Genomic DNA, 144,179 nt, shown 5'->3' on the forward strand with positions numbered 1-144,179 from the left:
TGGACAGTTTGGGTGGAAAGGACAATTCCTGAAGGTGCGATACCTTCACCGCATGTACTAACATTGGGCCTTGCTTGTGTGTGTGTCACCGACTTCAGCCTTGCTGTAGCAATAATAGCTAAGATACTGTAGAGCTGAGAGGCTATTTAAGTATTTATAGATATATACATAAGATAAAAGCACCTAACTTTTTTCTACCTATTGCTTACTTTCCACAGCGGTGTACACACCACACTTTAGGAAACAGTGATGTTGTCCAATTTGTCTTCTCATTTGAAGATGAGAAATGAAGGTCTGGAGACCTTTCATTGCTCAAGGTCATTCGAGTGTTTAAGGGCAGGATGCTGGGGTTCCTGACTTCCAGGGAACCTAACTTTTCTCTGAAATTATACTGCCCCTTAATCTCTTAGCAGTACATAAAACAAATATTGGTGACCTCGTGACATGCCAGCCCTTGGGTGAAATGGAGATCTGTGACTGGCTCTCAAACTTTTAAGAAATGGGAGTCTAGGAAAAAAAACCCAAAACAGTCATGCAAAGACTCACTGGGCTGGAAGGGGAGCCTGTGGTCGTCTAGCTCAGTGCTGGGCTGAACCCTGGATCATCCAAGGAGGGTCTTGGAGACCTCTCTGGAGGCCAAGAAGTCAAGGCATAAGGGGGAATCAGGCAGGTTTGCTTCTGTGTCTTCATGTTATTTTCATGTAAGATAGCACTGAAAATTTCAAAAGTAACACTGGAAATGTGCTGTGCTTGTCCATTTTCATCGTATAGATAATGACATGAAGGCTCAAAGGGGGGATCGTGTTTTGCTAGTTAATAACAGACAACATTCCTCATCCAGCATTCCTGTAGCTTAAAAAAGCAATAGAGGCAAGTGTGTCCATGAACGTGGGTTTGTGGTCATGCAGATTTGAACTTGCATCCCAGCAGGGCTTGAATGGAGTTTTTCTCTCCAAATTAGGCAAATTGTTTCTCCAAGGCTCATGGAGTGGTCAGTGTTGTTATAGGGGAGTGAGGTAAAAGCATTTTCTTCACCATATGCTGCCCCAGACATGTTATCTGAAAGGAAGGAAAGAAGGAAAAATGGGAGGGATATATGGAGAAAGAGGGAGGAAACTAAGGTGGCAGAGAACATTCCTAAAAGTCCTCCATGATACTTCTGCTGTGCTTCCACACGCTCCTTGGGACCTTGCTTGCCAACAGAAATGTTGATTAAGCACTCTGGTTCTTATGTACGTTCTGCATTGGGAACACTTATAGTTAGGTTTCAGGGCTCTGAACTCCCCAAACTGAGGAACTTGTCATTAAAAGGTCCTTTTAAAAAGCACAAGTGCCCCCAATTTAATGGCATTAGATTTTGGCAATGATTTCTTGATTATGACACCGAAGGCACAGGCAACAAAAGGAAAATAGAGAAATTGACTTCAAGAAAATTTTTAAAAATCTGTGCATCCAGACCCTATCAACAGAGGAAAAGGGCAATTGCAGAATGAGAGGAGATGTTTGGAAATCACATATCTGTTAAGGGATTAATATCTAGAGTGTACAGAGAACTCCTAAAACTCAACCACAAAGCAAACAACCTGGCTAAAAAATGGGCAAAGGACTTGATTAGACATTTCTGCTAAGAAGATACATAAATGGCCCATAAACACCTCAAAAGATGCTCAGCATCAGCGATCATTAGGAAAATGCAAGTCAAGACTACAGTGAGACACCACCTTACACACATTAGGGTGGCTACTGTGAAAACAAAAAATAACAAGGGTTAATGAGGATGTAGGAAATTGGAGCCCTGTGCACTACTGGTGAGAATGTAAAATGGTACAGCCATTGTGCAAAATATTATGGTGGTTCCTCAAAATTAAAAGTAGGATTACCATATGGTCCAATTCCACTTCTGGGTATATACCCAACATAACTGAAAGCAGGTTTTGCAAGATACTTTGTATACCTATGTTCATAGCAGCATTGTTCACAATAACTAAACTGTGGAAGAAACCCAACTGCCCACTGACAGATGAATAGATAAGCAAAACGGGATGTATACACAACAGAATATTATTCAGCCTTAAAGAGGAAGTTCTGACACAGGCTACAACATGGATGAATCTTGAGGACATGATGCTAACCTACCAGTCACAGAAAGACAAATGCTGTCAATTCCACTTGTATGAGGCACCTAGAGTGGTCAAGTTCATACAGACAGAATGTCGAATGGTGGGTGCCAGGGGCTGGGGGTAGCGGTTGCTGGAGGGCAGAGAGTTCCAGTTTTTCCAGAAGAAAAGAGTTCTGGAGATTGGCTGCCGCACAACGTGAATCGCCTGAACGTTTCTAAACTCTACACTCATAAGTGATACGATGATACAATTTTATGTGCATTTCACTACAAATAAAAACAAAACATGGACTTCCCTGGTGGCGCAGTGGTTAAGAACCCGCCTGCCAATGCAGGGGACACGGGTTCAAGCCCTGGTCCGGGAAGATCCCACATGTCGCGGAACAACTAAGCCCGTATGCCACAACTACTGAGCCTGCACTCTAGAGCCTGCGAGCCACAGCTACTGAAGCCCGTGTGCCACAACTACTGAAGTGCATGCACCTAGAGCCCGTGCTCCTCAACAAGAGAAGCCACCACTGTGAGAAGCCCGCACACCGCAACGAGGAGTAGCCCCCGCTCGCCGCAACTGGAGAAAGCCTGCGCACAGCAACAAAGACCCAACGCAGCCAAAAATAAATTAAAAAATAAATTTTAAAATTAATTTAAAAAATTATTTAAAAAATTAAATATCAAACACAAGTGCCCCTCGGAGACACAGTAAATATTTTTGTCGTTCACAGTTTAGAGCTGCCTCATTGTCAGGGTGCTAGTCTTCAGTCAACTAGCTGAGAACTGGTACGGAGGGGATGGGAACTTCCATGAAAGAGCTTCTGAAGCTAAGTAGCCTGGTCCATTTCCTAATTTCTTTAGCGAATATCTGAGTGCTTGCTGGAGCCGGGCACTGTACTTGGTCCTCGAGATAGACAGCTGTGAAAAAATTATACAGAGATCCTTGCAATCTGGGAGTGAGAGGTGGGATAGGGAAGGACCCGCAAATAAAAGCATGGAAGTTTTTAGCATGTTACCAGATGATGTAGGTTACGGGAACAATAAAGCATCAAAGGGAAAGAGGGCTACCCTAATTTGAAGGGGACATGTGGACAGACCGGAGAGAGCAGCCCCTGTAGTTATGGAGAGAAAGAACATTCTAGGCAGAGAGAATAGCAAGTGCAGGAGGCTATGGGGAGGGAGCTGCTAGGAACAGCCAGGGACAGCTCACCAGTGTGTCTGGAAGGGCTTGAGGGAAGGGGAGGGACGGGGTGTGTGTGTGTGTGTGTCTGTGTGTCAGAGAGAGAGAGAGACAGAGAGACAGAGAGAGACAGAGACAGAGAGGAATGGGGAGGGGGAGAGGGGGAGAAGACTGCTTTTGTTCGAATCCAGATGGGAGCCTCTGAAGGGCTTTGAGCTCCGAGCAACACGATCTGACTTGGGACTTACCAGGATCACCGTGACTGCTGTACCTAGAACGGATTGAATGGGAGGGGGCAAAGCAGAAAAACGCATTTGAAAGGGGTGCACAGAAGGGGAGAGCAGGGCTGGTGGGACCTGAGGGGAGAGGTTTTCTGTCCCTTGCGGGGTGCCGGGTAGGGTTTAGTCTGGGTGTGGCCGCCCCGCTCCCCGTCTGCAGCACTCTGCCCTCCTCACCTCCTGTAAACGGAGGCTAAGTACATCCTTGAGGCTCTCCCAGCGAGTTGATGGCCTGCCTGGGACAGTCCTGAGTCACAGCCCCTTGGCTGTCGCCAGCTCCAGGGATGCTCCTGTCCTGAGCATTAACCTCCCTCAGCGGGAGTCCTCATTCTCCAGGGAGAAAATGGATATCTCACTGCTGCGGGCTCTTAACTCCTGTAAAGCTGCAGGACAAATGACTTCCCTGAACATGCTTCATGCAGGGATGAGTGGGTAATCTCAGAGAAGGGAATAAAACTTCTCAAAACTCCGAACCAGGGGATTGCAGAGAAGCTCGCTGTCTTCTCTCTTGGGTGCCTGTGTGTGAATCGGGGAAGGAGAGGGCGGGCACCGACTTGGGTCTCGGTTCGCCGCCGCAGACCATCCTTCCAGGGCAAGTTTTTCTTAGTGTCACTCGATTTCCTGAAGTGGGAGAATGAATACCCAGTGTAGAAAAGGGGGAAGAAAAGCGTGTTAGTTAGCATGAAATATGGTCATCTGATGACTTGTCCATTATGTATTTGAGGAAGCGGAGATTCTGAAGACCTTCACCTACTCAAGGAGAGGAAATTGCCTCTGTCTAGACCAGGACCTCTTACTTTTGCCACTGGTGACATTTTGTGTCCGATAATTCTTCGCTGTGGGCTGTCCTGGGCATTGTGGGATACTCCTACAGTATCCCTGGCCTCCGCCCAGCGGACGCCAGCAGTCCTTCCCCAGCTGTGACAGCAGAAATGCCTCCTGAACTTGTCAATTGTCCCGGGGGCGGGGAGCTGGGGGGAGGGCGGCAGAGTTGCTCTGGGTTGAAAGCCCCTGACCCAGGCTCAGCAGGCACATGGGTGAAGTCAGGACTGTGTATGTCATGTCCTCTCTGGCTAACAATAATTGATGGAGTTAAAACTAATAGTGGCTTCTGCTTGGTCACTGGGACAGCAGAGCATTCACTGCTCTGTCTTGAGAGAACAATTTTCCTGTGTTTTAACTAATAAGGCCCTTGTGACGGCTGGATTCTGGGCACCCCAACTAATAAGCGTGCCGATAAGGCAAAGAAACCAAAACCAACGTCCTTCCTGATTGCCAGGGAGGGGGCATGTTTTCTTTCCTCTCCCTCTCCTGGATCCATGCAGTAATTAGCCAAAGTAAAATGAATTTTAGCTCATGCTTAATTGCCTTTACAGCGTACTCGCCAGCACGGATGCAGTAGTGCTAAACTAATTTTTAAAATAAATTTTTAAAAATTTATTTATTTTTAGTTTTGCCTGCCTTAGGTCTTTGTTACTGCGCGCGGGCTTTCTCTAGTTGCGGTGAGCAGGGGCTACTCTTCGTTGCGGTTCGCGGGCTTCTCATTGGGTGGTTCCTCTTGTTGCAGAGTACGGGCTTTAGGCGCGTGGGCTTCAGTAGTTGTGGCACTTGGGCTCAGTAGTTGTAACTCGCGGGCTCTAGAGTGCAGGCTCCGTAGTTGTGGCGCACGGGCTTAGTTGCTCCGTGGCATGTGGGATCTTCCCGGACCAGGGCTCGAACCCATGTCCCCTGCACTGGCAGATGGATTCTTAACCACTACACTACCAGGGGAGTCCCTAAACCAGTTATTTTTTTAACTTTATGGCTTTAAATAATCCTTGGCTCTGAAATTCCCTGTACCCCTCAGCTAGGCAACCACAGGCCCCTCTGTCCTAAATCCTTTTCTTATACTTTTGTAGCTTTTTAAGCAAGGCCCCTCTTTAGGAAGACATAATCCCTTCTCTGTAGAAAACATGAAAGACCTGAACAAATCAAGATTTCTCCATGGAGAATTCAGCTAGTCCTGTGCTTAACTCCAAACAAGGAAATCCATCTCTCTAGCAAGCATGCCATTACCCGGACTAATGCCTGACTTGAATAACAAGCAAATTGTTGTGCTTTTAATTGTACCCTGCTGGGTCACAAAGCTTGTGAGAGAGGAATGTGCCCAGCTTCTGCAGGAGAAACAGGTCAGGCCTCTAATCCTCCTTTTCTGTCACCTTCCCCTCCCCCTTTCCAATTCTTTCTCTTCCCAGCAGAGCAGAGGGACAAAAAAGAGACAGCTAAATTATGTTTAAAATGGAAGAGTCTAAAAGAAGAAAAACGGTGGTCAGTACTGACTTGGGAGAGGATGCATTATCTATCCACAGCCTCTGCAGTGTGGCCCATTTGAGGACAATCAGTGTTCTCACCGGCTTGCTGGAGGGCGATATCTGAGAGCCTAAACCAGGCTTTCTCAGCCTCAGCACGACTGCTGGGTGGGGTTGGGTGCTTCTTTGCTGTGGGCCTGTCCTGTGATGGAAGGACATTTAGCCTCGCGTAAGCTGTGACCATCCAAAGTGTCCCAAGACACTTTCAAATGTCTCCTGGGTGCAAAATTGCCCCTGGTGGAGAACCACGACCCCAAGCCCTTCCATATTGGGATGTACTTGCTCTCTCTCTCAATCTCTGCCCCCCCGCCCAGTACACAAAACCCAAGAAAATCATGGTTCCTGTGTTAAAACTGGGGAGATCAACGTGCTCTTCATGTAGGTAGAATGAGTGGAAAGGAAAAAGACGCTGACTTGTGTGTAGGCAGGGGACAGAGTGGGAACCCCCTCAACACCAAGACTGAAAAGAGTCTTAGGATGTGGGTGTGTTTGTGGCTCCCGCTGGGAAGTGGCAATGCCCCTGGTTGAACAAGCCAACTTTCGAACGCCTCTACCCTGTGCACTTTGGAATAGGGCTTGCTGTGGGCGAGATGAGCAGTGATGGCGAGGCTGCAGAGATGAAGGCGCCTCTGAAGGTGCTGACTGTCTCCTCCCACACTACTTGGGACAGGGGAGAACTACCCAGCTTCACAGAGATACCCATTGCTCAGACAATGACAATCCTGTCTTGGACCTAAACATCGGGATGAAAGAGGGCTACTGACAAGACAGACGTTGTGCAAACATGTGGTTGCACTTTCATTACAGACATCGAGGCAAACATTTCACTCCTGGTGATATAATGAGACCTCCCTATTTTTAGGAATTTACAAGAAGCATTATTGCTTGTCCTTACCGACCAGAAGGAAAGGCGGGAGAGCGAGCACACTGCAGTGAGCCCCCATATCCACTAGATGGCGGTGTACATCTTCCTCAGAAGCCAGGCGGGCAGCGCTCCGGGCAGCTCGTTGGCCTAAGCAAGACAAGGGCCACTCTTCTTTTGGGAGACAGGCGTCTCCTCTCATTGTCGGCACAAACAGCCCCAAACAATTGCACTGACCACACAGCTCTAAGCCATGTTCCAGGGCACTGCCGTCTGTTCAGGAGTGAATGCTGGGGAAATGAACCACGCTGCTAATTTGCTTGATTGGGGGCAAAAATAAGATCTCAAGTGACAGTGGGTGTGATTTATTTTTCCAACAAGAATAGGGGCAAAGCCATTTCATCCCACCCCCCCACCCCCGCCCCAACTGCTACCATAAATGAAAGCAATCACCTAATTAGTCCTGAATTACTAATTGGCAGGGTAAAGATCTGCTGGAATTCAAGCTGAAGTGGGGAGTCTGGAGAAAGGGATGTGATTTCTGCAGGGGAGGAGGGGAGGGGTAGGGCGAGGTGGGAGGGGCGGGAGGGGAGGGGAAGGCCGGAAGCCCATTGTGAGGTCCTGCGCCCCTGTGGTCTGGGGGCCGTGCTGGCCCTGACCCTGGGAGGAAAAGAGGCTCAGTGATGTCTTCAGGCCATTTATTTTGTGCAGGAGAATGACTTTATAAACTGAAGGAAAAAGAACCTGTTGGAGAAAACCTATCCGAGAGTTTCTCTGAAAATGCTACAGATGGAGATGAACTGGCTTGGGAAGGAGAGCACAGCCCTGTGGCGCCTGGCCACCCCGCTGCTGGTGGACCCCCCAGGAAGGTTCTGTCATGGAAACGACAGGCAGATCTGAAACCAAGTTGGGCTTTACGTCATTAAGAAATCCCCCAAAGGAATGGAATAAAGGCCTCCTTTCACACTTTGGGTTTTGCATGTGTCCTGAGGAAGCGCCTCTTCCCCAGCTGAGACAGCGCGCTGTCCCCGCGACCCAGTGAGCGGCCCTCGTCCTGCGGGGAAAGCAAAACAGCAGCGGGGTGGGTGCGCGCCCAGAGCTGCCCCTCTCGCAATTGATTTGTTCAGGGGTGACTTCTTGCGTTCTATTTAGATGTGACTTTAATCGAAGTGCTTTCCTAAGGCGATTTATCACAACTGTGAACGGTCAGTTTGCACAGCTGCTGCTCTTTTAGGGAAACGCACAGGCTCGGGAGGCGGAGGGGCCGGCGCGGGCTCCCCTCTTTCCCACGGACCGGCCCGCGTGCCCCTCGCACACCAGAAATATGTGCGCCGCGTCCACAGAGGCCGCCGCTTCTGTGCTCGGGCTCCTCTGCTGTTTTTGGCTGCTGAACAGCCATTTCCTCTCTCCTGGGAGGGGCAGCTGGTTTCCTTTTGGGGCGCTCCCCTTCTCCCCGTCCCAGCTCCTGCAGCGGAGACGAGGCTGCCCCTCTCTCCCTGCACGCTGTGGGCTGGGTGTGCAACCCGGCTCAGGCCACAGTCCCCCCCACCCCCCCACCCCACCCCCTACCCCCCACCCCGCACCCCCCCACCCCACCCCCACCCGTCCCCGCCGACCCCGCTCGGCGCCCACCACAGCCGGCAAAGCCCACACGGGGCGCTCAGTTAAAGCTGAACCTTAGGTGAAAACCACGACTTTTTAGGGTGTCTTCAACATTGCATGCAACATACTTCTACTAAAACAATTACTGTTTATCTGAAGTTCAGCTTTAACGAGGCGGGCATCCTGTATTTTGTCTGGCAGCCTTCTAGGTTCTAAAGAAAATGTTTGTCCAGAGCAGATCAAATTGGAATCAGCCTAGGACTTTTAACTGGAGCTTTGGGGAAAAAATACTTAAAAGGTATCTGTTGGGACTGCTATGCTGGTAGGATTCATGCTTGCAACCGCTGGGAGCCAGCTTTGCTATCATGTGGGGAGAGCTCCTTGAACTAGAAGCCAACACCACAGAGAGCAGACCTGTTTCATTTGAACAGGTGGATCCAGCTGTTCTTGAAGCTGGCCCGGTGGGTGGTAGAGGTCAGGGTGCTGATGGCCAGGAGGGATAATAATTTCCTACCCCTCAAATCTGGGAAGTGAAAACAGCAGGGCTGAATGTGCCCACGGGGCATGGCTTCTGTTCAACTGGAAGAGTGGTGAATGGCTATTGGGTGACCAAAACAGTCGGTCTACTATATTCTTACTTTGTTTGCTAATTGTTTTGCTGCATGTAAACTCTTTGTTGCATTAGCTCTTGTTCGTGACATCATGTCTGGAGGCAGGGTCTGATAGACTTACATGTGGAATTGGAGACTTAAATTTCAAATCTGCCTCTGTCTGGTTGAGTGGCTTTAGGGTTCTCGTAACCTCTACAAAGTTGAGTTTCTGGATCTGAGACCTAAGGACAGAGGTTATCGTAACCCATTTGGACTGCTATAACAAAATACCAGAGTCTGGGTAGCTTATGAACAACAGAAATTTATTTCTCATAGTTCTGGAGGTTGGAAGTCTAAGATCAGGGTGCGAGCAGATTCACAGTCCGGTGAGTCTCCTCTTCCTGGGTCACAGTTGGCGTGTTTTCTCTGTAACCTCCCATGGCAGAAAAGTCGAAGGACCTCTGCGGGGTCTCTTTTATGAGGGCACTAATTTTGTTCATGAGGGCTCTACCCTCATGACCTTATCACCTCCCAAATGCCACGCCTCCTGATACCATCACTTTGGGGGTTAGGATTTCAACATATGAATTTTGGGGGAGGCAAATGTTAAATCTATAGCAGAGGTACTTTCCCCATAGGATGGGGGAGAGGGAAAGTATGTAAGCACCTGTCATAGGGCCTGGTGTGGAGCAGGTGCCCCATACAGATGTTATTACCAAATATTGAGTATAGTTCCCTGTGCCATAGAGGAGATCCTTCTATCTATTCTATGCCTTCTTTGAATGACCGTAGCACTTGTTGTATCATTTTTATGTCTGTTGTTGCTTTGTGACTGAAAACGAAAAATTTCTATTTGTCCATGTCCTGGCCCTTACATAAAAATGTGTTCATTTATCTATTTCATATTTATTGACTACATCTTAGACACCCTGTTAACTGCTGGTTCTAGATGTTAGTAAAATATAGACCTTCCTGCTCAAAGGGTCACAGTATTTGTGGGAAAACAAAAAAATGAACAACCTATGTCTCAAAGAGCTTTGTACTTCCCAAAGAGAACACACCTCGTAGGTACAATAAATACATGTATCATATGTAAATGTATAAATAGTTAAAGGGATTATACACCTGAGACAACTGCTTTTCGATTCTGACGAAATGATGATTATATTTCACCAGGAGCTCAATACCACTCTGAGAATGAGGGCTTAACCCCCGACTTGACTCACTGCATCGCTTTCCTATATAAAAATACACAAGTCTGTACATACGCTCTAGAAAAAGGCTTATCTGGCATGAATTTCAGATAGCAAGAAGAAAACTTCAAGAGGTTCAGAGAAGCATCCAGAAGCTCAGATGATTGTCTGGCACTAATACAACTTGCTTGACAGGAAAATAGAGCTGTAAATCTCACAAAATCAGATGATTTTTTAAGAATTTCAAAACCTCCTGCTATTAATTGGAAATCCTAGAAGAATAGCTTCTTTTAAAATGTACTGATAATATACTTTACAGCTTAATATTCAGAAGCCTATGTTTTGGCTAAGTGAGCTTCAGGAAGGAAGGAAATTTGTGGTTTACCTCCACTTACTTTGGAACCGCTGGTTCCAAACATCTACTTCTATGCACAGTCATCTTATCATCTGTCAAATGGAGGCAACTCTAAGACAACAGAGTTACAGAGATGTTGCACAGCTCCATGTGTCATTGTCTTCATTTGTTTCAGAATACCAATAACATCTAAGCTACTACTGAAAAAGTGCTATATTATTTGGGGTCATCTAGTGAAGCTCTGTCAAAGTAAAGAAAAGGGACCTAGAATGACTATAATTTTCCCAAGAGGACACAATTATTTTATGGTAAATCTGGGACAAGAACCCTGATCTCTTGGATCCCATTCCATTGTTCTTTCATTGGGTTCTGAACAACCCAGAGAAATAAAGAGAAATAAAACTCCTGTGTGCTGTGTCACTGGTACAGGACATGGCAAGATTGGAATTGGAGCACTACATATTAAGAGGTATCTGAGAAATTCTTCAAACTAATTGAGATATATACCAGGTACATAGAAAACACTATGTTTTATGAAGATGATTCTGTGCAATGAACAGAACTGGTAACACACACTGGAAGGTGAATTCTCATTTTCTGGCACCTTGAAAATGCCACCTCAACATACACATTAAAATAAACATTTGAACTGGGTCATATTTAATTCTGCATGCTCTTGTAAGTCAGCAAAATATTCCATATATCATTTAAGTTGTCACTCACTTTTTAACTTGACTTTCAATTTCTAAAAGTCTTTCCAAACATAAAACAGAGGTGGGAAAATGGTATATGGGAAGCTGCAGAGATGAAATGAGCTTATTTCATTAGGCATAAGGATGAATATCCAAACAACTTCTTCATGGCTGAAAGTGTGCAAATCTACTGTCTTCATTTTGTAGTCAAGGCTTCCGGAAAAATATGCTAATGGATTCCTTATTACCCAAATGCCCCATATCAGTTTCAGTAGGTATCATTATATATTATGGAAATTTTTCTCAGTGACAGTGAAAGACATCCTGGCTGAACATCCCCCTGCCCATGACACAGAGATGATGGTCTCAAGCTATCTTGAAGGCATTGGAGCCCACACTATCCGTTACTAATATTAATGGAGGATAAAACTTCATCTTCTGTTTGCTCTATATTTGTTCAATCACTTCTTCCCTTCATTAAACTGGATGGCCCATAATTGAGTCTGTAGTGTGTCTATCATTGGAAACTGAACAAAGTTTTGTTGGTTTTATTAATGTCATACGTTCCTAGGGAGGGTCTATTCAATAACTAAGTCTAGTTTCACAGTTACAAATAAATTATGATGTAACTTTGAATAAATTAAGCTCATCATAAAGGAAGGATACTGAGAGTTGCTACTACCCCTTCCTTGAGGGGCTCTCGTAAAGCGCTAAGTAAAGTAACAGAGGTGTATATGTATGCATATATTTTCAATGATATTTGTACAGACTTAAAAAGAACTCTACAGAATGCATTATAGAAACCTTAATGCTGTGTGTCCCTAGTTCCCAGTTCTCTCATTAGAACTACTTAAATGAACACAATCTTATCTGTTAGGATAGCTATCAGAGTACTCCAAATACTACTTCTTGCAGTACCCTGTCCCAACCATTTGCCATCCTCTTCCCATTAGTCCTCAAGTCAGAAGCCCTGAAGATCTGTTCATTAATTTATGAACACATTTCTTCATCCAGCCAAGAAAATTGATTGATCCCTTACCAAATTTCAGGCACCATTCTTCAGTATGATTTATAGGCATGTTCAGGAAACACAGCAGTGATTAACACAGATGAATATAGTCTCTCTTGAGCTGAGGGGGGGAGACAAAAGTAAATAAGCAAATATAAAATCATAAGTATAGGCCTTCTCTGGTGACGCAGTGGTTGAAAGTCCCCCTGCCGATGCAGGGGACATGGGTTTGTGCCCCAGTCCGGGAAGATGCCACATGCCGCGGAGCAGCTGGGCCCGTGAGCCATGGCCGCTGAGCCTGCGCGTCCGGAGCCTGTGCTCCGCATTGGGAGAGGCCACAACAGTGAGAGGCCCACGTACCGCCAAAAAAAAAAAAGCTATGAAAACAAAACCTATGGATGGAGACCTACATGAAAGATGGAAGAGTATAATAATGGCCAGAGTACATTACTGTGGCAGAAGCAGCAGCCCTTCAGGAGGACAACTTTATAAATTACAAATTGGATTTAAATAGACAGGGAATTGAAAGTGGAGACATTATTTTCTGCAGAAGATGATGGACAGGGGAGAACAAAGAAAATAAAACTGAGATTGTTAGCAAAATACAATGCTAAGCATGTAAGTTAGGACTGAGTCCTTAACTTTCATTTTTATTAATGAGTGGGTGAGTATAGATTACTGACTACACAGAACCAAGCCTGGGAACACATTTTATATTTATGATCTTTGTGCCTAAAACTAGATTCACCTGCAATTTAATATGACACTAGGACAATGACTGGCCAAGTTTTAGATTAATCACTCTTACACAAAGATTTTTCATTCATATAATCTCAAACAAATACTGCGTCACCAATTAAGTTCCAGATCCTATGCACTCTGGCTGAAGATAGAAATATCTTGCAAGCCCAGCGTCACTTTCCTCTTTCTCTGGTAACGAATCACACTTTCTATTATGACAATGGCCCCAGTTATCGGCCCAGGAATAAACACTTGACTCAGGAAGAGCCAATTAAAGCCCTCCTTTAGAGTTGATCGAGAGCTTGAAGGTTACAGTATTTCAATCTTATGAAATTTTTGTAAAACAAAATTATTTCAAAATCTAATTATTCTTTAAGTTCTAGAAACTGCATTCTGTGACTAAGAGGACAATTTATTTGCCATCGGTTCTGCTCTGCCCACTTTATGTTTCTGTTATTGTGAGATAAAGGCAGTGGGGAATGGCAAACCAATTCTGATTCATTCAACACATGAGTGCTTCTTAGGTACAAAACACCATTCTGAACATTGTCCGAGGTAAAAAGATAAATAATACCTAGCCCCTTACCCTCAAGGATCTTCCAGCTTAGCAAGGGAAATAAAACATGCACACAGATGACTGCAACAAAAAGAAGATAATGATTGCTGCCAGACGTTTGGGGAGAATGAGTAGAGCAAAGAGAGAACACAGAATAAGGCAACATTCAACAGTCAGCCAAGAACTATTTGTTGAGCAATTGCAAGCTGTGACCTGGAAATGGAAGAGGAGAACATAGATCTTCACATGGGCAGGTGAAAAATCAAGTGTTATTACTTGTAACACAGCTCTTCAAATATATTTTTTGGCACCAAGTGCCTACTAAATAGCCTTAAATTAAAAACTAAATAAGGATACAGTCTCTATCAAATATAGCCTCAGGTACTGATGCCTAAATACTAGGATCACAGTATTTGTGTTCCCAAGGATGCCTTTCTATTGCTTTGCTTCTTTCCCCCTTTCCAAATTAGCTAATGCTGCCTTACCAGGATATCTATTTCACTTGTTCCAGCCTTTTTGATCCAATGTATTGAATAGCAGAATAGGTGAGTTACAAGAGGATATTTTGACTTCAAACAACAGAAATAAAATACTATATAATTGAAAAAAAGAGGCAATCTTTCAGGCACATGTGGATCCAGGAGTTCACATGTTTTAACCAGGTCCCTTTCTCTCTTCCCCACCCCTTCTTCTCTCTGTCTTTTCTCCTCTCTGGTAGTTCTCATTATGGGATTCAAATATTTCCCTGTTTATGTGGGAGCTTCTGGCACAGCTGCGGGCTTATACGCTCGCAGCTCCAGGGCTGGCTGGAAGGGGCGGGCGCATCACAGCATAAGGTTGCACAAGGTGTGCACTTATATCGCAGGGCATCACATCTATGAGGGATTGATGATCACATTGTATACAGGGGTAGCTTCGCATAGTTTTTACATCACTTTTCTTGAAGATGGCAGTAAAATGGTATGTTTTTACAAAATCAAATAGTGTAACGTTGTCCAAAAGATATACATAAAGCATTTAGAGGAAGGAGGCTCCTTTTTCTTTTAACTCTGGCACGGATTGTCTATTGGACAGTGGTAACCCTATGTCATCAACCTCGTTACTCCAGCAGAAGTCCAGGGATTAGCCCTGCATAACTCTTGTTAGCCTCTATTCCCTTCCTTGAACACTGTAGCCAGAAGGTTTTTTTCCTCCTCAAACCTTAAGTATTGAAACCTGGAGGAGGGGCATGTCTGAAAAGAAAATGATGGACTGGACTCTCCCTAGAAGGAAGATAAATGGGTGGTCAAGAAGAAAAAAAAAAAAAATCCTCTGTACCAGGAAATGTTTGGAGTGTTGTTTGGGTATCAAAAAACGGGTGCCCTACACATAAAGCAACAAAGGATTTTGGTCTAAAAAGAACACCATGGCCCAAGGTGCATGACCTATTTCAACAGAGGATTTGAAAGTTAAAAGTTAACCTGTAAAACATTCAATTCAATGTCATCATTTTACAGATGGGCAAAGTAAAACTCAGGCACAGGAACAGAAGTGCCAAGGTCATACAGGTGGTTGGTGGAAGAGACAACCAACTTCCCAACTTCTGACTTTTTAGGTGTGTGTGTGTGTGTTGTTTTGTTTATGTGCAAGGACATTTTTCTTTAGTACACTAACATTACAACAGAAAGTATAGTCTTGTTTTGGTTTTCTCTGCGCCCTCAATTCTGTATAAGACAGTTTCGCTGCCCTCCAACAGAAAGGCTCAGCAAGAGTAGAGACCACCATAAGCAGTACACGTGGGCACCAAGGGCAGATACATTGCCCTTCCTTGTGTAGGAACTAGGGCCACTTGTTGCTTTAATGGGCCAAGTTTGGGCTGGACCTGCAGGAGGGGACACCTTTGAAAAACAGCTTCCTAACTGCACTACAACCTGCTCTGGCATCCTGGTTCCACTCCCCAAACCCCCCAAATCTTCAGCCAGAAAAAAAAAAAAGGAGAATGGATCACTGGATCGATGGGGAGACTTCTGTCTGCTCCTCCTACTGCCACCTCTTTCTTGCTATTTCCTGCCCGAGGAAACCTGACATCAGCCCAAAAGCATCTCTGGAAATGGGTAGGAGGGAGCCTTACACCTGTCAGCGCCAGAGAAGAAAGTGCGCTCTGCAGAGTTCTCAGTTGTTCCATCTCTTGCGATGAAAGGAAGAAAAGGAGCGAATCCGCCACAGATTTACTGGAGACCAGGGTTACTTCATCCGGCTCCGGCCACAGTAACCCCTGAAGACCAAAGATGCATTTCCATTCCCAGCAGTTCTTGTTGGCGTCTTTCCCTACAGGCTAGCCCAGTGCCTGGCCCCGGAGAAGTCTCTGCGTAAAGGTTCTTTAGGTCATAAATCAGGCTCCTGTGTGTATGTGTGTTTTTCTTAGGAAAAACTGGCACAGACGAATTAGCAGTACAGACTGGGGTCTCCCTACTACCCTTCATGCTTGGCGGCATCACCTTCGACTACCTCGCATTCTCCCGGCGCTGACAGTCCCGGCTCCGGACCTCAGGGTTGGAAGCAGTCAGCCCCAGCTAGAACCGCCCTGTCCGGGGCTGATGCCACCTTGTGCCTAGAATGTGCGTGTGGGTGCAGGCGGGCGAGCGAGCGGCTTCTACAGTGAGACCGAAGCAGGAGCTCAGCCTTCGCCTGCGACCTGCAATCCCCAGATTCCCTGGGGACCTCGAAACTCCCAATCGGAGGTACTCCCCCACACACACAGCCGCCCACCTATTCCCTCCCCCCTTACCTCAGCACGCAGCCCCTCCCTGCGTGATGATGCAAAACCGTGGGGAGGGTGGGCGCTGGGAAGGGTGGGGAGAGCCTGAGAGCGAGCGAGGGTGGGAGGGAGTGGGCGGAGGAGGAGAGGGAGCCGAACGCGCATTTAAAGCGATAGCCATGCTCGCTCTCTCCCCAGTGCTGGGCTGTTGGAGAGCTCGAGCTGCAAGCCACCGAGCGCGAGCTCGAGCGCGGCGCGCTGGCCGGGGAACCCAAGAGCGCACGGCGCCCCAAGATGGCAGGCGCCGCGGGACCCCCCACCCTCGCCGGCTGCCCTTTCCCGGGCGCCCCTACCCTCCTCGCCCGCAGGAGACCCTGGGCTTCCCCGGAGGAGCTCACCCCAAGGGGCCAGGACGCCAGCGAGCCCGCCACCGTCCCCTCGAGTGCCGCCGCCACCACCGCAGCCGCGGGAGCAGCATGGTCCAGCTGGGGAAGCTGCTCCGCGCCCTGACTTTGATGAAGTTTCCCTGCTGCGTGCTGGAGGTGCTTCTGTGCGCGCTGGCGGCGGCGGCGCGCGGCCAGGAGATGTACGCCCCGCACTCCATTCGGATCGAAGGGGACGTCACCCTCGGGGGGCTGTTCCCGGTGCACGCGAAGGATCCCAGCGGAGTGCCCTGCGGCGAGATCAAGAGGGAGAACGGGATCCACAGGCTGGAAGCGATGCTCTACGCCCTGGACCAGATCAACAGCGATCCCAACCTGCTGCCCAACGTGAGGCTGGGAGCGCGGATCCTGGACACTTGTTCCAGGGACACTTATGCGCTCGAACAGTCGCTCACTTTCGTCCAGGCGCTCATCCAGAAGGACACCTCCGAAGTGCGCTGCACCAACGGCGAGCCTCCGGTTTTCGTCAAGCCCGAGAAAGGAGTTGGAGTGATTGGGGCTTCGGGGAGTTCGGTCTCCATCATGGTAGCCAACATCCTGAGGCTTTTCCAGGTAGGGGGGCGCTCCCTCCGGGGCAGAGCGCGCCGTAGCTCCCCGCGCTCTTTATCCTGAAGGCTGGCTTGGACTCCAGGGGTGCGGGGTCTGGTCAGCCTTCGCTCATTTCCACCCTGGAGATCCTGCCGAATCCCTCCCACCTCACCCGAGGAGGTACTTTCCCTGCTTGATTCATTTCCCTTCCATCTCTCCCCTGTCCGCGCTCCACTCCATCCGGCTTGACATTCTGGATTTATGGCCCCATTGACAAGAAACAGTCTCCGAAAAACAAGGCGATGATTTAAATGGGTTTGCATTCGAATGAAATATGGTTCCAAAACAGGCTTGTAAAAGTGCCGGGCTCCTGTGAGAGCCACTTAGGCGCAAGGAATATGAAAGATGAGAAGACGCCTAGAAACTAGGCATTTCTCAGCTCCTCAGCTTCCCTGCCCCAAGCCGCCCGACAAGCTGCAGCTCCCTTGGAAAATTTCGAGAAGAGCTTAGAGAGGCAGTTCTTAAACCGAAGGGTAGGTCTTCACCTACATTTGGACGTGAATTGCCCATTTCGCTCGGGTTGGATTTCCCGACCTGTAACCTGTCTCTGCGAGGGCATGGGGCGGAAGGCGTGGGGACTGTCCTCAAGCGGGGAGAAGCCACCCGCAGACGTGCCCCCAGGTGATTTGCTCTGGGCAGTTGTTTGCACCGTCTAAACTGCCTTTGCGATCCGGCCACTGGCAGGAGCCGGGCGATCAGCTTTCTACTCCTGCCAGCTCAGAGCCCGGAGGTGAGCTCATGCTAACTGCGAAACACAGTCGTTTTGTCTGCACCCACCCTGTGCCCATCCTTTCCCACGACCTCTCTAACGCAGCCCCCAACCCCAGTCCTGGGTTTTGAGGACGATTCTCAGAGCCAGACAAGAAGGCGCCTGGAGGGAGGCAGTAGGGTGCGCTGAGCAAGGCCGGGCGGTCGGTCCTCTAGCTCCGGGTGCAGGCGGGCAACGGCGGAAGATGCGAGGACGGCGGATCGGGCCCGCTGAGCGGTGGGCGGTGCTGCAGTGCTCTCTCACCGCCTGCTCCCGCAGCCTCGGCCCCAAGGCTCCTGTGCCGCCCTGGGTATAGATGGATGGCTTCTGGATGAAGAAATTGAGTTTCAGGGTCTGCGTGACTATGGGTTCTCTTGTTTCTCTGTCTTTCTTCCTGTGTGTCTCTCTCCTTGTGTCTCCTTCTCCCTGCTTTTTTTTTTTTTTGTCTGTTTTTATGTTCTCCCTTTCAATTTCTGCCTCTCTTTTCCTTCTCTACCCCTATCTCCAAGTTTTTTGTTCATCTCTGTCTTGAAGTGATCCTTTCCTAATGCACAGCTCTCTCCCTGCCTGGTAGGACCCAAGCTCAGTTAGTCCCTTCTCCAGATGTTCTGGCTGACCCTTATGCTCCCCGTAGCTAAAAAGTCGGCTCCCTCTCAAGTGCCTTTCCTGAAGCATGTTGGGTTTCTGGAGGGGACTCCTTGTGAGATTCAAGCTGTCACTACATCAGCACCCAGGGGTATGAAGTTTGTGTTTGTGCCAGAAGGAGGGGTGCCTGTCTAAAGCTGCAGCCTGGTATGGCCCCTCTGAGCCTCTGAGCATCCCTAGCTCCTGTTGAGTATGCCACCTCTAGATGTTTGCAAGGCCAAAAGTGCTTCTGGGCAGCCTTCACTTTGAGGTAATGCTTTCAGGAAGAGCCTGGGTTGTTGGAAGCAAAACCCAGAAGCACTTCCTTTACCTCTGAGCTTAAACTAGAGAACCTGAGGAGGCAGCGCTGCAGGGAGGATGAGGCCAGAGGTCACCTGAGAACCACAGGGGCAACTCACAGTATTTTTACTGGAGCTCTGGGGGTTGAAGGCACATTTGCTGTTTGACATTTTAAAAATTATTTTGGTGCCTCCACTTGGAGCTTGGGAGCTTGCAGATGGGCCTGCCTGTCGAAAAAAGAGTGAAATCTTAAAGTCAAGAGAGAGCTTGCAGACTAGGTGAAGGATTGTGTTTGCTGAAAAAGATTCCAGGGGGAGCTGATTCCTTCTCTGGTGTGTGGATCTGAGGCACTTGCAAGAAAAGAGAACGCTTGCCTTATGCTTAGTTCCCCCGTTCCCTGGGCTGGGAAGGAAAGGAACTGAATGCCAGCATTAGCAGTGTGCGTTGGGACCAAAACCATTCAGAGAAAACACTGTCATTTTCCTCTAATTTGCAAATTGCAGCTATTCATGTTGGATTGAACAGCTGAGGGAAAAGAGCCCCCAGTTTTCACCTGCATTTATTGAGAAGAGGCTGGTAGTAGGAGGGATGCACCAACTTGTGGCTTGTGCTGCAAGCTGGATATAAGCTTGGTGTGAGCATCCTGGTTAACCACTGCCCATGTTCAAATATACAGAGATAGATTCCAACAGTCTCTTCCAGTAGCCTTATTTTTGCGTGTGATCTTAGAAGCTTCTGGCATGTAAGTCCAGTCCCCAGTTTCCCAGCCTCTGTAAAACCTGCAAAATGAATAGAGAGAATAGTGGAACACAGACCCCTTGTTCAAAGACACAGTCACTTTAGGGAAAGAGGAAAAGAACGGGTAGGTGAATCTTCTCTGGGATTGCAGAGTTCAGCTCAATGAAGACTGTCCTGTATAAAAGAAACTCCTCTAAATGGTTGAATTCTTAGCTCTCCAGAGATTTGAGTTTTCTTTTCCCCAGTCCCTGTGGGTTGCTGTGGGGAATGTGTCAAACCTATCATTTGAGATAAAAAGTTATGGTGAGGTAAGCTTCTAGGCTGGGGGAAGGAAGACTTAGTGACTGAAATGGGGGATGCTAAGCACTGGGGGGCAGGAAGGAACAAGGAGCTAGTAATGGATGTAACAAATGCTGCAGCTGCCAGCAAAGCCTGGATTGAACTTCCTTCCTGAAAATGAGGACCCGGGCAAGAATGACCACTCAGATGTAAACAGTGTCTCTGACTGGGAATTCTCATCTGCCTGCCGGTGGGCCAGAGCTGAGCAAGTCCTTTCTCTCCTCTGTATGCACACTGAATTGGCTAGTAAGTGACATGTCAGAGGACAGGAATCATATTCAGTGGATCTTTCAAATCCAGGAGTTTGAGGCTAATGAAATTAGTGTGAGGCCAGGGCTCTGCCAACTAGAATTAAGTCACTGCAGCCACCCTGCAATGCATTTTCAGCCTGAAGGGAGCATCAGGGAGGAATTTCGGGAGATTTGTTTCGGAGCCTGTTTGTTTCAGATTAAATGTAAATTAATATTGACTACGAGTAACATATTTAAAAAATAATCGCCGAGTGGGGGATGGCTTAAAGTGGAGAGATTATATAATATGGTGGCCAAAGAATAAATCTCCTCTGACCACTGTTTCATGGGCTATAAGTAAGATCTATTACAATGGAAAGTAATGGGAACGTTTTTATTCAAGGCTTCTCTGCTATTGACTTGAGAGCAAACACTCTGAGAGTATAAATTACTCTTGCTATGTGCTGACTCTGAATGAACAATATTTCATGTGCAGTGACATGGTCTAAGCTATAGACTTGGAATTGAATGGCATCTGTTTCAATTGTTTTGTTCTCTCAAGAGCAACTAGATAGAAAAAAGTGGTCAATTTGACCCTTGTGGGAGCGTGTTGCAAATCTAAACCTGTGTCCCTCATACCATAAATGAAATACATTTGTAAATTTGTAAGTGTTTTCCTTCTGTTCATTGATGCTTGAGTATAATCTCAAACTTTGGCAGCAACATTTTATACATAAGTACTTGGTTTTCTTCCTTTCTTCTTTCTCTTCCTCCTCTCTCTCTCTCTCTCGTTCTCCATCTTATGTAATTGGATAGAACTGGGCACCTAGGGTGATGTGGTGTTACTATAGTGGGATTTTTTTTTTTTAAAAAAAAACAACTCTAACTTACCCTTTTAAACATTTCATAAATACAGGTGTCAGTGCCATTTGGAATAGTCTCTATAACAATTTCTGTCTCCACATTTACTGTGTTTCAGCAAATTTACCTAACAGATGGTGAGTGGGCAATTTTTAAAGGGGCATTTTTTAAAGAGCGGAGAGGGAAGGAATAGAGACAGGCACATACTATATTTGAAGTTACCTCCACGTGTATTTTATGTATGTATACCCATACAATTAAGAAGTCTTTGGATGTTTTATCTTCAAGAATAATTCAGATACTGGATTACTTGAATATCATAAACATTTAGGGTTTAACAGATTCGTTACATATAGACGTTGTATCATGGATTGAAAAGACCATAGCCAGCGGGCAGCAGCGGGCGGAGCGACCGAGCGGCGGCGAGGGCTGGACGGCGGGTGCAGGAGTCCGTGCTTCCTCGCGGTGGAAGGCTGGGGTTCGCCAGAGACGCCGGGTTGCTCCGCGTTGCCAGGTTACCGAGCGCGTGCCCCCCGCCCGCTCTTCCGCCCGGGCCGCCCTCGGCGCCGCCTGAGCCGCGGTGCGGGCTGCGCGGGGCGCCGGGTCCGCGGAAGCCTGGATCGTGCGCTGCGTGAGGGACTCTCGTCGCGCGTGGACGCTGCGCGAGCGCGCGGGGGACGTAGGGCGCCGACCTGGGGCTCCCTGGCGCTCCGGCTCCGCTCAGGGCGCCCGCTCAGGGGCCTCCGGCGCGAGGCCCCCTTTGTGGTCAAGATGGCGGCGCCCAGGCGGGCCGCGTCGAGGTGAGCTGGAGCTGGGCCCGGAGAGGGGTGAGTCAGCCACGCCCAGGACTTGGACCCCGGGCTCGTCTCCCGTCTCCCGGGGAGCGGCGGGTGAGTGGGCGCGGCCGCGCGTAGGTTCCTCTCGTGGGGTGGTCAGCTCTTCGTGCGTCCGCAGACTTCTGTCGTCTGATAGTCAGATCTGGGGTGGCCCAGGTTGGAGGCGAGGGTGCTTGATTGGGGAAACCTGAGGGGTTTAAGGACTCTGTTGGGATCGTTTCAGACCCCAGCAAGAAGCTGAGCAAGTTTTCTCCTCTCTTCCCAGCTAAGTGTTCTCCCCTCTCTGAAGACGCCAGCTTTTCTGAATCACCTTGTTCCCCGGGGGGATACAGTTGGTGGTTCTGACCGTGGAACGTAGGACCGGGCGCGGGGAAGCCTGAGCTGGTTCTAGTTACTTTGTTTGCAAAGCACTTGTCTTGTCTTTGGAATCTTTGTGTATATAACCAACGTTGGGAAGAGCCAGCGTTTTCTCCTCCAAAACACTGCGAGGGGTAACTTTATACGTAAGAAACAAGTGGGCGTTCACATCCATCTCTTTTCCAACCACTGAGTTTTGGTTGTGTTTCCTTTCTTTAAGTTTGTCTCGTTTTGAACTGATAACAAAACAAACAAACAAACAAAAAAACCATAGCCAGTTACACAAAGTATATACTCTAGTCTCAGTCCTGCCATTAATTAGCTATGTTACCTTAAGTCATTTAATTTTTCTAGGCCTCATTTTTCTCATGTGATGTTTTTTCTTTGGAAAAGTATAGTTTCTCGAAGTCGCTAATCTCTGTGTCATAGTTCAGCTTGGAGAAAACCTGTTCTTATCCAAACTCCATGACATTGTATTTCCAGCTCCAACTTTGGACTTTGAGTGAGTTGGGGGCAACTTTTTAAGGATATTTTCACACAGCTTTTTTAGTTAATATCAGTCTAGCTGACTTGTCATACTCAGACTTTCTCTCATATTCTTTTACCAGTGTTCCTTAGTCATATATATAAAGACTGTTGTGGGAAAAATGACCTCCTGGGTCAGCTTACTGCATGGTCATCGACACAGGACAGGGAGTAAGATTCTGTGGATTTTACAGAAGCAGATACAGGTTTCATTAACCATGTCCTCTCCCCTTTCATCTTACAAAAAAACAGCAGGCTTTTCTTGGAGAACTGCCAGATAATGCCATCCTGCCTCCTCACGGGCCCCGGGGATGAGTCGCCCAGGGACTGAACTCCAGTAAAGCAGGTGATTGGCTCATGGGTAGGCATCTGACCTCGGCTAAGTCTATCAGACTGCTCTCCAGAACTTTTCTCTCAGAGCAAAATGGAAGAATTGTCTTTTCTCTCTGGAATTTCTAAGCTGGGGAGATATGACTCTGGGACTCCCAGTGACCATCCAGCACAAGGAGAGACTTTCTGTAAAATAAAGTCTTGCAGAGGTAAGCAGCGCTGAGGGACGGAGAGAGAGCTGGAACCCTGCTGATACTCTGGAACGTCCAAATCCAACTGTATCTGAATATGGCTGCATCCCTGAATTTCTAGTACTTGTTTGTTGAGCTGGTTGTTGTTGTTTGGTTTTTGTTTTTAAATTTCCTTTGACTATTTTGAATTTGTTTTCAGCCATGTGCATTTGAAAGCATCATAGCTAAAAGAGCTAATTTCCTACATTAATGTCAGGTTTGCTGACTGGCATTCCTTAAGTGAAAAATCATAACCGCTATTTTCTTTAAATAAAATCCTTCTAGCTCAAGTTTGAGATATTCAAAACTCTGCCTCCTACCCCCCTCTTTTCCAACATTTACTATATCACCTTGAAGAACTTGTGACCACATCTTTCCCATCTAGACGCAGTTGAGAGAGAGAGCAAAGACTTCTGATATAAACTGCAACCTATACGCCTCCTACCTGGAAGCTTTAGAACATACTTGATTCTTGTCATTAAAGCAAATCTTTTGTTGTTGTCTCCAGGGCACAGAAGCATTTTCATGGCATAATGGAGTACAAAGTACATTAAGCCTAACTCTACTTCTCATCCTCTTTGACTTTAAATAGGCAGAAAAGAACAATCTCAAACACATTTTCCCAACAAATAAAATACATATACGATTATGTTTAGAAGACGTTTATGCAACATATAGTTAGACTGATGAATTAATGGACCTTTCGCCAATTGGCACAGTCAATATATATGTTCGATGTGCTCAATTAAAAAGAAGACAATAACATATTTTTACAGGTTAATTATCTGAGAAGAGTATTGTGCCAGCACACTTGATACTACAGTATTTCATGTTTGACAGGTAATCTTCTTTCAATTATATTTACTGCTAAATGTTTCTTGGATCAAGCTATTAAATTATAAGGTCAAAAGTAAAATGATATGAAATTACAATGATAAAGGGACACATATCCCACTTTATGAGAATAGAAGTTCTAATTTCTTTTCAATACTACTAGTAGTGACCACAGTACTAATTTGAGCCCTTACTATGAGCCACTGTGCCCATACACATTTAGTTCTTACAGTAGTTCTGCAAAGGGCATATAATAATCCACCCTGTAAAGCTGAAGAAAGTGATTCTCATAGCTGAAAGTCACATAGCTGGTGAGTGGCAAAGTCTAGATTCAAACTTAGAGTCGTCTGACAATGCCCAGGTTGTTGACCACTATGTACACTGCTCAATTGTTGCACCAATAAAGAAGTGCTTGAAATAATTATAGATTTGCCCACCCCGAAACTGCAGTGATTTAAAGACATCAAAGTTGCCAGTTGCTTAACCACATCTACTTACAGTAAGAAATTACATTTTATTTCATTTCTAAAACAAGATTAATTCTGCAGGCCCATCGAAACTTGAGCACACAAATCCTACCTCCAAATGAAAGATGCTTGTTTTCCATTATTCAACACATGGCCCTGTACAGAGGCAATAAATATATAGTAGAATTTTCACTCAAATAAATGAGAAGAGAGGTTTCTTCTTGTCCTGATTCAGTGCCCATGATTATGGATTATGATGGCTCTTCCCAAACTTTACTTCATTCACTCCACTCTTTCTACAAAACTCCAGTAATGGAATCCATCATTCAGATATACGTGCAAAGCGAAAGGACTGTATTAATACAGTTGCTGAAAGTCAAGTTGATAGAGCACAGGAAATACATCCTAATAAATGCAGCATTAATGTTTGTGTGGGCCTTGGAGTGAGGGGTAGAAGAATTTTCAGTTTAATGGAACATTTTGCCTCTTGCTATGAAAGTGCGGCTTAATAGTCTTGTAATCGGTCATTTACAGAATCCTCCATCTCTGGGTTTCATGCTTTCTTCACTCTGCAGCTGTTGATTCCTTCTCTTGTTCTGGATGGAAGATAGCAACGAAGCCACTTCAAAGGGCTCAGCCTGCCTTTTTGTGTTATTGTTTAGATGAAGATATTTCCATTTATTAAAGCACACTATTTAAACATTTTTATCATGTTTCAAACTTGACTGTGTCCTGAAGGTATGAGCACAGGCAGACATAATGGGGGATGTTTTCCAGGAGAGAACATACCCTTATCAAAGGAATTATCAGAATTTTCATGTATGGATTGAGAATCAAATTCTGGAGTTAGACCTGAATTTAAATTCATACTCACAACTTATTACCAGTCTCATCTTGATCAAACGGTTACCACACTTCTCATCAATTTCCTTATCTTTGAAAGCGGAATAAGAGAAGTATGCCTGGTGAAGTTACACATCAAGCTCATCTGATAGGATATTCATAAGGATTTTGCACAAAATATACATGGAAATATTTTAGCACCGAGTTTAGCATGCGAATCGTCTTCAATACATTTAAGAGCTATTATTTTATTATTATTATGCTATCATTAAATATCACTATTACTTAAATGTCATTATTGCTAAAATTGCTGTAAAGCTACCGCAATAACCCATGATGAATTCCCCTCTTCTGTTTCCTTTGTTTAAATGGAAAATATATATATAAATCTAGACAGAGAACACTTTAGTGATCCTATTCAGTGGAGTGAGAATTTCCATGGCACTGATTAAAACGAATCCTGAATTGCATGGACTTAAGATAGCAGAGAGGGGCTTCCCTGGTGGCGCAGTGGTTGAGAGTTCGTGACCCGATCCGGGAAGATCCCACATGCTGTGGAGCAGCTGGGCCTGTGAGCCATGGCTGCTGAGCCTGCGTGTCTGGAGCCTGTGCTCCGAAACGGGAGAGGCTGCAACAGTGAGAGGCCCGCGTACCGCAAAGAAGAAAAAAAAAAAAAAAAAAGATAGCAGAGAGGCTAAGAGATTTGAAGTTAGACATCCCCAAGTGTGAATTCTACTGTGACCCTCTTCTAGCTCTAGAACCTTGAGGAAGTTACTTAAACTTTCTGAGCTTTACTACTAGTTTCCTCATCTGTATCTTTTTCAGGACTATTTATTAAGCATCTTCCTGGTCTCTATGCTTGGACATATCAATGAATAAATTAGACAAGAGCCTTTGCCTGCGTGCTCCTTCTTGCATGCTTTCTCCCTCCTTACACTCTCGTGTGGAAACGGATGTTATAAATAAATTCTATGCTTTGTCACAGGTTGATGGGCGCTACGGGATAAGGCAAAGGATGTGAAGGTCACTGAAGAGGCTTGGGTTGGGAGTGCTGGAGGAGTGTACAGGTAGGTTCTGATTTTAAATAGGGTAGTCAGGGTGGATTTTATAAGTTGACATTTGAGCAAAGACTTGAAGTGAGGATGTCAGAATGTATGATGGGGAGACCACTCCCTGGGAGCAAGAATAACCAGTCCCAACACTCTAAGGCAGAAATATGCCGGGCAGCTTGGAGGAATATCAAGGAGGCCACCCTGGCTGACTTAGTCAGTGGGGAGGAAGAGACAGCAGGAGGGCTGGAGGTTGGATATGTGATGGGATGGATTGGATAAGTCCTGGGAGGCCATCACATGCATTGTGTCTTTTACTCTAAGTGTAGGCAGCCAGGGGCAGGATTTTAGCCGAGGTGTGGCATGAACTGTCTCTTGTTTGAAAAGCATAACTGTATCTGTGGTCTTGAGGATGTGGGGAGAGAGTGGAGTCAGGGAGAATCTCGGGAGGCGACTACAGGATCCTCAAGGTCTATGTTGTTGGCCTGCACCAGGCTGCTAGCGGCTGGTAATTTTCAGAAGTGGCACATTGGGAAGGTTGTGACAGCATTTCGTGGTAGATTGAATGCAAGAATGGAAAGGAAGAGGGGGTCAAGGGTGAATTTGAGATTTAGGGCCTGGGGAACTGGAAAGGTGTGGTTACTGTCACCTAAGACGGAAAAAGTTTGGGGTAGAGCATGTTTGGGGGATTAAAGACCAGTTTTGGAGGTATAAGATTTGCGATGTTTTCGTGACGTCCAAGTAGAGATGCTGAGTACACAGTTGGATACACAAGTCTGCAGTTCTGAAGAAAGGTCTAAACTAGAGATACCCTTTAATACCATGGAGATATTAAGAATAATTACACGGAAGCGCTATTTTAAAGATAAAATGAAGTAATGCAATTAGCACTCTGTCTTCTCAAAACATTTAATAACTGTTAGCTAAAATAATTACCTGAAATGAAAAAATACCTATAGTTTGTTTTGTTGTTTGCAGTAAAAGTGAATAAAATGTCACAATTATTTTAATAGTATTTGTGACACAGTAGTTTTAGTTAAGACACCATGACTACAAACATTTACAATAAACCTTTCAGTCTCCTGCTTTTCACTCTGATAGGGTACTTGGAACCATATTTTGTAAGGTTTAAGTTAGTTGTCACAGGGTACCTCTTTAATTAGAAGTAATTCTGAACTGTCTAGTTCCATGCAGTTTTATATACATATATGTATAATTATTATTTTATGATTTATCAAACTCAGTTGAAAATTTGCATCACTGATATACATTAGAATTTAAGCATTTATCCAGGTACTCAAGGAAAAAAATGTACTTGTCTTGTAATTTCCATAGGGGTACTTCCTTTCACATCTTCCCTTCACTTTGCAATTGCAAACATGGCAGGGGAAATATTATCTTACTGGTCTTTGAGTTCCCCTTAGCTATCTGCAAGTCCTTAAACAGCCTTTGTGGCTTAACCAAAATTCTCTTCCATCTTCATTCCGCTAACAGATATTGGTCTAAGCATGTACTTACACTAAAAAATGCATGACCACGTTGTCTCTACACATCTATAATTTTATGTTAACACTAACATTATGTAAGCTATACTTTAATTGCAATTATAACAGATTTTATGTCAACACACATCCATTTCTAGTGTTCATCTGGTGTTCAAGGGGAGAGCAGCATGTCGTAAATTTTATCAAAATATAACATCTGAAGAATAGAACAGAGGGTAATTGTGTAATTCTGTATTCACTCTAATTAAGTTCAGTGGAGTTGGCATAATAGAATTAAGATGAAAGAAAAAGACATCGAGGTACCACGGCTCCCTCTCCTAACACACCCTTTTCGTATCCGAGAGCAGAGACTCAGCACCTTTCTGTACAGAAATGGAGACAGGAAGAGGCCAGAGGATGAATGACAGGCACGAATGAGGTGGAACTTTGAAGAGCAACATGGAAATGAAATACTTCTTTTGTATTTGGTAGGTGGGGAAAATGTACCAGCGTGTATGCCTACTGGGACCACGTTTTCCAGAACAGTTAAGCCCAGTGTCCACTATGCTGTCCCACCTTCCTCGTAAGTAGGAACATCCTGTTACTTGAATCTTTGCTTCCTGTTTCTTGATAGCTGGTTGAGAAGATTATCACAGGAACTGCATCTTGTTAGCAAACACACTGTTTTGAAATGATTGACACTCACTGAAGAGTGGCAACTCCAAGCTTGCTCTCTCTTGATCTTGGACTATTTAAGTCTGGAGTGCAGGAGTGGGTTATGGGGAAAGACCATTGGAATTCTTATGTCTTCAGCATAATGGTTATAGCATAATGGTTAGGAGTGTAGGTGCTGGTTCAAATCTCTGCTTTCCACTTGCTAACCATATGAGCTTGGGCAATTTACCTGATTACCTGAACCTCAATACTCCTGCCTATAAAATGATGTTAATAATATTTCATCCCCATAGACTTGTTTTCAATGTTAAAATGAAGTCACTTACACCAAGCACTTAATACAATGCCTAGAGCATAGTAAAGTCTATTATTATTACTATTACTACTATTCCTATTACTATTACTACTACTACTTCTATTATTATTATTACTATCACGATGCCAGTTGCTATTTTTCTATGCCTTATTCCATTATCTTCTGCCCTGTCCCCCCATTTCTGTCTATTTTCTGTACAAGGGTAGGTTTGTCACAGAGCAGTTTCTTTCCGTAATGTCTGACTCTTAGTCATCAAGGTGACTGGTCCACGACCCGGCATTCATTGCTGCTCGTTGAAGCAACCCATTTTGAGAAGGGGAGTTGGATATTGATGCCAAGTTGGGTCAAGGAGAGAGAATTTTCTCTCCTCTGCACTCAGAGAGCTAAGTGAAATATTCAGGCCTCAGAAGGAGAATCAGGCAAAGGGCAACATGCTTAATTTCATACCTTAGTGATTAAGAACAAGTCAGACAGGCTGGATTTGAACTCATTTCCGTCATGTACTGACAACGGGATCTTAGGTGCTTTTGTAACCCCTCTGAGGCTCAGTCAACATCTGAAAGAGACGAATAACATTATCAGGACCTAGCATATAGCCTCGTTGTAATAAGTGAGTAAATCCTTTTAAAACGTTCAGCACGTTGTTTGGCATATAAACACTTAATAAAATTTAGCTTCTTTGACTACTACCGCTGCTAATATTATTAAGTAGCTGAGCAGATCCGAGGCCCATTTTTTTCTTAGATTGCACATAATCATTTGGACAACCAGCTCACATTGATCAACCGTTGCTTATATATAAATCCCCATGAACCCAAAGGTGCTTTAACTGTCTCCCAGTCAGAGCCTGTTCTGGGGGCAGAAGCAACACCGGCACTACCCCCGTCATCTTTGCCTTTATTGTCACTACACTCGCCTGCTGTACTGAGCACTTTCTGTTTGCCAGGTGCCAAATTTAGCCCTGCGTATGCACTATATCATGTAGTTCTCACACTCAGGTGGGAGACATTATCATCGTCCCTAATTTTCAGATAAAGACGCCGAGGTGCTGGAAAGGTAAGAAACTTGACCCACAGCAAGAGATGGAGCCGGAGTATTCAAACCCTTCTCTCTGACCTCAAGAACCCTTAAATATTAGCATACTACTACATCCTGGTAAGAAAATCTGCTTCCAACCACTCTGGTGAGAGTAGAAATGATTCTCAGTCCCCACATTCCTCTATTGCCCATGCCACCCTAGCCTCAGGACTAGGTGGGAAAGGAAGTGATCTCTTCAAAGAGCAGCCAAAGGGAACCTACTCCCTTCTGCCTTTTCATAATCAACTAACCAATATTTTATTTCCTTCTTAAGAGTCCCCATGTGTTCCTTTGGGTACTTAGCTTGGCCTTTTAGAATTCTGACATTCTGTACATGACTCATCCACTGTATTTCATGTTAATTTATTGAGGTCAAGTATAGGGTCTTACTCATCCTGAAGTCCAGTTATCCCCTGTCACATCTAACTCTGTTCTTTTCTTCTTGTAGTACATCTGCAGATATTTATTTGAATTTTGTTGAATTGTTCTCATCAATAGTACATTAAAAGTTATACAGAAAGTGCTTTCTTATAAGGAAAACCATCTAAATAGATTTCTAGCTCTTTACTTTTTATAGCACTATTGTAGAGATTATAGATCTCCAGTAATATTTTTTAGATTGAGTTCTTCATATCATCTTATTTTTACATATAATGATAAATCTGAATTTTCTCTATCAAAGCTCTGTGACTTCACTGGCTTGTAACTTAGCTTGTTGATTATGTGTTGTTGACTTTTCCATTTACAATGATGTTTGATCCTGGTAAGGATGGGGCTGGGTGGGAAGGTACATCTTAGGGCCATCAATTGGTTTTGTAGAGAACTAACATAAAGATCTAAAGTCTCATCATATTTCTGCAGAACTCATGAATCATTTTATTATAATTCCATTCATTCAGGGAGTATAAAACCATTTTCAAATTGTTATTCCTAATTTGTTCATCTTCTCTTCCTTAGTCTTAGTGAGAAGAGAGCAGGCTGAATGGAAGACAGTCATTATGACCACTTGGGCCACTAAGGTAGGCATCAGTCCCAGAGTTTTGTTTTCATCTCTCCGCTATTAATAGTGGCTAATGTCTTGAGTGCTTACTTGGTGCAAATTACTTAGCCGACCATGGCAAATGGATTGTGTCATTTCATCCCCTGATAGTCATACAATTAATGTATGTGTTATTATGATATCCCATAATGCATACATGGAACAGAGCCTCAGAAGTAGTTATTTGCTCACCAAAATATGGTAAATGTGGAATGTGGACTCAGGTCTGATAGACTCCTAAATCACTCCTAGTGATTTTTACCACTAAATTAAAGTTGTATACCTTTGGAGAGTAGATAGTTTCTAAAATTTCCTCAGCTCTAACGTTTTATAATTAAATTTTTGTCTGATGGCAAGCTTAACAGTTAAGATGGGTAGGAAGGAATGCCAACCTGTTGAATGGAATTTCCCTGAAATAAGCCTGTTTTATGACACGAGTTCACTGATTCATTCACTCAGCATGTATTGAATGTTTGCTCTGTGCAAAGGCATTTTAGGCATCACAGTGGAGTGAGCGCCCCTTCCATAGACTCTCCTGCAGCACTCAGAGAAGTCTTGGACTGGTTTGCCTGTTATGGAATGGGGCTTGGTGATAGAAGCCTGGTTTGTCCTCCACTGATAAAACTTAGACATACTCATATGAGTTTAGAGGCATCTTGAAGCCGTGGGATAGTAACACACATGAATCTTACCATTTTTGCCTGGGATTAATGATATAAAGGCTTTGGATTTGGGTATGGAAAACGGGTGCAATTATGGCGTGTTGGTTCTACATATATACGGACATCACGTGTCATCAGCCTGCAGCTACCTGCCATTCCTCACTACTCCTTCTTTTCACAAACCAAACAAGTACCTTCTTATCTCTCCTGTGGATAAGCTCTTGACAGTGGCACTAGGGCCTCCCTCAATAAGTACATCATTGGCTAAACCAGTGGTTTCTCAGATATGCTCATTGAATAACCCTTAAGGTGGATTGACATTCCACTGCCTAGAATAGAATATGGTGTTTTTTAGAAATCGGGGGGAAAAAATAGGCCACCAGATGTACTTTTTTTAATTTAAATTGTTTATATATATATATATATGAACAATTGATATATATGTGTATGTATACTTGTTCATATATATGAATGACTTAAAATTGAAGAGATATATATATATATATATACACACACATATATATATGTATATTTAAATTTTGGTTTCTGTTAGCAAGTAGTAAATTAAATTATTAGCAGATCCATACTGCAGGGAAATAACCAATCAGATTTCATTCAATAGCTTGCTTTTTTGTAGATTTATGGTTGTGATTTTATATCTGCAGGTATGTTTGCTGAAGAAAATATTTCTGCCACTTTACACAAAATTAAATTCATTTAATACCAATGCAGCATGTCTCAAATGTCTTAATACAGTTTTAATCTTTAATCGCATCAGAAGTATGAAATTAGAAACGTACCCCAAAATCATCTGAAGATATAATTACTTTCATTTCCCTTATACTTTTGAGACTTTTGAAAAATAAGTATTTAGTTGTACTTATCTGTTTCTGTCTCTCTAAGGATAGCAAACACTGAAGCACAATTCTTTTTAAAAGTCAGTATTAAAAATATATTGTCCAAGATGATCAAAACTAAGGAAGTGGCAAAGAAATTCAAAAATTTAAACTTTCAAAGGGTGCTTTTTCTGTGAATGTGTAGTACTTGTTCTTCTGAAGGAATTAATCTTTTTAAAAATTTAATTAACTTATTTTTTATTGAAGTATACTTGGTTTACAGCGTTGTGTTAATTACTGCTGTACAGCAAAGTGACTCTGTTATACATATGTGTATACATTCTTTTTCATATTCTTTTCCATTATGGTTTATCACAGGATATTGAATATAGTTCCCTGTGCTATAGTAGGACCTTGTTGTTTAGCCAATCTATATATACCAGTTTGCATCTGCTAATCCCAAACTCCCAGTTCATCCCTCTCCCACCTGCTTCCCCCTTGGCAGCCACCAGTCTATTCTCTATTTCTCTGATTCAGTTTCTGTTTCATAGATAGGTTCATTTGTGTCATATTTTAGATTCCACATATAAGTGGTATCATGGTATTTGTCTTTCTCTTTCTGACATACTTTGCTTAGTATGATAATCTCTAGTTGCATCCATGTTGCTGCTGCAAATGGCGTTATTTCATTCTTTGTTTTATGGCTGAGTAGTATTTCACTGTATATATGTACCAGATCGTCTTTATCCATTCATCTGTTGATGGACATTTAGGTTGTTTCCATGTCTTGGCTATTGTGAATATTGCTGCTGTGAAGATCAGGGTGAATGTGTCTTTTTGAATTCTAGTTTGGTCTGGATATACGCCCAGGAGTGGGATTGCTGGATCATATGGTAGGTCTATTTTTAGTTTTCTGAGGAACCTCCATGTTGTTTTCCACAGTGGCGGCACCAACTTACATTCCCACCAACAGTGTTGTAGGAGGGTTCCCTTTTCTCCACACCCTCTCCAGCATATGTTATTTGTAGACTTTTTAATGATGGCCATTCTGACTGGTGTGAGGTGGTACCTCATGGTAGTTTTGATTTGCATTTCTTTAATAATTGGCAGTGTTGAGCCTCTTTTCATGTGCCTATTGGCCGTCTGTATTTCTTCTTTGGAGAAATGTCTCTTTAAGTCTTCTGCCTATTTTTTTGATTGGGTTGTTTGCTTTTATTGTCATCAAGTTGTATGAGCTGTTTGTATATTTTGGAAATTAAGCCCTTGCTGGTCGCATCATTTGCAAATATTTTCTCCCATTCTGTAGGTTGTCTTTTCATTTTGTTTATGGTTTCCTTTGCTGTGCAAAAGCGTGTAAGTTTGATTCGGTCCCCTTTGTTTATTTTCATTTTTATTTCTATTGTCTTGGGAGACTGACCTAAGAAAACATTGGTATGATTTATGTCAGAGAATATTTTGCCTGTGTTCTCTTCTAGAAGTTTTATGGTGTCATGTCTTATGTTTAAGTCTTTAAGACATTTTGCGTTTATTTTCGTGTATGGTGAAAGGATGTGTTCTAACTTCACTGGTTTATATAAGGCTGTCCAACTTTACCAACACCACTTGCGGAAGAGACTGTCTCTTTCCCATTATATATTCTTGCCTCCTTTGTCAAAGATTAATTGTCAAAGATTAACTGAGATGTGTGGGTTTATTTCTGGGCTCTGTATTCTGTTCCATTGATCCATATGTCTGTTTTTGTGCCAATACCACGCTGTTTTGATTACTGTGACTTTGGAGTGCTGTCTGAGTCTGGGGTGGCTATGCCTCCAACGTTGTTCTTTTTCTTCAGGATTGCTTCGGCAATTCTGGGTCTTTTATGGTTCTGTATGAATTTTAGGATTATTTATTCTAATTGCGTGAAAAATGTCATGGGTAATTTGATAGGGATCGCATTAAATCTGTAGATTGCTTTGGGTAGTATGAGCATTTTAACAATGTTAATTCCTCCAACCCAAGAACATGAGATGTCTTTCCATTTCTTTGAATCATCTTCACTTTCCTTTATTAATGTCTTACAGTTCTCAGCGTTTAAGTCTTTTGCCTTCTTGGTGAGGTTTATTCCTAAGTATTTTATTTTTGGGGTTGTGATTTTAAAAGGCATTGTTTTTTTACATTCCCTTTCCGATATTTCATTGTTGGTATAAAGAAATGCAACCAATTTCTGTATGTTAATCTTGTATTCTGCTACCTTGCTGAATTCGTTTATCAGTTGTAGTAGTTTTCATGTAGAGTCTCTAGGATTTTCTATATATAGTATCATATCATCTGCATCTAATGACAATTTTACCTCTTCCTGAAGGAATTAATCTTGAAGTTCTACTAAGACTTTTGGGATACCTGTTTTAATGAGCCACTACTTCCTGCCTGAGATTGCACTATGCACCAGAGATTCTAGAATTAGCATAATAAAACTAATAATGCAAACAACAGCAACAAATCTTCACAAACCTTCCTTGCAAGGACGTAAAGTCCACTGGAAACACAGACAAGTGAAACACACATTCAAAATGGCAGTGATTCTCAAACATTTATGTGCTGAAGAATCATGACAAGCCTGATAACCAGGGCAATTACTAGACCCCTTCTCCAGCTGGTCAGGTGTAAGGTCCTGTAACTCTATTTTTGGTGAATGCCTCCAGGAGAGTGTGAGACAGATGTTCTCAGTTGTCGTCAACCTTTAGTGTGCATCAGATATGCCTGAGAATATTGTTAAAACACAGATTGCTGGGCTCCAGTGCCAGAGTTCTAACCAGTTCCCAGGTGTGGCTGATATTGCTGGCCCAGGGACCACATTTTGAGAACCACCTTTCAAAACTCTGCAGTATGCGGTTGTGTGTGTTGTGAATGAGACGGGCCCAGAGAACCAAAGGAGGGCAAAGGAACTCTGCCCTAAATTAGTCAAAGGTAACAATAGCAGCTAGAATTGATTGACCCAAGAAAAAATTATAAGAACTTTACCTGCATTTGCTCATTTAATCCTTTCAGTAAGGAACGTAGGTGCTACTTAGTGTTCTTCTTTTACAGGGGTGTCCAGAGAAGGTAACTACTTTGCCCACATCCTAAACTGGTAAGTAACAGATTAAGAATTCAAGTCTAGGAAGTCTGATTCCAGAGCCCACACCTCTACTCTTTCTGCATGTAGAGAGGAGTAAAGGGTTGTCAGTGAAGCCTTCCTGGGGCCCCTGGCCTCTGAGTGTAGATAGAAGGATGAGTGGACATAAAGATCATTATTTGTGTGTGGTGGGGGTAGGGGAGGAAGTATGAGGGCTTCCAGAAGAGCCTGCCCTCCCCATACATCTGCTATAAGCAAGTCTGATGATCAGGAGTCCGGAACATGAGTATGACTATGGGATACTGAGAAGGGTTCTAGAACCCTGAGGTTAAGAGTTCTGGATCAGTTAGTAGGTAACAGAAAGTGAATGAGTGATTTACCTTACTTTCCACGGGTAGCAGGAAGTTTGGAGATAGTCCCTCTAGCGTTAGTCCAGCTGCTGAAGGGCATCACCAGGGGACTGGGTTGCTTCACTCTTCCAGCTTCCACATCTCTAGCACGTCCACATAGCTTCAAAGTGACCCCAGAATCTCCAATAGTGTTCCAACAATTGGGGCAGGAAGAAAGAAAAGGAAAAAAAAAAAAGAAATTAAGTAAGAAAAAAAAGGCAGTGTCTAACTCAGAGAGCAAATTTTTTACCACAGATGGTCAGCAGACTTGCACTTAGATCTCATCCGCTCAGATTTTAAACTGGCCACCTTAGCCTTAAGGATAATGGGGTCTCCTAAACCAGGGCTCTGATAGTAAGGAATAAGGAGAGAGTGGTACTGATTAGCAGTGCCTGCTGTCCCAAACAAATATTATCCCCAAACTATTTTTTTATCCTATATTTTACTTTAAAGAATGGAGGGGAAACATTATGTATCTGTAAATAGCCTTTTAGAAAGGGTACAATTATATAGTTATACAACCCCCTGGAGGGCTCCTTTCTTCTAAAATCTCTTTAAAAAACTGTTCAAGGTTAAGGACATTTTTATCTTAATTTAGTCACTTGCAGTCGATTATCTTGGAATGACATCCTCTCTCTGCAGATGTTCTGTCAGGCTTTAGAAGATTCTAGAAGTGGACAGAGAAGTGTTATGGTACATGTATTTGCAATATGCACGTCTTTGAAATGAAATCCATTTAGGGACCAAAAAGCATTTCATGTCTTTGCTATACATTTTCACATATTTGCCTTTCCAGAATTCCTTTGAGCAAATCTGTTAGATGTAACCCATCCGTTTCTCCCATCTGAATTCTTTATTACTAAACATTCTTCAGTATGCTCTCACTCCCCTCTGTCAAAGGCGTTTCTCTGGGTCCTCACCCTTCTCATCTCATATGTGAATGCGTATCTTAAACTGAAGCAACAGTCTGCTATGACTTCTCCATAACTTGAAGAACCCGTCTTTGTGGGAAGAAAAGTAGACTTACTAACTTAAAAGGTAGAATGCGCGCAATGTTTCTGAGAGTTAAAAACTAAGGTAAAAACATAAGCAAGGGAAAAAACTTACAGTGGATCCTTTTCAAAGACTTTATTTTACAGAGAAGGCAACTGAGGTTTAAAGAAAAAATGCGTTAGTTAAACACTAAATAATATACCTTAAACCTCAGTGGAGCAACACATGGACAGTTCATTTCTCACTCACTCAGGAGTGTAGTATGGACTTTGGTGGTCTGAGGGTCAGTTTTCTGCTCAGTTATTCAGGGACCCACCACCTTCATCAAGTGGCTCTACGTTTGTCCTAAAAAGGAAAGGAGAGAGGAAGCTGCAAGCTACAATTATCAACTCGTTATCCTTCAGACATAAACTCTTCAGGTCACCTCTGGTCACATTCTTTGGGATAGACCCATACCCAGATGTAAGCGGAGATGGAGAATGTTGTTCCTATCTTGGTCCTAGTGATGCCTCTACAGGCTGGAGGAGCTAATTAAAGTGTAGTCAACAGCTCGTTGTTTCTGCCACAATGAGTGATTAGCCTAAGGCTGTGGATTAATTACGTGTGTGTGTCACATATACATATAATACACACAAACATATGTGTGTGTGTATATATACATTTTTTAGCATGAGTTGACACATGGGGCTTCTGCCGTATCAAAAGAGTACAAACTGCCTCTTGTTGCTTTTTCTTAATTGAAGTTGACTACTACTATCTATTTCCCTTCATTTTGCTACCTCCCCCCCCCCACTTTCAGTATTATATGAAAATTCTGAAAGAAATAATTTCAAAGTTTCCAGTGCTTTTAAAGGTAATAGAATACTCAGACCTTAACAATTTTCCTATGTGAAACTTTTGCCAGACTAAAATAGTTAACTTACGAAAAGTAAATTTAGATTGATACAAAAGAGAAAATAAGCTGATTTTTTTTCTTTTACACAAATACCCTGAGCCAGGGTGGAAAATAAATGGAAAACTGGAGGAATTTAGATCCTTTTGTTGTAAATTTAAATATTTTTAATTGTAAAAATAATACAGGCTCATTGCAGAAACTCCAAAATTGAAAGGATTTAAAGAAAAAAGGAAAAATAACTCAAAATCCCATTTCTGATAAATCATCTCTGTAACATTTTTGAGGGTATCTTTGGAAACTTTTTTGTGACGGGGTGCATATAAATACAATGCAAGTATAAAATACCTTTAATTATTATATCAAACTACAAAACAGTTCTATAACATTTTTATTTAGTAGTATAAGTATGATTACTCATCACCTAATAAAAATCTGCAGCAGCATTTTTAATGGTTGAACAGCATTCTATTATTTATTAAACCAGTCCCTACTGTTCAACATTTAGATTATTCCTGTTTTGCTTTGCTAAACAATGAGACAAGCATCCTTGTTCATATGTCTTTGAGCATTTGTTTATTTCCTTAGAATGGACTTCTAGAACTTGAATGGCTGGTTGTCAGTTCTGGTACATACTGACATATTGTCTTCCAGAAAGGTTACCATGCTTTTTATTTCTACCAAGAATTTAACATCCAATGTGGTTTCTTACACACACTCATCAGTACCAGTATTATCAATATCAATACCAGTATTATCAAGTTTTTTAAAACTTTGTCATTCTAGTCAGTAAAATATGACACCTGAATTATTTTATTTGTATTTCTTTGATTAATAATAGCAAGGTTGAACATATTTTCATATCTTTATTGGCTGTTAATACTTTTTAGTTTGTGACTTTATGGCATCCATTTTTCATCGATGTATAACAACCTTTTATATATCAATGTGTTTATTTTGTTGTTTGTTGTAAATGCAATTTTTTTCTCTTCATTTATTAATTTTTATTTTGTGTGTGTTGAACTTCTTTAATACTGTCAAGTCTATTCAAAAACCCTTTAATGAACACAACAAATGTGGAAAATCAGTCATTCTCCTGCATTTTGTAATCAGTGTATTTCCTTTTGGGCAGTATGGAAATGTAGGTTCTTATTTCATCTTATGGTTGGAAAGAATCTATTCCCTCGGAAAGGGAGTATAGTCTCCATGATGCAGTAATGGGAGATTTTATAGGGTAGGCAGGGTCTACAGAAGAAAAAACCCTAAATCACACTCCATTGGTGGTTGCCTTATTTATAAAAATGGCATTTGAGGTTGTGTGACTGCCATCAGGTAAGCAAAATTAGTTTTTAGCATGAAGTACTCCTATCAGCAAGAACAGCCTAGGATAGGCTAGCAGTAAGAAGTGAGGGGTTATGGGATTGGGGCATAGCCTCTGTTTCCTCCAATGCAGCTGGAAATTTAAACTCGGGGGCTCCTGCTTGATCCAATCAGCCCAGCTAGTATGTGTTGCCAGGTAGGGTGAATAGACTCAGAAGTACAAGAGCTCATCCGTGGTCCCCTCTGGAAATGAGCAGAGAATACTGTGTCAAGCAGAGGTGATCAGTCCATGGTCTGGAGACTTGGATCTCCCCACATAGTCCTTAAAGTCAGGGTGAGACAAAATGCCAATACAAATTATATTGATGACAGTATCAATGAGGTGACATTGAGTCCTTTGACCCAACGTGTGTCTGCAGCGTGCCATCCATTAGTAAATGGGCAAAGCCATTTGACAGATCTATCTGATACAGTGAATGAATCTGACACTGACATTTTGAAAAACTGAAACTGTATCCATTTGTCAAGAACAGTGGCCATTTGTTCTGCTTTATTCCCCCTGGTAGAACTAGGTAACATTGCAGGCATTCAGTAAGACGTTCCGGCATTTCACCCTGGAGTAGCCCCCAAAACTGAAGAAGCTGTCTTATCAGTAGTTAGCTCCTTGTCACCAAGAATATTAAAGTAGATTTGTATGATTAGCAAATTAAAGAGACTGTAGTGCCTACCACTACTGTATTCACTAAGGCACCCAAGTTGTTCTAAAGAAATCCTAATAATACATTAGGACCGTTTTGAATATTTTTATTTGATTATCCATAATCTTCTAGTTATAACATCCATCACCATTTTGACCACTGAAACTTGGCCTTCTTTTCTTACAGCCTAGCCCTGTGGTCTTGGGCTAATCACTAACCTGCTTAGATACAACTTTCTTCTCTATGAAATAGAAACAATATTATATGCTATGAAGGACTGCAGGAAGATGAGCTGTAATGTTTATCAAGTGCCTGGTAAGTAGCCTGGCCCATAATAAATACTTGGCTAATTGTAGATGTTAGTTTCATTTTTAGTTTTTTTTCCAAACATTGCTCTTTACTTTTGGAACTCTAAAATTTGTTTTGAGAATGGAGGACTTGTTGTTTGGATTCCTCCAACACTCTCTGTATATTCTGTACTTCTATCCCTAGATCATTTATATTAATGGAATAAATGATCTTTGGTCTGGTGATTCCAAGGTGACGAGGAGTTAAGTGGAGGTTCAGTATACACCTGGAAGTATGGGTTTTCATGCCCAGTGCAAATGTGGGAAAGGCATTATTCCCACATTATAAAGGGAGGAAAGACCTCCAACTTGAGGAGACTCTGGGTTGAGAGATGAGAGATTTACAGGTACTGTGTTTATCGTACAGGGTACCACAGGGGCTTTTGTGTTCTGTAGCAAGAATTTGCACCTTATACCCTTGTAGTTAGAAGTAAAGCATACCACATAACTAATATCTAGTAAGCATGAGAGTTAGAATAAATACCATTTATTTAACGTTTCCTTTGTGTTAAGCATTTTACAGTTACAACATATGGATGGATACTATATTGTAATGGTTAAGAGTGTAGTTTTTTGAGCTGGATAATCCTGGATTGGAGTCTCTTCTTTATTACCTCTCTTTTTTTTCTGTTTTATTGAGGTATAATTGACAAAATTGTAAGATAGTCAAAGAGTATATCATGATGATTTGATATACATATGCGTTGTAAAAGGATCCTTCCCATCACGTTAATTAATACATCTAACAGCTCATGACACCTTTTTCCTTTTTTTCTTTTTTTGGTGAGAACACTTAAGTTTTATTCTCTCAGAAAATGTTAGTTATACAATACAGTATTATTGACTGTAGTAACTATGTTATACAGTAGATCCTCAGACCTTATTCATCCTGCAGCTGAAAGTTTGTACCCTTTTACCAGTCTTCCCCTCTTTTCCCCACCCACACCCCAGCCCCTGGCAACCAGTTTTCTACTCTGTTTCTATGAGTGTGGCTTTTTTTCTTTTTAGATTCCATATATAAATGATATTCATATTTATCCTGTCTGGCTTATTTCATCAGCATAATGCACTCCTGTTTCATCTATATTGTCACAAATGAAAGGATCTCCTTCATTTTTTTAAGGCTGAATAATATTCCATTACCTCTTAAATGAGTGACTTTTGGTACATTGTTTACACTTTCTAAGCCTCAGGGTTTCTTTTCTTCTGTAAAAATATATATATATATATATACTAACAGGTTATTTTCTGATATGTGGAATGTTTGTTGAATCAACAAATAATTAGCTGAGATCATAAATGTGACACTTAGCACTGTATTAACATTTATTAATACTCTCCCTGTTAATTTCTACAATAAATTGTATAATAAGTAACAATAATAATAGTACTAGTAGTAGTTTTAGAAAATGCATAGGATGTGCCAGGCATCATATACTGTACTACCCTTCTTCATGTGTACCACAAGTTGCATGTGGATATCATCTTCCACGTTGTTTCCTTTAAAGAAAATTGAAGCTCAGCAAGATTGAGTAGCTTGCTCCAGATGTGAACTCAGGTCTGAATCACTCCACATATAGGTTCTTAATGACTCCATGTCTTTAATTCCACATCTGCATTTGTTTGTTGTTGTTGTTTTTAACTTTCCAAGCATCTGATCTGAAATTCCTTTCTCTGGGGAATTTTCCACTTTGTGGGTCTGGTGAGAAACAGAGCCTTCCTCTCGTTATACAAGCTGAACATGTCAGATACACTGTTTACTCACATGCTCAGTCTCCCTTACAGATGGAAAACAGTCGGGCGACCTCGGGTTGGCCAACTGCACCCCTCTCTTGGATTTTGAATTACAAATAAATGATGTAAAGAAGCAAGGCCAGCAGTGCTGGGTCAACCTCCTGTTTCCTGTTCCTGCTTGGTAGCAAGGCCAGCTAGGACTTATAACATCACTTTGGCCTGATCCTGTAATTGCAATAGCATAGCCTTGGCTTTCGGTTGTTTAGTCTGCTTCTAGTTACTGAGACCTAACCATAAACTTCCAAAAGTTTCCTTTTCTGCTCAAATTAGCCGTATCTGGTTCCTGATGATTACAAATAAGACCTTTCCTGATATACAATGGTGACCTACTTATCCAGGCAGATGTAACATCGTCCTGGCAGGGACAGAGGGCAGGCAAGTTCCTTGAACAGCTGAACAAGAAGAAAAAGACCTAAGAAGGAAGAATTGAAGCCAGTTCTGCTTGTGTTATAATTCTACCAGCAGCTGCCTCTGTTTCACAGAGCACATGCTAAGGACCATGTCCCTTCCCCTGTAACAGACGAGCAAAGTAGACCCAGGCCTTCCAACCCAGAGACCAGCTGAGCTGTACCGTGGACAATCTAGGATGTGAAAGACTTCACTCAATGTCTTTGTCACTTGACACATTGTTCCTCTCTTTGGGAAGTAGCTTCTTTGTGTGACAAGAATATGCTAAACCAACACTTAAGTGGACAGAGGTGAAAGATGCCAAAATTAGCTACAGAAAAAAAGGCGTAAAGACTTGTATTTTCTGTTATTTGAAGGTGTTAAGACCCCACATAGAATATGAGTCCTTTAAAGGAAAGTTGTGAATGGCCCAGGGAATGTTGAATTTCCATGTGGCAATATGTTCTTGATTGGTCATGATGATGATGATGGTAGCATCAGTAGCATTTATCAATGTTTCCTGGGTGAGAGGCACTTTATCCTAATGACCTTTTATCCCCATGACGACCCTGTGAAGTAGGAAATACTGTTTCAGCATCTTCAGGGTTTTTTGGTTTTTTTTTTAATCAGGAATTTACCCTAGATCACAGTTGGGTGGTAGAACGACCAGAACTGGACACTAGCCTTTCCTGAATTCCCAGGGTGTGATCTTAGCAGTTGTATTGCCTGATGTAGAGCCATGTAAATGTTGCCAAAGCAATGAAACGTGTACCTATTTCTAACAGATTCTAACTCAGAAGCTCTGGGGTTAAGTGCAGAGCAGTTGAGTGTGATTGTCTTTACAGACAGTAGATAACTTAAGAGAAGTTGTTTAAAAGTATATTTGCATATTGCACTACACTGTCATATCTGTGATTGGTTAGCTATTGAGTAACTAACACAAATCCCAATCCCATCTCTAATCTCATTCATCTCTTGTATGATATTTGACCTAATTGAGGCAGTTTTTTTTTTTGTTCTTTCCCACAAACACACATCGAACATCCAAAACATGCTTACCATTTGTGAGCATATTCTCTTAGTTATTTAGGAGTTGAGTAAGAGTGAGAGAGAAGGGCTTCCCTGGTGGCGCAGTGGTTGAGTGTTCTGCCAGCTGATGCAGGGGACGGGGGTTCGTGCCCCGGTCCGGGAAGATCCCACATGCCGCGGAGCGGCTGGGCCCGTGAGCCATGGCCGCTGAGCCTTTGCGTCCGGAGACTGTGCTCTGCAACGGGAGAGGCCACAACAGTGAGAGGCCCGCGTACCGCAAAAAAAAAAAAAAAAAAAAAAAAGACAAAAAAAAAAGAGTGAGAGAGAAAAAGACACATAAATATGAAATACGGTCATCATGTTTTTAATATCCTTTATGTTGTTAATCCCTCTTAGTATTTACTGCCATTCACTCATTTGTAGTATTTGGGGTATAGCAGTTTATTCGCACAGCATTTTTACATATGGCTTATCATTTGTATTCTATTTTAATAACACTAATAATTATAGACTATTGACAAACTCATCAGACCCTACATGTTCATTTCAAAATCATGAAAATAACGTGGAAAATGAGGTGTAAAGTGGAAAATCTATGTGTATGTTTTTATTGGTGGAATGAGGAGCTACCTGAATATCACTCCTTTAGCTTTTCCTTCAAATGGTGCACTTTTTCCTCCATGCATAGGAGTCACTTCCATTAGGTAAACAGTAGTCTTGAGGGCAAACCTCAGAAGTAGAAACAGGAGAACTTTTCAGTTATGGTAAAATCAAACATAGTTTTCTTCAGTAGTGAAAAAAAAATTCTTCATGAGAAGTTCAACCACCGTGAGTTCCATGGTGAAAAACTTTCCGCTTATAGATGCAACTTCCCCCAGAATTCTGAGAAATGTCGGTAGTAGGGAGGGGTGTTGCATACACCTGTTTCATTTCCCTCTGAGTTTTCCTTCTCCTTTCTCTATTGACATTAAAATCTATAGTGAAAGCACATAGTAAGCAGTCTAGGACAATTGATATGACATTTGATCTAAATCTCCAAAGTCTATTTTAGATGGGGATGCTATGAGAGTCACAGGAGGGGAAAAATTCTAGAATTATTCTTATGTGATCAAATGTACTAAAATAACAAAAGCAAATCTTATTTCTAGCTAATAAAATAGCATTCCTTATATGATGTCATATTATGGCAGAAAAGAAATATATGCGTCTATTTTCTTCTATATTAAAACTGCTAAGGAGTGGGGACCAATGAACTAAATCAATTGTTTTGGGTTCAAGTTGTAGTTTTTAGTAGCCATCCTTCTTAGCAAGTTTTCAGAAGCAAATGTAGTTTGTTTACTATCACCACTAAATGTGCAATTGTGTAGATTTGTGGAAAAAAGTATTATCAAATATATATACTTTAAGATGATTTGTGTAAATTTATCTATTCATATTATTATTCTCCCCAAGTAAATCAAAATCTACTATATACTATGTTTTTCTTCTATAGCTTAAAAAGGGAATGTATGTTGAAACTTATTCAAATATTTATTAGGTGTCTACTAAGTGCCAGGCACTCTACTAGGCAGTAGAGATGTTGTATTAGAGGTGGAAAATGTCCTTGACCTCCAGAACTGATACTCTTGTAAGAGAAATACTGGGTCAAACTAAGTCAACAGTTTCTTTGCTACAGAGCTTTTTACGAGTCTTGTGAATTATGAGTCTCTGATAAGGAGATGTAGTGGACAACAGATCCCAAATTTATTTGAAATCTTTTCCTTCATGGACTGTCTCATAGGATTTATGATCCACTGAACACACCTTGAGAGACACTAGTATTCTGCAGTGGTTAGTTAATTGTTTTCTGTTAAACAACTATATACTGAATCCATGATATTATTCTGGATGTTTTGGAGGATACAATGATGTACATGGCCACTGTGATGATAAGGGGGTCCAGTTTAGTTAAGAGAAACCACAGGAGTTATAACTTAATGTAACAAGGAAATACACACACATATACATATATTTTTATGTAAATTACTATTTATATAGTATACAATGTCTTCTGAAGAAGATAGAGTGTTTGTAACTTGGGATCTCACAGGAGGTTTCACAGAGAAGGTAGACCCTGAACTGGGCAGAATTTCAGTAAGTTAATTTGGTTCTGACCGTACGATAAAATCAGGTGTTTGCACTGGTCAATCTGACCTTGATGGAACAGCATTCCATTTGCAGGGAACAGTGTGATCAAACATGCAGTGGTGGAGATGGCCAGATTGTAATATTCCAGTACCTGGAAAGTGTTGGAACATCTGCTTTCTCCACGGTCTAGAAAAGTGAACCTCAAGTGAAATGCACGTATAATGGAGGCCAGTGCTCTTTGCTTTGTGCACTGCTTTGATTCTACAGCATGCAACAATGTAGTGATCTGTTTCAGATTGTCATTATTCGAGAGGGTTCTTAGTAACAGGAGTGGAAAAGGAAGACCTCTGTTCCTGTGTTTCTGCCCTATGCTCTTAAGCCAGAAAAGGTACCAACATCACTGACCTGACCTTGTCTCAGGTATCTATCAGGATCTCCTAGAATCATTCTAGTGAAAGGTAACTAGACGTCCAAAGGACTCAAAAGATACACTATAACCTTTGTATACTTTATATACCTGGTGAAACAAAAATGTCACCTGAGTGGTCCCCTTCTCTAGAAATACCAGTATGTTTTTCCAGTGCATGGCAGAACTTTGCAGGTAAAACTGGGATAAAGGTGAAGAACAGTCTTAAAATTCTAGTCCTTGAACAGCACCTAACACACAACAGGCTTTCAATAATCTTAGCAACAGTATTCACAAATAATGACCATCAGCGTAACTGCTCTTTTGTGCCAAAATACATTACCATATTACTTTTTTTTCCTTCAGCTTTACAACTTGGGTTCTATTATTGTTTCCATTTTACAGATTAGGAAAGTGAGGCTCAGAGATGCTAAGTCACTTGGGCAAGGTCACAGAGCTTGTAGGAGATAAACCTGCAGGCTTACTGTTGGATCCTACAAACCAGACCATAATTTAAGTCCTTCAAAATATACCTCAGAACATTTGAGTAAATTAATGAATAAATCCTCCTAGTCAGACTGACCAGATCATTATATTAGGTTCAGCTATAAGTGGAGGAAAGTCATAATCATAGTTGGTCAGTTAATACAGTAATTTACTTGCTTTGAATTTTCTAAATGACGTTTAGCTGCTAATTTCATGATGATAACCATCGAATAAAAACAGGTATATTTTGATGTTTGGAATAAGATCTGATATTGAGTAAAATACATATTGATTCCTAGACCTATATGATGTGAGTAACAGATGACATTGAGATGCCATCTAGAAGTACTCCTGTGCAGTTCATCATGTCAACCCAGCTAATAATTTTAGAATCTTCAGAGTGAATAATATATGCAGCCATAAAGCATATTTCTAATCAATGCAAATAATATTTTTCCTATGCTAAACCCAGAGTGAAGTTATAACACGCATCATAAGATTAATGGGCCATGTTTTCTTCATCACTTTGCTAAATTACTTAGTCTGGAAACCATTCAGAAGGTTGCGAATTGGAGCTGAGCAGTAGTAGTGAGACTGTGCCTCTGATGAAACTATTTCCACCCTGACCCCTACTGCTCCCTACTTGGGAAAGAAGGCAACATTTCTCCTAGAAAAAGTCACAGGTTCATAAGCTGGCTTGTATAATACGTTTGGAGGAATAGTGTGTCTTTTAAGCAGAGCCTATCTCGGTATATAAAATAATTTTTACCTACCATTTAATGAAATTAACACTCACTTTGAGGGTAGGTCTTTTGCCATTTGACTCCTGGATCACGTCTATGGATATATTTTTTTCTTGAGACGAAGTGTGAACCCAATATAGTATCCATCATTCAGTCTATCTAGCTGAGGTACATCATCTGAAGCACAAGCTCCCTGAGGCCAGGCACTTTATCTGCTCTATCAGTGTAGCCCTGATGCCTAGTGTCTAGCTTTTGGAGATTCTTAATAAACATTTGTACTGAATAAGGTATGTATATGGTGAGCAAAAGTTGGCTTCCCATTTTACAGTCAAGGGTATCCCACTCATGTTCTGTGAACACTGGATAGCAGAATCTTACTATGTTATTTTTCTTTTCCCTTTGCAAGTTTCCTGAAAGGGCATTCCTGTCCTTAGAATGTCCATCTCCTCCCATCTTCCTGGAGAATAACTCTTCTTTCTTAAATACTTAGCCCCATTATTGACTCTTTAAGATTGAATGTATTACCTCCTTACAAACAGGAAAATGCAGTGCTTTTTTTTTTTTTTCGACAATTTATCACCAGAAAATTATTCTAACACCTGAAATTCTGGACCTAAAATGCCTGGACTAGTGGTTCTCAAAGTCTGGTACCCAGACCAGCACATCAGCTGCACGTAGGAATTTTTAGAAGTGAAAGTCTTGGGCCCTGCTCCAGACCTACAGACTCGGACACTCTGGGGGTGGGGCCCACTGCCTGTTTCAGCAAGCTCTCTTGGTGATGCTGATGCATACTCAAGTTTGAGAGCCACTGCTTAGACCTAGAACTTAAGGTAGGCTTTGGACAGATCTGAGTCCTAAACACTACTGAGACACTGGGGTGACCATGAGCAAGTTACTTCTGGGAACCTCTTAGCATCTGTGTGCCTTGCTTAGCTAATAGTGATTTTAATTAATTAGAAGAATGCACACGGTGTACTCAAGAGAGTAACCAAAGCATACTTTATGTTCCATAAATTCTAGCTGTTTACCATTATCATCAATCAGAGCTTACTGACACATCCTGAAGACATTCTTCTAATAAGTGTAATAATGTGGTTTGTAAAATTAACAGCTTAGAAGAGCATATTACGAATTTCATCAGACAGGGTCTCAGCAGGAAATCAGGGGTACATCAATAAGGATAAATTGAGCCCAATGTAGAGAATCAAGAGATAGTGTAGTGCCCTGGGTTCAGTAGAAGTGTGGCTACCTTTATAGGAGATGAAAGAGAAAGGAAGCCTTGCTGGAGAGAGAGTCCTCCCCAAAGATGCTGTGATGCCCCACAGAGAAGCACTATACGTTAGTTGGGGGATGCAATTTGGCAAGAATTAATACCCTAACTTCACTTCCCTCCTTCATTCCCTACAGTCTTCTATTGGTACTCTTCATTGGTGAGCCAAACAGAAGCTAGAGCAAGGACACTTACTAAGATAGGCCATGCAAGCCATCCATATAGAGTTGGGTGGAGAAAGGATGTGGAAGGGCAAATAGGACATATTTCCCGCAGGTGGTGAGCGAGCTGTAAAATCACTCGCCCTTCTAACATCATTGCCATTGCAGGAGCACGGAGGAGCAAGTGGTTAGTTCTGACTTGGCAGATCCAGGCGACTGCAGGACAGAACTGGTATATGAGTTGGGCTTTAAAGGTAGATTTGAATTTTAATGGAGAGTATGGAGTAAGAAATGGTGAAGAACCAAGGGAAAGGGAGATTCATTGCAAATGGAGAAAAGAAAAGTGGCATAAAGACAAGAAAAGTCAAGACTTATGGAAGAGATAGCAAATACTCTGCGTGTGACTGGAGCAGAGAATGGGTAGACGAAGGCTGGAAGTTAAGATGAAGTCATCCTTGAATAACATTAAAGTTTCCTCCTTTAACCTCAATTTCCACCTTCTACTTCCTTCATTAACATTGGAAAATTAAAAGTGAGTTTGACTGGGCTGGTGACAATGGCAGTATGAAGCAAAGAGAGGAGAATAAGAGTAAGAAATTTAGTAGTACCTTGGTGAAGCTGGGTAAATGATGGGTGGTGGTGTCACGTCAAAGCATGGGCAAGTGATTGTGACAAATATAGGCTTATTTCTTGACTATATGACTTCAGTTAAGGTACTTAAGCCCTCTAGGCTGCAGTCTCCCAACCTGTAAAATGGGGATAAAACCTCGCTTCCTCCAAGGTTTCTGTGAGGATCTAATGAGCAATGGAAGTAAGAGTTGAGTCCAGTAATCAGTTTTTAATACATATAAACTAATGTGAGGATAAGGGTAAGAATACTTGCTATCATTTATTGAATACTTATTATGTGTCCAATATTGTGCTAGTCTATTTACATATCTTTTCTCACTTAGCTTTCTTTTCTCTTATCTGCCTTTCTATAGGCAAGAGATAACTGATGGCTCAGTTATGAGGAAACGCAGTTGTGAGGAAAATGTCAGAGGGAAAATGTACCAGAAAGTTAATTCCTAATGGATCTGTCAGCCTTAAACAGAGCATGTCTGTGCTAAACTGTGTAAAATATCTGTGCTAAAACTACTCAATTGGACAAGTTTTGATAAAGTATTAACTTAATGAATAGGCATAAACAGGTTGGAGCTTTTTGGAGGGTATGTGGTAATATTAGTATTGGTGTGATGACTTTTGAAAGTTCTATGGCGTATAGAAGTCAAAAAGAAGACCCGGAAAGGGGCAAAACTCTCTCTGAAAGTTATTGGGGAAGTCTGGCTAGTAAGACTCCAAAAGGGAGAATCAGTAAGAGGCCAGGTTATTCATAGGCCTTCTAAGAATGTGTCCATGAGAAATATTTACAATGATTGGATGCCGGAATAAAGGAGAACATTGGCTCCATAAATGGTAACTTATTTTACACAAACAGGCTAATGATAAAAAATAATGAAAATCTGATGGATTTTTGAGAGTTTCATTGACCAAACTGAGACAAAAGTGCATAACAGCTAGATGCTCATAGTTTTAATCAGTTCCCTTTGGAGTCAAGCAAAGATAGCACCTGAAATGGTAAGGGACGTTTATGCAAGGTCACAAAGATTTTTGGTGGTGCCTTTGGGATATAAACCCATTTCCATAAGATTTCCTTCAGAGGTCAAATGTTTGCTTGTCAAAAGTAGCATGAACTTACTTCCAGGAAAAGTTCTTAAGAAAAAATAATTTGAGTAATGAAGAACACTGATGTAACAGTTAATTTAAGAACCCAGAAATAGAGGTAAAGAGTAAAGCAATTATGGGTTAAGAGTCTGCATAAATTCCCCTGGAAGGGGGATATGGTCAGAGATGGCAGTTTGAAAACAGTGAGTCACCAAAAGTAAAAGTTTAAATTACAAGCTGCTTTGGGGGTCTTCAAGAGAGATTTTATAGATTGAACAACAACAGCAGCAAGGATAAGATATAACGCTGTCATGTAGACTGCAGCCTGAAAAGAAAGCATTGCAGAAAAGCCACATCACCCTGAATTTATATTTCCGTGCATTTGAACAGATTGGAGAGCAGTAAAGTTGCTTTAAGAGCGAGTGATTTAAGTCAGCCAGCTTGTGAATAATACGAGATATTTTTGCATTTACATTAACTTAATGTCCATAAATAACGAACTTTAACAATGAACAAAATCCGTAATCCTGATAATGCTAAGAAAACTGGAAAGATACCTTTACCTTGAAAAGGCAGGATAAAGAAGACAGCATAGAAATTTAGGGAGATTGCAGTTTTGGAAAAATTATATTAACATTTATTAGCTGCTACAGCTTTGAAATGTGATGATTTAAAGAAAGAAGTAGACTGTTGATTTCTAAAAGGTAATGTGTTGGCTGAAAGAGAAGAGAATCTTGTTGAGACCTAAAGTGTTCTTTTAAGGATATATTTCAATGTCATTTCAAAAAAATAAACACATTTCCCATAACAAAACAGTGAGGTTAATGGAATAATGCAGGTGAAAGCTTTTTGGCCCGAAGGAGTTCCATCCTTTGGAACAAAGTTTTATTGTTGAACACACCATGACCCAGGCCTGTGAGTGCCAGCACAGTGGCTGTTTTTACAAGATCTGGTACAATATGCACAGTAGTTCTGGCCTTAGCACTAGGCAAGGATCATTCTTTTTGTATCTTCCTGATTGCTTCCTCTACAGAAATGGGATAATCCCTCCGCTTCTAAACTGGAAAGTAGTTTCTTCCCTCAATAAAACTAGTTTCTTCTCCAGGTTGAGCTTTTCCAACTCTTAGAGGTCTAAAATGAATGATATGAAAAATACTATATTTGCATCTATTTTTATTTAAGAGTTATCTAAGGAGATTTATCTAATTAAATAGGAATTTCCAAAGAGATGCCAAAATAAACAACCAACAAGTTTTGTTTAAAGATCATATATATTATATAACAAGATCCACCTAAGAGTTAAAATATAAGTAGGTATACAATTTAACTATTTGAAGATAATTTTTCTTCTTACCACTGAAGCAATAAGCAGGTAGTAGTACAATTTGGGGAAAACAATATTTCTGGCTTTTGTTTGTTTTATTTTAATTTGTGATATTCATGAGATCTTTTGTGAAGCCTTTGGGTATATAGTAAAATTCATGGGTTTTTAACTTTGTATTGACTCGTATTTTTGTAGGTTTAAAATTTTTCTTCTGGCTTTAATTTATACTATCTCCTTTTACTTTTTCATTTAGAAATAATGTATTTTTCTCAGGATTACAATCTCAGTGCAGTCCTCTACTTTTCTATTTGTTGGACGTTCTCTTAGACGTCTACATTTTTGTCTAGTTCGTACATTTCTAGATTTTTATACAATTGATAAGAACTCTTTAATCTTATGAATTCTTTATATTTTCTCTTTGGAGACAAGATTTATAGGGATTTCCTTGGGCTTAAACTAGAAAGAAAAACGAATTTGCATATGAAATGTTGAAGGCTTTGTTACAAAGTGGGTTAACATTATATGTATGTTTGAAATAAACTACTTCAGCCAGAGCATCTAGCTGTTAACCTCCAGATTAATATCTATCATAAAATATGTGCATGCTTCCAACACATGGCATTGCCTCCTATTACTGCATGTCCAGGAGAAATTGTTTTGTCTTTGCACTTTTTTTTTTTTTTTTTTTTTTTTTTTACTGACAGCTATCCAAAAATCAAGCTGAACCCTTGTATGTGAGGACAGAAAAGGACAATTTTTAGACAGGTCTAATATCCAGTTGTACCTTTCAGTCACTTAGAGAGAAGGCTTAGACCCCTGAAGCCCAAAGTCACAGGTTTTTTAGGATTATGGTGGTATATACCTCCAGTTTATAGAAAAAAAATGCGTTGTAGAAAATCCAAGTTAAATTAGGACTAAAATCCAAGTTAAATCTAGAACTAAAGTTTTACTGCCCCAAATACGTGTAAACTCTAGGTTACTGCTCTGTTGTCCATTTCATCAGTTGCAGAATATTCAAGTTAGTCTTTCAATGCTAACAAGAACATAAAAATGCATTATGTCTAAAAGCAGAACATGATTGCCAAGCCAGATCTGCGCATTACCTGAGAGTTTGGGGGGCCACCCAAGCGGCATCTACTTGTTTGCTACTGACCTTCAGTTAGACTTGCTCAAGAATTGTTACAAGGTAATAACATACACCCTTATGTACTCTTGAGTTTATTGAAAACACACAGCAAATGTGCACACACACACACATACACACCAGCACACCAGCACGCACCTACTCTAGAGCCTAGAATTTTAAGAGTCAGAACTTTTTATTTGCTTCTGGATTAAGATGGACCCTGTATTTCCTCAGCATGCTAATTAGAAACTCTATAAACAATTCAAAACCAGCTTCTTAAAATTCTGTTTTACAAAAATTGATGTTAAATATTGTCCTCAGAGAGTTCTACTCTGACTTTTCAAATTGTTTTTTTCTCCCTTCATGGGATAAACAGGGTTTCTTTTTGTTTGTTTTTTATCTCTCATTGTAAAAAATTCTATCTTAAAAGCTGATTTATTATTTCTTCCTTAGCATGGACGACATGGGAACAAAGATGATATTTCATCAGTCTTGTTTTTATTTAAGTTGAAAGGTTATATATTTCTACTATCTACTGCAATACTGCTAAATATTTTTATAGTGCTTGTAAATCTTATGACATTTTTTTTTTAGTTTGTATTTAAGGCATTTACTCAAAAGGGACCATATGCCTCAGTTCATGTCACTCTATCATCAGTGTGTATGGTCACTCTATTTTCTAATACTTTTAAGATTGGTTTTGGCCCCGACGTTCCTCTGCCAGATTTATTTCCTTTATTTTCCCCTATATAGCACCATTTGGGCCATTTAATATGTAATTTCCCAACTCACCTTTCATAGTTATTTTAAACATATGTATATATTTGAAATACCGAATTGTTTTGTATTTTCTAATTTTTGCAAAAGTAGTATCGACTAAAAATCACATCCTATTCTTTTATTTTTTCTACACAAAATTATTGTTTTAAAATTTGTCTGTGTTGCTCCATAGAAATTATTGCTTCTGGCCACTGTCTAATATTCCACCATATGTTAATCCCATGTTTTGCTTATCCATTACCCTGGTGATACATACTTAGGCTCTTTTCAACACTTTATGTCCACCATAAAGCATTAATACACTCTTTCCACATGTCCCCTTGAGTAACAGTGCAGAGTAACAGTGCAGCCGTGGAATAGCTGAGGTAGAAGTCATATATATGCCTTATTTCACAGATTCTTCCCCAGAATAGCTGTACCATCTTCCCCTCACCAGCAATACTTGGAATTTCTCTCTTGCCACATCCTTTGTCACCACATGCTGTTAATCTGCATTTTTAAAAATTAATTAATTAATTTATTTTTGGCTGCATTGGGTCTTCGTTGCTACACTCAGGCTCTCTCTAGTTGCAGCGAGTGGGGTCTACTCTTCGTTGCGGTGCGCAGGCTTCTCATTGCAGTGGCTTCTCTTGTTGCGGCGCACAGGCTCTAGGCGCGCGGGCTCAGTAGTTGTGGCTCCCAGGCTCTAGAGCGCAGGCTCAGTAGTTGTGATGCGCAGGCGGAGTTGCTCCACGGCATAATTTGCATTTTAACTTCTGGACATTTGGCATGTGTGGATTCATATGAAGTAAGGTGTTTTAATTCTGCATTGCTCTGATTCTAGAAAAGTTAGGTCTTCATACACTTTCTTGCTATTCATGTTTTCCATTCTATGAATTGCCTATCATGACCTTCGCTCATTTTTCTATTGAGTATTCTGTGTCTTTAGAGATGTAGAAGTTTTTGTATTCAGATGTTGAGTCCTTTGTTGGGTTTCAGATAATGTATATGTCTTCTACCCATCAACTGTTTCTCAGTCTGACTTTGGTATCCTTTATTGTACATAAAATTCTAATTTTTTATTAAAGTATAATTGATTTACAATATTATGTTAATTTCAGGTGTACAACATGGTGATTCAATATTTTTATAGATTATGCTCCATGGAAAGTTACTATAAAATATTGGCTATATTCCCCATGCCCTACAATATATCCTTGTATCTCATTTATTTTATACATAAGTTGTCTGCACTTCCTAATTCCCAGTCTGTATCTTGCCCCTTTCGCTTCCCTCTCCCCACTGGTAACCACTAGATTGTTTTCTATATCTGTGAATCTGTTTCTGTTTTGTTGTATCCATTCATTTGTCTTATTTTTTAGATTCTACTTATAAGTGATATCATTACAGTATTTGTCTTTGACTTATTTCACTAAGCATAATACCCTCCAGGTCCATCTATGTTGTTGCAAATGGCAAAATTTAACATTTTTTATGGCTGAGCAGTGTTCCATTGTGTACATATGGCATGTATTCTTTATTCATTCATCTGTTGATGGACACTTAGGTTGCTTCCATATCTTGGCTATTGTAAACAATGCTGTTATAAACACTGGATGTGGGTGCATGCATCTTTTCAAATCAGTGTTTCTGTTTTCTTCAGATATATACCCAGGAGTGGAATTACTGGATTATCTGGTTGTTCTGTTTTGTTTTTGTTTTTATTAACATCTTTATTGGAGTATAGTTGCTTTACAATGGTGTGTTAGTTTCTGCTTTATAACAAAGTGAGTCAGCTATACATATACATATGTCCCCATATCTTCTTCCTCTTGTGTCTGCCTCCCACCCTCCCTATCCCACCCCTCTAGTGGCTACATCAGTTAACATTCCCACCAACAGTGTACCAGGGTTCCCTTTTCTCCACATCCTCACCAAGGCTTGTTAGTTTTGTTCTTTTTTATGATAGCCATTCTGACATGTGTGAGGTGATCTGTCATTGTGGTTTTGATTTGCATTTCCCTGATGGCTAGTGATGTTGAGCATCTTTTCATGTGCCTGTTGGCCATCTGTATGTTTTCTTTGGAAAAATGTCTATTCAGCTCTTCTGCCCATTTTTTTAAATCAGATTTTTTATATTAATAAATTTATAATTTTAATATAGTTAAATTCATCACTTTTGCTTCATACAATGTATGCTTCTTTATTTTTCAAAGATGTATTTCATCTCTTACCCTGAAATCACAAATATATTACCTTGCAATTTCTTTTATTCTCTCTAGATTTTATTTTTCACATTTAGATATTAAAACTGTTGTATTTTAGTTTTGTACATTAGGTGGAATTATATAACATAATGGTTAATAGAATGATTTCTGTGGGGTTTAAGTTCCAGCTCCACCATGTACTTCTTAGGCTAGTCATTTTATCTCTCATACCTCAGTTTTTCCACCTGTAAAATGAGGATAATAGTTTATGCCTTGTGGATTTTTTTATGAAGATTAGGTGAGCTATATAGGACTGGGTACAACATAAGTGATATCACTAGGTTAAGATCCAGTCTCATCTCTCTTTTGAAAATGAGACTGTTTCCCCAAAAGCTGTAATTCAGCTTCCTCCATTGGACTATGATTCCATCTCTTTCATGTGCCAACTTCCTATCTGTATATAGCTCTATTTCTAGGCCACCTGTTTGATTTGTTTTCTTGTTTGCCGTTTCTTCCAAGGGCATCACACTGTTCTTATCTATCATGACTTCCCAATATATCTTAATGTATAGGGCACATTCTCCACTTTGAGCTTATTTTTCAAAACTACCTTAGCTGTATGGAGAACTTTATTCTTCCAGATACATTTTATTTTATTTTATTTTATTTTATTTTAATGTTTTTATAGGAGATAGAGCAATCTGCTCTTTTTTTTCTTTCTTTTTTTTTTTGGCTGTGTTGGGTCTTCATTGCTGCGTGTGAGCTTTGTCTAGTTGCAGCGAGGGGTGGGGCAGGAGGCTACTCTTTGTTGTGGTGCACAGTCTTCTCATTGCAGTGGCTTCCCTTGTTGCGGAGCACAGGCTCCAGGCTCGTGGGCTTCAGTAGTTGTGGCTCGTGGGCTCTAGAGTGCAGGCTCAGCAGTTGTGGTGCACCAGCTTAGTTGCTCCGTGGCATGTGGGATCTTCCTGGACCAGGGATTGAACCCATGTTCCCTCCATTGGCAGGTGGATTCTCAACCACTGCGCCACCAGGGAAGTCCCCTAGATACATTTTAGAATCACTTTTTTATGCTGTCCCTCAAAAAAAAAGAGCTTGGCCTTTTATTACAGTTGCATTTAATTTTATAGATTAATATAAGGACATTTATATTATTATAGTAAATCATCTCATCCATACCTGTGATATATATTTCTTTTACTCATGTGTCCTCTAATAAAGTTTTCATTATGAAGATTTTCTGCATAATTTATTAGGTGAAACCCCATACTCTCTATAGGTTTTGTTACTGTGGTAAATTCATCTTGTATTGTATCTAGATATTGATGCTATGGAGGAACACAATTGATTTTGGTGTATTAATTTTTTTCCAGCCCCTATGTTGAGCTCTTTTCTTAGATTTAATAGCTTATTGATTTTCCTGTGTTTCCAATGAAATACATAATCAAAACAATCTATAAATATGACATTATTATCTATATTCTTCTAAACTTTCTCTCTCTTTCTATTTCTCTCAATACACAGCTCCAAAAAGGTCGGTTCCAATAGACCAGTAATGTTAGAAATCTTTATCTCAATTCTCTCCTTAAAGGAAATGCTAATTTTTTAAAAAAATTAGTAGTATAATAATTTTTGTTAGTGTATACATGTGCCATGTATTTTTGGTATATAGCCTTTATCAAGGAAAGATAGTTATTATTTGGATCTAGTTTTATAAAATTTACCCTACCCAATAGATTTTGAACCTCATGGGATGCTTTTTATCCCTTCTATCTAAAAAGAATGATGATATGATTTTCTCCTTTTATTTAACTAATATAGTGAATCACATGATTTGACTGGCTGATAGTGAACCAACCTTGCATTCTCAAGGATAAACCCACTTGACCAAATCGTATTATAGTATAGATTAGCTTTTGCTATAGTACAAACCACCTCAAAGCTTAGTGGCTTAGGGAGATCAGCTTGGTGCTTTGTGACCACCTAGAGGGGTGGGATAGGGAGGGTGGGAGGGAGGGAGACACAAGAGGGAAGAGATATGGGAACATATGTATATGTATAACTGATTCACTTTGTTATAAAGCAGAAACTAACAAACCATTGTAAAGAGATTATACTCCCATAAAGATATAAAAAACAAAACAACAACAACAAAAAACTTAGTGGCTTAAAATAGCAATTACTTGGCAATTTGGGACTGGATTCATCTGGGTAGTGTTTTACTTTTGGTTTTATCTGGGCTCCTTCATGCAGTTTTAGTCAACTGATGGATCAGCTAAGTGAGAGCTGGTCTGAGACAGCCTCACTCACAGGTTCGGTGGTTGGCTTGGACAGTGGGAGCACCTGGTCCACTTGTCTTCAGAACCTAGTGGGCTAGTCCTCGGCAACTGAGCCATCAAGCTCTTTTGCTGTTGTCTCATCATGTGGGTTGAGTATGCCAAAGCCCAGTCCTGCTGAAGTGGTGACTCAGGAATGAGGGTGTCAGAAGGGGATTGTACCATAATTTTTGAAACATCCTATCACAATGTTTTTAACATACCTTAAAACTCTGTGGAATAATAGTATATTTAGGTTTTTGACTTATATTTTTAATAAGGAAAATTTGATTGTAATGTTTTTTTATATTGCCCCTGTTTGGTATAATATTCTTCTTGCACCTCTAGCCCCATTATTCTAGCTTGGGGTACTTAAAATGTATTGAAGGGGATAGAAATGAGTATTGCATCTTAAATAAAATAGTCTTGGACAAGTGGTTCCCACTTATCACTGAGGTTGTTCAACAGGCTGCACTCTCACAGTGGACTATTGAACCCTTACGCACACCAAGCATTACATCTCACTTATACTTTACTAGCATTCTTGTGCTGGTTCCTTGATTTTAATTTAAAAAGTAATAAGTACTTGAGAAAATACAAAGTAAGAAGCAAAAACCCTCCATCACCCTAGTCTCTTTCCCTCACAGGGGAAGCAACTATAAAGTTAAGATGTCAATTAAAAAATATTTACAAGATGAAAATGATTCTTTAAAGTCGTTGGGGGCATTTAATCATTGAAGGGTATGCTGAAGAAGGTAAGTAACAGTTTGACCTCCAATCCAGAGACAATTGGCAATAAGTGTAAACAGTGCTCTAACAACATGGCCTAATAGAACTATAGAACTAAAGAAAAAGCTAGGATTAGGATTATTGGGCCCAAATTCACATTGTTCCTAATGAAGAACCTTAAAATCACGAAATATTGACTGATTTCTAATTCTAAGTCATTCCAGAATGCTATTTTCTATGTCGAGGAGTGGAGTTTGAGAGAGAAATAAGAAGGAATAAAGTCCAATTTGGTTTTAAAGAATCATGGAGAAATGAAGATTATTTCTTTCATAATTTCCCTGTAGATAGAGCTCTTCTATGACTGACTGTTTCACTAAAGCAGGGAAATACAGGGTGTTATCCAGAAAATCATATCAGTTTACTTCAAGTCAGTCCTCTTCTGGGCAAACACATCTTTAAATTCATTTGTATTATATAGTATTTTAAATTATGAATTGTTTTGTCTTCTCAGGTCAGTTTCTTTTAGCCACGTGGGTTTGTTCTCTGTTTATTCCTTCCTCCTTCCCTCTCTTCCTTCTTCTCTCCTGTACTCCCTTTTTTATTAGTGAATTGGAAAGACGATTTCCTTATATACGCTAAACTGTGCAATAGCAAACCCCCAAAATATAACTAACGTTTTATGAAGAAGACAATAACGAAAAAAATTATAGTGGAAAAATCTTAGGAAACTGGAAGGAATTTGGGGGTCTTTCTGTCTCGAAGTAGATTTGGAATGTGCATTTCAGGTTCTCTTTTTTAATGCAGGGTTGCTAGTTGAGCCTTTATTTTGTTTCCAGAAAAACAATCAGCTTACGTATTTTTTTTAACAAGGTTTTCTTCACCTTTGGAAATGAGTAATGATTAAAAAGAATATTATATAGTTAAGTGATGTCTAATTTTTTTCCTCATGGGTTCACCGTAGTTCAGGTTATAGCCCTGATCTGTTTAATCCTCCAAGAATCCTGAGAGGGAGCAAAGGGGCAGATGTTCTTTCCTCATTTCACAGATGAGAAAACTGAGGTTCAAAGATTCAAAGTGAGGTTAAGTGCTTCTGCCAAGGTCATTCTCTGAGGTGAAGCCGGAGCCAGGAATAGCACCTCATCCTCTTGTTTTCTCTCATGTGATTCTCCATGCGCTGACCCACTCTGACTATAAAAACACACTGTACCAGGCCTCACACAGTCCCTGAAACGTCCTTTTAGTAGGACACGATGGTAGTGACAAGATTGAACAGATATAAAGAATGCTGTAAAAAAGGACCTGTCTTTTTTGTTGACTCCATCCCATAAACTTCCACAGCCACACTGCATGAGAAACATGAGACATCCATTAAGATCATATTCCCATGAGTTCCCAAAATCTAGCTAGAACTAGATTTTGCAGAAATTGAAGACACATCTTGTGGCCTGACTGCTGAAAATGAGTGTCTCAGGAGTCAGAGAGGCATTGCTGCTCAACGAAGTCAAGAATGCCCTTTGCTAATTGTTTCTCCTCCGTTTCTGAGGGAATTTAAATTCATGATCGGCACCATATATTATACTTCAATACTATTCATCATCCATCTTGTACGTATTTGCAGGAAAGAATGTTGCCCAAGTCATTATATCCCGCCATGATTCACAGTCGTATGACCTTAGGTGGCAGCTCAGCAGGAGCTTACCGGTGCCTTAAATCATCCCTGTTGTGGACATACAAGAGCATGACCTCCGACTTCCAAGCTGTCTCTTCATGAAATGAAAATGGAACTGCAAGTTTAGGGGAAAGTTTTGAAAGTGTCTGGCTCTTGTAGTCATCTAATGAGGTCCTCATTTCTAGCTGCTAAGCATGCCCTTTAATTGGTAGTCACTCGAAAATCAATGATAATATAACTGTCCAACTCTTTGGAGCTATTTTTCTCTCTGCTTTCTATCCTGCAAGTGCACGATAAAAGAAACCACCCATTCAGCCATTATTTTGTGTCACTTACTATTCAGAGATCAGTCTTCCTTTATGTACTCTTTCAGGAAAGACCTGGGTTGTATTTTTCACTTGCATTTCAGGCAGAGAGTAGAGTCCTTGGCACAGATTAAGTCCTCAAAAATGTTAGATGGGTGGATGGGTGGGCAGTGGATTGCAGCACATGAGCAACTACAGTAGCATTGTGATACATGACAAGGAAATGACCTCAGTTGGGGAAATAAATGCCTAGCACATATGCCACCACTTTCCCCTTCCATCTTCATTACAGTCCTTACTAATCTATTATGACATTTTTTCCCATTGGGTCTAGACGTGACCTCAGGATCCTTGTAGAATATAAACAGTCCTGTGCAATGTAAACCTTGTATAATGTAAACAATGCTTTACTGTTTGATTTGAGTTGGGACACGAGAAGAATCCTATTTTCCGTCCATAACATAGACGTTGGGAATAATAGCTAATGCTTATGTAAACATATAGATTCATAGGATAGAAAAATAATTTTTAAGAAATGACCTAGTACAGACTCAGGGGGAAAATATATGTTACCTTGATTATAGAAATTTGGTTCAGCCACTCAGCTTCAACCTTCAAAAATCATGTCACTTTATTTTAAACCAACATATGAATCCAAGGTATAGCAAAATAAACCATAAACCTTGCAGAACAGGGCCCTTCTAGATACGATCTCGTTAGGACCTGATCCTCCATGGTTGTATCTACACAGAGGGGTAATGCCAGGTCCCCTACTGGGAAGTTGAATTGGAGGAAGAGATAGACATGGAGGTACTATGGATAATTCTAGACTGACATGGTCATCAGGAAGTCCTATGAAAAATAATTTCTGGTGAGTATAGAGTAAATCAGCAATGAGAAATGGAGAGGATTGGAATTAAGTAGACTCATCACTAGTCCGTGGTTATCACCAGTGTACCAGTTTAGCAATGAATTAATTACTCAAGGTAATTGATGCTAGGTAGTCTAACAAACACTTCTGAAAGCCAAGTGTCTTCACTTAATAAATGTTTATTTCTCTTGTCAGAGACCAGGGTGAATTAGGTGGTTCATTCTTAGCAGATTATTTTCAAGTAGTGAATCAGGAACCCATGCCCCCTCCACCTTGAGGTGTTGTCTTAAATGCATGACTACCTAAACTACAGCAGAAGGGAACATGGGCAATCATGCATAATATCTCCTGGCCAGGCCTGAAAGTGGTAGACCCATACCCTTTCAACAAGAATGCAAAAACTTGACCTCTGCCTGGCTCCAAGGGAGGTTAGAAAAGGTCATTGTTCTGTGTGTCCAGGAAGAGGAGAATGAAATGCATCTCACTATCTCATCCATAGCTAAAGGCAGGTAATCTGTGAGAGAGAGCAATGTTTGCAGATGGTGATACATGAAGATTGAGGAAGATTGATTTCTCAATCATTGAGGAGTACTGTTCCATCTAACTGAGTTCTGAATGGTAATAAAGTCATCTACTGAAAACTTACCAATCTAGTTTGTGTGCAAGATATTATGAATTATAGTCTTACCGTTAATTTAGCAGACCCACAAATATTTACATCTACCAAGCACCGTGCTGGCAACTGCAGCTTACCAGTACTTCCTTCCTGGGCCCTGGATAATTTCCAGTAGTTGGTATCAGGATCTAAGCTATCCACTTGATGTGGACACTAGTTCCCTTGTAGCCCTGTCACAGGAGCCTTTAATCATTCGTGGCCAAAAACAAAGGAAATGGGCAAGAGTTACTGCTCTGCTTATCAGAAAGTGTCTCCTAAAGTCTTGTCTCCTAAATCATTTTTCCGGCCCCTTTATAGTAATTATTTCTTTATTCACATTTCTTGGCCTACTGAACACTATAATCAAATCCTCCCTCAATTTTCTTTTTTCTGAAGTATATAAAACTACATTTTCTTCAGCCTTTTTTTAAACAAATGATAATTATCTTATTTGTATTTGGAAAATCTAATGAGATCACATATTTAAAAATCACACACTATCAAAAGATAAATAGTAGTAGTAATTCCTTCTGGAATATTTTTCCCCCTCATCCAACCAATGTTAGGTCCCTTACCCCCTTTCTTAGCAACTTTTATTAATTTCTTATGTGTCTATCAGAAGTTTTTTGTGGCAAAGGTACATGTGTATGTTTCAGAGGTTACTGTTGTCATGAATTCACAGAAGCCAGAAACCGGAAAGCATTAAGTGGTCCTGAGCACCCCATTTCCAATGAGAGAGCGCGTAGCAGTGCTCAAACGGCTGGTGTCCTATAATTCAACTCAATTCTGGCACTATCTACCTGTAGATAGCATCAGATCTCACATGTTAAGGGCTCAGTCCAGCAGGAATGTACACACACACTTCAGGTGCCAGTCACCAAGTATATGTTGTCACCTGTGCTTCTGACCCTTGTACCACAGGTCAGAGGTTCCAACGACCCCCTTCTTAGCTTTAATTAATTTGCTCAAGTGACTCATAGAACTCACAGAAATATTCTATTAACTAGATTAACCGGTGTATTATAAAATGATAAAACTCAGCAACAGCCAGATAGAAAACATGTATAGGACGAGGTATGGGGAGAAAGCATGGAGCCCACTCTCCCCAAATCTCCATGTGCTCACCAACTGGGAAGCTCCCTGAACCCTGTCCTTGGGGGTTTATGGAGGCTTCAGTACACAGGCGTGACTGAATAACTCATTGGCCATGGGCGATTGAGCTCAATCTTGAGTGGCTCTTCCCTGCCCTGAGGTCAAGGGGGTGGGACTGAAAGTTCCAACCTCTAATCACAAGGTTGGCTCCACAGGCTGCCGGCTCCCATCCTTAGGTGCTTTGCAAAGATCACCTTGTTAACATAACAAAAGGCACCATTATCATCTCATCACTTAGGAAATCCCAAGGGTTTTAGAAACTCTGTGGCAGAAACTGGGACAGAGACCAAACATATAATTCTTATTACTCCTAAAGCACAGTTATCTAGGTAAATGTTTGTATCACCCCAAACAGGCAGTAGTCACCAGGGAAAATAAATTAATTGCCAGTCTTTTCTATTAATTTTTAAAAATCAGATTTAAGAAGAGAATTTTTTGAATGGCCAGTGAAAATGTCTCTTACTTTAGCTCTTGCCTTTTTCTACTTATTATTTTTTCAATTTTTAGTTTAGTTTTGAAAAGTGTCTTTAAGTTATTTTAAGGTTAGAACCAAACCTTCCAGGGTTAAAAAAAATATTGCGTCTCTTGAAAGAGATTATTTTAGACTTAGTGAAATGGATTTGATGCTAGAGAACATGTGACATCATACATTTGACCTTTTTGAAATGATTTACATTATATTAGCTATATTTTAAGTCCAGCAACTGTAACCAAAAAAAAGAAAAAAAAAACTCTACTAATTAAGGCAACTTTGCAGATTGATGGCATTAGATTATCAATTAAGATCTCAGTTTTAAACCAGATTTTTCCTCTAAATAGTGATCCAAAGAACACTAGTTTTACGGTCATTCTAATTAGTCAGACAGCCTTCTGATTGTTTAGTGCCTTCACTTGAAGTTTGTTAAATATTTTGAATATCACCTATGCTCCCATGGGACATTAGTGAATGTGAAGTCAACAAAAAAGAAAAAAAAGTAAGAAAAAGGATTTTGTAGTAAAATAAACTTGAGAAATCCTGGGTTCAGGAAATTTAAACATGTTTCGTGACTGGAGGACTTTTGAGATGTGGAATGAGCTATAATGTGCTCTGTGAATTTCACTGTTAAGTAGAGTTTGGTCTGAAGTGTTTTTAAACTTTATTTGGCTCTACAACCCTTTGTCAGTGGAACATTTTAAAGGACTCTTTGTTTCTAGCAACTTTGGAAAATGCTGTTCTGGTCTCAGTTAAGCCCTTGAAATCTTAGCATTTGGAAGGAGATCCACACACAAGCTCATCCAATTTCTGGTACAGAAATCTACCATGTATCCATTGCTATAGGCTCACTCAGCTGTGGATGAGTATTTTGATAACAAAATGCTCACTACCCATAAATCAGCTGATTCTATAGTCGGAATGCTGGTCTGTTAGGAGGTTTTAACTTTTTAAGTGCCTTTTACTATTAGAAAATTTTAAGTTTTAAAATTTTGTCTATTGGACCTAGATCTGATCTCTGGATTAAGATAAGTCCTACTCAAGTAAAAGAATCCTTATTTTTCAAGGATGATTTGTACATAAAAAAAAAAATCCATATACTTCAAATCATCTGTAAATAGTGACTGAAGAGTAATTGAAAATACATTTGAAAATAATTTTCATTTGAAATTTATGTCAAAATATGTTATTATATAAACGAATCCAGTATATTTTCTCTTATAGCCAGTAAAATTTAGGTTAAATTTTAATTAAGCACAAGTTCTACAATTAAAAAAAAGAATTACATTCTGTTTCGAGTGATATTTCAGCAAAACTGGTTTATGGGACAGTAAACTGTCCTTCACTGCATGTTCAATGTTAGCAGCTCAAACAGGCTAATTCTGGTAAAAATTCAACAGTTTTCCAAGGCCTTCTCTTAATTATTTGATACTCAATTGTTTTTTCTTTTACTTCTATTGTATCTCTTCTTTAAATTGTTAACTGCACATCCTCATTTATCAATGGCTTTGTATGTTTAACCCAGCAGATCTCTGGTATTATTTACAATGGCTTCATGATATTATATCTTTAAAATTCAGAATTTCACTTTAAAGTTCATTTGAATTTTATTTCTATTATATGGTATTATGTTTATGTTATGAATCCATCAGTGAGTAATTTGCTGAAACAGGATGAGCAGTTTGCTGACTTAGAAGGGCTGGAATCTATAGACACCTTAACATTAGGATGTAGATAACGAATAGTTGGATGACAAGAAACCCTGTTATATGAAAACAGGAATAATAATGAGTGTTCCAAATCTTATCTTTTCTGTTCTTACTTTTCTCCGAAGGTTAGTTCTAGAGTCCTTAATTCTCCATTCAGTACTAAATGATTGACTATTTGCAGCCTTCCCACCATTCTCCCCACTTCTAGGTCTGAGTTGGATAAACCTTTTGGTTTCATCCTTTCTTTGTGAAGTAGTGTTCCTAGTCAAGCCAGAAGGCTGTTCCATTAAAGGTTTAGCATTTTAGTGATTTTAGTAGTAAGGGTAAGGATAAGTGGTCTTCAGCCTGTCACAGTCTTCCACCCAACCTTTCTTCAGATGAATTTCCTGCAGTAAAAAAATTAGACAACCAGGCTGAATGATTGAGTCCCTGACTATGACTAGCAATGAACTACTCAGCCCTGGCTTCCTGAGCATGCCATCCTTCAAAAACAGCCTGCCAGATGGAATCTCAATCCCCTAGCTTGGCATTCAAGGTACTCATACTCTAATTCACCAAAATCCAGTTCCAGTAGTTCTCCCCACTTCTTTCATACAGCAAATATCCATTCACCCACTGCATTCACTCATCTGGAGTACAAGTTCTTTTCCTTATATTCCAATATATCCCTATTTCATCTGCCTAGGAAGTCTTTCAACTTCTTCACAATCTTAAATCCTACATGGTCTTTACTTTCCTACCTTTACAACTTGACCTTAAGAAAATTTTTGCTTTCCAAGATCTATAAGTCAATCAATCAATAAACCATTAATAAGTTCATAGGCTGCTTCAATACAGTTCTCCTCAATACAAATATAGTTGTCAATCCTTAATAATAACAGCTTATATTTGATCACATAGAAATGTATTTTAACTCACATATTTGTTATCTAAAATGATAGTATAGCACTCTTCATTTTGTTGGTTATTTTCACGTATTTTAATGTCAGTATCACCTCTTTGAAGACTTAAAGTATATGTTGTCCATTTTTTCAGTATTTTAGTATCCTGCCCTGTTTTACACTTAGTGGGTGTTCAATAAATGACTTCAACACTTCACAGAATGGAGAAAATTTTCCCAAATCCTACAAGCGTTGACCCTGTCTGACTTTGCACATCACTTGTTAATGGCAGCTGGGTAGTTGTGTTTGATAGAAATTCAAGAAAAAATTTCTACATGTTTCAAGACCAAAGCCACAGTCATATGAGGACCTTAGTCAGCATCATGAATATATTCTTAAACATATACAATGGAGAATTGCACTTTTATGATTTTGTGATGAACCACATGTAAAACAGTCATTCACATTTTATTTATTTATTTATTTATTATTATTTTTAAATATCTTTATTGGAGTATAATTGCTTTACAATGGTGTGTTAGTTTCTACTTTATAACAAAGTGAATCAGCTATACATATACATATATCCCCACATCTCCTCCCTCCTGCATCTCCCTCCCACTCTCCCTATCCCACCCCTCTAGGTGGTCACAAAGCACTGAGTTGATCTCCCCGTGCTATGTGGCTACTTCCCACTAGCTGTCTATTTTACATTTGGTAGTGTATATATGTCCATGCCACTCTCTCTTTGTCCCAGCTTACCCTTCCCCCTTCCTATGTCCTCAAGTCCATCCTCTATGTCTGCGTATTTATTCCTGTCCTGCCCCTAGGTTCTTCAGAACTATTTTTTCTTTCTTTCTTTCCTTCTTTTTTAGATTCCATATATATGTGTTAGCATATGGGATTTGTTTTTCTCTTTCTGACTTACTTCACTTTATATGACAGACTCTAGGTCCATCCACCTCACTATGAATAACTCAATTTCGTTTCTTTTTACAGCTGAGTAATATTCCATCGTATATATGTGCCACATCTTCATTATCCATTCATCTGTCGCTGGACACTTAGGATGCTTCCATGTCCTGGCTATTGTAAATAGAGCTTCAAAGAACATTCTGGTACATGTCTCTTTTTGAATGATGATTTTTCAGGGTATATGCCCAGCAGTGGGATTGCTGGGTCGTATGGTAGTCCTATTTTTAGTTTTTTAAGGACCCGACATACGGTTCTCCATAGTGACTGTATCAATTTACATTCCCAGCAACAGTACAAGAGTGTTCCCTTTTCTCCACACCCTCTCCAGCATTTATTGTTTGTAGATTTTTTTGATGATGGCCATTCTGACCGGTGTGAGGTGATACCTCATTGCACTTTTGATTTGCATTTCTCTAATGATTAGTGATGTTGAACATCCTTTCATGGGTTTGTTGTCAATCTGTATATTTTCTTTGGAGAAATGTCTGTTTAGGGCTTCTGCCCATTTTGGGATTGGCTTGTTTGTTTTTTTGATGTTGAGCTGCATGAGCTGCTTGTATATTTTGAGATTAATCCTTTGTCAGTTTTCTTCATTTGCAAATATTTTCTCCCATTCTCAGGATTGTCTTTTCATCTTGTTTATGGTTTCCTTTGCTGTGCAAAAGCTGTTAAGTTTCATTAGGTCCCATTTGTTTATTTTTGTTTTTATTTCCATTTCTCTAGGAGGTGGGTCAAAAAGGATCTTGCTGTGATTTATGTCATAGAGTATTCTGCCTATGTTTTCCTCTAAGAGTTTTATAGCGTCTGGTCTTACATTTAGGTCTTTAATCCATTTTGAGTTTATTTTTGTGTATGGTGTTAGGGAGTGTTCTAATTTCATTCTTTTAAATGTAGCTGTCCAGTTTTCCCAGCACCATTATTGAAGAGGCTGTCTTTTCTCCATTGTATATTCTTGCCTCCTTTATGAAAAATAAGGTGACCATATGTACGTGGGTTTCTCTCTGGGCTTTCTATCCTGATCCATTGATGTATATTTCTGTCTTTGTGCCAGTACCATACTGTCTTGGTTACTGTACCTTTGTAATATAGTCTGAGGCCTGGGAGCGTAATTCCTCTAGCTCTGTTTTTCTTTCTCAAGATTGCTTTTGGTATTCAGGGTTTTTTGTGTTTCCATACAAATTGTGAAATTTTTTGTTCTAATTCTGTGGAAAATGCCGTTGGTAGTTGGATAGGTATTGCATTGAATCTGTAGATTGCCTTGGGTAGTATTGTCATTTTCACAATGTTGATTCTTCCAATCCAAGAACATGGTATATCTCTCCATCTGTTTGTATCATGTTTAATTTCTTTCCTCAGTGTCTTACTGTTTTCTGCATAAAGGACTTTTGTCTCCTTAGGTAGGTTTATTCCTAGGTATTTTATTCTTTTTGTTGCAGTGTTAAATGGGAGTGTTTCCTTAATTTGTGTTTCAGATTTTTCATTATTAGTGTATAGGAATGCAAGAGATTTCTGTTCATTTATTTTGTATCCTGCTATATAACCAGATTCATTTATTAGCTCTAGTAGTGTTCTGGTAGCATCTTTAGGATTCTCTATATATAGTATCATGTCATCTGCAAACAGTGACAGCTTTACTTCTTCTTTTCCAATTCGGATTCCTTTTATTTCTTTTTCTTCTCTGATTTCTGTGGCTAGAACTTCCAAAACTATGTTGAATAATAGTGGTGAGAGTGAACAACCGTGTCTTGTTCCTCATCTTAGAGGAAATGGTTTCAGTTTTTCACCATTGAAAACGGTGTTGGCTGTGGGTTTGTCATATATGGCCTTTATTATGTTGAGGCAAGTTCCCTCTATGCCTACTTTCTGGAGGGTTTATATCGTAAATGGGTGTTGAATTTTGTGGAAAGCTTTTCCTGCATCTATTGAGATGATCATATGGTTTTTCTCCTTCTGTGTGTTAATATGGTTTATCACATTGATTGATTTGCATATATTGAAGAATGCTTTCATTCCTGGGATAAACCCCACTTGATCATGGTGTAGGATCCTTTTAATGTGCTGTTGGATTCTGTTTGCTAGTATTTTGTTGAGGATTTTTTCATCTATGTTCATCAGTGATATTGGCCTGTAGTTTTCTTTCTTTGTGACATCTTTGTCTGGTTTTGGTATCAGGGTGATGGTGGCCTCGTAGAATGAGTTTCGGAATGTTTCTCCCTCTGCTATATTTTGGAAGAGTTTGAGAAGGATAGGTGTTGGCTCTTCTCTAAATGTTTGCTAGAACTCGCCTGTGAAACCATCTGGTCCTGGGCTTTTGTTTGTTGGAAGATTTTTAATCATGGTCTCTATTTCAGTGCTTCTGATTGGTGTCTTTATATTTTCTATTTCTTCCTAGTTCAGTCTCAGAAGGTTGTGCATTTCTAAGAATTTGTGTGTTTCTTCCAGGTTGTCCATTTTATTGGCATAGAGTTGCTTGTAGTGATCTCTCATGATCCATTGTATTTCTGCAGTGTCTGTTGTTACTTCTCCTTTTTCATTTCTAATGCTATTGATTTGAGTCTTCTTCCTTTTTTTCTGAATGAGTCTGGCTAATGGTTTATCAATTTTGTTTATCTTCTCAAAGAACCAGCTTTTAGTTTTATTGATTTTTGCTTTCGTTTCCTTCATTTGTTTTTCATTTATTTCTGATCTGATTTTTATGATTTCTTTCCTTCTGCTAACTTTGGGGTTTTTTTTGTTCTTCTTTCCCTATTTGCTTTAAGTGTAAGGTTAGATTGTTCATTTGAGTTGTTTCTTCCTTCTTGAGGTAGGCTTGTATTGCTATAAACTGCCCTCTTACAACTGCTTTTGCAGCATCCCGTAGGTTTTGCGTCATCGTGTTTTCATTGGCATTCGTTTCTAGGTATTTTTTGATTTCTTCAGTGATCTCTTGGTAATTTAGTAACATATTGTTTAGCCTCCATGTTTTTGTATTTTTTACAGTTTTTTTCCTGTAATTGATAGCTAGTCTTGTAGCATTATGGTCAGAATAGGTACTTGGTACGATTTTAATTTTCTAACATTTATCAGGGCTTGACTTGTGACAAGTCAATATATGATCTATCCTGGAGAATGTTCCATGAGCACTTGAGAAGAAAGTGTATTCTGTTCTTTATGATGGAATGTTCTATAAATATCAATTAAGTCCATCTTGTTTAATGTGTCATTTAAAGCTTGTGTTTCCTTATTTATTTTCATTTTGGATGATCTGTCCTTTGGTGAAAGTGGGGTGTTTAAAGTCCCCTCCTATGATTGTGTTACTGTTGATTTCCCCTTCTATGGCTGTTAGCATTTGCCTTATGTATTGAGGTGCTCCTATTTTAGGTGCATAAATATTTACAATTGTTATATCTTCTTCTTGGATTGATCCCTTGATCAGTATGTAGTGTTCTTCTTTGTCTCTTGTAATAGTCTTTATTTTAAAGTCTATTTCGTCTGATATGAGAATTGCTATTCCAGCTTTCTTTTGATATCCATTTGCATGGAATATCTTTTTCCATCCCCTCACTTTCAGTCTGTATGTGTCCCTAGTATGTGTCTGAAGTGGTTCCTTTGTAGACAGTATATATAGGGGTCTTGTTTTTGTGTCCATTCAGCCAGTCTATGTCCTTTGGTTGGAGCATTTAATTCATTTACATTTAAGGTAGTTATTGATATGTATGTTCCTATTCCCATTTTCTTAATTCTTTTGGGTTTGCTATTGGAGGTTTTTTCCTTCTCTTGTGTTTCCTATCTAGAGAATTTCCTTTAGCATTTGTAATAAAGCTGGTTTTGTGGTGCTGAATTCTCTTAGCCTTGGCTTGTCTGTAAAGGTTTTAATTTCTCCGTCGAATCTGAATGAGATCCTTGCTGGGTAGAATTATCTTGGTTGTAGGTTTTTCCCTTTCATCACTTTGAATATGTCTTGCCACTCCCTTCTGGCTTGCAGAGTTTCTGCTGAAAGGTCAGTTGTTAACCTTATGGGGATTCCCTTGTATGTTATGTGTTGTTTTCCCTTGCTGCTTTTAATATTTTTTCTTTGTATTTAATTTTTGATAGTTTGATTAATATGTGTCTTGGCATGTTTCTCCTTGGATATTTCCTGTATGGCACTGTCTGCGCTTCCTGGACTTGACTGCCTATTTCCTTTCCCATATAAGGGAAGTTTCCAACTGTATTCTCCTCACATATTTTCTCAGTTCCTTTCTTTTTCTCTTCTTCTTCTGCGACCCCTATAATTCGAATGTTGGTGTGTTTAATGTTGTCCCAGAGGTCTCTGAGACTGTCCTCAATTCTTTTTATTCTTTTTTCTTTATTTTGCTCTGCAGTAGTTATTTCTACTATTTTATCTTCCAGGTCACTTTTCTGTTCTTCTGCCTCAGTTATTCTGCTATTGATTCCTTACAGAGAATTTTAAATTTCATTTATTGTGTTCTTCATCATTGTTTGTTTGCTCTTTAGTTCTTCTAGGTCCTTGTTAAACGTTTGTTGTATTTTCTCCATTCTATTTCCAAGCTTTTGGCTCATCTTTACTATGATTACTCTGAGTTCTTTTTCAGGTGGACTGCCTATTTCCTTCTCATTTGTTTGGTCTGGTGGGTTTTTTCCTTGTTCCTTCATCTGCTGTGTATTTCTCTGTCTTCTCATTTTGCTTAACTTACTGTGTTTGGGGTCTCCTTTTTGCAGGCTGCAGGTTCGTAGTTCCTGCTGTTTTTGGTGTCTGCCCCCAATGGCTAAGGTAGGTTCAGTGGGTTGTGTAGGCTTCCTGGTGGATGGGAGTGGTGCCTGTGTTCTGGTGGATGAGGCTGCATCTTGTCTTTCAGGTGGGCAGGACCGCATCCTGTGGTGTGTTTTGGGGTGTCTGTGACCTTATTATGATTTTAGGCAGCCTGTGTGCTAATGGGTGGGGTTATGTTCCTCTCTTGCTAGTTGTTTGGCATAGGGTTTCCAGCACTGTAGCTTGCTGGTCGTTGAGTGGAGCTGGGTGTTAGCATTTAGATGGAGATCTCTGGGAGAGCTTTCGCCTTTTGATATTACGTGGTGCTGGGGGGGGTCTCTCGTGGACCAATGTCCTGAACTTGGCTCTCCTGCCTCAGAGGCACAGGCCTGACACCCTTCAGAGCACCAAGACCCTGTCAGCCACACGGCTCAGAACAAAAGGGAGAAAAAAAGAAAGAAAGTAAAAAATAAAATAAAGTTATTAAAAGATAAAAAAATATTAAAATTTTTTAAAAATTAAAAAGTAATTTAAAAAAGGAAAGAAAGAAAGAAGAGAGCAACCAAACCAAAAAAGAAATCCACCAATGATAACAAGCCCTATAAACTATACTAAAAAGCAAAGAAACAAAAGACGTACAGACAGAACCATAGGACAAATGGTATAAGCAAAGCTATACAGACAAAATCACAGAAAGTCCACCACCTCAATTTTGGGATGATTCATTGTCTATTCAGGTATTCCACTGCTGGGATAGATTTCCCTTTTTCTTCTTTGTTTGCACAGCTCCTGGGGCTCAGCTTTGGATTTGGCCCCGCCTCTGCGTGTAGGTCACCTGAGGGCGTCTTTTCTTCACCCAGACAGTACAGGGTTAAAGGAGCAGCTGCTTCGGGGGCTCTGGCTCACTCAGGCCGGAGGGAGTGTGGGGTACGGAGTGCGGGGCGAGCCTGCTGCAGCAGAGGCCAGCGTCATGTTGCACCAGCCTGAGGCACGCCGTGTGTTCTCCCGCAGAAGTTGTCCCTGGAATTCGGGACCCTGGCAATGGCGGGCTGCAAAGGCTCCCGGGAGGGGAAGTGTGGACAGTGGCTTGTGCTTTCACACAGGATTCTTGGTGGCTGCAGCAGCAGCCTTAGCATCTTATGCCTGTTTCTGGGGTCCGCGCTGATAGCCGCGGCTCACGCCCGTCTCTGGAGCTCCTTTCGGCAGTGCTTTATTAATCCCCTCTCCTTGTGCACCCCGAAACAGTGGTGTCTTGCCTCTTAGGCAGATCCAGACATTTTCCTGGACTCCCTCCCAGCTAGCTGTGGCACACTAGCCCCCTTCAGCCTGTGTTCACGCAGCCAACCCCAGTCCTCTCCCTGGGATCTCACCTCTGAAGCCCGATCCTCAGCTCCCAGCCCCCACCTGCCCTGGCAGGTGAGCAGAGAAGCCTCTGAGGCTGGTGAGTGCCGGTCAGCACCGATCTGTGCGGGATGCTCTCCGCTTTGCCCTTCGCACCCCTGTTGCTGTGCTCTCCTCCGTGTCTCCAAAGCTTCCCCCCACCCACTGCTCCCTGTCTCTACCAGTGAAGGGGCTTCATAGTGTGTGGAAACTTTTCCTCCTTCACAGCTCCCTCCCAGAGGTGCAGGTCCCATCCCTATTCTTTTGTCTCTGTTTTTTCTTTTGCCCTACGCAAGTACGTGGGGAGTTTTTTGCCTTTTGGGAAGTCTGAGGTCTTCTGCCAGTGTTTAGTAGGTGTTCTGTAGTTGTTCCACATGTAGATGTATTTCTGATGTATTTGTAGAGAGGAAGGTGATCTCCACGTCTTACTCCTCTGCCATCTTGAAGGTTCATTCATATTTTAAATACTCTTCAGAGCACAATTTTTTAACTTTTATTTCTCTAAACATAATTATTTAATAATTAAGAGGTATCAAAATATTACAGTTGGTTTTTCTTGTCATTCTGTTTGTTTGTTTGATCCCATATTGTATCTTGGAGATTTGGGGGCAACTTATATTCTGTAGCAGTATACAGTATATATGCACAATGTTTTAAAAATCTGATGTATAAATATTGAGTTTTACTGTTACCTAGATGGCAGATATGCAAAAAATAAATTCATTAAAATATTTCTAAGGTCCTGGTTTTAAAATAGGGAGCACTTTCTCAATGTTCATGTCCTCACATAGTCATAAAGTTTCCTACTTTAACAAAAGTCACTTGGTTCTCTGTGCGCCAATGAATTTGAATGTTAAATTTACAAGTTCATGCTAATGTGTTCTCTGCTAAATTTGGGAAATTTTCTTTCTGTGTATCCATTGATATTTCACTATTTATCATGGTGGTGTAAATGCTTGGGTTAGCTTGACCTAATGGCATGCAAATTCATGGAAATGAATGTGGAAATGGGACAATATAATTAAATATCGCGATTAATGGGCTTGATGCTCCTATTTCATTCTTCACACAATCATATTAAAAGTAGGGTTTTTTTTACGTAAGACTTGGTTCTATATATAGTTCAGCCAGAAGTAAAATTATTCCTAAATCACCCTGTCTCTCAACCTAATGCATCAGCTTCAGCCTGTACACAGACAGTCAGACCTTGATTGGCTTTTTTCTCTTCCAACTGGTGGTGTAGACAGCAAACAGGAACCCTGTCTGAGAAGAGTTTGTGTATAGACCCAGAGAAAACTTTTAACATGGCACTGTTGTTTATGTTATGATCAACCAAATTTATTGATCCAGTCATTTATTTATTTGTTCTTACAAAGTCCTGTATTCATCCATCCATCACATTTCGTGAATACTTACCATGCACCAAATACTGAAAGTACAGTAATAAGCAAAACAGACATAGCCCACGTAGTCCCGGATTTCATAATTTGGAAAGCACAGCTGGACTAGAGTTACCCTTAGGAAAAATACGTTCAAATATAATTAATCACACAAATATGTGAAATGAATAATAAACATATGATGCTGTAAAAGCAACGAGACCCAGTATTTTCAGGAGGTCAAAGAAAGGCTTTTTTGTGTCAGTGCCATTTGAACTGAGATGGGAAGGACGCATTAACTAAACAATGGCGGTGATGGGGAAAGTAATCACTAGCTATCTGACCTCAGACAGGTTACTTAACCAGTTTATGCATCAGTTTTCTCATCTATCAAATGACAAGATTAATAGTACCTACTTTATAGGGTCTGGTGAGGATTTGGTAAGAGTTTAGGACTATGTTCACTACATGGACTCTATGTAAATATTACATACTGTTGTTACATGGCATTTTTACCCATAGTTTGCTAAGTTAGAAACATACTGAAGAAAATAAAAATAAATAATCCTGAATGTTGATTTCAGATTTATTCAAAGTAAGATGCAAGTGAAAAATAAAACTTTCCATACAAAAAGTCACAATTCAGGTAGGGAGACAACATGGAAAATGTTGAAAGCGATGAAAATGATGATGTGAACTGCATACAATATATGCATTATGAAATGACACCTAGGAAAACTGGAAATCAATGAAGTTGTGTTAATTGCTATTTTTTCTGGAAAGGGAAGATGGATGCTTGCAATAAACTTAAATGAAAGATTTTTAAAAATGGTGCCCTGGGAACAGAGAGGCACAAAAGCATGCTCATAATTTTGTGGCTTGGGCTGAAGCATTTCTCAAATGTCCTTGAAAGTTTCCAAAGACAGTCTTTCCTCAGGAAAGTATTTCTCCTGTGAGTAAATAATGTTCTTGCCTAGAAATGAAATGCAGTAATATATTACATTGCAAGTGAACTGTTAGCAAGACTGGCAGCAGAAGTTCAGAAACAAATGTTGCATTGCAATCTAGAGTTTGAGGCTCTGTATCTGAACTTCCATAACTTCTAAAGGGATGCCCTTTGTATGAAATCAAAATAGTCCAGAGAAGAATTTTGACTTCTCTTTACTTAACTATTAGAAGGATTTATTTGGAATTATTATTGTGTCATGCATGTTCCGCCTTAAATTTTCTGTGGTTGAGTTGCACAATTGATAAGCTAAGGTTTCTTTTCACCATAAAAAGGCTCCTTTTAAGGAGTCCTATAATAATGACATTTAAAGTACTTGCTTGCTTTTGAAGAAAGCTTCATGCTTGGGCTTCCCTGGTGGTGCAGTGGTTGAGAGTCCGCCTGCCGATGCAGGGGACACAGGGTCGTGCCCCGGTCCGGGAAGATCCCACATGCCGTGGAGCGGCTGGGCCCGTGAGCCATGGCTGCTGAGCCTGCGCATCCGGAGCCTGTGCTCCGCAACAGGAGAGGCCACAGCAGTGAGAGGCCCACGTACCGAAAAAAAAAAAAAAAAAGAAAGCTTCATGCTTTCCAAAGTGCTTTATAAACGCATTTCTATGAGGCAGGTGGAACATGTCCTGTCAACAGTATTTTACAGAAAAGAAAATGGAGGCTGTAAAGGAAAGCTGCTTGGTCAAGGTCATTCAGTGCGTTAGGCGAGTTTTCATCACAGGAGTACTCACAGTTGAGCAGGGAATCCAGCAGGGAAAGTTTAAGGCTTTAGTCTATCTTTACACAAGTATTTTTGCATAAATGAAAAATTTACCCAAAATGAAGTGCATTAGGTGCCTAGTACTGCCTTCTTGTTCCTTAGAGTCTAGTGAGGGATATAGACTGAGCATATTCTATCCCAATGAATATAACTTAGATTATTCTGAGGATGATCACTTGGGCTTCAGAATCTGAATTCTAGCTTGACCCCTTATGTGAAGGAAGTTACTTAATCTTTCAGAGCCTGTTTCTCCATCCCTTAAATGGTAATTTTAATGTTCTCTTATATGTTTATTAACTCATTCACTTAACAAAGCACCTGCTAGTTCTCAAGTACTCTGCTAAGAACGGTGAAGCTTTTCTAGGAAGCTAGAAGGCATCCTTCAGTGGATAGCGGAGGTCAAGAGAGGTTAGAGTTAACACTTGAATTTGACAGTGGGAGAAGATGAAAGGTTCACACGGCAAGGAAAAGAGAAAAAGACTATTATACAGGTTAAAGAGCTAGACCTGGATATATTTGGAGTGACAAAATTTCTGAATTTTGATGTACCATACTTCCTGCCTCAGTTCCCACATCTTGGAAATGGGAATAATGATTAAACATGTTTCACAGTATTCATTTGGTAGAGATTAAATGAGGATTAAATAAGCATGGAAAGTGGCATAGGACAAATTTGATAAATTATTATGTATGAAAGTGTGTATAAATAAAATCAATTGCCATGACCCCTCTTCGTACCGAGTGATCACAGCACGCTTTAATTTTCTAGCTGAGTCTGGATATGGATTCGTAACTTTATTCAAACAGTGTATCAGGCACCAGTTAACCTTTGGATTGGCTGGAAATTTTTGCTCCTCTGCTCTAATACAATTTAATTTTAATTTTGGTTTTTAAGGTACATGGGTATAAGTAAGAAGAGTGTTAAAGACATGTATTTCAGATTTTAAATTCAAAAATGTAGAAAAACTTTCTTTTACTATTTTTCATTTTACCTTTGGGTGCACTGATCAGCTACTTTTTCTTCTGCAGCCAGGCAAAAGGGATTCTGAAGAAAACACTTTAAAATTTTGATTTCATATATAAGATAGTGGGAGCCTCTGCCTGCTTGATTTACATTTGTGCTCACCTTCCACTTTATGCGGGAGGGGGCATACGAGTAAAGGAAATTTTTATATGATTTCAAGTTATTTAATTCCTGATATTATATTTAGCCATGAGAGAGTGTTATGATTTGCCTACAACATCCATCCTTCCTTTTGTTGTACCTTACCTTGTTCAGAGAGGACTTGTGCCTGTTCTGCTCTGAATTTCTCAACCAGTTCAGCTGCTAAAATCACAGGTGAAGCTTAGTTTCTGCTGATTTAATCCACCCAATCGAGATAGAGTTTCTCATTTTATTCAGCAAATATTTACTCTGCCTTAAAAAGAGATTTTTAAAAAAATGCATGGTCTTATTTGCTAATGCTGCTGGGAATTAATTAAGTTTTAGGTTCACAGTAAAATTGAGCACAAGGTACAGAGATTTCCCACACATTCCTCTGGTGGGAATGTAATAAATTGGTACAGCCACTGTGGCAAACAGTACGGAGGTCCCTCAAAAGCTAAAAATAGAATTACCATATGATCCAGCAATCCCACTCCTGGGCATATATCCAGACAAAACTATAATTCAAAAAGATACATGCACCCCAATGTTCGCAGCATCATAGAGGCGTTATTTACAATTGCCAAGACGTGGAAACAACCTGAGTGTCCATCAACAGATCGATGGATAAAGAAGATTTTATATATATATATATATAATTTAAATTTATATATTTGCATACATATATATATATAAATACTACTCAGCCATAAAAAAGAATGAAATTAATTTTGCCATTTGCAGCAACATGGATGGACTTGGAGGGCATTATTCTAAGAGAAACAAGTCAGACAGAGAAAGATAAATACTGTATGATATCGCTTATATGTGGAATCTAAGAAATAAAACAAACTGGTGAATATAACATAAAAGAAGCAGACTCACAGATATAGAGAACAAACTAGTAATTGCCAGTGGGGGAGGGGGGAAAGGCAATTTAAGAGTTGGAATTGGGAAGTGGGAAGTACAAACTATTTGGTGTAAAGTAGGCTCCAGGATGTATTATACAACAGGGGGAATATAGCCAATATTTTGTAATAAATGGAAAGTAGTCTTTAAAGTTGTATAAAAATATTTTCTTTTTTAAAAAAGATACTTCTTAGCTGATAGAAGCTTTAGAAGTCTACAGAGGCAGATAATTTTAAAATTGCAGCATATAACTTCTGGAGCCTGGCTGACATTCTCATAGGAAGCCGCATGAAAATTACTTTCAAAGGCATTCATCACCTTAGCTTACAGGAGTCTGTTCCTTCAGTGTGTATTAGTCCATGGTGCATCCTTACTTTGACTTATCTGTGAGGTTCACTTCTCGCCCCCAGGAACAAAGCCTGCAGAGGGGCAACTTGTTTGGCTTGGGAGCCTGCCCAATATGAAAAGTTTGCAGGCAAAATCAGAAAGAACAGCTGCAGGAGGAGAGCTGAGGGTTGCCGACAGCTAACGATTCGGAAAGCAATTTGCATGAGAGCCTTCTGCTTAACAGGAGGCAGCATGTGCTGGGCAATGGTTTACCATCCACTGCCAAGCTGGTTTCTACACCCAGAGTCCTCATTCCATCAAAACACGTGTCCTGAGGGAACGCCCAGCCACCAGCTTGCACTTACCTGACTTAGCATGACCTGCCATCTAGAATTTCAGAGAGCTTTTCATTTATTAACTCACATGAATCTACTTTATCCTGAGGCTCTGGATACTAGTCCCATGCAAACTGATTTAATAACAAACATTTAAGTGCAAATCCAAGGTCATCTAGATAATATTCTTTGACAGCTTATTGCATATGAGGCACTGCACTGTGCTCTTTTTATACCATATCGGACTTCATAACAGACCTCTGAAGTGGGTGGTTAAGTTTCCTGCCAAGGGATCCATACACAAGAAACGATAATCAGAAAAGACCAAAGTATTACTTATTACTAGTGAGCTAGCCGCTGTCACTTCATTTTGGAATTCTAATTGAGGCTTTCCTTCTCTCTCTCTCTTGCCCCCAAATCACAGCTGACTAGGTCATGGGACAAGCTTAAGCTAACATGCCTTATTCTGTGAATCATAAGCTGAGCTACTGGGACAGAACCATGTGACACGTTTGTCCCTTTCAAATGTAATAATTCTACCCATTGCTCCATAGATGTTCTGGTTACTGACCAATAACATTAACAATTCCTCTTCCAAGAATAGGATGGAGGGGAAAGGCACTGGATCTCCTATGCCTCCCAAACATGTGAAGGCCAAAGCATGGTGGGAGGAGAAGCATATCTCTTTGTAATATGTTTTATTCCCTGTTTTATAGATGTGCATATGGAAGATTAGAAAGGCTGAGTAACTTGTCCATGTGATGTAGCCCATGCTTTTAACTTTTTTATTATACCACTTACCCTTCTCACCTATCAATTTGCCTTTTATACTGATGTCCTGAGAAACAGACCACTGTATGGTATAGAAATGAACAACCATAAATAAGCTGGAAATGCATTTCTATTTACATTAACTAAGATAGTCACTTGTTTCTTTTAAGTGAGGTCCTCCGCCTTTTTAGGGACCTGAGTAAACTAACGATGTGCTTCCATTGATTAAACAAGAATTCTCCAATATTCCATAGAAGAATCATACATTTCTTTAAGCCCTGTGTATGCTTCTAGGGTTTAGATTCTAAATCAAATAGGTTTCTGTTTTTCATTTTAAAAAAACGAACACAGGATTTCACTTGTAAATTTATTAACTTTTTTTTTTCTGTCTAGCAACAAGCAGTGATTGTTGTTGGGTTGGTGGACATAGTAGAGATGGCCATTCAGAAAATCACAAATTTTAGGATATATTACAAATCAATATTGAAACAGAGCTTAACATATAATTCATCTGGAAAGAAGCTCAGAATGTGATTGCCAGTTATTTAATATTCTGGTCAAAGGCAATGGAAGCACTATTAAAGTATGGCATTTTGACTGCCACTGGAAAGGTCAGGTTTCAAACAGCAGTGCACTAGTTGTGCTCAAAATGACTAAAGAATGATGAATAATTAAGTGAAGAGGAAATGGGAGACCTGCATTCTAATCTTGTTTTGGCCACTGATGGGAATCATGTGGACTTTAAGGCCATCACACAGTCATTTACCACCTTGGTTTTCTCACCTGTAAAATGAGGGAGTGACTATAGTTCTTTAATAATCCTTGATGATCTTTAGCGCTATGATTCTAGAAGCATCTTGATTTAATACAGTTTGAGGATTTATGTCTAAACTCTAGCAAGCAGAAAAATGTTCTTTTATTTCTAAAATGGACTTGACATTGCGTTAACAGAGCAAATGAAATCTCTTGAGGATTGTTCAAAGAATCACCAACTTAAAATTCATCTCCATTGTTGGTTTTTATTGTCTGTTTAACTCTTACTAGATCTATAATAGTTTTATTTATTTTCCTTTGCACCTGGACTGGCAGCCTCTGTGGTTGGAGAAACACATCACCACTTATTTTAGATACTTTGTTACCAGAGCCAACTCTGTAATTTTTGCTCTGCCTGTGAATTATTTATTTAATTTGATGTGTTTTTTCCTGGATTCATAGAATTTCCTTTTGTCATGATGCTTCTTTCCATTTATGGGACTGTAAATACAGCTGACTAAACCTCTCTAGTGGCCGATACATATCAGGTCTTTTGTGTGAAGGATGCTAGCTAATCTTCCCGTTCATAGGCTGACTACATTTTTATTCATTTGCTTTTTTTATACTCACCCCTGACAGTAGTATCTGTGGAATAAATAAAATAAGGATACCTACTACTTATTTAACTCGGATCAGAAAACTTGACCTTTTCCTAATTTTTTACATTTGCTAGCTTTGTGGCAATATGCACCCCTATTTTTCTATGAATCTCAGTTCACCCTCTACATGGGAATAATTATGCCTACCATACAACGTGGTGATCATAAAAGAAATTCTACCCATCTACTACCATATTGGGGAAAAATATTTGGATTGACTTTGACCAGACTTGGAGGCACATGTTTGCAGTGGCCTGTTTGAAAATACTGACTACATGGGGTACTCTGAAGGCACCTTACAGAGGTAGATGATATCTCTCCCAGGGCATCAATGCTAAAAGTGAGAAGCATTTTGATTTCTCATCAAGAAAGAAATGTTCTGTGATGTTAATGGTTCTTAACTTTTGGTGATTCATTAAAATCTCCTGGGGAGCTCTTGATAATCTTAAAGCCCAGCCTGTAATTTATACCAATTAAATATGAATTTCTGGGGGTTGGACTGAGGCATTGGTATATTTTAAGGTTTGCAGAATGTAATGGTTAATATTTAAGTGTCAATTCAGCTATATCCTGAGATACACAGATATTTTGCTAAACATTATTTCTGGGTGGGTCTGTTCCCAGATGAGATTAGCATTTGAATTGGTAGATGGAGTAAAGCAGATTTCCCTCCCCAGTGTAGGTGGGCCTCATCCAATCTCTTGAGGGCCCCAAAAGAATCAAAAGTCAGAGGAAAGGAGAATTTGCTCTCTCTGCCTGAGTGTTTGATCTGATCCCCTGCCCTCTGACTGTGGCTTACGTCAGTTCTGAAAACTACACCCCTGGATTTCCTAGCTTCCAGCTTATATTTCATATACAATATATTTAATATTTAGTATGTTTAATACCTATTACATATGTTAAAGCAATTACATATATTACATTATATTTATTATATATCTCCTATTGGTTCTGTTTCTCTGGAGTACCCTGACTACTATGGTGCTTCCAATACACTGTAAATATTGAGAACTACTATATATGTTAAAACACTATGGCTAAGTTCTTACAAAAGTGGATGCTCTGACAGTGTAGTTCTGCTTCTTAAATGGGCAACTCAATGAGGATAAGTAGCAATGTAAATTATTTTTTTCATTTTAAATGGTGGCCAGTCATATATATATATATATATATAAACACTTTGGGAGGCTATAAGACACTAATTAAAAGAACTTATAGGATATAAGCACTAAAACCACATCGACTCACCACTCAGTAGAAGGAATTCTAGGCCCAAGATATAGAAACCTCCATACCTGAATCATTGGAAAAGATGTAGAAAAGACACTAAAACTATTGAAATTTTCAGAGATCCCTTGTGACCCTTTTGGAGGTCATGATATCAGGACTCACTGTCTCCTGAGTCTTGTTTTGTAATACAGAGAGGGACCCACAGTTACATAGTAAATTGACACCTGAGACTTGTTTTTTTTTCAGCTAGAAGTGGAAAGGAGAAATATCTTTCACTGAAGCAGAGAGTAGAGGTATAAGTGGGGAAGACAAGGTAAAGAAAGAGAAAAGAAAAGAATCCATTTAGAGAAGACTTGCTCTTGGGGGAAGCCCTGGACATATAGTCATTTATATATCCTATTTCAGGATACATTGCATGCTTTACTGTAAGTAAGCATTTAATGATTTGTCTTCCACATACTTTGTTTCATTAAAGAGATTCACTTCTGCTGGCATTTTGTTTCATGGGATCCCAGGCCCTTAGTATAGTCGCTTAGTAAAGTATTTGTAGAATGAATCAGTCAATATGTCCTCAAACTCAGTACCCTTCTCAAATCAGTTACCTGCTTTATACCATAACTGAGATGATATTATCATAGTGTTAGGACTCAAAGGGAAATACGATCTCGATTTTAGGGTGAGCGGCGAAGCTGCCGAGCGCCCGCGTCGCTGCCGCGGCCGGAAGACAGACGCCCCCCAAAGCCCCTCGCCTGGCTCGGACCAACGGAGCCGGCAGCCCAGCACTCCGGTGAGTGGCGCCTCCTCCCCAGCCCTAGACCCCCTCTGGGGACCGGCCGGCCGGGCTCTTTTGTGCAGCGCACCGGGGGTGCTCTGCGCCCCCTCCGCGCGCCCGGGTCCGGTCCGCCGGACCCCGTGGCTGCGGTGCCCGCGGTGCGATCGGTCTTTGTTTCCACCGGGGCCCGAGGCTCGGCTGGGCTCGGCTCGAAGCCTGGCAGGCAGCGCCGGGAAGGGGGAGGGGGAGGTGGACGAGAAGGGGGCGCGGGGAGGGGGGGTTCCCGGGTTTCCTGGCCGCCCCGCGGCTTCCCCGGCTCGGGGGCGAGGTGCGCGCCCAGCGCTGCCGCGCGCCCCCTCCTCCTTCCCCCTCCCTCCGTCTTTGGATTTAAAACTGCAATTTGCTCTCCAGCTTGCTGAGTGTGTGGCGGGGGTGGGTGAAGGGGGTACCGTGGGACCGGAGAACAAGGCTGGATTTTAGGAACGGCCCTGGGAAAGGGGGAGACTGCGGAGGGAGGAGCCCCTCCCCTTCAACCCCCAAATCCCAAGGTTCTGCTGGTGCTCTGGGAGTTGAGAGGCGGGGACCTAATGACCCGGAGCGGGTGTGGGGCGGAGGAGGGATTTGGGGGCAGCCAGGGCCGTAGGGGTTGGGCCGCGTGCCCGGTTACCTGGTGAACAAAGTCGGCTCACTTTTGCATAAATAAATAAATAATCGCCTATCAATGCGTTTCCTCTGAGGCTCTGATTGAATCGGCCCCCTCTTCCCCAGGGGGTGGGGTGCTGAGTGACAGCTGTCAGCCCCCTGGGCCGGTAGCTGGGGGTGAATTGCAGAATCCCTCTGCTTTCTGGCTAAGGGCACATTCCCCTGCTGGGTCCTGGTCCCCAGGCAGAGCCAGAGGAGCAGAGGGCTGGCTCTGAGTCTAGGAAATAACCTTGTTTCCTGTTCTACAGGAAAAGGGACAGCAACCCAGAGTTTGGGGGCTGGGGATGAAGACTGATGGGAGCTGGAGGGGTTCCCCAGCAGCCTGACCCCCCAGCCTCCTGCCAGGCGAAGGGGCCAGCTGAGGGAGGAAGGATGTGGGCCTTGCTGGCCTGAGGCGGGAGCTGGGGCCGTCCCTGAGACGGGCAGCGGGCACTGAGAGGGAGGAGGGAGAGAGAGAGAAGCGGGGGCGGGAATTCTCTACCGCAGACCCTGGGGGCCAGGGCCAGATGTGGAGGGGTGGGGAGTCCCCCCTCCCTCCTAGCTTGGGGGCCCTGGGGCTGGGCGGGGCTGAGCCTGGTGCCCTCCGTTCTGCACCAGTGCCTGACTGGCAGGGCCAGCTGAATTTGGGCCCAGGCGTCACCCTGGGAGGTAGGGCCAGGCTGCACCAGCCTGGCCCCTGAGCACAAGGAGGGACCCTTGGGGGGCCTGTGCCTGTCTGGCTGGGCAGGCGTTTCCCGCCGGACCAGTTGGTGTCAGGTGGGACTTGGCCCCAGTTCCCTGGGCAGAGGCTCAGGGTGTGAGGACAAGTTTGCCTCCGGGTCAGGGTGGCCACATTTCGTCCGCTGCTGCCGCCGGCGGGGCGGGGGCATGCGCCCGGGCCTGGGCAGAGTCCTGCCAGGAGCATTTGGGGTGTTTCTATTGTTGGCTTGTTCCTGTTCCGTGTGGTCGGGTGTGTGTAGCTGTGTGAGCTGGGGCTGTAGGTGACAGATTACCAGTTGGTCCGTCCCCCACCCACACACAGCCCCCACCCCTGCCGCCTGGAGGGGCAGGCTGGGTTGTGGTGGTGAGCTGCAGGGGGACCCCCCCAGGTGGCATGTGCCTGCAGCTTGCCATCTCCCTCCTTTGAGCAGATGTATATTTTTATAGTAATGGAAAATCAAACTGGATAGTAAGTTGAATTCATTTTTTTCTTCTGCTGTGTTAATAGGTGGAATAACCTCTAGAGACTAGTGAACTTCTTGCCCCAGAGCTCCTACCCTCCAGAGGTTGCAAAGATCAGTGAGGGCATGAGCTTTGGGGGTCCAGTTCAAACCAGTGACTCTTGTCCCTCTTGGTCTGGCATTGGGGCAGGTGCCCAGGTGGGCGGGCATTGCCCCCTCCCCAGGCATTCCCCCCACACCCCACCCCACCCCAGGTGTAGTCTGTCCTCTCAGCCACCTCCTTGGTCAGTGCCTAAGCTGTGCCCAAGCCCTCAGGGACCTTCTCCTGGTGGGCTCTCTCCCCCTGCCTGGGCTCCCGGCCCACGTGTTGATATTTATTTTCTGTAGTAAAATCCATTTTTAATGCCATTACTTTTGAAATAATATAGAGAGAAACAAATGTGATGTGTTTAAGTTGCCCTCTGTGAGTTTTTAATGTGATCTATGGCTGAGGTAGTGATGGAAGGAGCTGTTCGGCTTGCAGGAATTTGGTGTCATAAAGAAAAAGAGCTTGCTGTTTATTATGGTTGCTGGGCTGGGGGGTCTGGAACAGGGTCGTGGGGGCAGGGAGCCCCAGCACCCCCAGGTGCTGTGGATGGACAGGGTTGCTTCTCGGTTTGAAGGTGCGTGGGTTCCAGGATTGTTTTGCATTGCTCCCCAGCCCTTGAGGGGGCCTTTGGTGAGGGGGCTTGGGAGCTGGGGGGCTTTGTCCCCTCCCATTCCACCTGGTTAGATTGGGGCAGGGAGGCTTATGGAACCCCCTGCTGAGCTAAGTGGAGGTGTACTGTAGGGAGGATGGATTTGGATTCTACAGGAGATTAAGAGACAGAGACGCGGGATCTTTACCTGCTTGGTGTGGCTGTGCTGGAGGCTTGGAGGGCAAACTGTCCCTGGCAGAAGACCTTTTTTTTAGGGGGGGCTGATCTGGACCGGCAGAGCCCCAGAGGGACATGCTTGTTCTCAATCAGCCTGGAGCGCTGGCTCGAGCCACTACCTCCTCTTGCCTCTGTTCCCCATTGGACAGGGGCTTCCTCCAGGCAAACCTGATCCCCCTCACTTCCCCTCTTCTCTGCTCTGGCCCACCCCAAGTCAACTTCTTTTTTTTTGGTTTGTGGAATACAGAGCTCTGTGCCTCAGGCCAGCCACCCAAGACCACAGGGTGCCATGCCTTCATACCAGATGCCCAGGCACTTCTGGTGTGATTAGTGAGGTCAAGCAGACTCACCATTATGGGATGGAGCCCAGCTCTGCCTCTGGGTCCCCTGGGTCTCTTGGGACAGAGCCGGGGAGGGGGAAGCCAGGATGGGGTGGAGCTGGGAACTGAAGGGGGGGAGCAACGGTAACATTGTTGCTAATGTCAGCAGATGAGCCCCCCAGGGAGAGAGCTGGGGGAGGTGGGGAGGAAAGAGACCCAGAGAGCCCGACATGAGGTGGAAAGAGGAAAAGATGGTGACAGAAGCCAGTGATGAGGGGGTGAGAGAGAAAACGGTCAAGGAGAAGAGTCAGGATCACAGCCCCTGGAGATGGCATCCAGGGGACCAAGAAGGCCTAGGCATGTGCTACTCCCCACCCCACAGCCCAAAATGAGCGGGCACTGAGAGGGGTCACTTGACTAATGCTCCTGCCCCAGGGCAGTGTCTCCCCACTCCCCAAATGTCTGGGAACAGAGCCGACCTCTTCTTTGGACCTGGGGGCGGAGCCTGAGGCAGGTACAGCACCCCACAGGTTGTGGGCGCTCTGTCAGGAGGCACCGGACTTTTAAAAGCGGGGAACATTAGGACTGTTAGAGACACCAGGGGTGTCATCCGGTTGGATCCCCCCCACCTTGTTTGCCAGGAGGAAATCCAGTCTAGAGGGGCCCCCTCCCCTTGCTTGCCTGGGACCTAGGCTCTTTCCGTCCACCTCTGTATAGTTAGAGAGCTGGAACAGCTGCGGGGGGACTCCTGGGTGCGGAGGGGGCCAGAGCCTGGGGAGAGGAGCAGGCGGGCACCCTTGTGGCCAGAGCCCCCCCAGGGGAGGGGGAGGCGCCGCTGCCAGGAGAGAGGGAGGGAGGGGAGAGAAGAGGGGAAACAGTGAGTTAGGCTTCCAAGAGCTGAGGATGAGAGAGCCAGAGCTGGGAGGGAGAGGGCAGGGAGGGCTGCTCAGAAGTGAGGAGAGGGAGGGGGCCCAGCCAGGGGCAAGGAGAGCTCTAGAAGGAGGGAGCCAGCCCCTGACCCTGGCCCAGCGGTAGGGCTGTGCAGGGCTGTGCAGCCAACATGGACTTTGCCCGTGGCAGGTCAGGAAGGAGCCAGATTCTGCCCCTGCGGCGTCCTTTTCATTCCCTATTCCTCATTTATGATCCCACCCCAGGGTCTCAGGAAGAATAACTGACTGTGTCATCCCATCCCTTCCTCAGTTTCCCCATCTGTTGTGGGATTTGGACTGTGAGCTCTTCTTAGAGAGGGAGGAACAGAGCCTCCTGGGAAGTGTTGGGGGGTACTTCCTCCAGCTGCTGGCTTTGTGCCAGGGGCCCTGCTGGAGGCTGCCACCAGTCAGTGTAGGGTGCAGGTCTCCGCGGTAGGGCTCCTCTCGAGCCCTCAGAGTTGCTGGGCCAGGGAGTGGCGGTGGTGGGCCACGAGTGCTGGGGTGCAGTGTGTGTGTGTGTGGTGCCGGGCTGGCAATGGTAGGGGGACTGCCTGGGGCCTCTCAGGATGGCCAGGGCGTAGACAGGGCCACGAACTCCAGATGTCCAGAGCCAACCTCCATTTGGGGAGGGAGGAGACACCCTTGTGATCCACCCCCCTCCGCCTTATCCCTGTGGGTCAGAGGCTCTGGGGCAGGTGGGGGGTAGGAATGGTCCCTGTGGGAGCTGGTGAGAACTGCCTATGGGGCCCCTCGTGTCTGGAGCTGGGACCAGCACTGGAGGGATCCCCAGGGACTGCCTGGGAGGGAGGAGGGAAGGAGCCCCCCTCCCACCCATCTGACAGGAAGCTATGGCTTCGTCCAAGGCCTGGCATCCCCCAGCCCTTCCCTCCTGGATCCCCAGCATCTCTTCCATTGGTGAGGGGATGAGGGAGGTGGGCACTGAAGCTTCCTCTCCTACAGGGCCTGGCTTTGGGGGGAACGGTGAAGTGAAGGCAAAGTGAGGCCCCCTGCCTCCCCCTACACGCGCACACACAGACTGAGCTGCAGTGAGGCCCTGCTTTCTCCTCTCTCTGCTCTGGGGTCCTTGGCTTGGGAGCCCAGGGGAGGGGCCACTTCTGCAGCTGGCTGGCCCCGAACTCCCAGCTCAGCCAGCTGCTATTGAAGCTTCCAGAAGCTGCAGCTCTGCACCCCCTCCCCGCCCCCTGAGCCAGGAGAGGCCTTTGCTGACCTGGGGGAGAGTGTCTTGGTGAGCGAGTGGGCACCCTTAGAAGGACTAGCACAGACAACCAGACAGATGGGTGGCGGAGCAGATGGACAGAGACACCCACGCACAGGCAGACAGAGAGAGACAGACAGATGGACCAGGACTGGGAGAGACGGACATACAGAGGTGCTGGCAGAGACAGGAGTCAGAAAAATGGAAGGGCCTGGGGAGAGAGTAACAGACAGGCAGAGACAGAGACTTGGAGACAGGGAGATCCAAGGGGGAAGACAAGGTGACTGAGATGGGAGAAGGAGAGATATGGGGGAGAGAGGGAGGGGCAGGAACAGATAAAGAAAGGGGAAAACCCAGACCGAGAGAAAGAGAGAGGAGAGACTGAAGGCTACAAACCACAGACAAGGATTTGATGAGAATCTGGAAGGTGTTTTCTCCTGCTTCCCTCCCCAAACCCCCAGGCCAGCCAAGTCTCCATTCCTTCCACCCCCGGCTCAGTTTCCAGCTGCTAAAGAGGTCAGGGAGAAAGAGAGAGAGGAAGACACACACACACACACACACACACATTCCCCCCAGATCCCAGAGACCCCTTTCCCCTGATCTCTTTGTAGGGGGAGGGAGTTGCGGAGGGTGCCTCTCCTAGCCCTGACCCCTACTCACAAATGTACATACCCCTTGTCTCAGAAAATATCCCAGAATACTTCCCACTCACTCCCCACTCACACTCACTGTGTGTCTCCTTGTGTAAGTGCACCCCCCCATACTCACGCCTGTCCACAGGGGCCTGGCCTCACACACACTCACAAATACACATTTTGTGGCATACATGTCTCTGCTCTCACACTCATCTTGAATCTCACAAACATAACCGGTGAACCTGTCCCTATGCTTTCTTACCCATACAGGCAGTGACACACAGGCCTCATCGTGGCTTCTCAGAACATGTTGATACACACACATACACAGTCACACTCTCACACAACAGTGGCAGACACCCCAGAGCAGAGAGAGGACTCTTTCTCTCTGGAGGGGAAGATCAGGGTTCCCAGGAAGCCATGGTGTCATGGTGGGGGGGTATGCCCCCCACTCTGACCTAGCTGGCAGGGCAGGGAGGCAGGAGACACTTTCAGCCGGTGGCAGCCTTCCTGCAGGGCCTGGCCTGGACACAGAGAAACTGGCTGGTGTGAAAGAGCTGAGAGCTGGTGAGAGTGTGTATGCACATGTACAAACATGTGCGCGTATGTACAGGTATAAGAGATGGTGAGTGTCTGTTACAATGTGTATGAGAGAGACTGAGTTCATATGAGGTGGGATATGGGGGTGACAGGGAGATCCACTCCCCAAGGTGTGTGGAGGGTGTGGGTGTGGGTGTGACAGCTACTTGTCGGGTATGTCTGTGTGGAGGCATGTATATGTGACAGGTGCATGTGGCTGTACCTGGCTTTGCAGTGTGCGGGTGTGTGTCATGGCATACACATGTGAAGGACTGGGACTCTGGGGCTGAGGGGCATGTGTACCAGGGTGCAGTGTTCTGCAGATGTGAAGGTGTGGGGGATGTTGGCGTGTGGGTGTAGTGTAGGCAGGGTGCATGGATGAGGGGGTAGCTGTGTGAGGCTGTGAGCTCGTAGCCTGGGTTGGAGGGCTGTTTTCCAAGGCAAGGATGCTGCTTGAACAGAGGCCACCGGCATGAACACATGCGAAGGGGCTCCAAGGCACACAGTTGGGCGCTGACCCGCACAGACGTACAAGGACAGACATACCCGCCCCTGTCCTCCCTCTTGGTCTCTCCTGGCGTCAGTGGTTTTCAAAGGAGCCTCCACAAGGACTGTTTGCTGTGCAGTTCCCCCCACCCCCCAGCCCGTGCCTCTTCAAACACAGGGATGCCCCCCAGGCAGCTTTGTGGAGGCTCCTGCCTCGACCATCTGAAGGCAGATGGGTGGGCTGGGATCTGCTGTCGCCCCCCCAGGGAGCGAGGAGGCGGCACTGCTCCTTCGGCCTGGGCACAGGAAGAGACAGATGGACTGCCTGTCTCGACACCCGGACGTGGGGTCTGGGGGTAGGCGGGCACCACCGGCAGAGGGGCTCTAGCGGGCAGCCCCCAGGTGGGCCCCTGAGCAAAGGCCAGGACTCTGCCCTTCACCTCCTCAGAGGGGCACCCGCCCTCACCCCACAGCCCCATCACCTGTCTGGGCACAGGGGCCCAACTCCAGCCCCTTGTACCTCCTAAATACACAACCACTTCCCCACTCACAGCTCCAGCACCCCCAAACACACAACCACCACATGCCTACCCACCCAAACACATATTACAGCCCTAGTACTTAACCAAAACCCAGATGTTTATGACCCCCAATATACCCCCAGACACCCCAACACACACACAAGGCTTCTACCACATCCTGAAACAGATCAACTCTTCCTCCAATCCCAGCACCTCCCCAGATACACCCAGGACCCTACTGTAGCCCTAATACCTTCCACACACTCAGGTTCTCAGAGTCCCAGCACCTAACCAGACACCCACAGACTCTCCCGACGGCCCCAGCGTTTCCCTCCGCTGCAGCTCATCACGTCCCCAGACACACCGATACAGCTCCCTACACCTTTCCAGACTCTCCCCGCGACTTACACGTACACACACCGCCTCAACACCCACGCGGAGGAGGACACCCCTGTAGCCACACCATTTACCTCAAACACACAGACACGGTGCATCTTTGAACAGTAATGTCCCCTCAGCTTCTCGTACCTTCCAGGCCGTGCACGTGCATGTGCATCCCGCACACGCACACACCCCCCCCAGATCCCAGCACCTCCACAAACAAGCAGTCCTCTGTGTGTTCCCCAGCAAGCTGCAGCTCCAGTACTTTCCTCAGCCATCCAAGGGCCCAGGGACAGCCCCACCCCTCTCCAAACACCAGTCCCGCACTCATACACAAACACACAGGGCCCCAGCCCAGTCACCCCTCAGAGCAGCTCCGCCCTGCGCCCACACCTCACCCTGCAGCCGCACTCCCACCATCACACGTTCCAGCACAGCCTCCCTCCTCAGCGCTCTCCATCACCGCTCCCCCACCCCACCTTGTCCTCCCCAGCCTCCCTCCCCCAAACTCCCCCCAGATAGCCTCAGCCTTGCAGACACACTGGCCCACTCCTCCGTGCTCTCTCTCATTCTCGGCTGCCTGGTCCTCCCCCACTTCCCAGAGCCTCCTCTGCCTGGGGAGGCATCTCCACCCCCCCCTTATTGCCCCAGGCCTTTCATTCCTGGACAGTGAGGCTGTACATCTGGTTCAAAGCTGCCCCACCCAAGACCCTGTGCTCTGGGCACCCTGGCCTGGGCTTTGAGGGTTTGGGGCCTCTTTGGGGGCTCTTGGCACCTGGTCATCCTGGTGTGGCAGCCAAGAACTCTGAGTACCCAGCCATGCCCTGACTCTGTCGTGTATGGGTAGGGGGCGGGGGGGTCTGGGCAGGGGGATTTACCCCCAACCTGCAGTTTCTCAGGTGCTTGCCAAATCCCCCTCTTCTTGGGCTCACCTGAGGGGGACATTGGGCCTGGAGCTTCAGGAAAAAAGATGGAGAAGGTGCTGGCTTGACATGCTTCCCCTCCCACCCCACCCCACCCCCAGATCCGGGCTTGGGGCTTGGTCTCCCTGGGAGTCAGTTCCAACAGTGAAGGTTACTTTACTAGATGCATGATTTTAAACGGAATCTCCACCATCTGTTCCACCCCCTAATTACAGATGCACAGAATCCGCCTCAGAGGGCAGCATGAGGGGAGTGATTTAGAGGCTGAGCTGCTTCTGCCTGCATTAGGGCTGGGGAGACTGGGGGGGCCTCTGGGTATTGCTCACAGCCCCCCAATCCCATCTCTTTCCCAGGGACCCCTTGTGCCTCTTGCTGGGGGAAAGGCTCCTAGAAAGGTGCCCCGACCCCCTAGACCTGAAAGAGGAGGCAACTGCAATGCTGAGGGAGGGGTCCCTGAGAGATCGCCTGTGTCCCAGGCCCCAAGTCTGGGGAGGCAGGCTCCATTAGAGCCTTAAAAAATTCAGTGGATCGATCTCTTGCCTGCTTCTTGTGCCCTGGGGAGCCACAGGCGCTGGCCTGGCCCAGCTGTCTGCCCACCCCAGGGGTAGCAAGGATTAATGAGGTTAGGGAGGGGGCGGTTAGAGCAGAGGTGGGGACATCCAGGTTTTGGCAGCAGAGGATGTGGCCAGGCACACCAGGACCCACCAGGTGTGTTTGCACGTATGTGCCGGTCCTCCTTGGCACATCTGGCAGGCCCGACCCCAGCTTGAGCCTTGCCCTGTGGGGCTGGACGGGCACCAGGGGCCGGAGGGGATGGACCAGGGCCTGGGCCTCAGAGGGTTCCGAGGGACACCCCGAGGATGGGTCTACCTTTGCCCGTGGCTCCAAGGACCTGGGGCCCCGGCCAACTCGCTGGTGGTGGTGGCGGCCGCGGGCACGCTGTGGTAGAAGCTGGAGCATTCACTGTGGGGAGAAGGGGAGAGAGGCCGGGCTACAGGAATTTTAGATTGCTGCAGGCAGGAGGGTCTCTGGAACCCTGTGGAGCGGGCAGTCATGCAGAAGTAATCCTATCGCCGCCTGCCTGCATGGAGGAGAGGAGAGGAGAGGGGGCTGGGAGGGGAAGGATGGCGCAGCCGCCCCTTTCCCACCTCAGCCCCTGCCCCAGCCAGCTGTGGAGGGAGCCCGGGACCCCAGGGGGCTCCCCCCGGGAGGCACCACCCTTCCACCGCTGCCTGTGCCCCCTGGAGGGGCGGCACCGCAGCTGTTGCTCGGCTAGGAGCTCTGGGTTTTATAAATAATGCAGCTTGGAGGTGGGGGCCCACTCAGCCTTGGGTCACCCACTGTGGCATCATCTCCAGCTGGCAGTCCTGTGGCAGAGCCCCTCTGCCTTCCAGCCTGCTCCTCCTCTTTTGCTATGTGAGTTTGGGCCAGAGGCCCAGCCTGTGTTAGCTGGGCCAGGGCAAAGGAGTGTGGAAGAACCCAGAACCCCCTGTCCTTTTGTACCCCGCCCCCACCAGCCTTCACAGGTTAACTGGCCACTGGCTCAGCAAATCCAGGCTGGGAAGGGATGACCCGCTGTACAGGGGCCTCCCTAGTTCTAGCCCCTCCATTTTGCAGATGGAGTAACCAAGCCCAGAGAGGGCAGGGATGGCCAAGGCCAGCCAGCTGATGAGCAGCTCCTTCCTGTCTCATTCTGCTGTCAGTCAAGGCTCTTCTCAGCCTCAGCTCAGCTAAGAGCAGGGCCTGGGGGGCGGGGGGGATGTTTGGGAAAGTGGTTGCGGCTGAGACGTTGCCATGGCGATGTTGCAGGATGCCGAGCTGAAGTGGGGGTCTTACAGGGTCTCTGGGGCCCCCAGCTCCACACCCCTGTGGTCTTCTCCTCCCCATCTGTCCCTCACCCAAAGGCCTGTCAGGCAGCTCCGGTGACAGGCTGGGTGGGTGACAGGTGGTGCAGGTGATGGGCTGGGTGGGTGACAAGCTGGGTGGGTGACAGGTGGTGCAGGTGATGGGCTGGGTGGGTGACGAGCTGGGTGGGTGACAGGTGGTGCAGGTGATGGGCTGGGTGGGTGACAGGTGGTGCGGGTGCGAGGCAGGCAGGTGACAAGCTGGGTGGTGACGGGCCCTGCTGATGACAGGCAGGGGGTGTGGTTGGCGGGGATGCTGTCTCCTGGCTGGTGGCCTGTCGCAGCCCCCCACCCTCACACGTGTGCACATGCACAGACTCTGGGTTCAGAGCTTGGGGCTAAGATACTAATGAGGCTTATTACGTGTGGGGGGGCAGGTGCCCAGGCTCACTAATGAGAGGCCTTTAACGAAGAGGGGAGACAGCTGGGGGGCTTTGAGGAATTTGGCTGGCCCTCCTGGTCTGGAGGATGAGCCAGGTCGGGACCCCACCTACCCTTCCCCCCGGCCACTTGGCTTTGTGTTAATACTACCCACAGTCATGATAGTTACCATTGTCCAAGCGTTTGCTACACTGGCCGAGCCCTTTACATGCGTTTTCTTATTTCAACTCAGCAGTCGTAGGAGGGAGGCACTATTGCCCATTTTATGGATGAGGAATCTGAGGCTGAGAAGGCAAGGGACTTCACGTAACAAGTTTCTGTTGCAGCTGACATTTTAATCTTAAGTCTTTCTGTCCCCAGAGCCCGTGCTCTTAACCATCCCACCAGTAACACTCAGGTCTTGGCGCAGACCCCGACCTTCTCTCAGGGCCTCAGTTTCACTCTTCTGGAAAATGGATGTGCGGTGGAGGAGTGAGCACCATACGCTCTTCAGCTCTGACTTGGGTGGCTTCAGGGGCTCCTCCAGTTAACTGCCAAAGCCTCACCCCATCTGGCCCAGATTCTAGGTGACACCCCTGGACTGGAGAGAGGGCAGGGCTTAGCACTGAGGGAGCGGAGCTGAAGGGGGATACCTGGGGTATCCAGACCACTTCCTGCATTGTGTGGTGGGGAGGCTGAGGCCTGGAGAGGAGCAACAAGGGCCCAAGGCCACATACCCTGTAAGCTGTAGGGCCCCGTGGGATCCCAGGTCTCCTGGCCTGTTGGAAGGGCGGGGCTGGGAGTGGTGCCAGAGCTGGAGGTCACCTCCTCCTGGACCCCACCCACCAGCCTAGCTTCTTCCCTGGAGGTTGTGAGCCCCTACATCCTGGGAGGGTGCAGGGGGCTGTTGGCCACCTCTTTAGGGCCATGCCCCTTCCCCGTCAGTCTGGGCCCGTAGTGTCAGTTGATCTCCTCCCTTTGGGACCCATTGGGGTGGAAACTCCCTGGCAACAACTGATGGATGGGTTAAGGCCTTGACATTGGCCTGGGGCCACAGCATGACCCTGGAGGGACCAGGCTAGGGCTGGGGGGCTTGGAGGGGAATTTAAGGGAGAAGAATTAGGGTCATAAATCTTGGAGCATCTGGGTTCTCTTCTCCTCGACCTTAATCTCTTACCAAACCTGCTCTCCGGCTGCTCATCCAAGTCTGAGGGTTGAGGGGGGTCCACCTGCCCATTCCCCTCTCCCTCCAACTGATGCCTCCCCCCCCCCGAAATTGCACCCCCTATGGGGAAGAACAAGTTGCAGCCACTGCCGCTGGACAGAATTAAGAACTTGTGTGTCTAGACTACTGGATTTGGCCTCTGATTCATAACAGTAGGCAGGGCAGAGAGCTTCACTGCCTCAGTGTCCCCAGCCTTGGGTTTGAAATCCTCCTGGTGCCTGACTGCTCAGTCAGGAAGGAGTGCTAAGACCAAGAGGGATTTCACAGCTGTGGGACACATGGCCCTGTCCTCAGAAGCCCCATTCTGAGATAAGCAGCACAGTCCTGGCCTTGAGAGCCCTCAAACCCAGAGGTGAGGTCTTGAACTCAGGCTGGGTGTGTGCTGAGGCTCAGGTAGGGAGTGGGTGGTGCTGGGTGGCTGGTCTGTTTTCTGAAGCAAAGGCCGAGGCTGGGGAGAGGCCAGAAGAAGGGTGGAGGTTTGCCTGGGGGCCTGAGGAGCCGTCTGTGGTTGGGGGTGGGAGCCTGGAAGGGTCTGGCTTTCCCATAGTCCCGGGCAGCTGTAGCCTGAAGTTCTGGGGCCCTCCTAGCTCCCCAGGGAACCCGCTGCTGCCCGGCCCTGGGGACCCAGGCGTCCTGGCGGGTGAGGGCGGGTCTCTGGCAGGCGCCCTGCCAAGCCTCGCAGCCTGCTCACCAGGAATCTTGTTGCTGAGAGATGGAAGATCCAGGTCGGGCCTGCAGCTCATCTCTCCCCTCCGGGAGGAGGAGGGGCCCAAAGATTCCTTCCTGCACCCGCCCTCCCATCTGGGGCAGGGCCCTCCTCAGCAGTGGGTGGGGCTGGGGGGCCCAGGACAGGCCTCTAAGGCTCCATCACATGTCCTGGAGCCTAGCCCAGCCAGCAGTGGGCACCGGGGCACTCTGGAGGCAGAATGAGCCTGGTGTGGCAGAGGAGAGGCGGGGGTAGGGTGCTGAGGCCACAGGGGGCCCTGCATAGGGGCCTAAGCCTGGCCCTGGCCCCCACTGGCTCCCCCAGGGCAGAGGGTGAAGAGTTGGTTCTCTTCCATTATGGGAACGTGATTTTATTCCACATGTCACGGAGTCTGAGATTAACTTGCTCACCAGTCTGTGACAAACCCCTCACACCCAACACACACATACACACACAGAGGCACAGAGACACACGGAGATCCTTGGTCTCACAAAGGCACCTTCCACAGACACACATAAGCATTTCCATACTACAACGCATGGCAGACTCTCACATGCAGATACACAAGCACACACTCACACTTAAAGATACACCGAGATCTAGATCCACAGTCTCCAAAGCACAACGTTCTCCCACTCACACTAAGGCCACACAGACAGAGATACAAACAGGCGGTCCAGGGGGATGCTCGCAGCCCTACCTAGACATGCACAGATCAAGGACGCCCGGTGCCCCACAGGCACAGATACACGTAGACACACACAACCCCAGACACAGTCTTGTGGGCAAGCCTAGACCAACCGCCACACACACTGAGACAAAGGCCCAGATACATACAGAGACAAAGACAGGCACAGACACACAGCCGGCAGCACGCACACAAGCACAGGCGTGCACACCCGGACACAGACAAAGACAAATAAATGCCCAGAGGTTTTGCTGTGGACAAAATGTGAGGCGCACACACACATCTGGGCCTCCTGCTCGACCTCTCTACCTGGGGACGTGGTGATCTGGCACCCGTGGCCCCAGGGAGAACTCTGAGGAACCTTCTGCTCGGTCAGAGCCCCCCACCCTGGGCCCAGGGCCAGCCCCCACCTCTGGCTCCCGGCCCGTGGCCGAGGCCATGCAGCCACACCGTCAGCAGTGCCCTGACATCCTACCTTACCCTCCGCGTCGTGCACACTCACGGTCACACCGTCTCCTGCACGTGCTCACGACACCCTCCACGCCCGCACACTTACGGTTTCTCCCTCACACCCCCCTCGGGTGTCCCCTCCTTGTTGTCTTTCTCAATCACTCTCCCCACCCCCTCGCCCCGCAGACATGCACAACCTCCGGCACAGCCTTCGTGGCCCACACCCTCGCCTTCTCACGCAGACCCCCATGCACAAATAGAACGCACGGGCTCTCCGCCACAGACCCACAAGCCACGTACACGCGCTTCTTCACATACTTCCTCAGCACCGCTCTCACAGACTGATTCACAAATGCAGCACACTCCCCCGCATACATCCCCACCGCCTTCTCACATGCGCGTGTGCGTGCACACACACACATACTTTCAGAGCCTCCCTCACACCATCACTTTCCTTCCTCTGTCTCTCACAAACACTCCCTCTGCCAAGAGCGTGGCTCTGCTGCAGAGCAGCCTCTGAAGTACTTGTCACTGTACTCCACCACGTCCTTGGCCTTCCTGGCCTCAGTCTCTTCCCTTCCACCTCCAGCCCTGCATACTGTGGCCTTGTATTCTTTTGCCATTTCTCCGTTTAGTCAACAAGAATATAGAGAGTATTCATTTATTCATTCAACAAATGTTGACTGAGCACTGATTATGGGTTAAGCATTGGGGATACTATGATGACACAGGTCCTTCCCTCGTAGAGCTCTCAATTTTGTGTCCAGTTCGTTTGCTGCTTGTCTCATCTGACTAGAATGGAAGGTAACCCTTGATCTTGGATGTTGAGAGATGTGTAGGAGTTCACAGGAGGTAAAGTAGGGGAAGGGTGTTCTAGGCAGAGGGCAAAGCATGTGCAGAGCCTACAAGTAAATCAAGGTACAGTAGGCTGGAAACTGAGGTGATGCTCAGAGACTAGAGGAGAAGCTGCAAAGAGGGAAGAAGCCAGATGTCACAGAGTTTAGATGCCATGCTCAGGGGTTTAGATTTTGTCTAGTGGGCCACAAGGAGTCATGGGAAGTCTTTAGTGACAGGACAGGATGAGGAAATGATGGTGGTCTGACCTAGAAGAGGTGAGTGGGAAAGAAAGGAGACTCATATAGGCACAAGAACCAGTGGGGTTCCAGTTCCAGAGCTGTGACCTCAGGAAAGTCACACAACCTCTGTGACCTGGGTCCATCACATGAGGATGGGAGACAGTACCAGAGCTGGGCTTATGGTATATGCTCGATAAACAATAGCCATTATTGTCAGTTATTGGTAGGACACGGCAGGGCATCAGATGAGGAGGAGATTTTACTGAGCACCTACTGAGTGCTGGGTCCTGCGCCAGGTGCTGGGGCCCAGAGGGGAGGTGGTCTGCGGCTTCAGGAAGCTCACACACCGTAACCACAGCTCACGTGGACAACAGAGTGCGGGGTGTGCGGGTGGAGGCAAAGCACCTCGGAAGGTTAGAGGAGCATGAGGGCTCTGGGTGGCTCACGAAGGAGCTGGCATTGAGCCGGACCCTAAAGAGGCTGGTTGAACTTGGGCAGGCAGAGGTGGGAGAAGGAGCTTCGGGGAGAAGGAGCCCTGTGAACGACAGCCTGAGGGCAAGGGGTCTAATCTGGCTGTTGTGTGGGACACAGGAAGCGGGCGGGTGTCGTGGGATGGGATTATGGAAGCGAGACCTTGGTGGCCAGGTTAAGGGGGGGGGGTCAGCACGGGGTGAGCTGCACTCTAGAAATCCCATGTTTTGGTGGTAACATGGAATGTGTCCATTAGAGACTCTGCTCCAGGCTCCGCCAGTAAGCCGTTGCCCTCTTCGACCTCAGTTTCCCCATCTGTGTGATGAGTTCAGTCTTGTTTAGGAGGGAGTTCTGGTATCATGTCCTGGGGCTGGCCTAGCCTACTTCGTTGGGCATCTTCTGGCCTGGGATTCTGGGTCTCAGCAGTGCTTCCTTCCTGAGCACCCTCAGCCAAAGAAAGGAGCAAAATGAGGGGTTCCCCAGAGGCAGGTTTTGGGCGCTGCAAATGAGGGACCAGGAGCTCCACATGGAAGGGAGGGGTCTTTGCCTGGATCTGACTCCAAGCCCCAGAGGGAAACCAGAAGAGAATGTCAAGGTCCCTCTTCCCTCTCGCCCTGACCCGTGTGGTGGCAGATGTGGGCCATGTGCCCAGTCCCTGGTCCAGGGGGTATCAGGACTATTCTGCCCACTGACAGAGGAGCAGGGCTTGGGTTCAAGAATGTGGCCCAGGGCTTAGAGTCCCCTGGGGTTAAGGAGCCAGGAGGCCAATCTTAGGGTGGCAGAGCCAAGTAAACGCCCATGGGTAACAGGGTTCATTTATATTTGGTGTTGCCAGGAGTTGTGGTCTAAGGCAAGTCCTGGTGACACACAAAAAAATAAAAAAAATAAGAAAAAAAATGCTGATTTTATAAAGACTGCTTTCTTCCATAGTTGACAAACTTATGATGGTACCGATGGTTGGATACTACTCTTAGAGATGAAAAAGGTCTTAAGGAATCTTCCATATTCCATTCACCAATCTATGTTCTTGTTCAAAGCAAAATTAATTCCTTTCAAAATTAACGTATTAGCTTAATAATTTTTAATCTTAAAATAATCTGTGAGAATGGGAATTTTGGGTAGGAAAAAGTGACAGAAGATGGGACAAAGAGAATTCATAGACAAAACAGAATTTTTTAAATGGTGGGTACGAACTTCTGTTTCCAACTATATCAGTTTACCTTAGGAAAACACACTAGAAAGGCCAGATAAATCATAAGCAACATTTGACTGTGAGCGTTAGAAAGCTACTGAGGTAGCCATGACCTAGAAAAGTAAAATAGAGAAAGAAACTCACTGAAGTGAGAACAATATTCTGCACATGCGTTTCTAGCCCAGTCATTTGGAAACTACTGATGAAGAGCAAAAGTCTGAGAAACCAAATGTGGCTCCTAAGAGGTAGAAAAGCCAGTAGATCTTAGGACAATGTCATAGGACTAAGGAAACCAGAGTTGGAAGTGAGAAATAACAAGGCAGCTAGAATTTTAAGGACCAAAATCACAGAGAGAGTAAAGATTCAGAGAACGGAGCTGGATTCAGCAACAGTGTTCCCTTGCAGTATTTTCCATGTATAAAAGGTAGACAAGACAAGATGCTAAGAAGTCAAACAAAAGCTAACTGAAGTCAAAGCAAAGACTTAGTTGGCTCATAATGCTGAAGAGACAAAATGGGGTTCAGAACCTATGAAAGATTTGTGGCCCAATGGAAAACTAATGATATGAATTAGGACATTGGAAGTCTCTACATGTGTGTGTGTGTGTGTGTCTGTGTGTCTGTGTGTTAGGAAGGTTGATGCAACATCTACACTGAACCTTATAAAGAAGAAAAATGAGTATGAAGTTGGTCCAGGTGACTGAGGTGATCTTCCCCTCTGCTCCCTACCTAAGAATAGGAAATTCTCTCCTCAAGAAATACAGTTGACCCTGGAACAATGTAGGAGTTAGAGACGCTGACTCCCTGTGCAGTCAAAAATCCACATATAACTTTATGGTCGGCCCTTCTTATCTGTGGTTCTGAATCTGAGGATTCAACCAACCACAGATCATGTAGTACTGTATTACTTATTGAAAAAAAATGCATGTATAAGTGGATTTGTGCAGTTCAAACCCAGGTTATCCAAAGGGCAACTGTAATGTCATTCAGATTCTCTACAACTTGTCATATCCCAAGTCTGGTATTCACTGAAGAACCACCAAGACTACCAAGAAAAGGAGAATTAGAATAAAAATCAAAACAGAATCAGAATCATAGATGACCTAAACATTAAAGATCTTACATATTTTGGTAAATATTATCAAGTTCAAGAAAATAGATGACAAGGTGAAGAATTTAACTTGACAACTAGAAACTATAAACTGATTGAAGTTGAACTGATAGAATTAAAAATTATACGAAATTTAAAACTCGGTAGTGGATTGGACACAGGTAAAGAGAGGTAAGTGAACTGGAAGATAGAGTAGTAACAATATTAAGACTAAAGCACGGGAAACGAAAAGAATAAAAAGTACACATAAGCGCATTTGAGACATATGGGCCACAGTAAACATTTTTATCATATGTGTAAACTGGAGTCCAAAGAAAAAAGGAGACAGAGATTGGGATGAAAACAATATTTCAGAAATATTAACAGCTGAGAGTTCTCTAAAACTAAAAGGAATATATGGAGCCATAAATTCAATAAGCACTAAAAAAATGCAACAAGAACAAATACAAAGAAAACCACACCTAAGATCACCACAGTACAATTCATGAACAGCAAAGAAAAACATGACATCTTAAAAGCAGCCCGACGAAAAAGAGATTACTTTCAAAGGAACAATAGGATTAAGATTACAGTTTACTTCTCAGCGAAACTGAATGGATACTAGAAAATAATGGAATAACATTTTTAAGAGTTAAAGAAAAGAACTGCCCATTGGGAATTCTAGAGGCAGAGAAATTGTTGTTTGGAAGGAAAGATGCAATAAGGAAATTTGCAGACAAACAAAATTTAGAAAATATTTTCTCATCAGAACTGACTGAATTAAATTATAAAGGGAGACCTGCAGGCAGAAGGAAGATTATCACAGATGAAAATAAGGACTTTATAAAGAATTATGTAAAACAGAAAGGATAAGTAAGTGGATAAACCTAAATAAAATCTAACAACACAAAAGGGTAATAAAATATATCAAAAATTAGAATGCATTAAAACAAATGGAAGAGGAAAAAGTAGTAAAAGAAATTTAAGATCTCAGCATTGCTTGAGAAGCAGTACAAGAGCTAATAAGTCATGGTACATGTGTAACTGCTACTTATGTAAAAGTAACAAGCTAATACTAGGGAAAATGGAATTTGAAGAAATCTCGAAGGAAGAAAGAAGAGCAAAAGGAACATAACAAGGTGGGACAAAGAGTAAACAAGGAGTAAACGGTCTGTAAGAAAATACATTAACTGTAAATAGTCAAATTAAAGGACAAGGATTATTGAAACAAACAAACAACCTAATTCTATGCCACCTACAAGAGACAAGAGTCAGATTGAAAATGAAAGGATTCAACAATTATAGCATAACAACAATAAGCAAAATTGAAGAAGATTTTTTAATGTTAACATAGATTTGAAAGCAAAAAGTATCACTGGCGATAAGGCAGGATAATAAAACCCATTGTTACTTTACAAGGAATATATAAATCTAAACTTCAATGCAATATATGAAGGGAAATTCCAAAAATCTAAGTAGAAATAGAAAAATCTGAATTACCTAGATCAGTAACATAGAACCACAACAATAAATCAGCAGATTATAGAAGATCTGAATACCATCATTAAAAACTTTGGCCTAAATTTACATAAAACACTGTACCAACAATGATGGAATATATATATCACGCAGAAATTTTTAGGTGCACGTGGCACATTTATAAAATTGACTATATTCTGGTTATAAAACAAGACTCCGAATAAGCAAGAAATTTAAAACTATATAACCAATATTTTACCAAATAGTTGGATATTAAAGACATACTTCTGATCATTATGTAGGTCAAAGATAAAGTCGCAATGGGAATTAGAATTTTATTAATTGAATGATAATGAAAATATGCCATAACAAAACCTGTGGGTTGCAAATAAAACTGTGGTCACAGAGAAGTTTATGTATTCCAATTATACTCTCCAAATGTAAAACGGAAAGGAATAAAGCAACTAGAAGATAACCTATCACCCTGAGGTAGGCAGCTCCTGAACTGTACCTGGTGGAGAAGGCAGGGCAGAACTTCAGGAGGCCAGCTGAGAGCACGGTGAACACCATGTCAGGAGCAGTCTCCAAGAAAGAGAATGTACAAAGGGATGACTAAAATATATTTAAGAGCTAGCACCCTGACCCCTCTTAAGGATGACTTATGTTGCTGGGGAAAAAATAAGAAGTGCTCGATGTAGAAGGTGAATAGCTTTATAATTCCCAGGAGAATCTTGGTACCAGGACCACACAAGAAAGAACTTGGAGTCCCCGTGGCTAATCCAGCAGAGAGAAAAGGAGAAACAGAGAAGCGAGAGAAAATAAAGGGAACTCTTGGTGCAATTCGGTGCTGCTGCAGGCCCAGGTCCAGGTATGTGCTCTCTATCTCCGCATCTTAAATAAAAGCCACCATGTTCCTCAGTCTTTCAGGTACTTAGAATTTCTCTTTAGAACCTGAAAATGGGGTCAGGTTTGCTGTCTGCATCGCTACAGTACAAAATAGAGGCAGGATGTTTGAAATAGTTCTCCATCTGGCAGAGGAGGCCTTGAAGCTGTGAGCCACTCGCTGCAAACCAGCAGGACATGAAGGATTCTTGAGCAGATCTGAAGCTACTGGGAGGCCTTTGAGGAGTTAAATCCCATAGTAAATACTGTACCTTCAATGGCCCCTTCTCCCTCTCAGTCCAGCCTTCCTCCACTCCCGTGGGGGCCCAAAGGGGTTAAATGAGCACTCTTTGACTTGTACTTGGTGGTCCCAGAACTTGACTTGGGCTTGGAGACTTCCATGAAAAGTCTGCCTTCCATCTACTGGCTTGGGTTTCTTGGTCTCTCTGCTCCAGGCTAATCCCTTCAACCTGCTTTTTCCATTTCTGCCAATAATCCCCCTCTCCAGACCTTCCTAATGCTCTTCTGGGGCAGGGGGGAGACTTACTGAGGGCAATGTTTATTTCTAGAGGGAGAGGTGACCACATGACTTCACACTGGTCGTCCCCTTGATTATTCAGTTTCTGTCTAGATTAGTCATGGGTGTTTGTGCACCCCAGCCTCACCCCCAGGAGGCTTTAGAACACTGTCCTTATCTCAGCACTGAGCCTCTATCTAGCCTCCTTCCCTCTCTCTCCTTACCCATCTTTACCCACAGACTCGCAGGCTTTCTGGACCTCTGAGGAAGATAAGCACTTCACTAGAACCTCTGCTACAGAACCAAACATATTGAAATGACTCTTTACGAAGATACAGAAACAACAGAAAAAGAATACATGACGATTGTTTCTCCTGAGGGTTCAGTTACCTAGGGGGCCTTTAGCAAACTTTGACTGATAAATCTAACCTTTCCTTCCTTGGCAATAGTTGATCACACTGTGAGGAAAACAAGTTAGAGAATGGAAAAATAATATTTGGATTTCAACGAAATAATAAAGATGCAGGGACTATCTTTGACTTTTGCAAGGTGAGAAGACAGTTTACATTTTGATTATTTGAGGGCAGGAATCCCTTTTAAAACAGGGCCAGTCTGCATGATGCATTTAAAAATCAACCTTTTCAAATATAGCCATAACCCCCACAAGATTTATTGATTTCTCTGGGATCAGATAAACCATCACATCTCACAGTGGTGCCCTGTACATGAAAGTGATAAACATAACCTGGAAGCACGGCAGTGGCTAAAACTATGGAGCTGGTAGCCATTCGCTGAAATGATTTTTTGCTTTTAATTCATTGCATAAAATGCTAATGTCCAAATTCAGGCAGGTAGATCTTACCAACCATCAAGAGCTTCAACCCTGCTAACAGCTAAGTATGCACTTTTAAACCCTACTTTGACTGCTCCAGAAACTTACTGGGTTTCCTTAATGCCTCTCTTACTATTTCCTTTGTGTCATTTTCTTTTTCTTTAAAAACATAGCTGTGTGATCTTGGGGAAGTTATATTAATTCCTTGAGACTTGGTTGCCTTCTCTGTGAATATCTGGGTATAATTTTATTATTGCTCAATAGAATTTTTGGTGATAATGAAAATATTCTATTATCTGTACCATGCAATGCAGTATTCAATAGCTACATAGAGCTAATAAACATCTTTGGAATATGGCAAATGCAACTGAGGAACTGATTTTTTTCTTATTTTTAAATGTTTAAATATAAATAATGCCATGTGGCTAGCATCTGTTGACATTACAGATCTACATAATATTTTAAGGACACTCTCCACTCAAAAACGCTACCATTTATTAACTCAACCTAAATATTTTTGCCCTCTGACAAACAAAAAATAATTTATGCTTCCCTTGAAATTATCTGCCAAGACCTTTATCAGTTTGGGGACATTATATTCTTAAAATTGACTTTGCTTTATGAAACTTTAATAATGCTGGAGTTTCCTGCCCTTGGTACCACCTTTGTGATGATGGGAAATATTGTGGATGATCAAGGACCATTTCAAGAGATCATGGAGAGAAACCTCCTTCTGGATTTAATTTCATTATGAGGATGTCAAAATGCTACATTACTTAAAATAAAACCCATACCGTTTTTATGCTAAGTTATATGCTACATGTAGCTGGAAAAATGTTAAAAAGATTTTTAAAGAACTGCGCATCTATTTTTGAAGCTGATTTGCCTGTTAAAGGCATGTTAGCACTTTATCCATCTCAGTACTATTTCACTTAGTAAACAAATGCAGTTGCCATAATTGCTGCATATGTGTCTGTGTTCCCTTCTAGGCTATATGTTTTTGAAGTTAGAAACTATATTTATATCACCGCCTATGTATAGCACAATATCCATTGCTAATTCAGATTGTGTTTTAAGATATGAGACAAAATGTAAGACTTTTCTAATAGTCATAAACATCTAGCAAACCAAGCAGAAAATAAAAGCTAATTTTCAGTTGGTTGGCCGAGAACAAAAAAGCGAAGAATACCTAGTGCAAAATCATATCTCTAATAACTACTGTTGGATTTAGAGCACACACATGCTAAAAAATATCTTCTTATCAAAGATTTGAGGTTGGACCGGAAAAATTTATATCAGAAGTGAAAATAATCTTGTGGTCTGACCAGCGTGGATCACACAAAGTAAGTGTATACTATGTATAAAGTAGACAGACTACGAGGTCCTGCTGTATAGCACAGGCAACTATATTCAATACCTTGTAATAACCTATAATGGAAAAGGATCTGAAAAAGAAATACATATATCTGAATCACTTGGCTGTACACCTGAAACACAACATTGTCAATCAACTATACTTCAAGTAAAACAAAACAAAAAACTAAGTGTAAAGGGAAGTATAGTTTTATAAATTCACCTCTGATATCCAATGGACCAACTGAAAGACAACAGAAACTACAACTTTCTAGGAGACAGGACATGGCCAGCAAACCAGGCCGTTACCCTCGGTAACGGTCATACCTGCCAAAAAATATACAGACTAGCCTGCATTCATGAATACATAGGAATTCTTCATTTATCTGGCATTGTTAGGCAATGAAGTATTGTATGTTAGTAAAAGTTTCTTTAAAATGACAAATTTAAGAGGAGTTATTTTAACCTTCACTCGGTAATTTTCTTCTAAAATTAAGAAATGTATCTACTGGTGTATCTAATGTTTCCGTGATAACTCGGGGTCATCAGTTCAATCAAGGTTTGCATGAATAATGCAAATGGAAACAAGACAGGCATGCTTACTGAAACTGAAAATGACATGGCACTGGCTGGAGTAACTGATGAGAGAGCAAGAAAAAAAACAAAAATGAAAACAAACCGTGATCAAGAAACAATCAGTCAAGTTCTGACTTTCTGTACTTAGTTTCAAAAAGAGATACCACAAATCCCAGCGAGAGACTCCAGCATCATTAGCTGTCTTTCTCCTTTGTTTCCACCTTCCTTTCCTTTTCCTTCTACCCTAGATTGTTCCAGGAATTGTTTATAGCTCCTTGCAAGACAAATTCTAATACTTGCTTTCTCTCACACAAACTTCACAATATGTCCATGTGATAAATAGTGTGGAGGTAAAAGAGAATTCATCACAGGGACATCGCCTATGAAAATAAAATTAGAAACTAGCTTCTAAACATGAAGCGAGAAGGGCGTGGTGTCAGGCACTAATTTCCTTGCGAATTCCTCTCCATTTCTAATAGACGTTCTTCTTTATCAAGATCCCTTTTTATTGGTGTCCTATTCCAGACTGCTCCACTCCGCCCATCCTCATCCTGTAAAATACATTCACACTCTTTTGTGACCCTACTTATTTTCCCATTAAATAATCAATTATAGAACTGTCAGAATTAATTACAGAGTGAAATTAAAATACTGGCGTCACTTGGAGGGTTTAAGCAGCTCCACCAGAAAATACTGGGCATGGATTTAAAAGAGGCTGCGTGGGACTTGCTCTTGTGCAAGTTCTTTCTCAAGAAGTATCTGAAATAAGCCTAAATTCAGAGTTAATCAGTCTGGCCTTCTTTCTCAGGTGGACTGGAATTCATTGCTCTTTTCCCTCAACTCCCTGATGTCAGTGGCACTTTCCGGAGAGGAGGTGGACTTCTCTGCCTACTGCAGAAGCTCAGTTCCCCCAGGAACCACTCCCTGTGTGAATCCCACACTGGAGGCCAGATGCCAGCCTTCCCAGAACTTTCGTGGTCTCCTTTCAGTTTCCGACCTGCTCAGATTGAGTCCCTCTAGACTCTTTCTCAGCTGGAAACCTGATCTTCAACCCCTTTCCCGGACCTCGATGGTTACCTGCCTACTTTAGGCCTCAGGTGCTTTAGCTGTAAAATGATATATTTGTCCTTAATTCTAAAGTCTTCTTTCTAAGGCTCTACAATGTGGTGGCTCCTTGAAAATGTTTCTCTTTGCTGGTTTTAATTTTGTAGAGAATTAAAACCCCAGCCACTCTAAAAGTAAGTTACATTGGATAAGGAAAGTGTGCTTTTGTAGTTAGATTAACAGGGATGGAAGATGACTTAGTATGTTTTAAGATACTCATGATCCGTTCTCGTCAGAGTCGGGGGAAGAAGGGGAAGAGAGTTAATAAAATACCAAACGATTGTGACAAATTAAGTTCACCAAGATGTAGCTGATTAGTTACTACTTGAATAAGCCACAAAAATCCAATTCAAGTTGTCCTTTATTTTTCTAAGAAGGATCCCAGTGAACTGAGTCCCATGTTCAGTAACTCCACGTTCAATGGCTTAGTCTGTAAAAACTGTTATATTGCTGGAAGAAGAAATATTGCCCATCAGTCCTAATTGATGTCTACCTATCACGCACTTTTGGAATAAATCTATTACTGTGACTGATCTCAGTGTAATACATTCCAAAGGGGCAACGAGCACACGAAAATTTATGAAGTCTCCATCTTCTACACTGAAGTGTACAATAAATTACGTATTATTTGGCCGTGAAATTCACAAGCCATAGAAACCACGCCATTAGCAATGTATACAGTGGTAAAGAGCAGGTAATGAGAATGATATAAAACAAAATAGACTGTGTATGTTGGCACTGCTGCCAATAAAGCAAATATTAAATGCATTCATATGCATCTACGCTAGGTAAGCTCTTTGAGGGCGATTGGTATGAATTCTACATACCTGTCAGGATACTATATATAGCCCACTTTCTATGGCCTTTATTCAAAGACGCTGAGAAAGGGTTACTCTGGGTAAATTCAGACCTTTTCTCAATATAGAATTTGGTCAACATGCATTCTGAACAGCAAAATTTCACAGTATTTTCCTACACTAATTGCCACCTCAGCAAATGCAGGATTAAGTATAATGGATTATAAGAAGTTAGAAAGGAAAGATGGAAGACAAGAAGGAAGGTAGAAAAAAGGTGGGTGTGGAGTACTTCAACATTTACGTAAAGAGTGGACCTAAAACTAACCTGAGGTTTCCCTGAGCTATTAGCAAATGCTATGGAAACTCAAATGAAAAAATAAAAAAACCAGCAAGGGAAACTCAAAGATTCTTTGTTTTTTCACTTTACTGCATACACACGTCCACCTTAAACAATCTATATGCTTATATCCAATAAGAGAGCATTGTTTTGCAAGGCTATTTGGCTTCTATCAGCATGTAAAGGTCGGACAACTCAACTTTAGCAGAGTTAGCCTTCAGGTGAATAATTGCTTCTTTCAGGTTGCGAGCAGTTGAATTTTCCAGAAATGTTTCCCAAAATATGAAAACTAAAAGAAGGGTCCTAGGACAGCGTCCTTTAGAAGTTTTATAGTATCAAGGCTTTTGGAGGAAGAGAATCCTTGTCGATTATCAACACAGTGATTCCAAGCAGGTCAATTTTTGCTGAGAATATTATATAACAGAACCCACTTCACCTCCATTATACTGACAATGATCTTCCTTACTTCAACCTTGTGCTTCTTAGTAAAGTTGAAAATACTGAGCCAAGAACAGACAGTGACAATGCCAGAGACTCAGATGTACCTATAGGTGCCTTCAGACAACATCAGCCACCCAGGCTAAAGTCCTGGTTTAAAACATCCCAACATGAATGAATCTCAAAAACCATATGCTGAGCAAGTGAAGCCAGATCATAAGGGCACCTACTGTATTATTCAACTTACATGAAATTGTAAACTGGGCAAAAGTCATCTCTAAAGATAAAAAGCAGATCCGTGGTGGCCTTGGGGTGGGAGATGGGGATACTTTTGCAAAAGCCTAGGAGGAAACTTTCTAGGGTTTTAGGATTGTTATCTGTCTTTATGGGAGTGCTAGTTATACAAATGTGTACATTAATTAAAAGTCACTGAACCATTGACTAAAAATGTCTGCATTTTATTGTATGTAAATGATACCTTAATAAGGTTGATTACAAAATGAACCAAAAATAAAACAAAGCAGAAGAGAAACCTCTCAAGACCTCAAAGGAAATACACTGTTTTCTTCCAGGGTACCAGATTGGAAATGAGGCATTGGTCTGTTCTACCCTCAGATTATCCCTAGGATTATCTAGTCTATTTTAAAGCACTAGAGTCCCCTATAAGGAAAACTCACCCCATGTTTAATTACTTTGATTTCTTCTGTGCCTGTTCTCCCAACACAGTGAAGCCATTCACAGAAGAAAAACCACCTTTTTCCAACTTTGCATCATCACATATTCCTTCCAAAGCTATTATGTATGGAATGAAATTTGGCTACACTTCGTAAAAATCTAGCTTTTTGAGGCTTACAAATCTTAACAGTTAACCTATTGTCTCCACTGGAATTTGCAAAAAAAATTATTTTGAAAAGGAATCGTTGAGACTTGACAGTTTTGTTTTTTGTGATTTTCTCTTCCCCTAAGAGAGAAGTGAGTAGGTATGAGAAACACATACATAAAGGAAAAAAAATTATCTTGCTGCCTTTGCATGGTTATAATTTATAGGAGGCCCTTATCAACAATAATCTATTATCAGAATCAATAAAATATAATCTCCATGAAGGCCAGGCCAGGATATTTGTCTCTTTTTCAGCAGATTGCAATACAAACCACATTCATGGATATGCTTCTTGATGATCTTTGTAATACTGTAACAGTTGACCATGTCCTCATGCCTCTTCCCCTTAACTTCAACCTGGTTTTTCACTAATGACCTCACATTTCCTTCTCTAACACTTGGTTGTGGGCCTCTTTTCCAACTCCAACTCGCATTTCACTCTGGAACCAAAGGAAGACTCACACCTTCCTGCTTTTTAGTGATACCTCAAGGTCATTACCATATTGTGATCACCCTGAAGAATAGCCAGACAATTGTTATTTCAGAGCCATCTGACAGTTTGTAGCTCTAAAAATTAACTAAGGACCGCATTTGTCAAAAATATCCTAGTTTAAGATTTTGGTAATACAGCAACAGTAATTCCAAAGTCATTATGCTACAGTTGCAGATTAAATAGACTAGAAAAAGGAAGCTTGCCAGATGGTGGTTTACATTATCTACAGACTGTCTCGGCTCAAGGTTAACTTCCCTGGGAGAAAATCCATAAACCCAGAATCATCAAAAATAACCTGCACGTGCAGAGGGGAGACAGCTTTGCTTGTCAAATTTTACATTCTTTCTGATCTCTGGGCCCTGGTGATTTATCTCCCATGGAATGGAATAAGGAGGGGAACAAGTAGGGACAGTCCCTTCGAGCAGCGGCCGCATGCCTGGCATGTCCTTACCTGCTTTCAAGGCTGACTGCTTCCCACACATATGTTGCCTTTTTTAAGCCTCAAGCCCTCGATCCTTTGCTGAAATAGAATAGTTTCATTTCTATGGTTTTCAATACCAAAAACTCAACCTCCAGGAGGGCTAGAGTCTAATTTGTACTCCAAACCAAGTAGCAGTGCAGTTCACTACTACCGAGGCTGAATCCATAAAGACTTCAAGACCACGTCCAGAAGACAAGTTATTATATATAATACCCTAGAAGGTCTGAAACATAATTATCATATACATAGCTGGTCCTTCAGAGCTTTTTACCTATAACATGTTTCTTTGATGAAAGTTATTTAATGTACTGGAGATAACTATGACTTACTGATCAAATATTTGAATACTGATACTTATCTGGGATTTCATTTCTGCTGAAAGAAAAAGGAAGAACAGGACTCACTAAAAAAAAAAAAAACTTTAGAAATGAAAGTAAAAATCTTATCACACACTATGACTTTTGGAAGCAGCATAGAGGGGCAGTCAATGGTAAAACACTGGTGAAATAGGTCAACACTCTAGGCCAAAAATCCATTATTATTATCATCAGTGACAGTACCACAGCTGTGCCCTTCAGAATTAATAATCACTCCTAAGGATCTTCATTTGGCACCAGATGATGCGTTTAAGAGAAATGCTCTGGGAGGTTTTGAATCAGACTTGGTTTTTTGTTAGCCAAGTTACAGGAGAATTTTTAAAGTGGGGGGACGGGAAGAAGGAAACGGACCAGGAAAAGAATTTAAGCCATCATCTATAAACCAACAAAGCACTGATAGTTCCAAACATTATGTCAGACACTGAAATGACTGATATAGACTCAAGTGGTTTATAAAACCTATAAAAAGACTACACCAGCAAAATCCCCATTTATCTGTAGAGTTCAGAAACTAAAACAAGGAATATTTTAGCTTAAAACCTTATCTCAAGAGAATCATATACACTTCACATGAATAAAAATACCTGAAACCAAACATTTTTAAAAGCTCCAATACCCAAAATATAAAGAAAAATATTAATCCAGAAGACTCAATCAATCCATGATAATCACAAAACGGCTGGGCAATCTCTATCTCCCTTCCACACTAACCATCCATCCCATGGAAGACCAAGGGAGATCAGACCTTCCAGACTTACCTTCCAGACCTTCCAGACACCTGGCTGCTGCAAAATTCGATGGAGACTCCTTGTGGAACAGCAGTTTCCCATCTCTTGTGTCTCTTCCTATCGTGATCATGCAGGAAGCAAGTCTGGCTGTGCTATTTCTTATCATTGTCTGTCACCCATCTGCAACATGGTATTGTACAGATAAGGAAAAAGTAGTTCCCTTTCCCCCAGAAGGTTGAGGCTCAGGTACAGGGGTAATTCTCCTGTGCACACAGTCCTTATTTAGGCCGACTCAGTGACTTCAACAGGCTTAATCATGTGATCAGGTTTGTTGCCAGCTGCGTAATGCTCCCACATCTGTAGATAGAGCCGCTCTAGGTCCATTGTGTATTGTTTGGTGTTGAACAGAGGGCTAGATGTTCTCTGCTTCCAGACTTTGCCACGAAGTTTCTTCAGGTATTCTAGATCAGTTCCCAGTTTCACAGCTATGTCTTCATATTCTTGTCTATTTTTAGCAATAAGCTCACGACAGCCTAAACAAGTGAGCTGGGAAGCTGCAACTCGGGAAGCAAGAGTCTCTCCTGGCATAGTCACCATGGGTGTCCCTGAGCAAAGGACATCCATCCCTGTGGTGTGTCCATTACAGAGTGGAGTGTCCAAGCAGACATCAGCCAGCTGGCCTCTCCGAACATGTTCCTCTTTAGGAGCAACAGGTGAAAAAATGATACGGTTCTGGGGAAGGCCCATATTTTGTGCATACTGTTGAATATTAGGTTCTCCTACTGCTGGAAAACGCAACAGCCACAGTACACTATTGGGAACACGCTTCAGAATATTTGCCCACATGTGCAAAGTAGATCGGTCAATTTTATATAACTGATTAAAGTTACAGTACACAATGGCATCTTCCGGTAACCCGTACTGAGAACGTGTGGTTACAATAATGGTACGGGGAACCTCCTCTCCAGTGGCAGCCTTAATGTTGATCTGGGTAGTTGCCAGTCCATTGCTAAGACTGAATCCATTAATTGTTATCTGAATTTGTCCTCTGTTAATCATTTCAATAACTGCCTCTGCAATAGTATTCATAGGAATGACAGGCATATTAAGAGCTGTATTACTGCTGTTGGCACTGTCTCCTCCATCAGGACATTTCGTCTTGACAATCTGCACATCTGGGAGACTATCAAGAAATGCTTTGAGGTCGATGCCATTCAGCACAATCCGATTGTCATAAATGTGCCCATTGGACTTAAAATCGATGACTGCTTTCTTCTTCAGGTGAGGGAACATATTAGCATGATCACCAATAAAGAAAGTATGGGGCATATAAGCCAGTTTCTCAGAATACTGCTCAGCAACTTCAGCAGGTGAAGTTTCCTGATCAGTGATGATATAATCCATGAAAAGCATGCCACTGGTCCCAGGGTAGCCCAGCCACATTGCCTGAATAGGAGCTGGCCTGAGAGCAAAGAGTTCATTTCGAGCACCCCTGGTATAACCATTCATATTTACAAGGATGTGTATACCATCTTGATGGATGCGATCAGCTGCTTTCCCATTGCATGGAATCTGAGAAAGATCAATGAAATGATGGGCTTCTGCCATCACCTTCGCTCGGAAGTTTGTGCCATCATCTGGGCTCAGGGCATAACAGAATACCTCAAATTTATCAGGATTGTGCATGCCTGGAATAGACTGCATAAGATGAGAAGTAGGATGATTCCCAAAGTCAGAACTCACGTATCCTACACGCAGTCGACCATCACTGAGCTTCAAGTCTTTTGGATGTTCGTACGGTGGTTTATGAAGGACACTGATCTCATCCAAGCAGAGGTTCCCGTGGCTCTCAGCAATAGCCTTCCTGAAGCCATGAGAAAGAGGATAGAGCATACTATGATGAGGCTGCACAGAAGGCAACCTATTCTTCTCCAGCTGGTCAGCCACAATGCTGACCAACTTCTTCATTCGCTCATCATAGTCTGTCCAATCACAGACAATCTGCAGGCAATGAGCCAAATCACAATAAGCGTCAGGAAAATCAGGTTCAAGCTTCAGAGCAGTGCGATAAGAAGCAATTGCTTCTGGAATATTCCCTGAATGCTTGTGAATGGAAGCCAGATTGCTGTGGGCATCCGCAAGTGCAGGGTTAATCTGAATGGCACGAATATAACACTGCAAGGCTCCCTGAACATCCTGCATCTCCTTTAGAGTGTTTCCCATGTTACAGTAGGCATCAGCAAAGGTAGGACTGATTCGAACAGCCTCCTTATAATGCATCAGAGCTTCCTGCAGTTTTCCCTGCTGCTGCAATACACTTGCTAAATTTGAATGGGCAACAGCAAACTCTGGGAAGACTTCTAATGCTTTACAATACAAGCGAACTGCCTCTTCAATGTTTCCCTGGTCTCCTTTGATATTGGCTAGGTTATTCAGAGAGTCTGCATGGGTGGGACACAGCCGCAGAGCTGTATTATAACAATCTTCTGCTTCGGCAACACTGCCCTTCTCTTCCAGAGCGTTGGCTAGGTTGCAGTAAGCATCAGGGAAATGTGGTTGCAACTCAATAGCTCGCCTGTAGGTGTCTATTGCCAGATCTATCAGGCCTTGCTCATAGTATACACAAGCCAGGTTGGCATGTACCACTGCATGATTTGGGCTCAAGCTTAGGGCACAAAGGTAAGCTGCCACAGCTCTGTCAAAAATCCGTGCCTCTTGCAAGACATTTCCTAAATTGATATAAGCATCCAGAAAACTGGGGTCAAGGGTGACAGCCTTTTCAAAGTGATGAATTGCAAGCCAAATCTCCCCTTGTGCATTGAAAACACAGCCAAGATTACTCCAAGCTACTGCAAAGTTCGGTTGCGTCTCCATTGCTTTCAAATAACATGCCTTGGCTCCTTCCAAGCGACCCAGGGCCTTGAGCAGGTTCCCCAGGTCACTGCGAACACAGTACAAATCAGGATTGCACTGAAGAGCAGAGACGTAAGCTTGTACTGCCCCTTCCATGTCGCCTGCTGCTACCAAAGCGGCTGCCAGGTTAATATAACCATCGATGAAATCTGGTTTGAGATGCAATGCATGCCGGTAATGCTCAATTGCTTCCTGCAACTGCCCTCTTTCCTTGTACACATTCCCCAAATTCGAATAGGCTTCTGCCAGAAGAGGGTTCTGTTTAATTGCCAGAGTACTAAAGTGGGCAGATCTGTCCAGCCTTCGACACTGGAAGTGTAGAGATGAAAGTAATAGAAGTACTCCAATATTGTCTGGCTCTTGTCTCCACAGCTGCATGCAGTGTCTCTCAGGTGCCTCAAAATCTCCTGCCTGATATTCTCGATGCGCCAACTCAGCTAACCCTTCGAAGGAAAGCATACGTTTCGTTGGTTCTGTGCTGTCGGCCACGTTGCCCACAGAAGACGCCATCTGGAGCTTCTGGAGAGAGTGAGAAAAGGGGGTAATTGAGTCCCGCTGCCGCCACTACTGGCAAGAATGTTTCTAGAGGTAGCAAATACGAGGGCAGCAGCCATACCACTGCTTTGGCAGGCTTAAGCGGCGGCGACAGTTACAGGCACCGAACCTTAGGAACTCTGGTTGGTCGTCTAACTCTCACGCTCTTGAAATCTTAATTCTTAACCCTGCCCTCTTCCACCATTTTTCTCCTAATCAGGGAATAAAACTTACCTATACACTTGCCTTAGAAGAAATCAAAAGTCAGTAGTCCAAACACTTTTCAAAATTTTGTTTTCTGCCCAGTCGGAAAGGAAATACATGATTGACTTTACTTCATCATTCTTATAGTCAATGTGGAAAACATTAGGGCCGTGAATTTCAATACAGTAAGATCAGAAAATTTTAAATTGGCCTTCCCAAACCACTAATAAGTAACCGATGTTGTATATAATGCTAAAATCTTAGAGACTGAGTTTGATATTTTAAAAGTTCTGAAAGGATTAGCTAATTTCTCTTCTCATGCCTCAAACCAGAGTATTACTTTCTTAAAAATAAATTTATTTATTTTTATTTATTTATTTTTATTTTGGCTGCATTGGGTCTTCAATGCTGCGTGTAGACTTTCTCCAGTTGCGGCGAGCGGGGGCTACTGTTTGTTGCGGTGCCTGGGCTTCTCATCACAGAAGCTTCTATTGTTGTTCCACAACTCTATGGGTTCCTTTTTAGGTCCTATGAAGAACCCTAGAAATTAATTCATGGAATTATAGGTTTTTGCAAAATTGTCAAAAGTGAGATATTTTCACTTCCATCAGGTAAGACCAGCGTCTCTTTCTTTGCCAATTTTCCTTCTATCATATTCCGCTATGTTGGATCATATTGGAATGGCCACAGGCTTTTTTGATATCTGGCTAAGGAGATTTTCTTTTGTTCTGTGGTACGCGGACCTCTCACTGTTGTGACCTCTCCCGTTGTGGAGCACAGGCTCTGGACGCACAGGCTCAGCGGCCATGGCTCACGGGCCTAGTCGCTCCGTGGCATGTGGGATCTTCCTGGACCGGGGCACGAACCCGTGTCCCCTGCATCGGCAGGTGGACTCTCAACCACTGCGCCACCAGGGAAGCCCTAAGGAGATGTTTTAAGTGAGGCTATTATGTGATTTTCAGACATCACCATATGTAATTGACTATATACTACCCCATTACAGGAATAACTTCCAGTACTCATACTGACTACTCTACTGACTTAACTAGCACAAGACACAGAAGCATAAGGACAAAAACCACCTTACAATATAGCCATGTCTTGCACTTCAGAGCTCTCAAAGCATGTGCGTTTGAAGAAGAAAAAAACAACTGAAAAGTACAAAACCAGAAGCTATTCTGTGGAAAATTATTTCAATCATCAGGCATGTGAAAGATAAGTCAAAGATTCAGTTCTCATCAATGCTTAGTCAAAACGGAAATTTTCTTCTGTCAAGAATATACTCCAGGGGCTTCCCTGATGGCGCCGTCGTTAAGAAGCCACCTGCCAATGCAGGGGACAAGGGTTCGAGCCCTGGTCTGGGGAGATCCCACATGCCACGGAGCAACTAAGCCGGTGTGCCACAACTACGGAACCTGCGCTCTAGAGCCCGTGAGCCACGACTACTGAGCCTGCGAGCCACAACTACTGAAGCCTCCGTGCCTAGCGCCCGTGCTCTGCAACAAGAGAAGCCACCGCAATGAGAAGCCTGTGCACCGCAACGAAGAGTAGCCCCCACTCCGTGCAAGTAGAGAAAGCCTGCCTGCGCACAGCAACGAAGACCCAACACAGCCAAAAATAAATAAATAAATAAATAAATAAATAAATAAATAAATAAATGAATATACTCCATGAACAATGTGTGTAATGGAATGGTGTGAATGAGTATTTTATCAGAATCCCTGTAATGCACAAACCTATAGCAGTACTGAAATCAGTAATGCATTTATAATAGTAAATATTTATGAGGAAGTAATCCTTAGAGGTTTTCTCAAAAGTTAACAATGAAAATTAATGTGACATTATCAGTAATAAATTGTGAAGCTGAAATAAACTTTTCTAAACTATTAATAACTAGAAGCAAATTCTAATCAACCATGTTACAAGAAATCTATGTCTAAAAACTACAAAGTTTATTTCTTAAAATTTTATTTCAAAAATACATAAACTGTCGTATGAGGAGGCAGTTAAAGAATATATAGCTAAAAGAGTGGGGGGAAAGTTTTATAGAGACACATCTGGCAGTAGTTCATTTTTAAATGTCATTTTTCTAGATTTTGTGACACCTATAGTATTGATATTTGAAAGCATTTAAAAAATTGTAATTTGAAGATTTGCTACTTCCAGGTAGAATAAAATATTTGGAAGCAAAACAACGTTTCCACTGAGAAAAACAACAAAAAGCCAAATAAAATAGCCAGCATTCAATCAAAAACTTCTAGACAAACCAAGAGATAGAATCATATGGCTAAAATTCTAAGAAAAGAACAAATAATACAAAAATATTTATATAAGATATTGTGTATCTTTATCAGGAAAAGTCTTTATCAAGAAAAGACTTTAAAATCATCAGAATTAATATTATACTTTATTTGTATATTATATTTATATATAGATATTTATATATTTATATAAAGAACTTAAAGATAAAGCCCTAGTTAAGGCAGTGACAATAGCAGTAGCAGTGGGAGTGAAAAGAAATGGTTATATTCAAGCACATTTTGTCAGGAAAAGTCCAAGATCAAATGTCTGACTGCATACATGGGATGGATAGACGGAGTGGGAAAAATCAAAGTTAACTATAGAGGTTCTAGTGAAGATGGGGTTGCCGTCACCCAACCCAAGGGGCTGCGATCATCCCCAAGGTTTAGGAGACTCAAAGGGAAGGTCATGGTCAGAGGCAAAGTTAATTGGTGGGAAAATAAGACTCCCAGTCTCTCCATCTCCTTATACCAGTTTTTTTTTTAACATCTTTATTGGAGTATAATTGCTTTACAATGGTGTGTTAGTTTCTGCTTTATAACAAAGTAAGTCAGTTATACATATGTCCCCATATCTCCTCCCTCTTGCATCTCCCTCCCTCCCACCCTCCCTATCCCACCCCTCTAGGTGGTCACAAAGCACCGAGCGCATCTCCCTGTGCTATGCGGCTGCTTCCCACTAGCTATCTATTCCTTATACCAGTTTTGTTTTTCTGCTCATATACGTAGCAGCATTTCATTCAAGGGGAAAGTCATTGATCTGACTGGTCAAATTAAACAACATAGTTCAAGGCACATTTACAGTGGTTAGTTCCTCCACAATTTAGAAAGTCACATTCACAAGTTCCCTCTTCCTACGCTGCGGAACACATTGGCCATTCCTCCAAAGTTTCCACTCCACAGAGTGGACCAGAGATGACGTGAGCCCAGAACTGAGAGCTTGGCATGAGATGGTGTCAGCCCCACGTAGAGCTCTGGCATAAGTTATAACCCAACCCAGCTCTACAGAGAGCTCTGCATGGAATCCTGGGAGTAAACTCAGCCATAATAATGGGATTCTGTTTTTCATTTGCTTTTCTTCCTTGCTTAACTTTCCCTGGCCACTCTGACAAACAAACTTTCAGGCATTCCTGGGCCACTCACTAACTTTATTCCATTTAATCTCATCCAGATTCCCAAGAAAATTACTAACTATAAGGAGGGAAATTTGGAACATGATGATTTTCAGATGCCTGAAATATACAAGTCATTGAATCCAGTTAACTAGCAAATTATCTGGATCTCAAATATGCCAGTAGAATAGCAGACTAAGCTCAATTTAATGTACTCTTACTGGAGACACACGTAAATTCGGGGTCAATTTTGAAAAAGTTAAAAGCACATAGCTGAGATTAAAAGAAAGAAAGGAACACCTGCATGTTTCAGAAAGTAACAGAGAAATTAAATCCAGAGAAAGAAGAGCGGACTGATGTCTGTGGGTTCCGTTCCTTAGTATAGGCCTTATGTAAATAGGGGCTGGAGCTAGAAATCTAACATTACCTTGAGGACAGGAATTTAGACTCAGGATGGAACAATATTGAGAAGTTGGTACAGATATCCCACAGAAATTTCATGAGGAACTGCTTAGTCCATTAAGAGGGCCAAGGGCGGTGGTGAGGAAGATTGATATCTCTTGAAAACCTTCAGGTACAGAAAACATCAACACCTCTGAAAAGTAGGCCTCTCCTTCCCAGCGTTGTGATGGCCAGGTTGTCACTAACCTGTAAGGCCCTGTATGAATCAGAAACTGCAAGGAGAGTAATTCAAAGAAAAACAGAAGCAGGATGGGTGTGGCAATAAATCCTAGGACCCTATCAGAAACAAAATTAAAACCACTCTAAAGGGAAATTTTAACAAACCAGAGCAGATATATCCTAACCAGAATAGAATAATAATTCTCAGGAAGTTACTTTAGTTATTTAAGTAATATTCAATGCATTTCCATGGCCAGGCCCTTTTGAAGAATTCTAAAACATATACAAACAATTCGTTTACATCTTATATATCCCACCATCCAGAGCAAAATTCACTTATGTACTGTACTGGTGAAAATTGGGCAGCACTATGGAGACAATAAAAAGGTGTTTACCATCAAAAAACGTCAAGGTAAGAAAGATAATGTCTAATTTTTAATTATCCTGTGGTTTATTGAAATCTTTTGGAAACCCAAAATAGAGAAAACCTAGGAGGCAGTGAAGACTTAAATCTTTAGAGATTTATCAACTCATCTATAAAAGCTTTATTAATCTCTTCTTTTAATACCATTCCGGAGAGGTATAAATGTGTCCAGTGATAGGGTTGAAGAAGCCTGAGAGAATTTCAATTGTTTAGTATTCTTGGTCAGCTATTAAGACCTTTCAGGAGCATCTTGATTTTCATGGCATCATCCAACAAAAAGCAGGATATTTTACAGAAAGTCCTGGTCCACTTTTTGGCTTGCTTTTGTGTTTATGTTTTTGGTTTTCTCACATTGGGCGGTACATTAGGCTACCTATTGCATACTCCCTCATTCATGCATGCATTTATTCAAACAATATTTACTGAGTTGAGATATTTAATTAACACCCAATAAATGATGTTTAGATGAATGAATGCGCTTTTTATCAAAGTAAGTGTAAGTACTGAGAAAAATTACAGAATGTATGATCCCAGCCCCACGAAAGTGTATAATTGTGTTGAGGATATAACATATGCTGGTGAAATAACTAATATATCATATTGGACAGTCTCTAAGTTCAAACATGAGTTTTTATAAGTAATCAGAGCCTAAGGAGGACAAAGAAGGGACAGTTCATTATGGGTTGAATCTATCAATAAATGTACATTTCAGATGAGATTTGAGATTGACCTTAAAGAAAGAAGAGGACTTAGATATATGAACAGAGAACAAAAAAGGCATGGTGATAGCATGTGCATAGATAGTGGGGCCCATATTTATGTTCTTCATTAAAGACAGTCAGAGATAACCCAAGTATAACTGTTTCCATGGGTCCATTCTCAGTATCCAAACAAAACGGCAAATCCTATCTTAGTAAAACTAATGAAAAACACAGTCTTTAACAAAGACATTGTGAAGGAAAGGGGGAGAGGAAGGCTTGCATCCCACAGCACACAACAAAACTTATTTAATTATTTGTTTCATTTTCTCCCTCTGAAAATTTCCTCTCCCTCTCTCTGTACGTCTCTCTTCTCCCACATCTGGCCACACTCTACCAGCCACCTTTCCAGATCTTTCCAGAACTCTCCATCCTAGTTTCACTATGCCACAAGTTAAACATCTCACAGGTCTCCAGGACGCATCCTCATCACTTATTCCACAAAGACAAACAAAGGACACTTCTCAGGATCACGTTTCTTGGAAGGAAGAAGTCACGAGGAGTGATTATAAATAATATAAGGTGGAGAGCAGTGACTTAAAATACCATTTTTCCTCTTAGAATGTGAATACAGGGAACTTTGGGAAACTAGAAAATCTAGAAAGGATTCCTTGATAATTATTTATTTTCAATGAATAAAATAAAATGTAATCATACGGCTAAACTCTGACAGATTAACTTTTTCAAAAGTTGCTTTCACACACCTTCACTATTGGGATGTTTGATAAACACATCTTTCTTCTTTCTTTGCAGATACTGGCACCAAACTTTCAAACAATAAGAACCTTCCCATAAGTCCCTTGCCAGGCAAGATTAAGGTATCACAATCCAAACAGATTTTTGAAGAAGATAACTGGTTGAAAGCACAGGAAAAGAGCTGGGTTGCTCTTTTTCAACGGTCACATAATGAGTAATGTGGGAATTGGTTTACAAAGTCTCTCTCCATGAGGGGCTAAGGTTAAGATTAGAACTTCTGAGGCCAGAAGAGCAAAATAACTACAACAACACACATATTTTCAAGAGCCGCCCTTTGGATGTGAGGGATTGATTTTTCCCACTCTTTTTTCAGCAGCCCACCTGGTGTCTTTAGTAAATGACATAAGAGAATACAGTGTGGCCAAGAAGGCTTAGATTTCCTTAGCCCCAAGTCAGATATTCTCAAGTGACTGTCCACTCAAATTAAAAAGAGAGATTTACAAGAGGAAACTGGATACAACTGAGTGTACTTTTATTTCAGCCCTTTACCTGAATGTTTTGTTTTGTTTCCAGTTCTCCACTGAAGTTGCCTACATTAATATATTTTTAAGAACATTTCCTTAAGTTGAAGTATTCATTCAGTATATTCATTTACTATAATTGAGAAAAGCCAAATGACTTAGGCAAATTCATTTCTGTACTGCCACAGCAGCGTATTGTGAACTAAATGACACCTGGCAGTTCTTTACTCAGATACTAACTCAATTAGAAGGCAGAACAAGGATACCTACCCATTCAGGGAAGGAAAGGTCACTTAGCCTCTGTAGCTGTCTTAGGTCTCTTATCATCACAGTAACAAATTGAAGACTAAAAACCATACGATCATCTCAATAGATGCAGATAAAGCTTTTGAAAAAATTCAATATCCATTCATGGTAAAAACTCTCCAGAAAGTGGGCACAGAGGGAACATACCTCAACATAATAAAGGCCATATATGACAAGCCCATAGCTAACATACTCAATGGTGAAAAGCTGAAAGCATTTCCCGTAAGATCAGGAACAAGACAAGGATGCCCACTCTCACCACTTTTATTGAACAGAGTTTTGGAAATCCTAGCCACAGCAATCAGACAAGAAAAAATAAATAAATAAAAGGACTCCAAAATGGAAAGGAAAAAGTAAAACTGTCACTGTTGGCAGATGGCATGATACATAGAAAATCTGAAAGACACCATCAAAAAACTATTCGAGCTCAAACATGAACTTGGTAAATTTTCAGGATACACTAGATTTCTATATATAAATTTTGTATTTCTATACACTCACAGTGAACTATCAGAAAGAGAAATTAAGGAAACAATCCCATTTACAATCACATAAAAAAGAATAAAATACATAAGAATAAACCTGCCTAAGGAGGTAAAAGACCTGTACCCAGGAAACTATATGACACTCATAAAAGAAATGAAAGATGACACAAACAGCTGGAAAGATATACCATGGTCACGGATTGGAAGAATTAATATTGTTAAAATGACCATCATACCCAAGGACATCTACGGATTCAATGCAGTCTGTATCAACATATTAAGGGCATTTTCCACAGACCTAGAACAAATAATTTTAAAGTTTGTATGGAAACACAAAAGATCCTGAATAGCTAAAACAGTCTTGAGAAAGAAGAACACAACTGGAGGAATCATGCTCCCTGGCTTCAGACTGTGCTACAAACCTACAGTAATCAAAACAGTATGGTACCGGCACAAAAACATCCATCACTGGAACAGAATAGAGAGCCCAGAAAGAAACCCATGCACTTATGGTCAATCAATCTATGACAAAGTAGGCAAGAATATGCAATGGAGAAAAGTCTGGGCTTCCTTAGGGATGGTTTCATCAATTAATTTGTTTTCTTAAATGGACCATACTTTTCCATGTCTTTGTATACCTTGTGAGTTTTTTGGTTGAACATTTGGCTTTCAAATATTATAATGTGGTGTCTATGGAAATCAGATTCTCCCACTTTCCCAGGGTTTTCTTGGCTTGGATTGTTGAAGGCTGTAGTAGTCTGTTTCTTTGGGGACCTTTCCAAACTAGTTTTGCAATGAGTGTACTCCTTATCGTATGTAGGCACTGAAGTCTCTGTTCCTTTAGTTCATGTTTAGCTAATGTTTTGACAGAGATGTCCTTGAATTCCTGCACCTAAGACAAACAAAAACAAATATACACAAGCACATCCACATGCACACTCAAAACCACACACCTCTCCCCATTGTGCAGATTGCTGGATCACTCCTTAACATTTAGCTGACCTGCACTGAGGTCAGGGCTCAGCCCATGGTAAAAGCTTAGAGACTCCTCTGGCGTTTTCAGAACATGCATCTGATCTTGAGTATGCATGTGGCTTTCTTAATTTCTCTGGACACATGTGTACTTTTTGTATGTTCTAAGTTCCCAAAGAATCTCCCCCAACGTTTGCTCCTGCATCTTATGTGTCTATTGTATTTCAATGCAGAGTCTTCTGCCCCAGCCATCTGTGCTTTGTTAGTTCACCTTGCACTTTTCTTGAGCAATGACCACTGCTTTTCCAGACTGTGTTCCAGGTTAGCTAAGACAGAGATAAGCATCTTGTGTCAGTCCTTCAGGTAGCTCCCAGACAGGTTAGAACAGATACACATAATAATCCGAGAGTATGGTCTCTTCTGCTCCCTCCTGAAGCAGGATTGAGGGTCCCATACTACGAATGGTCTGCTGCTACTTTAAGACTATCACTGCATTAAGACCCCACCACTTTAAGACCATCACTACACTAACAGTAGATGGGGCAAGGGCAAGTAAAAATGCCACAAAGCTTTCCTGCCATTTTCAAATTGCCTCTTCCCGGGTTCAGTATGTGTTTGGTTGCTGTAAATCTTTGCCTGATTTCAGGACTAAGAGAAACTCAAGGAACGCCACAACAAGAAACAGTATAATCAAACTCTCAGATGCCGAAAGACAGAGAAAGAATCTTTACTCCCAAAGGAGAAAGAAAAAACAAATTTGTTACAAAGCAGGGATCCTCAAAAAGATTCATAGCTAATTTCCTCTCTGAAACCATGGAGGCAAGAGGCCAGACATATTTAAAGTGCTGAAAGAAAAAAACTGTCCACCAAGAATTCTATATTTGGCCAAACTGGTTTCAAAACTTAGGGAGAAATTAACACATTCCCAGATGAACAAAGGCTGAGGGCGTTTGTTTTACAACTTCCTAACACTGCCCTATGACAAATGCTAAATTGAACCTTCAGGTTGAAATGAAAGGACACTAGACAGCAACTCGAAGCTGTATAAAGAAATAGAAATCTCCAGTAAGGATAAACACATGGGCAGATACTATAGCCAGTATTGTGCTACTGGCTTGTAACTCTACTTTTTATTTCTTACATGATTGAAAAAACAAATGCATAAAATAATCATAAATCCATGTTATTGGGCTCACAAAATATAAAGGTGTAATTTGTGACAACAATAATGTAAGGAGGAGGAATGGAACTGTAGAGGAACAGAGTTTCTGTGTGCTATTGAAGTTGGTTTCAATTCAAATGATATTGGTTGAACTTTAGAAGGGTGAATGTAATCTTCTTGATAACCACAAAGAAAATATCAATAGACTATATGCAAAAAGAAATGAAAAAGGAATCAAGAGTTCACTACAAGAAAATCGGCTAAGCACAGAAGAAGTCAGTAATGGAGTAAATGAAGGGCAAAAAATGCATAAGACATACAGAAAACAACCAGGAAACAGACAGAATTAAGTTCTTCCTCATCAGTAATTTTTGAAAAAGTGGATTAAGCTCTCCAATAAAAAGATAAATATTGGCAGAATGGACTTTAAAAACATCCATAATCCAAGTATATGCTGTCCGCACAAAACTCACTTGATTTCAAGAGACACAAGTTGGTTGAAAGTTAAAGCACAGAATAAAATATCCCATGCAAATAGTAACAAAAAGAAAGAAAGAGAGAGAGAGAAAAAGGAAGGAAGGAAGGAAGGAAGGAAGGAAGGAAGGAAGGAAGGAAGGAAGGAAGGAAGGTAGATCTGGGATGGCTACGTTAATATCACACAAAATAATCTTTAAATCAAAAACTATCACAAGAGGAAAAGGAGGCCACTATATGTTGATAACAAGTTCAATCTATCAAGAAGATGTAACAACTATAAACATATATGTACCAAACATCCCCCAAATATGTGATGCAGACATCGACAGAATTGAAGGAAGAAATAGATAGTTCTACAATTATAGTTGGAGATCAATACCTTGCTTTCAATAATGGATAACACATCTAGACAGAAGATCGGTAGAGAGGTAGGGGGACTGAATAACACATTTAACCAACTAAACCTAACAGCCATATATAGATCACTCCACTCAACAACAGCAGAATACACATTTTTCTCAAGTACACATGGAACATTCTCCAGGAAAGACCATATGTTATGCCACAATACAAGTACCAATACATTTTTAAGAAACTGAAATCATACAAAGTATCTTCTTTAGCCACAGTGAAATGAAGGTAGAAATCAATAACAGAACCATTGGTAGCCATTTCCCATCATGCCTGCCACACATGATATAAAGCAATGAAGGGAAAAACATACTTGACCATTTAGAAAAGTGGGAAAGAGGACATACCATTCACACAGAGTGTGTGCTGTTTCCCGTTGTCAGGGATAGAAATAAATTAGCATCATTTATTCATTAGTGTGTTAATTTCTTGGTCAATCATTGCGCAGCCAGTGTTTCTGCCTGATGGGAAGATTTCCTATACTCAGTGTTGAGTGGAGACAACCTTGAAAGGGACATTTAAAAGGATTATACTGTGATGGGCCTAGCAGTACCCTTCCTCCTATGCCAGTATTTAGGCTGGGGTATTTCCATGCAGTGTGTACAATCGTAGGCCCCAGGTCACCAGAATTTAGTTGGATTCGTTTTGTTAACACATTCCCTCAGTACTTTGTCTTTTATTTCACTGTTGCATTTACTTCATTCTTTATTATCACTGCGAAACAACTGTTTCCTGTTCAGATGCCAAAAAGTGGGTATCAATACCTCCTGAGTTTTACACATCACAGATCTGTTTTACATATCAGAGACAGAGACAGCAACTATTTCCAATGACTTTGAGACATGCTTTGAACATGTGATTAACACGTGGAGTGTTGAAATGTGTGTCGAGCTCATTATACTTGCTCTAAAAGGTTTCAAACTGCAAAGATTTAAAAATCTTTATCTTTGAATAGTTTTCCTGTGCTGTCTCTTTGTGTCAGACTGTTAATGTGCAGTCTGGCACCTTCAAATAATGTGGCTTTGTAACCAATTATTTACATGTTTTATCCACAGAGAATCTTTTTTTTTTCAATAAATTTATTTATTTTTGGCTGTGTTGGGTCTTTGTTGCTGCACATGGGCTTTCTCTAGTTGGGGCGAGTGGGGGCTACTCTACATTGTGGTGTGCGGGCTCCTCATTGCTGTGGCTTCTCTCGTTGCGGAGCACGGGCTCTAGGCGCTGGGGTTTCAGTAGTTGTGGCACGCGGGCTTCAGTAGTTGTGGCTCATTGGCCCTAGAGCACAAGCTCAGTAGTTCTGGCGCACGGGCTTAGTTGCTCCGTGGCATGTGGGATCTTCCCAGACCAGGGCCCGAACCCATGTCCCCTGCACTGGCAGGAGGATTCCCAACCACTGTGCCACCAGGGAAGTCCCCACACAGAGAATCTTAAGGTCAAAATATACAACTCGATTAACTACACTTCCTCCTGTTCACATTTCCCTCATCTTTTCTTCATCTTCTGTCTATGTTTCCTTGGCCCTGTTTATATTAAGTGCTTTTGCCATTATATTTGATTGTCTGTATTCCGGTGAGTTACCACAATGCTTTACGAGACATGGTAGGATATAAATGCATTTAAGTTTTATATATATATATATATATATATATATATATTATATATATATATATATATGTAGTTTGCTTGAGTGCAGTGTTTTTTGTTTTCTATACTGAATTCATTAGCATGGGTCGGTATAAAATTTAGCATAGGTCAATATGTAATTTGTAAACTAATAAGGTCTTAAAAGTGAGGAATTAAGTCTTTTAAATTTAATTATTTATTGTAAAGAGCAGAATAGCATACATAAACAGGTGCCTAAGGAAAATTTGTATTCTAATATGGAACTCTTATGAACACTTTTTTTTTCTTCTAATGGTATGATAGGCCATTTGATTATTTCTATTTTTAATGGCTTTAACTTTAGAACAATGAAATATTTGTAAAGTTTAAAAAGTATTTTTCTTTATTTGATGCGGGTGGGATACTGGAGAAATGAAAGGTCAAACACCTATTGAGGAATCCATACTTGTCTATATATTGTGTACTTTTATTTCAATAACTGATTTAAAATTCCTAAAAGGATGCTATAATAAGTTATTATGCCATTTTACACACTGAATTAAGTGAATTTCACGGAGGTATGAAACTTGCCTAATGTTATCCAGCTGCCAAGCGGTAGGAGTGAGAATTAAATCCGGGTATACCTATCGCCAAAGTTTCTGCTCATCTCTTTACATCATCCACTTTTAATAGCCAATGCTTTCCTGCTTACAAATATGACTGAGGTTTCCAGACAGTCAACATTCCTTTGTAATCAGATAGAAAAATTACTGTTGATTCTCTAAAGACATATTCCTTTTCCATTAAGTGACTTTAGTTGTTCAAATGATACTTCCAGACAGTAGTAATCACACAGTTGGAGACTAAGAACAGAACTCAGGGATGTGTCTAGCAGTCAGTAAAGACCAACTGGGCTCACTGATGATATTTACAGTCATTTCCTCTAGACTAATATAATCTTATTAATAAGACCCTAATAATTCACAGTACTGCCCTTGCCTGATTGTTTGTTCTTCTCCCTCTATCACTCTCTCTTTCCCCATATTATTATTATTTTTGGCAATTTTTGGTGAATTAAATTCAGGGATTAGTATTCAGGAGTACTAGTCACAAAAGCAGAGAATCTTAGCTCACCAAAGGAAGAAAATAGAGAAAAAGTATAAATTATATGAATACACACACATACACACATGTGCCAACTATATGCTGCACTTCTCCAAAATCTATTCAGTATCTGCACATTTACTGTATATTAGCAGTAAGACCAGAAATGAGCGTAACGCTCTGTTTACAAGGCACAGCAAACAGACCCAAATATGGAAATTACTAGCAATGAGAATGGGGAAGAAAGACTACAACAAGGAATGTAGATGATATTTTTGTTTCCTAGCTATGATGCCAAATATTGAACTTTCAACTTGAGACAAGGAGGCCATAAAAAGTTGTATCAGTTTCCTAGAGCTGCCATGACAAAGTACCAGAGACTGAGGAGGTTAAACAACAGAAATTTACTCACTCACAGGTCTAGAGGCTAGAAATCTGACATAAGGTGTCAGCAGGATTGATTTCTTCTCAAGTATCTCTTCTGGGTTTGTAGATGCCATGTTTTCCTTTTGTCTTCACATGATCTTCTCTCTGTACATGTCTGTGTCCTAATATTTTCTTTTTATAAGGACACCAGTCATTGGATTAGAGCCCACACATTTGACCTCATTTGACCTCAGTTACCTATTTAAGGGCCTTATCTCCAAATACAGTCATATTACCAGGTATTGGGGGTTAAGACTTCCACATATCAACTAGAGCAGGACACAATTCAGCTGATAATAGAAGATAAGAGTAATTTAAGCAAGTAACTATTGTTTACAGTGAGTTGCTTAAGGATATGAATTTACTCAAGAAAAACAAGAAGAAATTACATAACACTGTACGTTATACAAAGATATTAAATTAATCATCATAACATCCTGTGAGATGGGCATTAAATTAGACTAAGCAAGATGAAGCAACTTATCCAGAATTGTATAGTTGGTACTTTCCAGAATTTAAACCAGGTATTTTCCCACTTCCATTCTACGTTATATATTCCTTTCATTATTTGAAATGAATTTTGAGTCTTCATTTTGCTTAGTTTCTGAAGTTACATGGGGATAGAGTGGAGTTGGATATTTTCAGTGACATTCACACATGGGGAAGGAAATTGAGTCCAGAAGCTTCAGCAATGTTTCCATGGAGAACACTAACAACAGAACCAGAAACACCATTATCCTTTTGGTTCAGTGATCTTTCCTGAAGCACTACAAGAATCGATTTTAAGAAGCCCAGTGTTTTCCAAACTTTCACCAATGGGCTCTGTAGGGTCCTCTAACAGTATCTAAGAGACTAACTAGTTTCACATCCCAAGCCACTTAAGACAAGGAGTTCTGATTGTTCTCTGTGAGGAAATCAAGTGACAATCATAGCTGGTGATTTAGGATAGTTTCTTCAGGGCCCAGGCAAAACCTAATACACAGTAATAATCATTGTTAACTGCATCTTTGACAAGGATTAATCAGGTATCAAAGAGGTCTATAAATTGGGAGAAATTATGATCAAAGAGAAACATAGACCACAGATATTTAATTAATGCTCAATTTTTTATGAGTTTAACTTTGGTTAACCTAATTTTCTTTCTTCTAGACAATTTCCAATTCGTCTCCACAAAGAGACCAGAATAATCACCTTCCAATACAAGATTTATTGTGTTGCTTTAATTTAAAGCATACAGTGACTTCTACATTCACTCCACCAAGTTTTGCCAGGAGAGAAAAGGAGACGTGATATTTTGTCTTGAATTGGATATGCCACCATACTTGACTTAGCTCATCCTACTGGAAGCACTTTGAGGGCAGATTCTACAGTCTTGTCTTACATCCTCTATGGAATCAAGCCAAGGGAATCACACACAGTTACAGCTGGAAAAACATTTGTTCTGGGTTAATACTTTTAGCCTTTACCACCAAGACTTTATCACCAAGACCCATCTTTACAGTCTCTAAACAGGAGACCTTCTTGCCTTCCGTTTTCATATTGACTAGGAAGGTAAAGGGAAGAACTGAGAAGTACCCAAAGTCAGCTAGCAGCCAGCACAGATAAATCATCTGTGGAGATATTGTTTCTTTCAAAAGATATAAACATAAGAGGAAGTCCTAGTGTTTGAAACAACTGTGCATAATAAAATTCCATGAAAACCTAGAAATCCAGATGCAGATCAGTAACATATTGGTTAAATAAGCTGTTATGTTCATGCAATGGACAAGTGTACATACATTAAGAAGAACGAGATACTCTTTTCTATGAGATTCTCTTTTCACTGAACTCATCAGTGCTGCAAACACAATGTTACATAATACTTTTTCTTTAACATTATATCAGGCATCCTCATCTTGTCCTGCATTTATTGCCAGTGTTACTAAAGTCTGTCACTTACCTCTTTCTCTTTTAGACATATAATTTCTTCTTATTTTGGAAGCATTCATCAATCCCTTTTTTACTCTTTCTTTTAAATTACAAATGAATATTGAATTTTATAAAATATCTTTTGGGGGATATTTCAAGTGATTGTATACTTTTGCTCTCCTTTGACCTTGTTATATGGTAAATTATATTTTGTTATTTTATATTATGCTATTTATTATATATTGTATTCTGTTTACTAATGACATTTATTATATTATAATTTCATTATTTTTAAGGTAGCATTTTGTTTTAGATAGACAAAACAACCAGTGGAATAGGAAGCATCTTAAAATTAGATGAAAGAGCATAAGAGAATTGAGATTAAAATAAAATTCACATTTTGGATCAGTAGCAAAAATTATTCAACAAAAGTGGGAAAATATGGCTATCATAGAATTACTAAATTCTAGATACAGCAACCAGTTAAAAGTTAAAAAATAATGAAAGTGTAAAAGTATCAGAAACCTGGGAGACTTGAAATAAATTATTCATGAGGAATACCTTTCTAAGATACAAAGAAAAAAGGATACATTTAATTATATAAGAATTAAAATTTTCCTCATGGCAAAATGCACTACAAAGGTCAGAAAACAAGCAAAAGAAATTGGGAAATATATTTAGAAATGGATATGCCTTCTTTACAACCTTTGAGAGAAGCACATGTTTCTTTTTCTTTTAACCTGTTATGTGGGTATTAATCTATAATGTAAGTGCATGGTTCCTTTCCTTTCATCTGTAATGTGAGTGTCAACATGGGGCACTGTTTCCAAGCACAGACTTTGGATGTTCCTGTACTGGTCCCGTCACTGACCATCCACAAAAACTTACAAATGTTGCTTTACTTTCCTGGGGGTTAGAGTCTTAACTAAGAAATGGAAGCAAAATAGAACTTTCCCCCAGGGATGATGGAAGGTTTAAAGGAGTAAATATGTAAGTGACTTGGCACAGTGCCTAGCACAACAGAGATCAATATAAGTACTTACCAATTTTTTAAAGAGACACATGAAAGAAATAAAATGTGGTGATTTCAATCTATTGATATATATTCTTGACATTAAACTACATTGGATGACCTAACTTGCTCGTGCTTTTTCTTACTCTAGTGAACTTGGGTAGCTAATATCATAGTTTAAAATTTTTCCTTTTATATTTACAAGTAAATTTGACCTGTAAATTTCTTTTTCCTTACAGTCCTAATCTATTTTCAGTATTAGGATTATATAGACTTCATAAGATGAATAAAGGAGCATTCTTCCTTTGCTACTCCCTAGAAGTTTTTCTTTGTTAATATTGATGTTATCTGTTTAACAGAAGTTTGATAGAATTCACCTCCCAAATGATCTGGCCGGGTCTGGTATTTTCTTGGTGAAAGCTTGTGAACTATTGACTTAATTCCTTTACTGGTGTAAGAACTCCAGCTACAAATTTCCGCTTGTGTCAGTTTTGGTAAACTTTAGGAGCTAGGAAATTGTCCACTTTACAGAAATGTTCAAATTTACTGGCATTTCATATATTCTCTGTTTGTACTCTCTGCTATAACATTGTCCTGATTCTTTCTGTATATTGTTTACTTACGTTTTTGTTTTGCTTAATCAAAGTTTGTTTTTTTAAATCTTTTCAAAGAATATTCTTTTGACTTACTAAATCACCTCAATTTTATACTTTTTTCTGTTTTATTAAGTTCTGCTCATATCTTTACTGTCTATTTTTCTATGTTCTCAGGGTTTATTGTTTTACTCTTCTGATGTCAATTAAAACACTTGGTTATTAATTTTAATAAATCTTTTGACTTATAAACAGTTGAACTTTTTGAAGGTTCCAGCTTAGTTGTACGTATCTAAGGGTCAGCTCCTCCTCATAGTTGCTGGCCTAAGGCTTAGTTCACCCTATAGCCATGTATATATTGACATTTTTTCCCCTCGACTTTCTGTGTTTTGCTACTTCTCACTTCTCTTTGAAGAGAAGCCCTTTGAAATACCCTTAACTTATTTTACAGCCAATAAGTCTTTAAAATACTGTGTATTTTTTAAGATAAATCAACTTATATAATTAGGCAGGAAATCTGACCTGCCATAGTTTTAAAAACAGCATAATTTCATTCTTCTCCACGATTAATCTGCTGTATTACACGACCTTCGAGTTTTTAGCTTTAACAATGACATGTACTTTAAAAATGTTTGAAAGATCCTACCCAGTCTTTTAAAACATCCTTGCTCCTTGTTTCAGTTCTAGTTTTATGTATATTTTCTGCCTGGCACCTGATTATTCCAACATCTGATGGATGGCCTTGCGAATCTAATTTTGCTATTGATTGTTTTTGCTGATTTTCTCCACTTGTAGCTGATTTCTTCATTATTGTGTAAATTTAGATCATGAGCTCACGTTTAGCTAAACTTTATCTGTGGGAACGCTATAGGCCTGTGTTGAAGGTCTACCTCTCCAGAAAGGGTTTAGTTTTGTGTTTGGAATACCACCGATTTGGGAGCATTGTAAGTTAATTTCTTAGCTTCTGTTTGCAAGACCGCAAATAAATTTGCAACCCAAACACTGTGAACACAGATCTGTGGTTCAGAATTCTCAAGATTTCCTACCTGTTTCCTACCCAGAGCAGAGGCCAAGAGAATTTGCTCTTAGTCTCCCTTTGCCAGCAGATATTTTTTTCTCCTGGCACACCCTTTCATTAAAGGTGAAGCCAGGGATAGATAGCTTTAGTTCTAACTTCCCATCTAGTAGGGATGGAGTCTTACCTCCTGCCTCCCATGTGGTCATGGCCATTTAAAAACAAGTCTCTATACCAGGTGTGTCATTCAACTACGGCCTGTATTCCAAATCCAGACAGCTGCCTATTTTTTATGGCCTATGAGCTATGAATAATTTTCACGTTTTAACTGAAATATATAAGTACCATTATAAGTAATATATAAGTAACATTTTAAATGGTTACCTAAGTACCTAAATAATATCCTCAATTTTGCCTCTTTGGTCTACAAAGCCTAAAATATTTGCCATTTGGCTCCATAAAAACAGGAGTTCCAGCTTCTGTTCTAAGCTATCAAGATCTTCAATCCACTCTTAATAGAGCTATAACTCTCACACATGGACCACCCTTCCTTCATGGGTACTGGAAATTTCGACTGCACACTTCCAAAATCAACCACGCACTTAAAAATAAGTTGTGTACATTTAACCTAGCATACCTAACCCTTTTCTTTTAGGAGAGTTTTTCAAGTAATCTTGCCCACCATATTCTTCAGAACTTCATTAATAATGGCAAAAAACTGGGCTTACCTGGTGGCGCAGTGGTTGAGAGTCTGCCTGCCGATGCAGGGGACACGGGTTCGTGCCCCGGTCCGGGAAGATCCCACATGCCGTGGAGCGGCTGGGCCCGTGAGCCATGGCCGCTGAGCCTGTGCGTCCGGAGCCTGTGCTCCGCAATGGGAGAGGCCACAACAGTGAGAGGCCTATGTACCAAAAAAACAAAAAAACAAAAAAAGGCAAAAAATTAAAACAACTTAACATTCAACAAAAATGGGAAGTGTTCATAACAATTATAGAAGAACATACAGTAGAAAACTATAAACTGTTATTGAAAGAGTGAGACATAACCTTTTATTCTTAGAGAACTATGTTTATTTAGGTCCCTTTTGTTTAAATAAGTGTATTTCTGTGTATGTATGTATACAGTCATGTATTTATATACACATACATTATTTGTATGATATATTTATATAAACATATGAAATACATACCTATACACATACCTTTGATTTATATTTGTATACATACACAGGAATATCATTATATATTATATATTTATATACATTGAACTGAAAACTGGTAGTATACATATATATCGTGTAGAAATGTGTGTCTACGTGCATGTGTAGAAAAGCAGGTTGAGAGATATGGAAGCATGAGTTAGACAGGGTTCAAGATTTTAAAAGTAGTTATGTGTAGGTAGTGAGGTTAAGGCCCATTTGATTGAAAATATTGCATATTTTTACATCAATTGTTATGATGACCAGATTCCTATGTAAATAAAATTATAATTAGCTATACATACTCGTATGTGTAATGTATAACCAAAAGATATATAGTTTTATATATGTATTATATTTATATTATATAATACATATATACTAATACATTATATATTGTGTTCTATAGAATATATTAACTATAGTGTATTATATCAGATAATAATAATTATATATTTATATATTATGATATAATTGTTTTAAAATCAATATTACAGGATATATCATATTAATATTATGAACATATTAACGATATAAATACATTTCATTACTCATATTTTGTCTATAATATATGCTAGGCAAAAATATATATTAATATAATACATAATTGTTATACACTAATATAAATATTAGTATATTACATTTATACATCAATATAATATTTAATATTGGTATATTTATATTATTTTTAATATATACATAGCTAATGCTCTTTAAAGCCATCTGCTACAAGTAGAATAAGACCAGGAGTATGGCCAAAGCAAATTGTAAAAATATTAGATTACTTATATTCATTTATATGTCATTTTCCTGGGATCTGCATCTGGCTATTAGAGAGGACACACAGCAAAATCAACAAAAAGTGCCCAGGACATAGGATCCTTTCTTCATTGGAACCTCAAAGGAAACACAGTGCTATTTAGTCCCCCTTCAAAGAGCCAAGAGCAAACCTTGAAGCACCCAGTAAAAGCCAATTCAAACAAAAACGCTTTTCCACTTAAACTGGAAAACGTTAAGTTCCCAAGAGACCCCCTACATCAACCACTGAAGCTCATTTGGCAGTAAAAACCGAACAACAAGAAACGCAAAACAATAGGTGTTTTACCAAAAACACAAAAAAGCAGCTAATTAGTGTCTTTCCTGTTTGAGAGAAGGGGGTGGGAAGTGGGCAGAAGACCTCACAGGAAAGATAAAAAGAAAAGGAAAAGGAAAATAACAGTTTCCAGTTTGACACTCAAGCTGTCTTCTGCATCCATTTCGTCAAGACCACCAAGTCAATGTGGAGGCTTTTTCCTCCTTCCCTTTTCTTTTCATGAGACCGATCACAACCAGCACTGCAGATTCCATCCAATTAAGGAATGCTGTTGCCTACAGGTGTGAATGAGCTGTGAGTAAAGTACAGAAGTAGAGGACACCTAAAGTGAAACGATTTCATGAATGTCCACGTGGCTGAGCAGCAAGTTAACCTTTCATAGATGTGCTAAAGAAGAAGAGTTGGGTTTTATTTTATTTACTTTTCCCTGGACTGTGTTGAATGACTATCATCGACAAGTTCAGGCTACTTTTTGCTGAGGATTAATGCACTGGGAGAGCTGAGAGAACACTGAACAGTAGAGCTGTCTTTTTCTTGATCAGTTCACCTTAGTTTCCCAAACTCTAAGTCTTTCCCTAATTCTTTCTCCTTTTTATTGTAGTAAAATGAAAATAACACAAAATTCACCATTTTGATCATTTTACAATTCACTGTACCATTCAGTGGAATTTACTACTGTCACAATGTTGTGCAACTATCACCACTGTCCAACTACAAAACATTTTCATCACCCCAAGAGGAAACATACACATACACATTTTGAGGAGTCATTCCCTATTTCCCTCTCTTCCAAACCCCTGGAAACCACTAATGTATAATATTTTCCGTGTGTGTGGATTTGCCACTGCTGGACATTTCATATAAATGGAACCATACAATATAGAGCCTTTTGTGCCTGACTTCGTTCACTGAGTTGCATCCATGATGTAGCATGTATCAGTAATCCATTCACTTTTATGGCTGAATTCCCTGATCCTGTTTTCTTCATACTGTTTGAATACAAAATTTAAAATAAGTTGAGAGTGAAGCTCTGTTTTAAGGGCACATCTACGAGGCCAACTCTTTTTAAAAAGGTGAAAATGGAGATATTGTTGTGAAATGATAATCGTTGAGAAGCCTCAGCCAATTTGATAATGAAAAGTTTGGGAAATGTTGCAAAAAATTATCTGCTTTATATTAAAAGCCTTTTAAGCAAGGATTCAGGAGATTGTCTTTTTCTTGCAGGAAACTTAAATGAGTCAGAAGGAAATAACTGCGCTTTAAAACAGATTTTGAAAGGATTCTATTTATTCTTAATAGACGAATGGGAGTACAGGTAGTTCACATCCAATATGGACTCCCTGTGCAAACACTGTTTATCGTTTTAGCCACCACTATCGAATTATATTTCTTGAGAGTAAGGCAGCTCAATTCCTGCATATTACTTTTTTTCCTGCATATTACTTTCTAAAATTCATCTATCAAATTATCAAATTCATCAATCCATTAATACAGTATAAACAAGAGATGTTCATGTTTCAGTGCAGTTCAAATATCAGGTATAAAGAACCACCAGCAAGAAAAAGAATCCTATATCTCTTGCCAGAATGTGGTCAGCTCTGGGGTGCTTTGCTAGCTGAAACACACTTTCATTGTTAAGAGGATAGAGGCTGTTTAAGAGGGATGAGAGCCAAAAAATGTTAACTACGTGTATGTGTTAAGAACAGTGCTAGGTTATCTCATATTCTATATCAGCCAAGGCTCACCATTTTACATATGTGAAAAGCGAAGTTAAAAGTGTTTTAGTAGGGCTTCCCTGGTGGCGCAGTGGTTAAGAATCTGCCTGCCAGTGCAGGGGATGCGGGTTTGAGCCCTGGTCCGGGAAGCTCCCACATGCCACGGAGCAACTAAGATCATGCGCCACAACTACTGAGCCTGCACTCTAGAGCCCGTGAACCACAACTACTGAAGCCCACACACCTAGACCCCGTGCTCAGCAACAAAGAGAAGCCACCACAATGAGAAGCCCGCGCACCGTAACAAAGAGTAGCCCCCGCTCACCGCAACTAGAGAAAGCCCGAGCATAGCAAGGAAGAGCCAACGCAGCCAAAAATAAATAAATAAATCTATTTTTTTTGTAAAAAAGTGTTTTAGTAACTTACTAAAAGGCACGCAATCAGTAAATCTGAGCAAGAATTCAATCCCAAATCTGTCACACTGAAGTTTAAGCTAATACATGAGATTAATAAAAACAGCACTAAATTAAAAGTTCAGAGATATTTTTAATTTCATACTCTTTCACTAACGCTCTTTGGAGATAAATCATTTCTTTTATATGGGCCTTAGTTTTCACAACTATCATAGTTGGAATCTTGACTAGATGATCTGTATGTAGTCTTCCAATTCTAAAATGTTCCACTCATTTGGATTCCTACAATAATTGCCCTTGCAATACATGCATGCTGCCACCAAGCAGCCGCAGAGACTATTAGTTCCTTTTATATCCCTAGTGGGGAGTGCATTTTGACATCAGACTTACCGGTCAATAGTACAACCTGTTACTATAACTATAAAATAACAAAATAATCTGGTATTATTTCCTGTAAAGCAGAAGCTTTACATTGTCTGTGCATCATATCAGAATCACCTGTAGGTTTGTTTGGTTGTGTTTTAACATCTTTATTGGAGTATAATTGCTTTACAATGGTGTGTTAGTTTCTGCTTTATAACACCTGTAGGTTTTTAAACATAGAGGAAATCCATAACCCATTGAATGAGAATCTTCAGAGACAGGACATGGGCATCTGGATTTTTGGGCTCCCATCATCCGTTTATTTTATTTTATTTTTTGCCTATGTACAATATTTGTCACATCCTCTTGAATCTTTAAATGTTTCTTTTTGTTTTAAAATTTTAGAATATTCCATAATCTTCACCTACTTTTCATAAGGTGTTATCTGTTATGTTTATTCGATCTTGTGCTTCTCCTGGTTGTCTTCTTTTTTTCCTTTTTTTTTTTTTTGGCGGGGGGGTGGGGCCCGCCTCATGGCTTGCAGGATCTTAGTTCCCTGACCGGGAATTGGACCCCAGGGCCCCAGCAGTGAAAGCGCCAAGTTCTAACCACTGGACCACCAGGGAAGTCCCAAGACTTCTGTTTTAAATGACTTTTTTTCCCACTCTAATTCATTCCTGGGATCAGTTTCATGTTTGAACGTTAAACCAACCTTGCATTACTAGAATAAAGCTACTTTGATTGTGATATATGATTGTTTTACATACCATGGATACAGTTTGTGCTTCTGTTTACACATTTTGCATGCATGTTCAAAAGAGAAACTGGCCTGTGATTCTATTCTTGTAATATTCTTTTTAGTTTTGACCTGAAGCTTATGTTGGCCTTATAAATATTTGAGCAATATATACTTTTCTGTTTCCTGGAAGATTTTTATGTAAGATTACCAATATTTCTTCCCTAAATATTTGGAAGAATTTACTTGGAAAGCCATTTATCCCTGGAAATCATTTTCTGTAAAGGTACTTAATTATACAAACAACTTTTGCAGTAGATATAGGTTTTTGAGATATGTTTTCTTTCTTGGGTTAGTCTTGTTAGCTTGCATTTTTAAAGAATTTGTCATTTTCGATGAATTTTCAAATTTATAAATATAAAATTGTCATAATTTTAACAGCTTTATTGGGATGTAATTTAAATACCATAATTTCAACACTTTAATGTATACAATTCAGTGGTTCTGAGTGTAACCACTAAAAGACTTGTGTAAGCATCACAACAATCCAATTTTAGATTTCTGTCCCCCCACAAAAAACCCATTACACATTAACAAGCTTTTTACAATCTCCTCAGCCCTCTCAGCCCTAGGCAACCACTCATCTACTTCCTGTCTCCACAGATTTGCTATTCTGGGCATTTCATATAAATGGGACCGTACAATATGTGATCTTCTGTGAGTGGCTGCTTTTACTTTACATAATGCTTTCATGGTTCATCCATGTTGTAACATGGATCAATAGATCATTCCTTTCTATAGCTGAATGCTATTCTATTGTATGGATATTCCACATTTTGTTTATTCATTTATCCAGTTGTCATTTGAATTATTTCCACCTTTTGTTTTTAGAAATATGCTTCTATGAACATTCACGTACAAGCTTTCGTGCAGACATAAGTTTTTATTTCTCTTAGGTATATATTTAGTAGTGGAACTGCTGGGTCATAGGGTAACTCTATGTTTAACACTTGCAGGAACTCTCAAGCTGTTTTGTAAAATGGTCGCACCATTTTACATTCCCACCAGCAATGTATGTGGGTTTCAATCTCTCCTCTTACAGCCTAGCATGTCATCTATGCTGGAAAACGTTTCACATGTAGTTGAGCAGGATGAGTATTTTACTCTTTGGTTGAGTGTTCTGTAAACATTTATTAGGTCTTGTTAATTCATAGTCTTGTCCAAGTCTTCTATATCGTTGTTGATCTTCTGCCTAACTGTTCTATCCATTATTGACTGTGGAGTACTGAAGCCTCTACCCAATGTTGTGCAATTATCTATTTCTTCCTTCAATTCTTCATGGATTTTGGTATTTTCTTCTTCGTGTATTTTGGTTTTACCTTATTCAGGGCAAATAGGGTAAAGATTTTTGTATCTTCCCTTTCTTTATCATAAAATGTCCCTTTTCATAGCTAGTAACTTTTTTGTTTGTTTTAAAGTCTATTTTTTCTGGTATTAGTATAGCCACTTCAGCAATGCTTACGGTTGCTATTTGCATGATGTATATTTTTTCATCCTTTTACTTTGTACACATTAGACTTTTGAATCCAAGCAGTGTCTCCTATAGAAAACAGTTTTTAATACCCAGTTCGACAATATATGCCTTTTGATTATACTGTTTAATTCATTAACATTTAGTTTTTATTATTGATATGGTAGGATTTATTTATGTCTATCATTTTACCTTTGGTTTTCTACATGCCTCATGTTTTTGCTTTTTTGTTATTGTTCCTCCAGTTTCCTTTTATAGTAAGTAGATATTTTCTACCGTAACATGTAATTCCTTTAATGATTTTTAACCACATTGTTTGAGTAATGGCTGCACTAGGGCTTATGTAATACACCTAAGAATCTCTTCAGATTTTTACTAGGTTCATTCCAGATAGAAACAGATACTGTACTTTTATAGAGCTGTATGCCTTCCCCTCTTTTTTGTTTTTATTACATATATATATATTACATACTTAACAACATATTATTATAATAATTACTTCTCACAAGCTTATTTTTTCAAAGAGCTTAGAGAAGAAAGTTGAGCAAATAAATATTTTTGAGTTTGTCGGGTTAATCTATTTACCATTTCTGGTTCTCTTCTTTTCTTTCTGCGGATTCAGCTTATGATCTACTGTCATTTTTATCCTAACACAGCTTTGTTCTCACTGCTTTCATTGTGCCATATCATTAAATATATGATATGTTTTTATGTTATATAGAGAACAATCCAAATATAGTCATATTGTTTAGGCACTTACTTTTAAAATTAGTTAAGAGAAGAAAGGAGAAGAAATTTGAAATTACAGTATCTTTTATAATTCCCTCCACAACTGCTCTAGTCAGCATTCTTTGTTTTGTTTGTATGGCTTGAGTTACTGTCTGCTATCATTTGAAGAACTTCCACTAGTATTGCTTGTGAAGCCCGTCTGCTAACAATGAACTCACTCAGTTTCTGTTTCTGAGTTATGGTGAAGTATTGATGATAAGTTGTGGAGTGGTGGGAAAAACTAAAATGCGATGTGCTGTATGATGTATGTTTCACTGAAGTGTCTTGGTCAAATTCTAATGATTTATGATAGAAATCACATAAAGCAAGCATCACAATTCTCCAGGAATGTTCTGTAGAATGCTAATGTTAATGATGAATATGTGATCCCAAATCTTTCACTTGTATTGACCTTATCTCATTAATTCTTCTCCCAACAATGCCGTAACTAGAGTTGAGTTCTAAAGTGTACCTTCCTCTTTTCCAATAGAAATGGTCCCACAATTTCAGAAAGTTCTCAAAGGTGAAAAAGTGCACACGGCGTTTATCACGTTTGCAAATGCCAATGAAAATGCTAAGGTAACACTGTCCAAAATGCAATATTCTTCTGTGAGGGCACCCAACTTTAAACAAATACACATATTCTAAATACAGCTTAGATCTGTGACATGTTTTGGCCAAAGAAGTGTGAGCAGACATGATGGCCTTCAATGAGCAGCAGAGGCCTTAAATGGGCTTGTGCACTTGGGCTCACCTCTTATGTTTCAGTGAACTTTGTGAGAAGACAGGGCCTGGGAGCTGCGGCCTCACAGTTGGGCTCCAGAGGAAGATGTGTGTTACAGACCTCAAACTGACCCAAAACACGGAGCAAAACCAGCCATCTAGAGGTCTAAAAGAGAGCCACTGCAGCTAGCCAATAGGTCCAAGAAAAATCAATTCTTGTTTATGGAACTGAGTTTTGGGTCGATTTGTTCCAAAGCATTATCACAGCAAGAGCTGACTAACACAACATCCTCCAAATCATTGTTATGTAAATGGCTGCCACCATGCCTACAAGTAAGGCAATTGTGTACTCAAATTGTGAGAGTTCTTGAACTCTTGGTGCCTCTCCAACACAATGTACATGGCTAAATTTCCACAAATAAGTTCACTAATATACCACAAAGATCTCCCTAAGCTTTTATTAAATGTAATGCAAAGTTCTTTCTTTTCATTTTCTGCTTCTACATAGTTAAGATGCTTTTTATCAATGTAAAATGGCTCTTACCTTTTGGCTTCTGTCGTGAGAGTCTTTTGAACTCTGAAACACTGTAGGATATCACCTATAAATGGTATCTAAAACATACAACAATTGAACGAATATAACAAAAAAGAAGGAGAGTCACCGATATAGAGAACAAACTAATGGTTGCCAGTGCAGAGGGGGAGGAGGGGGCAATACAGGGGTGGGGAAGTGAGAGATGTAAACTACTGGGTGTACGACAGGCTCAAGGATGTATTGTACAACACAGGGAATATAGCCAATATTTGGTAATAACTGTAAATGTAAAGTAACCTTCAAAAAGGATATAAAAATTTTTTAAAAGAGAAATCATACTTAAAATTCGAAACAATTTAAATGTCCATCAACAGGAAAATGCACATATAAATTATTGTATTTCCCTACATGGGAATCCTACGTAGCGAGGAAAGTACATGATCTAGACAGATCTTTACGTGTCAGCATGGATGAACCTAGCAAAGATAACGCTAAATAAAGCAAGTAACAAGAGAAAACAAAATAGAAT

General features: G+C 41.7%; 2 protein-coding genes across 2 annotated transcripts; one reads left to right on the top strand and one right to left on the bottom strand.

Moving 5' to 3' along the window:
* The first annotated feature begins 21,913 nt into the window (after window positions 1-21,913).
* LOC309820412 (uncharacterized protein) lies at window positions 21,914-105,702 on the top strand. The gene is made up of 6 exons (XM_082651143.1): window positions 21,914-22,014; window positions 28,572-28,662; window positions 31,105-31,166; window positions 83,722-83,833; window positions 103,949-104,092; window positions 104,864-105,702. Exons 2-5 carry the CDS (start codon window positions 28,581-28,583, stop codon window positions 104,044-104,046), a joined length of 354 nt encoding a protein of 117 aa, XP_082507269.1. The 5' UTR covers window positions 21,914-22,014; window positions 28,572-28,580; the 3' UTR covers window positions 104,047-104,092; window positions 104,864-105,702.
* A 7,599-nt stretch (window positions 105,703-113,301) lies between these two features.
* LOC309819909 (UDP-N-acetylglucosamine--peptide N-acetylglucosaminyltransferase 110 kDa subunit-like) lies at window positions 113,302-116,442 on the bottom strand (the record flags this gene model as incomplete). Its single annotated transcript, XM_082650353.1, has 1 exon — window positions 113,302-116,442. One exon carries the CDS (start codon window positions 116,440-116,442, stop codon window positions 113,302-113,304), a length of 3,141 nt encoding a protein of 1,046 aa, XP_082506479.1.
* Between the last annotated feature and the right edge of the window lie 27,737 nt (window positions 116,443-144,179).

The sequence above is a fragment of the Grampus griseus genome, assembly GCF_964374135.1.
Source record: "Grampus griseus genome assembly, chromosome: 3".
Lineage (NCBI taxonomy): Eukaryota > Metazoa > Chordata > Mammalia > Artiodactyla > Delphinidae > Grampus > Grampus griseus.

Excerpts from the sequence above, each read along its gene's own strand:
- LOC309820412 (XM_082651143.1), top strand. The coding sequence starts at position 28,581 with ATGTACCAGCGTGTATGCCTACTGGGACCACGTTTTCCAGAACAGTTA. Across the intron at positions 31,167-83,721 it reads TGACCACTTGGGCCACTAAG|GGTGAGCGGCGAAGCTGCCG; the intron begins GTAGGCATCAGT and ends TCTCGATTTTAG. Across the intron at positions 83,834-103,948 it reads GCCGGCAGCCCAGCACTCCG|GAGAATCTTGGTACCAGGAC; the intron begins GTGAGTGGCGCC and ends TATAATTCCCAG.